This window comes from Dromaius novaehollandiae, chromosome 1, assembly GCF_036370855.1.
Source record: "Dromaius novaehollandiae isolate bDroNov1 chromosome 1, bDroNov1.hap1, whole genome shotgun sequence".
Taxonomy (NCBI): Eukaryota; Metazoa; Chordata; class Aves; order Casuariiformes; family Dromaiidae; genus Dromaius; species Dromaius novaehollandiae.
In genome coordinates, this window is record NC_088098.1 from 76,478,995 (window position 1) to 76,590,938 (window position 111,944).

Consider the following 111,944-nt stretch of genomic DNA (forward strand, 5'->3'; position numbering starts at 1 on the left):
TAATGTATTTTGGGGGTAATAAGCTATTTAGGTCTGATACTGTACTTGGTTCTTGTTTTACTGTGCAATGGATGCAAGCTTTTCATTTTATAGCTAGCACTTCATGGCTGTAGAAAGGAAGTTTGTTACTTGTGCAGTAGCAGACAGTACTGCCTCGTCTACAGCAGCTAGAGGGTACACATTTCCCATTCTGGGTTAATGCTTTAAAATTCCCTTAAAATAGGGCTTATATTGCTGCATCTGAGTTCGAAGATGCCATTACACAAACCTGTAGGTCTAAGCTTTGCCATCCAAAGATCTAACCTCAGAATTTATTCTTTAACATATATTACATCTGTACAAGCTATTTTCTGAAGGAGTAATTATGGGCATATCCCTCCCTCAGCATTAGGAAGTTACTCAGAGGGCTCCATACAGGCACCAGTCAAAACAAGTATCAGTGCAATGAAACTCTTGTTCAAATAAGAAGTTTAGGAGGCAAGACAGACATATGTTTCACCTTGGGTAAGTCAAACAGTTTGAAATACTTGCACAGCTATCTTTACAAGCCAATGTATGCACCTGGGAACTGGAAGATTGCTACTTTATGTAACAGTATTATTGAATGCAACTGTACTAGAAACTGTAAAATGTTAATACCAGAGGGGGGGAAAAAAAAAAAAAAAAAAAAGAGCCACTTCTATTCAAGGCAGCAGAAGGGGCAGGGTAGGTGGGAATAGGTGAAGAGGCTGAAACTGTTACAGGTGCTGTAAATCACTGCTGTTTGTGACCAGCAGTCCAACCAAGCTGCCCATCAGTAGGCACACATCTGCAGAACATAACATACCATAAGGATGAGCCACCTGCTAGTCCTGGCCACTAGAAAGCAGGTCGTACTGCAGACAGGTAACACATACTCCACAGCCAGAGAAAAACAGGCTCCTTTCCTTAGCTGTTCTATAGAAACAGGTACCACATCTGATTTTATTTCATCATAACATACAGATAATGCTTAGGACACAACAAGATGAGAAACTTGCATCTCTCTGAACCATTTAACCAGCCTGCCATACACCAAAGAACATTAAATTCATCCTGAACATTGTACACGTTTCTCCCCCTCCCGTCCTCCACTTTGCTTTCCAAACATCTAAAAGCCATTTCCAGCATTGTTCAGGTACAGGACATTAGTTCAGAAATGAAATGGGGTACCACCCTGCAAAGGATCTGGCCTTAAGGCTTCCTCCTGCAGGGCCCTGTCCCCCAGCATACCAAGCCTCCAGCTTTGATTCAGTCAGTGACTGCAGCATGTTGGAAATCATGAGGAGCCCAAAAACCAGAATTCAGTTCCCCAGAAAGAGATTAAACAAACAGAGCCCAAACATACACATTTGTGTGTGTATAGAGAGGGAGAGAAAGAGCGAGATGGGGAAGAACACACATGTGAATGAGCACAAAACCCAGGAAGATTCTGTTTCTGCCTGCAGGGATTTATTTATGCATTTTTTCCCCCCATTAACCAATTTAAATGAAAGAAAGACATGGGCTGTAACTGAAATCTGGCTGAGAGGAGCACTGCTAAACGGTTTACACGTGTATATACACACATGCACACAGTGTGTATATATGCTGAAAATGGATGTAATGTAATCACTTTCACTTGGTATGTAAACATAGACAAGTGGCTCTGTGTTTAATGAATAGCCAAGACCTGACATGCTTTACAGTGTGGTGTCAACCTGTCCCTTGTCCAGACTACCCTTTCTTTTGGCATTTCATATATACGTCACGAACACAGCCTCTGGGTTCAATTACTCCTGTTGCTGCTTCTCTGTGTGTCTCTCATGCTTTTTAGGATCAAGTTAATCAATGCTGTAGCTTTCAGTGCTATTTTAAGCAGTCCATCATAGGAAATTAAGTCACATCCTAGCCACAAAACAAAACAAAAAGACAAAAATTGTCTCCACTTTTCAACATAGTAAAACCTGAGATTTGAGTCACAAACTAGCTAAACTTACAGTAAAACAAACAAAAAAAACAGCAACAACAACAAAAAAAAACCAAGCTGCTGACTTGAATTAGGGCTTCAGTGACCTCCATTGAATTTTTTTTTTTTTCTTTCTAAAAGCTGTTGGCCAGGGGTAAGTATGTTACATTTGATTTATAGTTTTCAGCTGCCTGCACTGAAATTGGACAAAACGCTGAGGCCTATAGCCATACGCATGTTGTAAAGGGTCCTGGGGAAGAGCTTGAGAACATGCGCACAGCTTGTGCCTTTGGTACCACTCCTCACAATACTGTAAGAGGTTTACAGTATTACATGGCAATTTAAGCAGCAGCAGCCAACGTACCGCAAGAATCACAAGCTGGAGGGGAAGCAGCTGGTTCACTGTCAAAAACAACACACACAAAAGGTTGTGCCCGATCTCCTGTGAAACACCCCTGCTGGCAGCAGGGAATGACACCAGCAGATACTCCAGCTTGGTGCAGACCAGAAAGGTGCCTGGGCCAGCAGCAGCACAGCTCACAGCACCCACAGCCAAACCATGCAACAGCACCCAGGGGCACTGAGACTCCAGCCGAGGACAACAGCCTGAATGAAGTCCCTCTGGAGCCACACGTGCTGGAGGTGAGCAGGCCGTCTCCTCGCAAACCCAGTTTCTTTCACATGTTACAAGGAGGGGCTCTGGAGTCCCCCTGTTTCGTTATCCAATGAAAACAGATCTCTCTTTCTCAAATGAAGTCAGCAAAGCCGATGGGGAGCATCCATCTCAGAGTCCCCACAGTTTGGGCACGGATACTGGGGGGGGAAACCCCAGGAATTACTCCCACCTGCTTTTTTAGGACATGTGACTGGAACTGTGTATGAGGAACAGTTCCTTAATGTTACTGCTCATCCCACCAAGCCCTACTAAAAACACCCCTTCAAAATTTATCTATTGAATTGTCAATTGGCAAAAAGAGGATTCTGCAGTATTTTGACCAACCACTTATCTCTTGCACATAGCCCTAAGTATTAACCACTCCATTACAGCTTAGAAGCCAAACAGCTATCCCTCTCCCAGAAGCCAGCTTAGTAACCCAATATCAAAAATACAATCCTGTTTATTTTATATTTAAAAAGACTGGGGGAAATAGTCGTAAGTCTGGTTCACTTGTTGTCTTAAAAAAAGCTGCTGCTAAGCCAACTGAAACACTTGTGCGTAGACAGCTTAAAGAAAAAAAATCAGATGTGGCTAGTTGTTACTTGTTCACATTGCTTATGAACTGACTACCAGCAACTGGCAGCCATAAAGCCCTAAGTTTATTTTTTATATTTCTGAGGTACTGGTTTTTCTCTGAAGCAGCTCTCTAGCAAATCATCTAAAGCCTATCCCTTAGAACAATAGTTACACCAGTATTTACATTTTTCTGAAGTCTGTTTTCAGTCCAGCCTTGCTGTAACCAGTCCCTACTTCCTTTGGAATCACTCTCAGTCTCCCTTCTTACAGGGGAAAGGTCTCCCTCCAGAGGATGGCTCAGTGTCAGGGCTAAGGTGCACTGGTGAAGACTTGGGGCATGGGGAGGGGAGAATCAAACTAGCTTTGATCAGTAGAAGTGCGTCTCAGTGGAACCAGAGAAATGGTCTGATACCAAGACAGCTTCCCATTTAAAACATTGAAAGGATGTGCAATCCATTGCATATAACTGCTTCATCTGCCAGGGAAAACTTGAAATGCTCTGCCCTTCTCCAGGCAAGGAGAGGAGAAAAACCCAACAGTATACTTGGTCTCCTTGTCCAGATGCTCACTTACTATTTCTTTGCTGTATTAATCTAGTCACTGCATTCACACTGAAACCCCACATTCCCCCCTCCCCCCCGGCCCACACACACACTTTTGTATAAAGTTTGTTCTTTTCAGATTTACAGGGAACTCAAACACTGGGGGAGCAGCCTGGAGGGGGAAGCAATTCTGGTAAAGTCATATAAGTCTGCTATTTCAAGACACTTCAATGATTTCCATGCTGCCTGAAAAGCTCGACTGACTGCCTACTTTCCCCAGTTCTTCTCTGGATCTGTTGTCTGACATGATGCTCTCCCCAAACTCCATCTGGCAGCTTCTGCGCTTAAACTGCTTTTCAAAAGAGCTTTCCTCATGCCAGCTCCTCCTGGAGTCACCTCGATCGCCCTGCTTTGGCCTCCTGCGCACAGCACAGGCTTGGTCGCAGCCCGTGGGCAGCTGACTGCAGCTGTAGGCAGAGTAAGCTGCAGTGTTCCCATAGATGGCAGAGGCAGAGTAGAAGTGCGAGGACTCAGCTGCAAAATACCAGCTGTTGGTAAGGGATGTGGCAGATGTTTGAGGAGCCAAGATGTCCGAGTGCCAGCCTTTGAGGCCCAGCCCAGCTGCAGACTTTGCCAGATGTTGCTGACTAGTGGAGAGACCAAACAGGAAGTTTGTTCGGTAGTTGTCTTCCATGCTCCCGCTCCGGTGGAGGGGGTACAAGAGTGACCGCTGCGTGGTGGTGCTATTGCTGCCTCTACCCGGGTGTTGCCACTTGCTCTGGCTATCCAGCTGCCAGGGGCTCTGGGGCTTCTTGGGAGGGTTTGCTTCCTCTTTATCAGGGCTGGTTTCTGGGGTCTGCTCTGAGACCTCCTGGACAGGGGAGAACTGACACAACTTGCTGCCACCATCTAAAGCAGTTGCATGTTTGTAGTACTCCAGAGTGTCTTCGGAGGAGGCAAAGCCCTGAACGGATGCAGTCACGCAGTTGCTACTTGCTGAGTAGGATACAGATTTGATATCCAAAGAAAAGGAGCGCTTCAGCCGGTTGCTGTCTTCTACCTTATCTAGGGACACATGGAGTCCATTTATGCCCTGTACCAGTGGGCTGTCTTCCAAAGACGGCAAGCGTGTGCCTGGCACACTTCCGGAGTCCATTGACTTCTGCTCCACAATCTCAGAGGTAGAGGTAATGCAGAGCTGACTGGTGGGGAGGCTGCTCTGCCCACCTTCTGGGACCAGGACGTGCTCACTGCTTTTTTCCAAATGCAGAAGTTTCAGCTTACTAATATGTCCAGGCTGACCACTCGGGTTCTTAATCTTCTTCTCAAAGTCCAAAAGCTGGCCCAGAAAGTTGAAGTTAGGAGAAATGGTTGGCCTTTTTTCTTTCACAAATCTGGGAAGAGTGGAAAAACAAAACAAGAATTACTTTAAAAAACTTGCTGCTCAGATCTGAGATAACATTCCCGATAAGCACTCTAGGCTTAGCGGCTTAATTTTAACTTGTCAAGATATTTGAATTCAGATTCAGCCAAGCACAGGTAACTTACAGATAGGGGGGCGGGGGGAGAGGAAGGCAGCTTTTAAGCAGGATGATGCTGGGTGCTCTCAATCCTCTTTACAGTTTACTTAAAGGTAGCTAAAATGGGGGGGGGGGGGGGAGGGGGGGAATGGCCTTTTGATGTCTCCTTTGATGTCTACAATGAGGTTCAAGGGAATCATTTTCCTTGTTTTACTTTATCAGTGTGTATCCCTGCTACCTTAGTTTGACCAGATATAGGAGCACCTCAAGTTCCTTATGAATAGCACTGGAGCTCTAGCGAAGGGCCTGAACCCTCCAGTACCACAGAGAACAGACTGCCTTCCCCACCACGCAAAGGGGAGAAAAATCCATATTCCTTTCACCCTTCTCTTTCATGTGGTTATTGTTGAAGTCAGTGCTTCCTATCCTGTTAGGTAGATGGCTTTTGTATATGCTGACCTTGCACAGCAAATGCAGTATCTATCATATACTGATATGATCACTGATAATGATTATAAACAAAAAACAAAACAAAACACCTACACAGAGAGGAGCAAAGGTAGCTCAAAGTTAGTTAGTTCTCTCCAGCTCTGGACGTGTTTAAGCCAAATAAGTAAAAAAGTCAACACATTTTTCAGTCACATAGGAAGCAGCCTGATAAACATTCACCTGTCAACCTAAGTACGTGCTTGCATACTCTGTTGAATAGGGGTGAAGTGCAATGCATGCCTGAAGTGTTTTTCTGAAGCTGGACTCTAAATGCATGAGAGAATTTAAGTACTGGAAGTCATGTCATACACTTCAAAGTTAAATACAAAGGTATCTTTTCTACCTGTCTGATTTGCAACACAGCTAAATAACTACTCTGCTTTGTGTGGACTGGGGGGAGCTGCCCATGTCACTTCAAAATTGAAATCCTAAATCCCTCCTTTCTTTTTTTATTCCTGGAATTATAAAGGTACCAGACAGTATTAACAAGGGAAAAAGATCTTGAAGAACTAAATCTAATACAAACACACACAGAATGGATCACTTGGAAAATTAAATATTTTTAAAAGCAGAAAGTCTCTCTGGGGATGTGTGCAAAAGCTAAGCATGCAGTCATTAAAAACAGCATGGGAAAAATTCCTATGTGTATTTATCCATATAGTATATACCAACAGAAATGCAAGCAAGCACATGAAAGAATCAAACAAAATACGCATTTTTTTTCCAAACGATTTCAAGGATGCTTAGCTTCTTGAACACAGCACGAGCTTCTCTTTTCTGCTAATTCTCTGAATAGTAGAAATAGTCAAGCTGATACTATGAACTGGAAAAATCACATGGCACAGAATGACACCAGAAGCTTCCCAATATACAAACGAAGGCATGGAGAAGGTTGAAGGAACAGGCTTTTGCAGAGGCTACCAGAACACAGGTCAGAAACAGCAGTGCAACCAGAAGGATCTTGCTTTATAGTACTGCTGCTACAGTAACAAGTGCAACTGGCTTTGACAGGAAAAGAATGAACAAAGATTGTATCAATTCTTGTGACTGCATTGCTTACACTGGAATGAAGGCCCCCAAATTCAATGCTAAAAGATTGAACTAAAGAATCTCTCTTGGGACTTCATATTTTTCTCCATTTGCCAACCTTTTCCTCTTCCTACTGCCAAATACAGGACATTCCCCCAGAAAAACTAACCTTGCGGGGTGGGTGGGTTCCAGAAAGTCTCCAGATCCTCCTGACAAGTTTTAAGAGTTTTAAAGCTTTGCATAACCTTTTTTATTTTAAGACATGCAGTCTTTTTTTAAGTGAAGAATGTGTGTAACATTTAATTTTCATGCTTGTTTCCCTTGCGTGGTCAACTTTACAAAAGAAACAGAAGATAAAGCAATGTATTTCCTCAGACCTTTCACTCCAAGTAATGTTTAGTGTTGCCTTTCTATTTTTGTAACAAACACAGCATCAGACAAACATTTTATCTAATGCCTTTCATTAGCTCAGAAAAAATATTTTTCTTTCAAGCTTTGCCAACAAAAGATCCCAAACCAATGAGTGAAGTTTCATACAGACCATTTTCACCATAAACTGTACCAAAGAAAATATAGCAAAATATAATCTTAATTTCACAAGAGTTGTTTGGTACCTACAATGCAAAGAAAAGAGCCCAAGGATGATTAATATTTCTCACTCAATTCAGCTTTGGTTAAGAAACAAACTAGAATTTAATGCAAAGATGTAATACAAAAAATTTAGAAGCAGCACTTATTGTATATCAATGACAACTGCTTTTAACCCAATGAGATGTTCACTTAAATGTGAGTCTTTCAGAAGTGTTCAGTACTTCACAGCTCTCATCCCCAGACAACTGCAGCCTAAAATCAAGATGGTCTGTTCAGTGAATCAGCTAATCCACTGCACATTATTCATCCATATCCATTAATTCATCTATACTGTCTATACAGTCATTTCCTGCGTAATTGTGAGTTTTCATCTATGCCTCTCAGTTAAGCTCGTGTCACCATATCTGTTAAAATTACCAGACAAAACTGAGAGCAAGTACTAGTAATAAACTGTAGATGATGTCTAAAGGCAATTAGAGATGTTTGCAGCTCAGGTATTTCTTGCACACACTTTTTCTACCCATATGTAATTATATTCATTCATCAACTTAACAGAAAATGCCCCATGAAACAGAATATCAAATGCCCTCTGTCCTGTCATAATGAGTATTTTTCAGACAGCAGTAGCTGCTCCAGTGCAACTCTTCAAATTGCTTCTGAACTACACGTATTATAGAGATACATCAGCAATACCAATTAGCTTATAAATCCCAGCAAGAAGATAGCCAACATTTACAGTGCAATATGGAAACTAAAAGCACTTTGTTAAGGGAAATACAGAAGCCACAGCAAATTGCAGTCAGGTCACTTGGAATGTACCAAAGTATTTACAATCCGACTACAGAAACAGCGTGATTTGAAAGGTTAAAGTTTTTGTTGTTGTTTTGTTCTGTTTTTGCATAAAAATTCCTGATGCTATAAACAGTTGATACTTCCAAATACTTTTTCCAAGACTTTTTGGTTGAGCTTACTGTCAAAGAAGCTTTTTTTCAATTCCTAGACAACTTTTCACCAGAAGGCACTTCTTTGAGAGTATTACCAGCTACCAACTTGAAGTCAATAGATCCTGTCTAGCATTTGTCATAAGCCTGATTATAAATACCCTCAGTTCTTTCTTCACCCTCCTCCATTCCTTTCTCTTGGGCTTGCAAGATATTCTCATGTGCTATATATATATATAGATATAGATATAGATATATGTATAAATAGCTATATACACACATATACATACACACATTTGTGTGTATATATATATATATATATATATGTGTGTGTGTGCGTGTATACGTTTTTATATATATATCACACACACATTTATATGTATATGTGTATATATTTGTATGTATTTTTAAAGCAATTACTGCAGTTTAAATACCATATACTTGCCTACTCAGCGCAGATACCAGCATCAGCATTCTGCAGGCGGGGAATTAGTATTAGGTGTGTGATGTCTGCATACAACCACTGATTTGCTTATGGAGGAAGCCTATGTTTAAAGCAAGACTGCTTGGAAGTCAATGGACTACAGGATAAAATAAAGTTTCTGCTTCTTCCCTTGGTCACATAATCGTTTATCACTCACCTTAAAAGCAAGCTGAGGCACAAGAATTAATGTCTTGGGAGAATGGAAATTTTGTCCTTACCTGTAAGCTTCATCTAAGGACATATCCATTCTCTTCATGATATATGCAATAGCAATTGTGGCAGAGCGAGATATTCCAGCCAAACAGTGCACTAACACATGTCCATTCGATGCTTTTGCTTTTTCTGCATAGCAAAGGAGTTGTCAAGTGTCAATCTCAGTAGCATTATAGCATGATGAAGAGTTTGCAAAAAAACACTATTTTTAAAATTGTTAAAACTTCCACATTAACCACTTATTGCGGAACTCATGGAAGCTTTAAACAAAAGACACTTACTTTCTTTCACTGAACTTAATAAAGAAGCATGTGACTACACATAGGAAACACACTGCAGTTACAGCATACTGCACCTACTTTGACATGCATGTAAGCAACCATATATAGGAATCTAGGAAAGGCAATTGTTCCATCACGAATACTTGCTTTTACTTGCATATAAAATTAGAAACAACTTAACCAGTTCATCCGTTTGGTTACTGCTCAAAGCTAAGGACAGGATTTGTGTATGCATAATTTTCTAATGCAGTCTACACAGGAGTGTCAGATATCTCCCCAGGCTGCCAGAAAGTGCAGTTGGGCTCTTAAAAGTGTCTTTGTTCCATAAGTGCTGGATCACGCAGTGACAGAATCTTCCTGTTATTTTGCTTCTGTGCTTATAAAGTGATGGTGATAATATACTTAGATCCTTACAGTATTTTCATACCACCCAAAAAGCATTCAGGGCTCCTCCAGCTAAAACGGGAGACAAACACACAAAAAAGAAATTAGAAACCGTTAGAGGGACTATCTAATGTTTCTTCTTACCTATAAAATCTACTGATTTATCCAACCAAGGCAAAATTTTCTCACAAAAGCTGTCATTCACAGGCACTCTCAGGAAATGGGACTCTGGAATAAAATCAGGCTTTGGACAAGTGTTGCTGGCGTTTAATACATAACCAATATCATTCTGCTGCATCAGCTCCTGTGGAGGAGATAAAGGTTAAGACTAGAGAAGTCAAATGACACCTTGGCACACTACAAGAAGCCATGAACAAAAAACCCATGATAAAGCTAAAAACTAAACTGAAATTCATATTTCCATCAGTCTAGCTGTTTTAAGGGCATTCTTTTTTGAAAAAGATTACTCCTAAGCTTTTTATTCTTCCAACAACTTTTAATGATATATCCAATGTGTCCAAATAACATATAGACTGCTGAGTCCATAAAAACAAAGCTAACAAAGAAGAGAAGTAATGGTAGAATACCTTCTGTTACTATGAATCATCATTTCCAAGAGAGGCTGCTTTTTTTTTTTTTTTTTTTTTCTTCCGACCTTGGTTTAAATCCTTACCTGGCAAGGTGACAATATACCCAACCACCTCCCACAGGTAGTTTGCTGACCTGAGTAACACGTGTTTTCTGGATCCCGTATCTAAGGTGGAGGTTACCTCCTCCCAGATATGAGTGAAAAATCTGAAATGCAACTGATTCTCCTGCACTGCCAATGCAACAAGAAAAACATTTAGTACAGCTGTGTGAAGTTAGTTAAAACAAACAAAATAAGTGGTACAGTCAGCATTCCCTCCACCTTTCTCTTTGGAGTATATGAGTCCATGCCCAGGCTGGGGAGAAGACTCCTGTTCCCATCACATAGTCACCTCTTAAGGCGTCTGGAACTTCCTTGTTTCTAGGACAATGTGAAAAGCTCACTGAAAATATTGAGGGAAACAGCTGAAAAGGGCTGAAGTCCTTGAATTAGATTTTTTTTTTTTTAAATAAAGCGCTGAGTAATAACTGCAGTTTTATCAGAATTCTGCTTTGTGATGCAAGATTCAGTTGTCTACATTTCAGTTTTCAGTCCTCCTGCATCTCAGAGATTGTTACGGGAACAAAGAGACTCAGCTATGACAGTTGACTAGGCCTTTTAAATACTTAAGGCATTAAAATATTTTTCATGATTGCAAATAAGAAAGACAATGCTTTACTCCAGCATACCATACTCTGTGTAGAATGAAAGAAGCAAGTATGATGCATTAGGCACTTCATTGCTAAACCATATGAAATGAAATATAGAGACTGCTCTACCAAAAATATCCAGTCTCCTGTAAGCAAGCATCCTGCCATAGGAAAGCAAGTAAGCAAGTCAAAGTAACACTAATCAAACAACTGTTCCGTTTCATATATGATTTGGCATGCGGTACCACACCTGGACAGTAGTTTTGGCTAGATTTCATGCAAATTCATGTCAGAAACTAAACTGAAACATAAAAAACAAAACCAGAGAGATTCTGATTTTAATCCTTTTGCCTCTATAGCAAGTTTATCAAAAAGAAAAGTTATATCAATCTACAGGGAACAGTAGCAGGAATCAATTCTTACACTGTAGGTTTCAACTGGAGGTCTTCCAGTACAAAAACATACTAATGAAGTTGAATGGTCAATTCTTCCCCATATTTATTTTTCTTGTAAGTGTAAAGAAGTTTTGGTGAGGACAAACTAGAACATGGATATTTAGCTAAAGGGTCAGAACTCTGCTCTTGTTAAAATCAGAGCAGTTTAAATAATGAGCGTTTTGTAAGTACACTGGTACACCACACGTATGATCCGGTGTGTATGTAGAAAGGATGAATACACATACCCTTCAATACAAATTGAAATCTACCCCATATTCACTTGCAGAGGGCAATGTATAAAATCCAGTCTTACTGTACTACTACAAGTTCTCAGCAGCAGTTGTAAACAGGGAGTTTGCGTGGACCTATGCTTGCGAGCTGAATTTGCTCCAGACAACAAAAATGGCCACCACCTTTATGAACTTCTCCAAACTTTCACCTCAAATCCCTCAAACTAGCACATGCAGAGGTGCCTAAAGATGTGGTCACCTTAACCTACTGTATATACATTATCCACATAGAGATACCCATCCAAGGGCGATGGAAGATGACCAATTACCCCTAAAGCAAATTATCAGAAATATAAATTGCAGCAATTGTCAAAATAAGAGCTGGGTGCAGCAAAGTAGGTTTTCAGCACTACTGCTTCTTGCCCTACAAGTTTTCTAGGTCATGCTCCCACTGCAGCTCAGCTCCTCTTCGTAACAACATCAGGTTCTTCTACCACCAATTCCTCCTTCTCTCTCTTCCTTTGCCTCTTCCCAACTCAAGCCTCCTTCAGCCCTGTGTGCCTTTGGCAGCCTACGCGTTCACATATCCTGGTACCACATTTAGCTACCATATACTGATACACCTAGAAGTTTAAAACCAGAGTGCTGTAAGGAAGTAGGGAAGCATTTGGGACTCTGCAGAGGGGGACACATCGAGAAAGGGGTTCTTGGCACAGGAGACCAGTTACTGCTAGACCCACGGTATCCAACCAGTGCAAAGGAAATCACCAGTCCTGTTGGGACTCCATGCCTCCCTGTCCTGGCCTACACAGCTTTTCAAGTCTAGGATTCAAACTATTCAACATTAACTTCCGTAAAATAAATACCTACTTTTGATCACTAAGCTGAAAAATCCCTCCCCTCCCAAACCAGCTACCTATTGTCACCACTTAAGGTCTTAAAGGTGAGTGAGGAACAACTTAAATAGCAGGTACATGCAGAATCATGAACAGTATTAGGTATAAATGCCACACTAACTCCATTATTCGCCACAAGAGAGGCAACGCAGGTATTGCTAACAAATGGAGCTCCATGATATGTATTTATTCAGACCATAGCATGTATTAGCTCTAAGGGGTGCTGAGAAGCTGATGAATTTAGAAGAATAGAAAAGCCTTTTTTTTTTTGAGCATAAGTGCTGGTGGGCTGCACAGTCCAACCACCACAGTTCCACAGTTATATAAGATTTTTGATGTGGAATTGATTGTCCAAATGGGAATTGGAAGGTTGCAGATGCCAAGTCTGAAATTTCCGAGCCAAAAAAACACCCAAAAATGTGTTAGTGCTTGTCTTTGAGAAGACGGCTAAAGAAAGAAGTTATGATTCCTTCTCTTCTGAGGTATCAATCATTCCCTGTGCAGCACACTAATATAATAACCATAACAGTGACTTCATTGTAATGTACCCAAGAGGAAGAAGTGAATTATGATGGAAGATCCAGAAATCCTAATGCTAACAACTTTGTGAAAAGAAGGTAAATGCTCTTTTGTCAGCTTATTTACATTTTATGACTTGTTTAATCTTAAAAATTAATGGTGCCCTAAAATGTTATTTTGTTCCAGGAAATAAAATCCAGGTCTGTGAGGAAAAAAAATTAATAGTTAAGTAGCAAACCAGAAAGTTTTACAGTTCAAATGCTGGTGTAAAACGTGAAATACAAGTAGGAGAGTCACTCAGGCACTACACAGATTTTTTTTGTTATGCTGTCTTTCAGAAAGGACACTGTCACTCCTATATAGGTTAGAACTTTGATCTTCAGATTTGTGAAAGGAATATAGATCTATCTGTCAAAATAAGCACTCTCTTACAACGGTGTTTGATACTGGAAACCAGCACAATATTACATTAAGACCCCAAAAGTGCAACCAACTCTTCTGTTAGCCAAATAGAGTAAAATAAAACTGGTAATAGTGAAAAAGGTTCACATTCTGCAAATATATGCCTTTAGGTAAAGCAGCATTACTGATCACCAAATTATTAGAGAACACATGGAAAAAAAAACAGGTCTTTCCTGAGGCTTTTAGTGTCTAAATACTGAAAGAAAAAAAAATTATAAACATTTCAAGACCAAGTATTTAAAAAGAAATTCGTAAAGCAAAAATATAAAGCATCTCCTAAGACTTTTTTGAAATAATCATAGTTTCGCTAGAGAAATCAAATTGAACATTCGTGTTTGCATATGTTTCATAAATAAAATATTATCAGCAGAGGTATAAATGGCAAATAGCATTAATATTCTTGAAAGGTCATGAATACAGACCTTCCTGCAAGACAACAAATATTTTGTCTCTGAGTGCATGGGCAGTAGGAGGAGATAAGCTTACAGAGATTCTGAAAGGACTAGTTCATCTTCATAAACCATGCCGAAAATCCACCTCTTTCAATAGTTGGGTTGAACTGTATTGCAGATGAATAGTTCTTTTTGCAGGATATTTTTGAGACATTTAAGTTTTAGGGAAGTCAATAGGAAAAATAAGGGCAACCCACAGAAAGCACATGAAGGCAAAACATAAGGTCACACATAACTACCTTTTATAGTTTGGGGTGTTTTTTCTGAAAAATTCCAGTAAGTTATTTAAAAAAAAAATCTGAACTTGAACAAAAAGCTCATTCTAATCTTAACAGAAGTCATCCCCAGTAATTGACAAAGCAGCAAGGCCACTGAACCAGAGCATGCAAACTTAACCACTTACCATCTTCTCGACTTGTGTAACAGAGACAGCCCCTGCTACTTATCACTCATTTTTGTTTCTCATCCTCTTGAATATTCTGCGCTTCCCAATATTTTTATTACTATGTACTACTTAGTGACAGAAATCCTCCTCTTTCCCCAATACCCTCATGTAGGATCAAGGCTTCCCAAGCAGCACACTGTGTGGAAGGGAGCGCAATGGAAATACCGAGGTGTCTGGTAGTATCCCTCTGCCCTTAGAACTTCTAGCTTTCTGACCTCTAGCTATAGCTAACTTTGAGATGAATCAAGAAACTGTTTAATATCAGGAAATTGGGAGTTACCAATAGCTGGGAAAACATCAAGTGGATTCTAAGAGGCAGAAATCTTTAAGTGTTGCCACAGCTTCTTTAAAGCTAATAAAGGCACCAATATTTACGATGGAAGCCATTTCAGACTTTCCACAGGCAATTGCCAAAACTGAAGGGGTCACAAAGTTACCGAGACATGAAGTTCCATCTCAGTGCAGTGAACAAGTAACATTTTCAGGATAGGGAATTGTCTGCTATTGGTTCAAAGTAAGAGGAAAAAAAGGTATGAGAGACAAGCAGCTCTGAAATCATAAAATGTACATTTGTCTTAGAATAGTTAAGAAACCTAAGAGGTCCTTTACTAATCTATGGCAGAATTTCCAAAGATTGACTGTTAAGGATAACACCAGGAGATAAGAATTGATTAAATTTTCTGTGGATTATATTCTATTATTTTTGTGATTCTCCAAAGGAAAATAAGAAACACAGTAATCCTTGATCATAACTCCTCAGAATATGTGAGGAAGTACAGAACCTGATCAACTCCTGAGAATCCTACATTAATTCTAAATTACCTGCAGCTGCAGGGCTCCCTGCTCTGTGACAGATACATGCTGAAATAACGTCAAAATTATAAATTAGTGGGCAAGAAAGACATCACCAGTTCAAAACTCTTCCTGTAGACCGCTCTGCCACACTCAGGGCTTACCAGCAGCAGTCATGTTTATACACTCCTCCACCTCTATAATGAAATTCCTGACCACGGCTACCACTTCGATTCTTCTCCTTACTGTACTTATGCATAACATCCATTCATAGGCAGCAATTTACTGCAAGTAAGGTAAATAGCCTCTTTCATCCCTTTGGGATTATTCCTTGCTTAGGAGCCATGACAGATAGACAGCACCCATGTGGAGTTTCAGCCACATTCCAAATGAAGAGGCATTGCCCTGGCCCTAGAGGAGAGTAAGGGATCTCCCCCCCACACACCTTTTGTGACTAAGGATAGCACTTACCATTCACATATTAAAAGAAACAGCAATAAAAGTATCTTTCTAATATTTTACTATTTACAGCAAGGATTTTTTTTAATTTATTTCCTGTTGGGGGTGTGTCCGTCTGTGTGTGTCCGTCTGTGTGTGTCCGTCTGTGTGTGTCCGTCTGTGTGTGTCCGTCTGTGTGTGTCCGTCTGTGTGTGTCCGTCTGTGTGTGTCCGTCTGTGTGTGTCCGTCTGTGTGTGTCCGTCTGTGTGTGTCCGTCTGTGTGTGTCCGTCTGTGTGTGTCCGTCTGTGTGTGTCCGTCTGTGTGTGTCCGTCTGTGTGTGTCCGTCTGTGTGTGTCCGTCTGTGTGTGTCCGTCTGTGTGTGTCCGTCTGTGTGTGTCCGTCTGTGTGTGTCCGTCTGTGTGTGTCCGTCTGTGTGTGTCCGTCTGTGTGTGTCCGTCTGTGTGTGTCCGTCTGTGTGTGTCCGTCTGTGTGTGTCCGTCTGTGTGTGTCCGTCTGTGTGTGTCCGTCTGTGTGTGTCCGTCTGTGTGTGTCCGTCTGTGTGTGTCCGTCTGTGTGTGTCCGTCTGTGTGTGTCCGTCTGTGTGTGTCCGTCTGTGTGTGTCCGTCTGTGTGTGTCCAGGAACCACAAAGTGCTTTTGTGGTAAGAAAAGTGATAAGCTGTTCTGAGATCCATCATAAATGAATCAAGTCTAAGTGTCCGACTTGTTACCTGGCAACGAAGATGCAGAAGATTTTAACAGTTGAAATAAATAAATACAAGGACTACTGACTATGCTCCATACCAGCAGATTTTTCTCTGTATGCTGTTAAAGTGCAACCTCTAGCAGATCGCTTGTGTGTCAAGGACGCTGTTAAAACAATTGTGAAAAATCCAGAAATTGCCTATTAAGGACCAGACTGGAATGGAATGAGAAGTAGAAGAAACATTCTTTATCATAATGATTTTCATGTGAATTTGATGCAATTGCAGGTCTATTAAGATAGGAACTATCTTAAGTTTTATATATGGATTAAAAATATGTATATATATACACACACACACACGTGCTTGTCACAGAATTAAGGCAACATTTTAGGAAGAAGAATTCTGTGTCCCCTTCACCCCCTGCCCCAATCTGTGTATTTAAATACCAGCTTATGAAAGTTATTGGAAACTCAGATATCACTCTCAAAGAATAACAGGAGGCAAGAGGGCACATGCAGTAGAAATGACAAAAAATCCCTTGAGAATTGATTCAAGATGCAGATTCTAAGCAATATAAGACTTGGTCTCCTCATGGAGGTAAACACCTGTGGAAGCACACAGGAATACAGACAGACATATAGCAATTTGAGACTGACTCTTTTAGATATCCAAGAGTCCAGCACCCTGCAAGTACTATACTTGAAGGCTTTGCTGTCTATTTTACATATACCACAAGTGTCCTGGGCTATTCTGTATTAACAGAAATTATTAAATGCACATGTATTCAGAAGCAGTAATTTTTTTTTCTTTTGAGTACAGTGCTACCAAAAAAGGCTCATTTTAAAGGACCCAACTGATTGTCCAGATCTGAACATTTTATTAGGTGAACAAATACTTGTTTGCAATAGTCCCTCATCATACAATTGACAGAATTTAGGAACTACTTTTTCCAGTGTTTAAGGAAAATACTTAAAATGAATCTTTCTTTTGTTCCACAGTAACCTAAAGGTTGCATAGCCATGTTAACTTCTAACACTTGCCAAAACAAACCAGTCCAAATTATATTCGGGAAACTACCCAACCTGCTGTAATGGCAGATTTAATAGTTTGTTTTGATTAGTAGGTCATTGAGGAACGTATCATATCATCTTCTCCAAAATCAAGGTGAGAGGAGACCAAGTTTCAGATTACATGACACGCAGACTAATTATATGGACTGTACATCATTAGTTCTCATGTAGCTGGCTGTGCATAAGCTATGAAAAGTTGTCATCTGGATCTACTTTAGATGTTTTACAGCTGTAATGATGCAGTATGATAGATGCCTTAACATAAAGACACATAGAGATTATGTACCCATCCATGTAAACAACATAACATTGAGAACACTCACCTTGTTGAGGACATCTCGCTGACACCCAAGGTAGAGATGAGGCAGAATTCGGGTTGGCCCAATGTTGGACACAGGTAGGCACGGCTGAGAAATGCAACTAGGGACGAGTGTGGATTTTCCTTCACAGAGACCAGGGAAAGAACTGGAGAATTCAGCAAAACCACCTGTGAAACACAGTATGAATTTTATTTACATGCAGTGTTGAAGGCATCGGTGCCTACATCAATTCTCAAAAGAAAGCATTCATTGCATGGAATGGCAAGGCAGACAGTTATTGAGGTGCAGCAGGAAAACCTTAACAGAGGAACTCACACAGTGTACATGTGCCTCTTCCAGAAGTACCATGAATGTGCAGAACGAACCTTTCATCACAAGTCACGGCCTGCCTTGTATTCCCATTCTACCTGGGACATTTATTTCTGTCTCTCTCTGACTCTCTCCATTCCTCAGAATTTTTCATGCTTGTTCCCATTCATAATGATCACATGTGGAAGGGAAAATTAAAAAAAAAATCCCATACCACCACTGCACCAAAAACTCCCACACCTTCTGCTCTCCTCCACAACAAACTGTTTCCTAAGCACCTCTTCCCTTCTATATTAGGTCTATAATTGTCTGCTGTGGTTGCTACTGCATTAAGAAAAAGTCATGGTCACTGAATTTGGTAAAAACATCAATACATATGGTTATTGTGATTAATGTTTGCTTTAGAATCCTACATTATTGTTTTCTATGCTGCTTAATAATTTATGTATTTCATAAAATGCAGTCTAAGAGATTTTGCATTCCAAAACCACACCAAGCTGAGGCTTCTCCATCTCAAGTGGGGGGAGGTGGGGCCAAGGAGGGAGTACAGAGGAAGCTGGGAAGGGGAAGAGCTGAAGACCAGCTACTGGGACTCCCCTGGCAAACTACCACAGTTCTCTTTACTCCACTTTTCTAGCTGCTTCTTTATCCACATTAATTAAAGTATTAGGCCCTATCCATATAACGGCTCCATAAGATTTTCATTATTATTTCCCACCACTACATTAACCTAGTCAGAAAAACTTGGGTAGAATGGCCCAATGGTAGAATGACATGTTTAAATCCACTCCAAACTGACTCCACACCATACCTAAAATCCCAGTGGCCATCATAAATGCACTCCTAAGCTGTTTCACCATCAGCCTGGCACTGCTGATTTGAAACATGAAGGGACTAAAAAGTGAGGTTGAGAGTGCTCTAGAAACGAATACATAAAAAACACATCTCAAGCTCCATTTCCTTCTCCTGCTTGGCTAGGTTCCTGCTTCCCTCCAATCAGGGAAGCTGTGTGATAAATCTGTGCTATTATCTGTGGTCCAACAGGCCTTACTCACACGTGAAAAAAACAAAACCAAAGAAATCTCCAGCAACCAACTTACACTTAGGCTAAACAAGTTCTAGCAAAAGTCAGCTAGCTTTTTCACAAACCTAGTTAGAGCTCAAGCTCGTTTCATTCTCATACTTCCTCATCTTTGCAAACTACTCTAAAAAAGAAGTATAGCTAGTTGCTTAACTCCATATATTACGTGGCTTTTTTCCCCCCTCCCTGACTGTTTGCACCATGTTATAGCCAATCAATCAATAACGGTCAAAGGCGCAAATTGAAGTCAAAGCCTCTGTCTTTTTCCTCACTCAATTCCATTCCTCTGTGTGCATTTAAAGTGAAGGAAGAGTAATTATAACCTGTTCAGAACAAGATACCTTTTTATCATCAAGGAAGTGAAGTATTAATGTGCTAAATCTGCCAAATACTATGTTCTCTATTATTATAGTTTGAAGACATGAATTAATATTATTCAGCAATAAGATAATGTACTGTTTTGTCAAGGCTTGCATCACCATTACCTGAATTACATCTATTCTTTGGATTTGAAATTCTGTATCTTTGGTAAATTCAGGGAAAAAAAAGTATATATCCTTTCACCCCTTTTAGGTATTTTGCTTCCTCCCCCACCAATTGTTTAACAGCCCACTTCATCTGAGACACAAAAAAGCCAGTGAGCAGCTTTCAAAACAAAAGCATCATGAACAGCAATTCCTGCTACAGTCTCCTTTTTCAGAAAGTCACTTCTTTATTTTGCTAGATAAGTGATTTTAGACAACTGACAACACTCATCTTTTGAAACACCATAAAGCAAAATAGTTTTAATTTACTGTAAGAGGTTTTTTTCTTTCTTTTCTTTTTTAAAATCAGGCTTCATGTCATAACTATATATTCCTCTCTATCCTACAATCTGCTAGGAAAGAAGAAAGAAAATGTTATGGTGCAATTCTTTGGAGAATCTGTGTTAGGTTTATGAATTCTGGTTAATTGTATTATGGCATGCCTTGAATTGTTTAAACTCTATACAAGTAAACCACCATGAACAGATTTGGTGCATGCAGCAGGCATGATAGAGTAGGCAAGATCTACCCAGGCCACATGAAGAGAGAGGTGAAAAATGGAAAGCCTGTTTAAAAAACAAAACCACAAAGCACACACCAGACACCCTCACACTGGAAACCACTTAATTCTAAAAAACCTCACAGAACGGAAGAGGCTTGGGAAGGACAGACGCAGACAGACAGGCATTTGTAGCAGAGGGACAAGAGTCAAAAAGGAGGAGGAGCAAAATACGTACAGAAATTCTTATTTTTTTTCTTGCTCGGTACATTCCTGTGCTGCCTAAACAAAAAGTGCGGTTTGGTTTCAGAACGACGGCAAGGTCTGCGCACTGGCGGGAGCGCACAGCAAACACCTCCGTACGCAGGCTGTCACCCAAAATATCCACAAGTCTGTATGGCACAAACAGCACCGCTGGGGGAGCCCAAAGGACAATCAGTACTGCTTTTCAGGAGCTGAACTGCAAGCCATTTTTCTGTGTCACTCAATGGAGAACCCACACCCAAGTAGTTTCAGAAAGGCAAAGAAAAGAGGCAGCTCTGGGACACAGGTAGATAAAGAAAAGCTCAAGAGCACAGGCCCGGCACTAGCCCAAATATAGCAATCCGAGACTGGTTTCAAAAGCAACTACATGAACACAGTAGCTCACTACCATTCTGTGTTTTCCCCCCTCTGCTTCCAGTTCCTGGCTGTGTAATCCATGAATGCTATTTCTGTGAGCTGATATTACATATGCTCATCTGATTTTCATAAAATCCTTTCTACTCTCTCTCACTAGTAAACGTATTTATTTTTGCCGAAGTGCTTTCTGCCAGGTTAATGAGTTAAATGGACTCACAGGGAAGTTTCACAATCCAATCCAAGGCAACCAGGAGGAACTCCCAACTGGGAAATGGGGGTAAAGAAACATGAGTGTGTTTTGGGGGGTGCGGAAAGGGGTGTTTTGGGGGGTGGCAATGCTAAGCTAAATCACTGCTTATCATGGAGTCATACCCCTAAACTGAAAGAAATACACCAGCGATGCAATACAGGTTTGCCTCTGTCACCTTCAAGTGTTCCTGTAAACTAGGTTTTCTTTTCCTTGGTTTACAAGATCTGTTCAGCACAGAGACTGCTCTCCGCTGTATTAATCAAATGATAGAGTTTTCAGATCGATTCTCCCACACACCTGCTAAATTCTCCAAGATACAGAAAAATGTTGTTATGTTCCTCTGCTACAGGAAGCAATCTTTGAATTCTTAGTCACTACATGCCAGGTCACAACTCTTAGATAAACTTAATGTAAGATATGGCACCAGAGTGCAGAAGTTCCTTGAGAGGTTGGTGGAAGAAGGAAGAGAGAGTCCAGAATCACTGTTTGGTTTCACTTGCTTATTCTTTATTTCTTGGGAAGCTCGCTGTCTGTTTTCTGGAGCCTCTGACACAGCTGGAAATAGAAAAGCAACTCAAGTTCCTTACAAAAGGGCAGCACAAGCAAAGAACAGATTTTACTTATGTGCTTTCACTGTAAAAGACTACCCAGGCAAAGTTGGGGGAAAAAAACAAATTTCCTGACTACCTACAGATTGGTCTCACTTCTCCATGAATACTGCAGCAAGAAGCTAAGCAAAAAGCTCATATGCTAAAAACTGAGATTTTGGGAGGTGGAACACATACCCCATCTTCATAAGTGTAAGAAGCAGTCATATTTTTTAGGGCTTTGTTGAGGCAAGCTTCAAGTGATTCAAGCTTAGATGCTTCAAAACTTCCTCTGGGATGTTCAGCCTTACAAAGTCATCTATAATTTATACAGATATACATCAGTAAATGACTGCATTTGAAGATGTATAGGAAAAAGAAATGATATACACATTTCATGCATCTTTGATCTCTAATACAGATTAATACAGATTCTGATCCCCAGCAGTCACAAAAGCAGAAGTCTATGTACAGTCTATACAAGGAACCTCTTAGGAGAAAAGTTCTTTAGCTACTCAAGACTACCTGTACTCTCCTGCTGCAAAGGAAGCAGGCAGTGCTCAAAAGCAAACTTTAAGCATTTGGAAAATGAATTTGGTGTATAGATGGGAACACAGAATAGAAAACCGACCATTAAAAGAAAAGAGGGGACTGGTTTAGATTCAAATTTCATAATTTGAAGAACACCTTTGTACCAAGGCAAATTTCATCTTTAAATCCCCTTAACTACCACAGTTGGAATATGGGTAATGGTGTTTTAGAAAGAAAAAACATGTTTTTCTTCTGGAGCTAGTTCGTAAACAACACCCTTTCTCCACTATTATTCCAGCCTCTGCAAATGGTAAATTGATCACATGAGCATATTAAAAACTGTGGCAAACACATCTACAGGTCATTAACAGAGCTAGCAGTTTACTGAAGCGTCAATGAAGTCTTTGATAAACTTAACTGGGCCCAGGATCTGATCTTCTAGGCAAAATCTAGTAAATCTCCCCCACCTTGCAGCCAACGGTGTCTTGACCAGAAGGGTATCCCCTCCCTGCTAAAGTATCTGGCAGGCTATTCTTTGTAGCCTTAGCAATCAGCACAACTGCCAAATGTGCCATGGACTAGAAATAGGTTACTGACAAAGAACTCTGAAATATTCTCTCCAGCATAGCTTATGGAATCATAGGGGTTTTCCCTATTCTCCACTGTGAAGCTAGACGGAAATAGCTGTCTTGACATTCAACAGGATGAAACCACTTCTCATCTATTTGAAAGTTACTGACAGAGGAAGGAGGAAACAGAAAAACATTTTTATATATCCAAAAAATTTTGCTTGTGCTTAAAACTATTTGCCCCACCCCAAAGGATGTTTATGAAATTTTTCACCCTTTACTTTTTCAGTGAACCCACCTAATACCAACGAATTAAATGGAAGACTCTTCTGTCTCCACTATTGCAATAATTACATTATGTCTAAAAAACCTTGATGATCAAGCAGCTGTGCAGTAACACAGTAATATATACACACACAGGTACATACGGTAACTTAATCTACAACTAAATTTCTATCTTAGTGTCATGGAATATATGGACAGAGGAAGAAGCATCTCGCTCTTTGCTTTTAAGTATATGATTGCTTCTATCATGACTGCACACATGTAGAGTCAGTGTATCCCTTGGCTGGTAGCAAGTAGCTAACACTGCTCTAAGTTTGACTTACTTGCACAATAGGCCCTACTCAAGTTTGAGGGAAAAATCTTTCGGGATGATGACTACCATCATTATGGGAGGAAATTAAAGTAACTGAGATGGAAGTGATTTCAGACTTCATCATCTAATACATTTTCTAAACTGAAAGCAGAAGATATCAAAATAACAGTGGTAAATTGATTGTGATGTTCAGCTGGTTTTGTCCTGTACGTTTCTGAAAAAAAAAAAAAAAAAAAAAAAAAAAAATCCACTAACTTAACTTTGATCTAATTTTAGATAGTCCCTCAAAAGAGTGCAAAGACATAATTGCCTCAAGGCAGCTAAGCTGAAGTAGCTTGTCAGAATAAACAAATCAGTAAAATGATTTTAGTTTTAACCAAATGACAAGGAGCCTTTGGTTGCAGCACATTTAACAAACTGCGGTACCGTACCGCATTCTAGTGCCGACTTGTTCTGCTTGCTTCTCGTAGCTACGATTCACACAGAGTTTCTATGAAACCATGTTAAGGCGCCAAAAGCTGTCAGAGGTTTTGCAGCCTAAATGCTTGTGTGTGGCAGAAAACCCAACACCTCCTAGATCTTTATAGTAAAGCCTGCATTGCTGGCTTACAAGCCTCCACATCCATTAAGAGAAATTTGGCAAGATCCAGTATCCTACTCATTTACCCTGTTGCTATGGTTCTACAAAGTGGTGACTACACACTTTGATCAAAACACTACAGTTTCCTAATACCCTATACATATGTTATGATTATCATCGTAAAGGTACAATCATTAAAAGAATCTTGACACCAGAGAAGTTTCAACTCCCTTCTCAGCCAACCCAGGAAACAAAACAGAGCCAAACCCAGAAGGCATGAAAGAGTTTCAACAAACTTCCACATTAAAGTTATTATTTTTTCTTATAGATTCATTGCATAAATCCCTGTATAAATAAATCTCCCAACTAACTTTGTTAGCAGCAGGAAGAGAAGAGGGAGAGAAGCTGGAATCAGGTGGCAACAAATGATAGCCAGAGAAATTATGTTCATTTGGGAACAGCTACATTTCATTACAGGAACAGAATCCATCCAGATCCTTAGGGCTATTTAGTTTAACTGCCATCAGAGGAAAATCCTAAATTAATAAAGAGAAATAATATTGAGAACCACAAACATTTACATCAGCTCATCTGTTTTGTTTTACATGGGAACAGGCTAGCAGCATTCCACAATGCTGCCAACTGCCATGCTGCAGTTGCAGGGGCAGTAGCTCTGTAAGCCACTGGAGAGGTTTTGCAAGTAAAAGGCTGGTTAAGCCCTAAATCCTTGATCTGAACACTTAATACAGAACTGTGAAGTACAGATAACATTTTACTGGTTGTGTCTAACACTCAGTAAAACCATTCAAGATAAGTAACACTCTAACAAGGTATAAAATTGGGGGAAAAATGCAGATGTTTCCTATGCTTATTCCATGTTATGCTGGTTTCTTTTTCCCCTCCCCTGTCTTTGCTCCTTATATTTCTTTCAAATGGTTCAAGCCATGCTAATAGATGTAACCAATGAAAATAAGACATGACAATTTCAGAAAACATTCAACAACAGCTTCTGAATTAAAAACTAAAAACATTTTTCTTTGCTTAGAGAAATCCGAATATTCATGATGTAGATTTAGTATGGGAAAGAGTACAAAGGATAAGCAGAAACTCCAATCTACAAAAATACAGTTTTCAAAATTTGTGTTAGTCTTCATTCACACACAACACACAGCCTTTCCTTGCATGAACACAAGTCGCTCATCTTCAGCTTTAGGGTCTTATGGCTGGTCCTGTGAAACTTCATCTGTTATTGAGCAGAACATCCCTGTGCCCATCCTGCAGACTTCCTCCATCCATCAGCCCAGGACCCCTTTGCTCACCTGCTCTCCACCTCGCCCAAAATACTCTTCTCTTCTGCAGGGTGCTGGAGAGAGATTGCCTTGAGCAGCTCACTGACAGTTACACAACATACTACAGCTCACTCGCACTTAAAACCATCCAGCAGCCCTGTTACTGTAGTATGTTGTGTAACTACCAGCTACTATATTAGCCAAAACAGGCCTGTTTTGGTAACATCTCCCCCATCCACACATATTTAAGTGTTTTTCCTTTGCATGTAAATCTAGTATAACACAGTTGTTTCCTCATACACATATTCATCCTATGCATCAACTTCCACATATTTCTAAGATACAGACAAATTGACCACTAGACAATCCTAATATCTCTTTAAAGCTCCTTTTAAAATTTCTATAGAAACAGCCAGCTCTGTAATTCCTTACCACTCTCAAATGTTTTCAGAGCTCTGCACCTTAAGTTTTCTCTTTAATTGCCTAATGATAGCTGCTCTCTTACGAATCAAGTACATACATATTGACAAAGCACAGAAAAGAACAGATACTTGAGTACACTTCAGAGATAAGGTGGATTAAGGTAGGGCATGAAATTAATGTGCAACAGCTGATGTGCCCACAACTCTGCAGTGAAAGGTAAATATGAGAATAGGGGACCTCTCGTTAGGTGTAACTTGTTTTTTCTACTACAACTGTCCAAATGTAGACACAATTCCTATAAAAGAAGGGCTCCATGCACATACAAATCCTAACAGTACTGCTTCCATTGTTAAGAATGAACTTAAAATGCATTTGTCCTGGGAGGATTTCTTTTTAAAGGCAGCCATGAAATATAACTTTGAATGCAAGAAAGATGAGAAAACACATGAAGTGATGTGAAGAACTGTCTGTATCCTATGAGCCTGTCAAACAAGGCTCTGAGGAGAGCCCCACGCAACTGCCTTTCATGCCAAGTGCCTGGCCGCAAAGCTGAGAAGGAAGGGAGAAGAGAAGAGATTCAGAAAGAGAAGAAAACAGGTTGGTAACCAAGATAAGGCACCTTGCCACCTTCTCAAACTAACAGACACTCATTGTAAAGACTAGAATGGCAGCTTCAGACTTTCACACTAAGCAAGCATATTTTTAAATCAAGTCTCCAGAGGTAGCAGAACTTAAGAACCCTGCCTGCCTACTGGGGCTCCTTTGTGCTCGGATCCTCTGGTGGCCACCAAAGCGTGAGCTCCAAACGGCTCTTTTTCCAGTGCTGGGGTCTACACAGCACTGCTGCTCAGCTCAGCCTGGAAATATTTTTCATGGAGAGACACTAATTTGAAGCGTTCCACTGTACCAATGCTTACTTCCATAGAACTTGCCAGAACTTTCATCATATTTTATTTTGTTACTCTGTTGGTCAAATCTTACTGAAACTGATCAACAAGCTTAAAAATCTTTGTGGGTGACAGCAGACAGAGAGAAAACATGGCAACGCACATGGCTTCCCTAAAACTTCAGTGTAAAATCAGTATATGAAGTGTTTTATACAATGTCCCAGTAGATCCAGCTGGCCCTGCAGCACCATGTGCCTCATACAGGAGGCATGGAAGAGTTCCTTCTCTTGCTGCTGATGTAGACATAAGAGACAGTGAATATGCCCATTTTTCCACAGCCCGCAGAAGCTGCTGCAGAAGCCCATACACACTGGTAACACAGAGCACACTGGACATTGCCAACTTTGGCATTTCTCTCGAGTGCTACTCAAATCAGTTGCCTTTCCTTTTTCTTCCCCTTTGGATGCTGACTATTCAGGAAGGGAGAAATTAGTTTTCCCTCAATTAATTCTTCTTGAAAACAGACTAGAAGCAACTTCACTCCTCCTCCCACAAGACCTAATTGTTTGCAAGTTCATCAGTGTTAAGTCAGCATCAAACAATTATTTTAGAGCAGAGCCAGGGAGTAGAAAGAGTCTAGGACCCAAGTGACAAGTCAAAAAACACACAGAAGACATGCATATGCTAGAAAAGCATTGCATGAGGGAGACTTTGAAGCTTGTCTGACAGAAGATTCCCCCCCCCACACACACACTTTTAATCTGGAATTAGCTTCTTCATTAAGGGTACCAATTTTTCATGAATTTTATGTAGCTATATACTAATATATATTAGCATCCCTTTTTAAACAAAGAACAGCAACAAAACCCAGCAAAATTTCCAACTAGCTCTACAACATAATGTTTAGATCCTGTACATTTAAGTAAACCTTACTAAGCCTCTGTATTCACCAAGGCTATGCAGTGGAGTACATTAATGTTTAGCTTCCCCCCTCATAGCAATTTGGAACTTGTTACTGTAAAGGCTTATCAGTGCCAGGCACATAACCCGTCTACCATTACTGAAAACTATGCAAAAAGTGAATTTAAACAACATTACAACAAAGACGGAGGATACAAAATACTAACATTAATGTTTATTTTGCCTCAAATCAGATCAGACACTATTCTGTGGCTTAACTGCGTTTTCACAGTCGCATGCCCATTGAACATTTTCTGCCCATACACATTAAAATGTGTATCTAAAAGCTACGGTATAGATTTTCCCCTCTGCTGTAATGAGGAAGGGTTGTAAGCTTTCCGACTCAAACTTTTATGAATCTGCAATGTTTTGACTTTGTTTAAATGAGCTGCAGACCTACACAGACCGTTACAATTCACGCATTCCAGCTCCACTAAACAGGGACGCTTGCCATTTTCCATTACACAAGTTCACGCTGCAGAGCCCAGTTCGGATCGCTGCCATCCCGGCAGACAGCACGCCTCCCCGCACTGCTCCCTTCCCATCCCTTCTCATCACAGTCACTGGGATTCACCACACAGACTAAAAGCTTCACAAAGCTCTGGTTTTATTATGGCAACATTCAGAAAGCGGCCCTGTTACACTAGGCATTCTGTGAGCACAGGGGAAAAGCAAGTTCCTTGCCCTGCAGTTTACTGTCTTTAGTAAGACAAGGTTAATAGAGAGGTTAAGCAAACAAGGCGGGGTGGGGGGGGGGGGGGGAAGAAAAAGAAAAAGAGAGAGAATCGGGCCAAGCCCCCCTCCAAAAAGTGGCATATACTAAGAGAAGAGTCAGCCTAAATACAAGCAAAGAGAACATCCTGGACACTTGCTTGCCCTTTCTGCCTCTGAAGAAAAAATATCGTCATCATAATTTCAGTCAATTAAGTTTCATAAGCATCTAGAAGTATGCAAAACAAAAGCAAAGTTAACAAGTTATTCTTGGGTTTGAGAAGTATTATGAGAGTGTCACACTAGTCAAACTTTGCTTTCTCTCAAAAGACAGCAAGTGGATACACATATGAAAGTAATAAAGCGTACTCCCATTTTTCAAGTGCTTAAAACAATCATGGCACTAAATGAACACTCAAAACCTCACTCTAAGTACAAAGGGTGGGAGGATATTCGCACAGGACCAGCCATAGCCAAGGGTACTAGTTTTTCTAGGCTCTCACCAAGGCTGACGGAGAGGGAGGCTTTCATAGAGGGCGATTCAAAGCAAAACTCCTTTCTTGCTCTCCTCTCCTCCCCACTGACACAGACTGAACTCCATAGGCTACAAGATCACTTCAAGAACTTGCACCCACTCTGCAAGACTTTTACTTTTTTCCTTTCAGAGACTTGCTGGTAACACTGTCCACATTCAGATTATCAGGAAAACTAGCATCATTGTGCAACTATCCTTTTTCCTCTAAGCACTGGCAAAATACTCAAATAGCTTATTCCCTATTATTTCAACTTGCAAGTAACTCCGTTATTTTAATCAGCTACCACCACTTGGAGATACACTCTTCTTCCTGAGGTGTTCCCAAAAGATTTGTGTACAGCGAATGCTGAGAACTTCAGACAGCCACAATCAAAGGTTATTAACGTCCATCTCCAATATTAAAAAGTGGAGGAGGCTAGGGTAGAAAACCAAATGTAAGGGTGTTAGACGGGAAATTATCAGACAGCACAAACAGCTAACTCATGCCATCTTTCAGTGCACACTGGCCACCCGTATATGTGGCATTTGGGATTGCAGAACTAGGGAAAAAAGTTCCACAATCTTGCTCATGTCAGTGGTAGATGGCAATGACCAGCTCTACCCATGTAGAGTATATTCTTAAAATTTCATCTTTTGGCTCCTCTACCACAAGATGTAGCTTTCCTGGTAACAAACCTGGGAGAGGACACTTTTTTTAATCCAGCTTTGCTTTAGGCAAGTAGAGACAACACAGTGGTAAATGTACCCTTGAGATACACACGTTTTCATACTGAGAGTCCCTTGAACAGAGTTGATTTCAAATATCTTTGAGAGAAATCCCAGCACAAATAAATCTGTAGAAGAGGTCTTCAGCTTGCTTCCTTCTTTCTATCCTCCATGTGAGTCTTCCATTCTGCATGTGCTCTTTGCTAGATGAAGGACAGGACAAGGGGATACAGTGATTTGGAAAGTTTTATCAAAAACTTTTGCAATGGTCTCTAGCTAATCACTCACCATTCTGTTTCCAGGACCTTTGCCTGATCTCGCTGAACTCATTCTGTTTGCTTTTTTTTTTTCCTCCTCCCACCTTCACTCAGTTTATGACTTCATTTATTGTTCACTGTCACCTGCGTTTGTCACTAAATTAATAATTTATGTCTTTCTGCTTATCACAGTACCTTTGTACTCGGTGAAAGCTCAGAGACCTTGTGAAGGTAAAATCCATTACATCATATTATTGTTCACATTTTTCATTAGCAGAAGCGTAGCAGAGGTTAGGAGACAATTCACCATTTAGGCCTTGACTGCATGTTACCATAACTCTTTTCTGTGATGACTGCACCCAAACAAGGTTTTGGAATGGCACAGCACAACTTCCCTGACTTCAGTGTTCATGCAAGTCAAACGCAAGCTTCACGCTAGGCACACAGAAGAACCGTAGTTCTCCACTAGTGATTCTCTGCACTGTTAAGCTGACCTGTGTAGTAAGTAGCACATATGAGTTTATACACTCCATTTCTTCAAGACAGCTCTCATCTGACCTGAGCATGAGAGACCACTCTTTCTTCCCCAGTAGTCCTTGCTTCACCCACTGAAGGATGGCACCTTCATCTCCAACAGTGATTGGACACTGTTTTCTACAGGTTTTCTACAGACAAGATTCAAGCATACCCAACCCCCATTTCATCTACAGATCAGGTCCATGCTGTTTAATGAAAGGCATGGGTCAATATAACACAATCGCACACAAATTTATAACAGAGTATAAGCATTAGAGAATCACATTGTACAGGCACTTCTAGAAGCTCACAAAAGGCTCCTAGTATATTTTACTCTCCTTCCTCAACAACACTGATTGTTCTCAGTGGCACTGAATACCCAGTTATATCAAGTCTAAATGGCAACTCAGCAACTGACAAAAAAGAAAAAAAGTGTCCTTTATGACTTGCTGGCAAAACACGCTCCATTTTTGCAGCACTTTAAGAAATTCTTACAGAGAGTTTCTATGACCCTACATTACAGAATTCTGATGTTTATCTAATTCTTCTTAGACATGTACCATTGCTCCATGTCCATATGCGTACAAGAATTGTGCTTTTGGTTTCAGTTCAGTGCCAATACAGTGTCTCTATATTAGGCTACTGCAATTTTTATTCTCAGGTTGGACAGAGAGACAGGTAAGGATTTCTACTTCCTTCTTCAGAAATCCTTCCATTTAGCATGAATTCTCTGCATAGAAAACATAATATAAGCCTCCACTTCATCATCACAAGAACATTGGAAAGGTAACCATCATGAGGACATCCATGCTTACAAGAGTAAGAGCAAGCCTGAATAAAAAGAAAAGTAGGGAAAAACAAGTGGATTAGGAAAGCAATGAATAACTTCCATTGGCATAGTGGAAAAAATTTAAACAAGACTCTTACTATTTACCACCTTGATAATGCTATGCATCAAGCAAGAATGTTAGTAGCCTCTTTGTTTCTGTAGACCAAGCAGAAACATCTCAAACTAAAAAAAATAAACTACCCCCCCCCCCAAAAAAAAGTATTAAAAATGCTCCATGGAAATAAATCCAGTTCTCAAAATATGGGAATAGAATGGTTCAAGTCAAACCCTTGTGTTTATCTCAGTGGGGTAGGTACAATGACTGCAATGGGAGTGGGATTAAGCCTCCAGTACCCACATTTCAGTATTTTGTGCACTGTTAAAAATTAAGAACCAAAACAAATATTTAAATTCCTGAGAACAATCCCCCACCAGATTATAAGTATTTTTATGAGGTTAGATCAAAAGCTTAAAATAATCAGTAAGGGTTCCTTTGAGGTCTCTACATTGGTTACTTCAATGAAAAACAACCTTTGGGTTAGAGCATACCTCTGTGCACAACCTACACAATTAAAACAAAGCAAAACCCTATGAAACTCACCAAATGCTCAGTAATAAGGGAGGCAGCAAAAGCGGATACAGCAATTTCAGATATTTGTTAATTGCTGTTTATTCTATCTCAACAAAAAATATTTTCCTACCCCAAAACATTTATTTAAGGTCACTGTTTTAAGTAAACCACATCGAGTGGCTTAGGGAATACTCAAGTCCAAAGGTTTTTTCTTTCTGCACAGTGCATTGACCCCTACTCTCATTACGAGCCATAAATGTTTATGAGAGTTTGTCATCAGCTTGCTGAGACAACACATTTTATCTAGTTTTCTATAGCTGCATAGCAACAAACTCCAAGAAATGTTTTATAAGACAAAATCTTGCATGCTTTACCTCCCCCCACAAGGCTCCAGGAAAAGAATATGAAAATTTTTCTCCTTAATCAAGACACAAGCCGGAAAGGTAACACTGCTGAGACTGCAACTGGTTACAGCACAGTGGAAGATGTATTTACCACCTGTGTGAGGTTGCTTCTTTAAGTAGCTAGTTCTTTAACAGGTGTAATAAAACCAAAAGAAGTGTGAAAAGGAATTTTCTTATGCAAGGAAGGAAGCTAATTATAAGAGAAGGAATCGCTAGAGAGCTGAAGGAGCATAGTTGATGCTAATTATTTTAATATCAATTCATCTTAGTTGACTATATTTCCTGAAATAAGCACTTACTGTAACAGATCAATAGTAAACACTTTCTTTGCATTTCCCCCTTGCTACTATCACTTGGTTTTGCATTCAGAAATAGCCCCATCCCTAGCTATTTAACCAAAAAATGATGAAATTCTCAAATCTAATCTCTGCTAAGAGAAATGCATTTGACATGTTAAAATAAAAGATGCTCCTTTCTATAGGAGAATTTTAATACATTAGCTTCCCTTTCTTCCCCTAACACCCAAACCAGTACTTCAGCTGCACATAATTCATCTCAGCTAGCTAATATGCACTATAGGTGTTTTAAGTTGTATTTTCAGCTTGAACAGACAACTACCATATACAGATAAGAAAAAAATCCACAACATTTTCTCATAGTATCATTATGAGGTATGCAACTGGTGTTTGCCCAGATGATGCAAAACTGGGGTACATTCCCTTTCTGATATTGTCCCTTCCTACAGAGGCCACTGAAAAGCCCAAGGGTGGAGAAACTAAAAAACATCATCTCCATGCAGTCCAGCAGAGTGAGAAGAGGACTAGAGCCATGCTTCCAGTAAATCAATCTCAAAACTACAGAAAAGGGGCAGCATTGATAGAGATTGGGCAACCTTTTCCTTCCTACTCCTCCCAAGGATGATGTTTCCCTGACAATCTTGGGAGTGAAGGTTTGTGCTACCCTCCTCTGCTTGGCCTTACTCAGGCTTTCTCCCTCCCCCATGAGATCCCATTCTTAGTTATAGAGAACTGCCTCTCTTCCCACCATGAAAATGAAACCATGAATAGTCTGTATTGCTGCATGGAGCTCTGATCTGCTCCAGGGTATTAAAAAAAACCTCAGGACAGATCAACAGAGTTAAATATTTGATCAATAAAAGAGTGTTTCTTAAGAGGCATGAACATCTTCTTGACCAGTCTGTTTTTTCAAATGAAATAACAGTTTTAATTTTAATAGAGTACTAATCACACATTTCAGCACTTCTGCAGTCAGTGTTTACTGTGCCTAGAGACTATATGCTTACTTGGTGCCTCAAATGAAAGAAGAGCTACTTCATCTTAGCTTGTAGTCCACAGCCCACAAGCATAACTCTTACCAAGAGAGCAAAGAAAGCAGAAGCACCAAACATAGCCAAAGCAAAATCCTACTTACTGTAGTTTACAATATATGCTTACTATATATATATATAGTATACACACATATATGTATATACACACATATATGTATAATATATATTTATATTATACACACATATAAAAAGCTTACTAAGCTTACTATATATGTACAGCTTATATCAGCACCAAATGCACCTAAGTGCAGAAATCATTCTTTTTTCACTGCACTCACTTTCAAAATAGTTTGGGAAAATTCTCTTAGTAACACAACCACCCCTCTACCACTTTCATTTGAAGTCACTTAATTTGAAGTCACTAAAAACTCAGAGAAATCCTCCTGCTCAAAGGAAGCATCTCTCCGGAGTTCTTTCCCTTCTTCTCATCATTGTCCAGTCTCTGACTGTAGTTTTAACAGTTCTCAGAGACCACGTGTACGCTTCCTTAGATCATTCACCCAGTCACTGCAGTGATTTCCTACTTCTATGCGTCATCCCCTCTTCTTTCAGTCCTGGATCTACTTCATGCCCTTCCTTGTTCCCTCTCCTGAGCACTGAATCTACTGTTCCATGACAGGGAAAAAAACCAACAAAAACATGTTAACAACAACAAATCCTGTATTATAAGAACCTAAATTTCTAAGGATGCTTTGACCTGGGATTCAAAAGAAAAACAAGAAAGTGGGGGGTGAGGGGAAGGCCCTAAACAGAGCATCTCTTAAAGAATTGAAGTTTAGGTAGTCATACAAAATAAATTCTTTAAGTATGAGGGAATCATTTTTGTTATTGTTGTAGTATGCACCAATTCCTGGTATTTACAAAGCTTAAAGAGCAGAGTACTACACTTCTTTTATACAATTTTTGACCCTAAAAGAGCAAACATATGCATTTAAAGGAAACCACGTTGATCAATTTCCATTTACACAGCTCTAGTGGTGTAATAAGTCCCCTGTAAGATGCAATTTCTACACACAGTATGTATTATGAATATTACTATATGCATAAAGAACTAATGAAAAAACTAAGCTATAACTGAAGTGTTACACCAACATTTTTACAAACTTGTGTACACATCAGTTATATCAATAGCATTTTCTTTTTGAGTGCTGTTTTGTTTGTTTGGTTTTTTTTTGGGGGGGGGGGGGGGGGGGGAGGGTACATGATACCTGAAAGCAGATACACAGAGCTGAAATTCTTCTCCAGTTTGCCCAGAAGCACAGTAAGAAAGCAGTCAAATGAGAGAGAGTTCACATCTTTAGAGCTTTGGTCATACACCACCACTTCCTGCTTGCAATCAATTTCAATCTGAAATATAAGTCATCGAAAATAAGGTACAAAGGAGGAAGATTATTAAAAGTACATTATCAGCTGCATGAAGTCAGGTTAAGGGCTCCTACCTGTTTACTAGGCAATAATCCAGATATCTGGATTTCTTACCTAACTATATGCAAAACAACTATTATTTTATACTTAATATTCCTGACCAAGTTTAATTCCTTTGAGAGTTTAAAATTTATTATCTGATCCAAGTTGAAGCATATTCTGTAAGTTTCAGTCATTGGGTAATGTCACTTATGAAATTCATTACTTTTGGCTAGTTCTCCTGCCCCCAGCCTAAACTGTTAAAAAAAGTACAACTTCAGTTTCTGTGTCTAAGCTTTTTGTTTAAAAAGAGTAAAGAGACCTTAAACTGTCTAGAGCCATATGCACTTGAGCTATCTGTAAAACTATGTATAACGCATGTTTAGATGATACTTTTGCCTTGAAATGTTAAAAATTGAAGCCATTTTTTATTATTATGTGCAGATTACTTTTGTCATCTAAGACATTAAAAACTACTACTAATGGACTGAAAAAAAAGTCACATCGATACACATTACATTTAAAAAACTTGGCTATTTTCTTTCCACTAGCAACACTATTATGAAACAAAACAAAAACCCCCAAAGCTATTCACATCAAAAGCATTTTAAACAGTAAGTAGGAGCCAGGACTGACAGAGCTACCAGTTTCTTTCCAAACTGTATGACCACTTACAAAGCAATCCCTGCTACCACAGACCCCAAAAAATCCTTCAAAGTTTAGAATGTGAATGTTTAGTGCCTTCATTACATACATTTAAGGGACTGTGCTTTACAAGACTTACAAGCAAAGTTCTTTTGGAGTAATTTTGAAGTCCCAACGAATTACTCTGTCACATAAAAGAGCAGCTATAAAGAATGCTAAACTTTCTAGAAACTGACAGCCTCTTAAATCAGGTAAGCTTGGCAAAAAAATCCCCCAGTTTTGTTTTTCAAAACAAATTACCTATGGGAAAAATTATTACAAGTTGCTCTCCAGGCTCTCTTTAAAACAAATGCAAGGAATAACAGGAAAATGACCCCTACCTTGTGTTTTGCTGAATGCTGAATGAGCTCTGTAATCAAAACTTTGTCCTGCTGCAGCCTCCGCTTCATAAGCTTGGAGCAGTTGATGTTGATGGCATCCAAGATGTGGGATGTATTGTATTCCACAAAGGGGCGGCTATCAATCAGTAGCAATTTTTCTGTACCGCTCTCCAGCAAAGCCACCAACTTCTCAGCGACAATGAGTTGAGTCCTGATCATCTCATCGGCCATGACAACAATAAGGCCTCTTTTATCACCTCCCTCTCTAATTTGCTGCGATGATGTAATGGCTGTGTACTCAAAGGCTTAGCCACACCATTGTACTAGAAGTGTATGAGGTCATGCTGGTAGTGACTGGCAAAAGAAAAGTTAAACCCATTTTCAGAAAGAGCTCTTCAACTGAATGTCTCCTCCTGCTTCCAGTTGATGTGCCGTTACAAAGGGTTTGTTCCACAAAGCAGCCCCTCACATCTGATTCATCAGGAGATGACTATGGAGTGGCCATTTCACAATTCAAACAAAAGATGCTTTCTGGCTGCCACTGCATTACATCATTCTTTACCTTTGCTCCTACCCATCAGCTTTGCACTGGACTAAGAGCCTGTAAGAAGGGGAAGATAAAAAACATGAACCAGATGAGGCCATGAAAGTTTGCAGCACAAAACATTCAACTTTGAGACTAAGTGCACAGTGGTCTGTACCATAAAATAGATGCACTCCTGATAAGTTCCCCCCCTCCTTTGCTGTATACTCTAAAAGTCTAAGAGATAATTTTTGCAACTACAGTCTCTGAACCAATTCCAACAATCTTGCCTGTACAATTATCTTGAATTTCAGGCAACATACCCTGTCTTAATTGCGGACTTTTGTTGCCACTAGCACTGCCTCTTCACAAGACTTTGTTAGAATATAATTAAGAGATACTGCCCTAAATCATGACATTCTTCTCAATAGGAAAACTAATTGGATGTGTTTCTGCACTTCACCAGCATTAGTAAAAAGTTGTAAAATTTGTTAGGATACTTTTTTTTTTTTTTTTTTTTTAATTTAATGCCTTGAAAAGTATTTCATAGAGCAGCACTGCATGTCTGGGAACTGACACTGTAAAAAAGTAAGGACAAAAGTTATATCCACCTCCCTCCTTTGAGAACATGATTGAAGAGAAACCAGAAGAACAAGATGCTACATCAGAACAAAAGCATTTTATTTGAATTAATCACCAGGTATGAAATCAGGGCCTCATACACACACTACTGAAATGTATAGCATCAGGCACTGCCTGGCCCTCCCAGAGCAACTGGAACAGTTATATGAGGTGCACTACACTTTTCATACATGCTAAATAATGTCTGAAGCAGACTATACTTCAGTCAAATTAGACGCCGACAGCACCTGAACCTCATCACTCTAAACAGCATCTGAAGCACAGTTGTAAATCAGCTAGCTGAAACGTTTCGCTGTTTGTATTACTGTCACACAGTTGACCTCAGGCTTTTCAGAGTCTCCCAAAATACACTTTCATGGAAGACGTCTCTGAGGGAAACACTTTGGAAAGCAGCCACCACGGGGCTCCATCCCCAGCAGATTTAGCTGCAGCTTAGTGCGTTTAGTGCTGCAGCTACAGATCCAACAGAAATCGTGAGTCAAATGTGCTTTGCTCCCACAGTTCAAAACTTGGTCTCTTAGTGCAGTTATGAATATTTACAGCAGTCCACATAAGGCTGCAAAGAACAACTCAGAAACAAGCTACACGTTCAGCTGCCTTGGTGATGAACTCTGGCAAAAGGGGAGTGCTGAGTATGGTGACTCAACCAAGGCAGCAGAGCTCAAGAGTTAGAGCCTGTATGTGAAAGGACAAACCTTAGAGAGCTCCTCACCTACTTAATATGGCACACTGCTTATACACAAGCAGTCTGGGCTCAGATCAGTACATGATAAAGTTGACTCGGCAAGGAGTCACATTCTCTAGTTTGTGTGTTTCACAGCATAGTGGTCCTCTCCCTGCTCAGAAAGTGATTTCAGGTCAGCAAAACTATGAAACACACCTCTTGCACAAGTCCAAGTACACATTCAAGCAACGCCTGGGTCAGTTCTGGCCTGTGCCATCTAACCTATGACCCAAGCAGTCTTCTTACCTCCACTTTTTATCGGGTAGGACAAATCTCAGCTCAACTCAGCTGTCAGAACACTGAAGAAGGCTGGTAGGGTGACAAAAATAAGAGTCCAGTTGATTGACACTCTTCCTGAAAGCAGTGAAACATTTGCAAACAGGAGCAAGTTAAGAGGATATGTTTTCCTGAACACTTGATACACATTCAAGTACAAAGATGAAGATTTTGTATATTTAAAAGTTGTTAAAAAAACTCCTCAGTTTAAGAGTTCACCTGAAAAACATACATTGTACTTGTAATGCTGAATAGCTGGTTCACTTACAAATGTGAGAAGAACAGAAACAGTTCTGTACTCCGCTCAGCAACAGTGCGTGCATCTTGGCCCCCAGGTACTAGAAAATCCCTTCCAGATAATCTATAGATCATTTATTAAAAGTCCTATTACAGCAACAAGTCATTTGTGTTTAGCAATGGGAAATCCCAGGTCAGCAAGTGTTCTGTTCATTAGGTGAATTATACAAACGTACATACATTAAATACAAAAATTAAATATATTAAATAAATATAATTTAAATTCATAAAAAAGTATAAGCCTCACCTTAACAAATACAATTAGTCTTTAAAAAAAGTGCAGAAAATAAAATTCAAGCAAACTTGTCCCATGTTCTGAAGAGAACAGAGTTTCAGTAACACCACAAGAAAAATGCCAGGTTTCACATAAATAGCCACTGGGTTGATAAAATGGGATTATCTGTTTGCCTGAACTCACTGGTGTACAGTTAGCAGCCACCAGTGCTTTTTAGCTTGTCCAGACTGAAATACATAGCACTGAAGTGCATACTACTTTAAATTAAAAACAAACACATCTATGCTAGTCCTTAATCAAATCTCTCATGGAAAAAAAACCCACACCTATCTGTGCAGCCTAACTGGCAGCTGTGTTTCCCCTCAAAGGACAGGGATTATATACAGGCCTCAGGCTTTCTGCAGACAGGCTTGGAGGTATCAAAAGATCATTATGGAAGGGAAAAAAAAAAAAAAGTCAGTTGTGTCCAATTTCTTTCGGTGAAAGAAAAAAAGTGCATTTTTTATTTCTCTTAACATGCCCTGTCATGAATTTTGATTCTTCTTTTCGCAAAGGCTGCCAGATACCAAGCCTTCTGAAATCAATGAAAAAAAACTTTTCCAGTGGCTATAGTGGGAATTGGCTCTAGCTCTTCTATGATCTAGACAGCGTGGTCATGAACTAGACAGTCTGTTTTGATGGGTAAATTGCTCAAAGTCCAAGTAACAACAGGAAAACAAAGCAGCTGAGAAGCTAGAAACTACAGAATTCTAAAATGGAGGCAGTTAAAGAAAAAAAGTAATCTTTAATTTGCAACTTCAAGTTTGGGACGTTTCACAACTTCTCAACTCTGTTTGCTGCCTCTTACGATAAAAGCTTCTTCTAGAAAATCCTCAAAAGAACTCAGACCAGTCATATATAGTTGTTGGTAAAGAACAAATTTCTTGATGTAAGGCAAGTGGGCTACCAGTCAGAGTCCTTTCAAATACTACTATGACTTTAGTGTTTAACTATGTACTAACAGTGGTAAGATTCTGAAAGCACTCTGCCTATGGCTGCAAAGTAAGTTTAACAGTAATGTCATCTCAAACTATTGTGATTGACAAACATTTTGTTCCTCCTCTCTCCACTAAGGGGGCCATTTCTGTCAAAATAGCATTCCATTGAAAGTTTTTGTTTTGTTTTTCTCCCCACTGTTTCTGGTACTATCAGACTTTCAGATTTGTCCCTGGAGCCTACCTAATCAAGAGAAACTGGCAGCCCCCTGCTTTAGGTAAAAACTAGAGATGAAGGAATTGAGAAGTACACAGATTTTAACCTGAGCGTCTCCCCTTTCCTGGTGACTGCTCTAATCACTCAGCTACTATGAGGTGTTGGAACATTTGTTCCTTTTCTAATCCAAGTTTGTAAACAGGCAAAATTGGAGTTTTTCAACTGCTTGCTTTCTGTGCTCTACTTGTAACTTAGATCTTAATGGTATGTATTGACACCACAGTGTCTCACAAAATGATGCAATATAATGCTTTGCCCTAAAGAGGCCATTATGTTGCTGATCTTCAAGCTAGGAAACCATCTTAGTCACAGGATGTTCTACACTGAAATCAGCATTAAGGAAAAGTGAAACATAATTCAGCTATGAGAATACTGCATGAAGTCACCCACATACAACTTGGCAATACTGCATGGCTTCTTCCTCATTGTAGATGACTGAAATATGTGGCACTGCTTGTTACTAATTTGCTTCTTTAAACAAAGTGGAGAAACCCTAAAGATACTGGGCAGATGTTGAACACAAATCGTTTTAGTTTTACAGTGAGCTAAAAATTTTACTTGTTTAAGAACCAAAACAACCAAAACCCTATCTACACGTGTTTGCATGCTATCTTCCGTGCAAACAAATCTGGATCCTAATACTTATGTATAATGATACCACAGAACTACAGATTCTTTCTTCCCCACAAGGATCCTTGCCCCATTCCACAAACGACTCAGATGTAAAAGAGAAGACAACCACATAACTGAGACTCTGGTACCTAAGACGCTGTGTTTGATTCTTCAGTCAAAATAATTTGCATTTTGTATGTAACCTTAATTTCTACTTCTACCATCCTGAGTCCAAGCTATTCCCTTAAATTATAGGAGGATGCTTACTTTAGACATCTCAGGTTTTGGCTCATATTATAGCAATTACTTTTGAAGAAGTAGATCTGACAAGAATATATGTAAAAATCCTCAGAATTATGCCCTAATTCTTCCCAGTTTAAAAAAATGGCAAATAGCTTCTAGAAGGTTTGCTACAATCTCTGAAAGATCTCTCGCTCACATAAAAAAAATAACCTTGAAGTTGAACCTTGCTGTCATAAACACTAAGCAATTTTCTTCATGACGTCACTAATGCCTGCTTTGTCAGGTTCCTACAGCAATGCTCCCACATCCATCCGTGCTGCATGGCAAAACACCAACAAAAGGATTTTACAACATCTGAACTTTAGAAGGCCTGAAGGGAAACTTTTGGATACCCATCCTGAGACACCTGAAAAAGAGACTATTTTAAAAGTCATGCATTCTTCCACTTGCTAAACAGGCAAACACAGGCACATACAAGAAAAAAAAACAAAAAAACAAAAAAACAAAAAAAAAACAGAAAACCAATATCCTCCCTGCAATCCAATTCACTTTGATGTTTCTCAGGTTGGACAACAGTGAAAGAAAAAAAAAAAAAAATTAAAAGCATCCCAAGAGCTGAATCAAAACACTGAAGCTGGAGCTCCTAAACTGCAGTATGCATGTGACAGCTGGCACGTCAGCTGCTTCAAAGGAGTATTTGGCTTCGGTATTACTGAGCTGGGAGCTGCCAGCGGTTCAAGAGCTGGTGCCACTATCGTCAACAACAGTACACACCACCACAGCTGCACGTGGTCCTCACTAACAAATTCCTGCAGCAGAGAGGAACTCATAACCTAGAGATCAGAGTAAATTCTTACTCCTGCAAGACACTTCCCCCGCACCCCCCTCAACATCTATGATAGTCAAAGCGTTCCCTCACCAGCTTCGGTAAGATTTGAAATAAAAGCTGTCCTGGGAAGAAGCTGATATGCAAAGCTATAGGAGACTGGCTGACAATCAAGAAGAGAGAATGCTGATCCCTGCCTTAGGTTGCTACTCATCAGTAGTGAGAAGCACAACGCTTACGGACTGCACGGGAAATAAGATTTGTAGTAAGTGAGGAATGGCAAAATTTCCCCTGAATTCAGCAAGCAAACCAATAAATTCAAGAGGCCAACAACAGTAAAGTGTAAAATCTGGAAAAAAAAAAAACTTACCAAGGTTACAAGAAGCCTATGGCTTACATGCCACTATGCAGACCACAGAGGGGTGAGATTACAAATGCCTGTGATTTAGAAGACAGGAACTATTAACACAAGATATAAGGGTTCACATTCCTCAGACTAGAGAGGGGAGAGTGTTTCCTGGCTTTTCAGATGACTCAGGTAGTGTCATCATCTCATAAGCATATCATTTCCTCAAGTCAGGTAGGGGATGACAGAACAGACTTTCCCTCTCCCTCCCTAGCACACTCTACATTGGTACAAGGGTGGAGAGCAGTGAGGAAGCCACTCAAACAGAAAACTATCGATGTTATTCGAAAGCGTCACTTTCACAAACATGGTATTTAAGAGAAAGAGTTTTGAGATTTTTACCCTGCTCTCCTGTGCTTATCTGTATGATCAAACTGCCTGCTCCTTCCTGTCCTATTTTCAGTGGACCTATATTCTAGATCTATATACACAGCCAGAACAGAATAGTATTATTTTCTCTGTCTTGTAAGAATAAGTCACATACATTTTAGATTATACACTGTACATTCATGATAAAGGCAAGTATATTTCTCCCCCATATGTTTCTTTTCAGATGGATGTTCTGTTCAGTGATATGCTGTACTTGATTCTACTTGACTAATTACTTGCTCAATTCTGATTACTTGTTTTAAGGAAAAGCACCCCATTTCATTCTGCTCACCAGTCTGAGAACTGAGACATGCAGAGACGGAGTCAGAAAGGAAATAACCAGTTTTCCACGAATAAGGTGCAGAAAGACACCTCCGTTTTAGATTAAGCTCTTTCATTACTTCTACATCTATTTCTCAGTGTCATTTTCAACACTAGCACTCTCAGATAGCTGGGCTAAACAAGAACAGATGGAGTTTCCTTTCAGACAACAGTGTGATACTGCTTACTATACAAATAACGGTATTAGAAAAAAAGATAACCTGTTCACATACTAGATAGCCTAGTCTTCTGCCCCAAAGACCCATATTCTGGTGTCCTGTTCAATGCACCCCTCTATGTATGTGCAATGCTCTTGCAAATCTCAATCATGCACCATCACTAACTCAAAGCAATGAGCCAGGTCATCCTCACTTGCACTTACCAAGAAGCCAATCTGTTTGACGCTCACTGTGGAATAATAAAGGTTTATTATGTATTATAGCAAACAAACCTGATTGCTACAATGTGAGCTTATGGGAAGTGTTAGAACATGCTGTTGATATGTTACATCACTCAATATTTAACAGCTCACACACACAGTTTATTCTGGGACTCCCTTCTCCACCCATACAAGATCTTTACATTTGAAAGTATTTCTTTTTTATTGTAGGTTCACAGCATATCACTCTGCAACATCTAGAATGAAAACTTACCTAATCCATTTGAAATAAATGCTATAACACAAAACATTTGCAGTTTCCTATTGCCCGGAACACTAGACAACCATGAAGAGTTGCAATGGATTTTTAAAAGATCATTCTCTCTGTATGATCTCTAACTTAAAGCAACTGAAAATTCTGGAGTACTTTTATGTTAATTCATTATTGTCTCATGTCAAAAACAATTACTCACCTGCACTTAAGTCAACTTCTAAATAGGCTGAACAGAACAGAGGGTGGTCCATAAACAGAAGCCAGCAGAGCGAAACACCTAAATACAGGAAAAATAAAAAAATCCTTATTACAAGTCAAAAACCAGAAGATGGATTTCACTTTCAGTGTAGTCATTTGGAGTAAAACTCCCCCAAACATACAAAAACCTAGCTGAGAAGAGATCTATAAATGCTAGCATTCAATCAAATGGAAGGAGTCAGAAATAAAAAACTATGTTATACTCATTTTCTAAAAGACAAGAAAAAAATGCAGCTTTTTTTTTAATCAGTTTTTTTTTTTTTTTTATCAGTTTAGATATATCTTAAACAAAAAAAAACCAAAACCAAAAAAACAGAAACAAACCACACACACTGTAAAAGCTAAAGACTCAGGAGGAAAAAAAAGAAAAAACCCATCCATGGTAGCCTTGCAAACAATTTGGCCCATCTCCCTCCTGCTGGAAAGCTAATCTTTAACTAACATTTACCGATGATGCATGTGCGTGAATTCAAGCAAATCTGACCTCAAAAGTTTTTGCTCAGTATCTATTAATGGAGGAGTAACAAAAAGTTACTTAAACTAACTAAACTAACTTAACAAAAGTTAGTCTGCTTACAGCTGTATTTGAAATTGACAAAGGCTAACGAAATGAAGCATTTTAGGTAATTGATCCCACCTTCCCACACACTGAAAAAAGCCTCAGCCGATACTGGAAACTGGATGTTACCAATCATTATATATAGTCATATCTGTACAGCCTCTATACAAAGTACCACGTTACTACATGAACAAATTAAATTATAACCTTTACATGAGGAAATAAAAATAAACACACTAATGTCAACTCCAAACTGTTTCCTGGGCAGTTAAATGAGATTCAAATCATCACTATCAAGAGATGACAACTCTGCTTAATCATCGTAATGCAAACCACCATAACCACCAAGCATTGCCCTATTACGAAACCCAGGCGTGGCTCTGAACGACAGAGTCAATGACAGCAAATCAGCAAGAGCCACCCCAGAAGAGGGCAGAGCACAGCATGAAAGGCAGTGAACAGATTCAAAACTGATGTCATCTCACAAGAAAACCAACCAACAAACAAAAAACCCCCAAGAATCACCTCGCTGTCTTTGGGCAACTACTTTAAAAACTTTGCAAATGTAAACAGCAGAACGCTGGGCTAGAGTGGTTCAGACAGATAATTAAAGCATCTTCTACCCAGTCTACGCTCTGCTCACTGAGATGGACGCCCCGAGGGGGGGGACCCAGACCATGTTTCTCCTGTGGCGCTTTCGGGCAGGACAGCCCCCCACTTCTCCATCACTACCACATCAGCGCCCATACACAAGAGCAGCAGAGCAGAGGGGTGAGCCAACAGCTCAAAAAGCTCTACTGAAGACCATTCCAGATCTGCATCTCCCCTGCCTACTCTGGCTGGCAGAAATCCTTGAAGCCCCAGGAAAAGGCTCTGCAAACCTCTCTTGCTCCTTCTCTCAGTCCTGCACCAGAGCCCTGGCACACCGCAGTGGAGAACGAAGAGAAAGCTCTCCGAATTGTCTTTGCCACGTTCGCCTTTTCCAGTCATATCACCGGAAATGGAAACAAACCCTGTACCTAATGCACATCAGGTTCTGCTGAGAGACAAAACCCCCAGATCAGAGACCACGTTGCAATCATCCAAGGAAACAAAATCCTGGGACAAAAGACACCCCCCATTTCGCTCCTTAATGCTTCACAGGCTGTTTCTATAGTTTCTCAGAGAACGGCCACATAGTCTTGGCAGGCACTAGTGCCTGTCGACCATGCCTCTCCAAAGTCCTTACAAATAAACTAATGATCACTTCATGGAACTATGTAATATTTTTCCCCACTTTAATGAAGAGAAGACATCAGGAGTTTAAAGCAGTTGCCTGAAGTCCCCATTTTACCATTAAGGGGAATTCATTCTGCTGAAGATCAGATGAGAAACAAAGCATATATTTAATTTCAACATATTTTACTGGAAGGAGGTGTCATATTTTTAGAACAAGGCCCGCTCATGACTGAAGACTGAGCTGCTACAAGTTCAGCCATACACATTAAGCACATTTGGAAATTCCCTGGCAAAGCTGCTAAAGGAACAGACATTTCCTGTAATTTTCGGAAACATTTTATATCTCCCCTCCTCCTTTTTAGCCTTGGTGGTAAGAAGGGGGAGGGAAACAGAGGATACCATATTAAAATCAAGTGAAATGTGAATGAGCCACCCAAGTTTGAAGTGGAAACTTCAGCAATTCGCGCTTGGGAGAAAGAAGGGGGGTGGGGTGAGCAGCAGTCTTTCATCATTAAGAGCCCAGGAATTTTCTGCTGACTTTAGGAAAATAAATATGCATCCTTTCAATTAGGGTGAATTACAAAAGGATATAAACTTGCCTTTTCCCTTGACTTCTGGTAAATAAGCACTCCTCCAGGCCTTATTCAAATACCTTTTTTCCTATTCTCCTATTCTCCAGAATTAGAAATGGAAGCCTTATTCTTTTTGCTCTTGCTCAGGGCCTTCTCTAAACTGCAGCTAAAGGAACCCAACCAATCTGGTCACAGGGAGCATCCCTCTCATGGCTACATAGAGCAGTGATACAGCAAACAAGTGAGAAACTAAGAAGAGACTGAAATTTCAAGTGTGATGGCATTCTTCTACGGCCCTTAGCACCTTTCCTTTCCTAAAAGTTTAATCCTGTAGGAGGTACATAAAGCTTATTAGTTTGTTTAGCCAGAGTTAGCAAGCCTTACAACCCAACTACCTCACTCTATATAGTCAGTCTGAAGAGCTCCCACACAAAAGCCCAAGTATGTCTTATGTCCCATACTATTATGAAAAGAATCAAGAATTTACAAACTGTCTTCAGACTAGGAGGTGAGAGGATAGTCCCTATCTTTCCAAAACACATCACAAATGTCATCTTGTCCCCGTACATGGGATGCTGAAGATCCATCATTTAGTTGTGACAATGGGCAAATTCCAAATCTGCAGTTCCTTATTGGCACCTCTATTTTAGCATTCGATCCAAAGACAAAATGTAAAACCTGGAAGGGTTGAACTTCTTTATAAATCCTCAAACTCTCAAAATTCCAGTGTCTCCTTACTCTTTGTAGAACAACACTTTTTTTTACAGCAGCCCCTTTCATGGGACGCACGTTTCCGTCTACCACGCGGCCTGAGCATACTGAATCAACTAACAGTGCTCTGCAGCCACGCAGACCATATATAGTGACTTGTGCATTTTATATAGACATCTTTTGGCTAAGAAACAGATTAAAACAAGGATGAGTGCTCTGAAGAGAAATGCTAAATAAACATTAGGCACAGCAATTCTAATACTCCATGCTACTTCTTTAAAAACCTTTTCATGAAGAAAAGATAGTAAGACCTCAGAGTCTTTAGGTAATGGTTAGCCTTTAAAGTTAAGACTTTTTCTCCAGAGAGAGACTTTAAGGTAGAGACATTCTAAGAGAGGTGATCAAATAATATGGGACTGTAAATAAAGGAGCCCAAAACACCCCCCAACAAAAAAGCAACCTTCATCTGTTTTGGGGTCTCTGTACAATGAAAATAGAAGGATGGATCTGAAGTCTTCATACAGCTAGCATGCATTAAAGGCAGAGGATAATGATGGTATTTTAGTATGGGAACAAATCAAAATAACTTCTGGGCAAGGCAGGAGTGAATTTCTTGCAACAAACTTTTTAAATGATTCTTCTTTAAAATTAAATCAGATGCCTAAAGATCACAGTGAGTCGATCTCCCATAAGGACAGAGATATGTAAACTGCTTCCATGGTCAGCTGGGGGTTAAAATGCAATGGTCTTTCACCCATTTGAGGAAGTGACATGAGTTCTCCCAGAAGGCAACAAGTACATTCAACCCATTCTCATCAGGGCATGAGAAAGTTTGGAAGGAATTTTTTTTTTTTTTTTAACTGTCAACATTAATACTTTGTTTCTTCCTGCTTGTGTCTGAAAATACAGCGCTGAACTGCACTGCATATGTATCCTGTCAGCTGCATAGAAAAACATCTAGAAATTTTTAAAAACTTACTCAATAAGTGTTAATTAAATCTATCGCCAAACTCATTCAAAAAGACTCTGCAAGCTCAAAGCCAAGTTAATATTTTAAATAGTGCATACTGTATAGTCATAAAAGCACACAGGAGCGTCTTAAAAGACCTGCCATAGCAGTTACACTCTAAAGGCTTCCAAAGGGAAGTCATCAGAAAGGATGCTGGGTCCAATAAAACACCTGAACACAAATTTAAATTCATTCCTACTCAACAAAGTAGTTAAGTTTAATTGTGTTTCCCCTTAAATGACATTTACACAACAAGTTAATGGCAGTATATGGTAGAAAACGCTGAATCCACAAAGATAGTATAGCCTATCTTGGGGGGAGAGGGGGAGAGGGAAATGCAGAATTATATTGTCTACAGCAATGCCTCCCAATTAATGTGCTGGAATAATTCAAGTTGTCAGGTGCTCCCTGAAACTAGACATTTGCAGTAATCCTGTTAAAGAGGTATCCCATTCTGAGATGTGTGGAGAAGGAAGGTGCGATGGCCACAGCATGGAATAACTACTGAATTGCAGACAAGTCTTAGCCAAGAAAAAAGCTGACATAGGAAAGTATCTGACCCAGGAGCCAATCCAGAAAACAAGGACACAAACCTCTCACCATAACATACACACTTCTGATAAGATAATTCAGACAGAACAGAACACATTTTCACATGTAATCTCCACCTGCAAAAGTCATTCTTATGGCCTGCTTCTTATTACAGATGTTTTCAAACTTTCATTTAATTGACAAGACAGTACTAACATGGATTCAGTTCAGCAATAACAGCTCAAGTCATGGTAGCTCACTAAGCTATACTCCACATACTATGTTCTGGTACATCTTTCCCAAAGGATGCTAAGTGTTTCTTTGAATTTGAACCACGTTGCACAAGATCAGTAGCAGTAGCATGATAACTACACGACTGAAAAGAGAAGTCTTATATATCTTTACAACAGAAGGAAAGAGTAGAGGCTAACTTATGTTTCCCAGCTGTGCCTCTTACATCATTATAAACATTACTATTTAAGTAGAGGAAGAGCGACATAACCACAAAATATACTAATCCCCCTTAAAAACAACTGACAAAACACGACCACCATCACATTCAGTTTGAAAGAGTTTAAAGGATCAGGATGTTAAAACATTTCAATCGCAAGAGCTTTCAATACCAAAAAGGGGGAGTGGATTCTACTGTTGTTATTTAATGAGCCCTAGTCACAGGCCAGGGTCATCGAGAAGTGTTTTGTAGCAACCTTGTCAGGCTTCTACAGGATTTTGAAAAGGAGAGAGTAACAAAAACTATTTACCTAAGTTCATTTATATTGTACTGTTTGAAGTGTGCAGTTCCATATACATCTATAAACAAGATTTCATACTTCTCCATTTGAGTAAATGCTCTTTTACATAGTCCTTTAAATAATAATTAGAAAAGCACTGATTTCTGTCAAAGTAATCCCAAGTTAGAAAAGTTCAATATACTTCTGCAATAACTGAAGAAACATATCAAAACGAAAACTTAGTTGAAGTAGAATCAAGTAATAAATACTCGGGAAGAAATACATCAGCTCCAAACTCCAAGATCCGTCTATCTCTTAGGTATTCAGCAATGGAAGAAGTACCAGTTGTCAACAATCATACATACTTCTGTAAGTAACTCCCAATTAGTTTTATTACAAATTTATTATAAATAAATTCCTATTGAAACTGCAGGCGAGTGTTCCAATACTTCCAGAGAGACTTCCGGTTATATTAAGAGCCATATATGTGAGAAGCACATACAAGTGAGTTAGGTTCTGGTATGCAATCCTGAGTTTTTACCTCCAGGAAACTCATTCTGAAGGATAAAGGTATATGATGGGTGGTCCTTAATCACTTCCTTTATTTGAGGATTGAGGCCCGAGTGGAAAAAGAGCCAAGGAAGGAAGTCTGTAGCACCCCCCCCTCCCCCCGGCTTCTCCCCCCCCCACCATCACCTTCCTGAACAGCTCCTGAGACATTTTAGAAGGTTAACTCGCAGTTTAAATTAAGTAGTAAGGTTGGGATGGAAATAAACAGCTTGCCCAAGCAACATATTGTGCTATTAAGTTTTTGAAGTGACTTAAAAATTAGGTCAGTCTAATTCAAGGCTGATACTTTGTTCTTTCACTCCTATGAACTCACTATGATGTCAGTCTCATGTTCAAACATGCCACATTTAGCAGTGCATAGGCTTCCTGAGAGACTCTTTGAGCCTTCCTTTGTGCACAGGGCTTCTGCCAGATTCTTAGCTCATACTGCACTGACTCAGGCATGCCACTCCAGTTTCAAGGGAGTTGCACTGGCTTCCTGTCAAATACTGCATTTTTTTTTTTTTTAATTACTTTACTCAGTAAAAGTTTAGGAATATGCGGCATTATTCAAGTTATCTTTTCAGGCCTCAGCTTCTTCAGACAACATCTGAAACAACTGCTTGTTACAAGGTCTAGCAAATGGCTGCTTTGAACTATTTCAACCCATCTTTCCCCAATAACCTGATCTAATGAAAACCTAAATGTCCTTGTATTCTACCTGACCTCAGTTAACTTTTGAGGGTGCAAAGAATCTCACTGAACTGGAACTTTATATAGAAATGCTTCTTATGCAACCTCTCCCCAAAAAACAAGCACGCTCACATACAGAAGCTAATCTGACTGTGTAACTTTGGATGTTAAGGAAAGATTTCTTTGCAGACTTCGTTATTTCTGACACAGAACTTGCAAAGGGTTTTTTAAGCACATTAGCAAAGATGACAGCTTATATGGCACGAGGACATCGAGACAATAAGTTTGGCCAGCTACAAACCTTCAAATGAGCCTTGGATCCAGCAGTAAGCTTTTGCAAGCATCTTTAACTAGACTCATGTCAAGCAGTTGTTTGAACCATCACTGTTGCTAGTTTTGCCTGAGTGGCAAAATTAAACCAAAAACGACAAAGAGGAGGTTTTAACAGCAGTTCTTAGTCCCTTCCACCCTCTTCCCTCAGGGGAGGGTAGGACGCCTCACTGGAGACCCACTCCAAGATGCCACTTAAATCTCCTCCACCATTCCCCCCCTCATCCTCTCGGATGGACCAAATCAACCTTTTATGCGGCTGGCAAGGCTAACTTCAGGGCACTAAAAAATCCTCAGGTGGGAGAAGGGGAAAGCCATCTTAAATAAAACTGTAAGTAAAAATAATTAAATAAATCAGGTGACTGAAAATGACCATCTGCAAGCTAGTTACTAACAAGCCTAATTCTCAGTTTAGCCCAGTTTGTACCCATCATTAAATATCTATAGCTAACATTATGGGCATCCTAACTGCAGTTAATCTGTTTGTTTCCCACTGCAACAACCATAATAGAAACTCTCCCCCCACCCCCCAAAAAAGATGAAGTAGACGCAAAAGAAACACAAGCATCTATAAGTTGCTGAAGTTTTTCTCTTGGGCCTACACCATGACTCTTGTTCATGTGGCTGCATTTCCTGACTAGTGCAGATAGTTTAAAAAAAAAAAAAAAAATCACTATTTTGTCAGTATGTTCAAACCTATAGTATACATTCTTTTATGAAACAATGCTATAGCACAAACTTTCTTAGCATGGTTAGAAAACCCTCCTCCTATCAGGAAAAAGCACACTTCATCATGATAACTTCCAGCACCACATTAAATTCCAACTAACCTACAAAAGAAGAGGTACAGACTTCACATTCACAAGAATTGCATCTAACTATTACTATAGCACTAATACCCCACTATTACCGTTTTACCTCCAACTGTCCAGGGATACAGAAAAGGTAAAGCTTGCCAAAACAGGTGTCACTTTCTACGAGACCAGTTAATACGGAGGGGTAAAAGGAGGGATGGAAACAAACTTCACAACACACAGGCCCTTCTTCAAACACATAAACGCCGAACAGAACCAAATTGTGCCAGAAACAAATGCCAAAACTTCCAAAACACCCCCACAGTCTGTCCCTCTTTCCACAATGGTGGGGGGGAGGGCTGTCCAAGGCACATCCCAAAGTATGTCACGAGCGACCCAATGTATTAAATTCTTCATGGAAACTATCTCACTGAAGCCATACCACTGAAAACATGTGATAAAAGGCAAAAAGAAACCTTGAAGTTCTATCTTCAAAGAAAGAACAGGGCTGCCCTCCCCCAAACCCGTTGGAATTAACACCAAGAAAGAGCCATGGATTATTCACAAAATTACTAGATTTATGATACATTTTCCCCCACACCTTGACTCCTACTTCCCTTTTGCTAATTGCTACCTGCCTCTCTACTGTACAGGGTCTATCTTCTTGCACTCCCCTTCCCAAACCAACTTTTCTCTGAATTATCAAATTGCCTATTTTTATCAACTCAAATGTGATCTAGGCTTAACTTTTTTATTCACTGCTTTTGTTTCAAACTTCAGATAGGGTTTGTGTTCCTAAAACCTTGCCTATCATCCCCAAATTAATCAGAAAAAAACCCAACCAAACAAAAAAACTCCCCCCCTCCAAAAAACATATACCCATCCTTTTACAATCCTTTCTTAGAAGCACTGTCTGAAAAACATAGTTTGCATTTTCTCTTAAAAAAATAAAACCCATACAAAAATGAAAGTTTCCCTAACAATCCTTTCAGAATTACTGAAAAGCTTTATTTCCAGATACAACTAAAAATGCATTGCATCACTGTTGAAATCATAGAACCACAAAGCTAAGAAAAGGTAACAACTTAGTTCTTTTAAAGTAAAAAACATTTTTTTCCTTCAGTCCCACGATCTGATTTAAAAATATCTATGACAAAGATGGCAAGTGAGATTAGAGACATTTGCCTTTATATAGTTATGACAGTGATAGATATACTTGATGTTTGTTACTTGTTTTGTGGGGGTTTTTTTAATTTCTATTCGGATTGTGATTAAATGTTTGCTAGATAGTTTTCCACCTATAGTGCTATATACAACTTGGCTTCTCCATTGGGAATTTTGGCTAATATGAAAAAATTGACCGATGGTTTGAACCACAGAGTAAGAGGAGTAATGACAAAATGACAACCAAGAGAAGTCAGTTTCTACCAATATATATATATATAGGAAGCATTTCAGTTACGCAGACTTAGGTGAGAAATCCTTTCCAGAAAGAATTCATCCCTGACTGAAATTGCCCTTCTGTGATAGGATTATAGCACGGGTCAAAGCATGCAGGAAAAGCATTAAACACAGCCACAGAACCAGAGGTCACTACTTGCTTTCCTCGGCAAAGCAATGAAGGAGAAACACTCCTCCCATCCCACCTGCAGGCTTTTTCCTCTGCAGCCACAACAGGAGGTTCAAGCTAGAGCAGCAAGTGCCTAGGCATACACTTAAATAATTAAATTAAATAATCCATAACCTGCGAGCTGGGAAAAGCCAAGCATAAATCCAAAAACATTTCAGTAACACCTGAATTTTAAGCTGCTTCAGTTCAGGCAAAATAAAAACCATGACTCCAATCTAAAACAAAATGTATCTAGCCTACTGTAGCTACAACATTGCCTGTCCAGAACTAAAACATTTTTCCTAATCTTATTCTCACCATCAGCTGAAAGCATAGTTTTGCCCAGATTCAACCTTCTGGCACTTTGTTGAAAGCAAAGCCACATAAGAACTTCTTGAGAACTGGCTTTAGATTTGGCAGGGAGACCACCTGGCATCAAAGGTATGCCTTTTGCTATGCCTATGGCCACATGCCTAAATTTTAGTCAAAAAGCAAGCAACTTCAGGTTTTTGTTTTGTTTTTGTTTTCCAAATAAAGTATTTGGCAGCTAAATTCTCCTGAGATTTCAAGTGCATTGAGCATCCTTCAGTGCAGGGACAGGTCATCTGTTGTGCAGTGAAGAGATGCCCAAATCCAAGACTCGTGAGCTAGCTCTGAAGCAAACCAACAACCTTGTGCTCAAACTAGCCTTTGATAAGTTTATTTGCGCAGGCTCACCCTGTGGCATGACTACAGAGCTTTCCAAACCCAGGCTAAGCACACTTTCCATGGTGCAGGATAGATGATGAGGCTCAACATCAAGCTGCACTGCCCTCTCCTCACTCCACTTTCAGAGTGATTTTTTTCCTGCAATTGCTGTCATGTGTAAACACAGCACCAAACACCAAAGAAAGCAAATGATCTCTTAAGCTTGCATTATTACTCCTGCTCAGACACACAGCATAAGTAGTTGAGAATAAGCTTACCACCTGCACAAGGAAGTTGTTGTGGACAGCAGCGGCTGGAAAGGGTCTGTATAAGTGCAATGATAAATATGCTACAGTAACTGAAAGAGGAGAAATACACCAGTGCCCCAAAACAATGAACATGACCACTAGATTTTAATCCACAAAACCTAGAACTGTGCCCAGGAGTTTATATACCTCTGGCTTTAAAGAGTGCTGCTTGAAAAGGGAAAACAGAGAATTATTGCTCCACTGGCACAAATAGTAGACTTTGTTGTGTGAGCCTGCAGATCTACAAACCTCTGTGGTACAGCTGAAAGAGCACCCCTGTCTCTCCTGCTAGACTGTAGTAGTTTGTTGCATGTTTAAAGTCAAAAGTCAAGGTATGTCTTAATAACTCCTTCCAACAAATGTCTATAGAGTAACATACACCAAAATTAGAAAGCACCAGAGTGAAGATTGCTCTTGCAATTTCAGTCCAGCTTCCTTGTTCTTGTGCAGTACAATACAGATGTTAGTTACATAATCATATTCTGTTCCTTGGCGCAGTACTCATTCAATCAGTGAGTAATTTATTTAACCAAGATCCCATCTGCTTTGCAGTCCCATTAAAGAAAGTCTTATACAAAGGTAAGGGCTTGGCTATGAGTCCTTCATCCAAATACTCTCTTACTAGTACCGAGCTGCTTGCCAGATCATTGCTATTTGTACTTCAGAAGTTTGCGGCAGACTATGCCAAATCTGAAGAACTTTGTCATTAAAAGAAGAATTTTAAACTTAACAGTAAGAATTACTCTCCAGGCTTTGCTAAATTTGTTAAACTATTCTATACAGACAACTGCAATTAATGAAAGTATTCTTAAGGAAGAAACTTAGTGACAACTTTAGAGCTGTGGTTTCTCTGCTTTGGATAGAGGGGAACTAGGAAAACAGCAGGCACCATAATTTCTCTTGCTGTACTTTAGCCACCCTTGCATGTAAAAAGGACTCTCAACAGAAACGGCACAACTCCAGATAGCAATGTAAGTGGCATGGATCTACCCAGGGACAACAGCTTATGTTTCTACCTACACACAGGCAATACCTTTACTACCAGAACCAGAGCTTACAACCACAGAAAAGCACAACCCTGTTCCGCATTAGCTACTTAAAGACATTTGAGGTATTTCTTCTGGGAAGAGTGAACAGACAAAGCTCGTAAGCTCCAAGAGGAACATCTGAGAAAACAATCATGCTGTCACCTTCAAAAAAAGGTAGTGGCATGCAACATATGGCACACTCTTTCACTGCCTTTTGTACCTACTACTTTATATAATTCCCACGACTTAAAGTAGCAGCTCACAGGCTACTGAACAGTCTAGGTAAACATCATCTATCAAAGTTATCTTTTGACAAAACCACAGTCATATCCAAAATTCTTTCAGTCAAAATTCTTGAAGTCAGTAAACAACTGACTTCAAGTAAATAGTTTACTAATGTAAAACATTTCTTTTCAAGGTAAATGAACACAGAGGACCAGACTAACTAAAAATCTCCAGCTATGGATGACTTCTTTTGCTGACATGGTCAAACCTCCCAGAACCTACCGCTGATTGCTTACCTATCGATCAAGGCTAAAGGCAATTTCTGATGTACTCTACCCAACCCTTGGTCTTTTCAGACATTTAAATGCATTCAGGCATGTCCATGAGAAAGTTCCCTAAAGAACAAGTTCCATGTCTGAACCCAGCAATTACACCACCAATAGTTTCAGACACAAAGTTGCAAAATCTATGTCTAAACTATTGCCCCAAACAGGAATGGTGTGCAGTATCCACTATGGTAGAAGCATTCACAACTTTACAAATGGAGTAGGCAATGTGCAAGGAGCCCGAGGGTAACATTTCCATCATGTCTACTTAGATAGGCATCTTCCGATTGTCTCACAACAATTCAGAAAACTTTAAAGTTGAATAATTGTAAAGGAGAAGAGTAACTCTAGGCCACATTTTATGCTTTGCATGTTTCAACTAAGTCATACAGAGTAAGCGATTAAGGCTCCTGGAAGACAGGAGCTGGTAATTATATTACCTTATTTGTATCATCATAATCAATGGTGTTTAGCTTTAAATTTTTGAATGTATTATAAAACTATACATGTAGCTAAACCTTTTGAGGTTGATGGCCACACCAAGAGATGAATACATTTGTGGGATCCTAAAAAAAAGCTCAACTAAAGCCCACCATTACATATGAGTAACTGATGGGCTTTTAAAATACAGTGACGTCTCTAAAAATTCAGTCACAAAACTTGTCAACTTGTACCTCTGACTTTTCTAAAAACACTCTGACAGTAAATCTCAGTTTAGTACACAAATACGCACTAAGTTCAGCAAGAACACACTAACAACAGTAGTCAAAGGAATGTGGTCTGATAAAGTGGAAACCAGTTTATACCAGTTATCTTTTGGGGACTGTCAGTAGCCACCATGAGTAATCCCATCAGCTTGACACCTTATCTGATCTGATAGCTGTCTCAAAATGTAGATCTGTTACAACACCCGTACCAAATCTAATCACATGTTAAGGAAACAATCACTGCTTGAAATACAGGCTGGAGGAAAATAGTGGAAAGACCGTAATTAACACCAGAAGTTACAGCGGAAAGGCTCTTTTAAGACTTATTTTGAAAATGCCAGCTTCCGCATGCCAGTTGTTGGCAGTTATCATTAACAATAAATACTTGCTGTTAACAGAAGCAACTGAAAAGACAGACAACTTACCATGTTACTACACTTTCTTCTGGATTTTTAACTACCACTACACTGCAATAAAAATGGCGACAGAAAAGAAAAAAAAAAAAAAAAAAAAAGGATTAACAACTTGCCAGTCTAGAAAAATTTGTCACTAGGCTCCACCTAAGAATCAGGTCACTTCATGTTTAAGCCATTTCTAACACCTCCTGATGGAAATCAAAAATCTGTTACAGCTGAGAGACTCTCTTCTTTGCATTCTCCCTTCTCATTCACTGGGAGAAATATCACCAACTTACCTGATCTTCATGATGGATTTCCCCCTAGACCTCCATATCAAAGCTAGAGCTGCATCCTGCCCATTTTTCTGCTTAGCATAAAGCTAGTTTGACCAACACAGACAGATGAGAAATGCTTACCTAGGCACATGTTCTCCCTTCACTAGTAGTACAGCAACATTTCCCTTGCACTTGACAATTCTGTTCACATCTACTCAGAAAAGTGCAGCAAAAGTAATTTTCCAAGCCTTGTTCCTTTAACCAGGCTCTCTTCTCCCTGCACATCTTCCTCTCCTCCCTCCTTTCTATCAAGTCCAACTTAAAACTAGATGTCTCACTTCCAAGACCTATCCCTTATTCTTGTCATCTCTTACTCAGTTTTCAGAGTTTGATTCCCACCTTCAATTAGCTAATGCTGCCAACATCCCATTACCTATTTGTTGCATTAAAGTGAACACGTCTCTATTTTCTACTTACACAACCTCTCATGTTATCTCATAAAGCCTCTCTCACACGCCTTCACAATACTGCCTCAAAAACAAGCTACTTTCCCACAATGCTTACGAAGACCTTTTTATCTGTACTAAGATTGAAGCTTATTGTATGACCAGCATTGCCTAGCTGAACACCACTGCTCCCCACCTCTGGGGCAACAAAGCACAGCAGAACCCTTGGTCTGTGACTGGCTTGCTAGATTCTGTAATAACTAACCGCATTACTGCATAGAAAGGACACTCTAATAGAAAATGCATATTAAGTACAAATAAGCTGCGATTTCAGTTTTAGATGCCAAAGCAAACAAGATTAGCACCCCATAAAGAAAATAACTGGGTTATTTACCACTTTGGAGTTCTACCAAGTATTTGATACAACCAAGCTAAAGCCTAGGACTTTAGTATACTTTCATTACAACCATTTTTTGCGCAATTGGGCCTCAAGACAGCACGGATTTTTGCAGAAGAAAGATGCTATCCCTAATAGCTTCTCTGCTTCCAGGGTAATACTTCTTAATCATTCCATTGCACACCAGTGACCTTAACAGAAATGAAGAAATGGGTATTTTGATGACAAGTTCTCTGTGCTTAATGTTTCATACTGACCAGTTTTATGCTTGCAGACACACCATGTGTTTCTGGATAGAGTATATTTTCAAAATAGAAGCCTATCAGGAAGGAATTCAGAGACTTAGGCTCCTCAAAAGAAGGAAAGACAGCTAGTACAGGACTGGAGAGCCCTCTATTACTGCACCATTGGTCCAACTTTCTTTTCTCCTTTAGTTAGTAAAATGGCACTAGCATTGCAAACTGTTTGAAATCTGCTGAAAAGCTCTGTATATAAGAAACCATAAGTGACCATGAAGAATGACGAGGAAGAGTCTTTTCTGAGGGGAAAATAAAAAACAAACTCCAAGAAGCATGCATATGCCAGTAGGAAGGATGGGAAGAATAGCAGAAACAAGGAAGAAATCACTAAGGATCTAGTATATTTAATCTAATAAAAAAATTGAATCTTTAACCTAATAAAAAAAATACCAGTCTCTTCCAATTTGTACAAACTAAACAGGAATCAGCCCTGCTACTGTGGAAGCGGGGTTAGAGTCCAGTCAGCCTAGCTTAGAGAAGGAAGTAAGGGGAATACCACACCAAACTGTAAGCGGAATTTAAATTTCACAAAGGAGAACCTAAATTGAAATTTAGTCTTTTAACCATGACAGAACATGCCAAAGGACACTTTTCAGTTCCTTGTTTTTTGCTTGTTTGTTTTTACCTGGAAAACACACAAAATAAGAAACCAAGCTTTCCCCCTGCTCCTCCCTACAGTGATCTTAGTACTATGTCAGAACACCAGTTCACCTTTCGCATTACAACTCACCACTCAATGATAACAACCATAATACAACTGAGTTCACCACGCTCATGGAAAGAATCCTATCAAAAGTAGTACCATGCTATTAAGTTTCAGAAATGGGGATTTAAAGAGTCGAAAAGATCCTCAATTCAAGCAAAAGAGAGGAAATTAAAAGCTGTATGTTTAAGTAGCTCCCGAGTCTAAAAGTTACAGAAGGTATACATACCACTTCACAAGGAAAGGGATCAGGAAGCCATGGAAGAAAAGAGTCATTATGCTTAAATGGTAACATTTTCACGAGGTTACACAGGCCAAATGAGTATATCCCAGAAAAATGTGAATCCAAGCCTGGTAAAGAAACAAAAAGCAGAATAAGCCACTACAGATAGGGGGAAAAAAAAGTTTCAGGAGAGTAAAAAGCATCAGATCAGAAAACAGACATCAAAATAATAATCAAAATCATACCGGATACAAGGACTGTACTGGTGCATAAAAAAGGATGCAATTAAATACTAGGTTGGAAAAACAAACAAACAAAGATTTCTTTGCAAGAGTCTTTCCCACATAGGATGCTGGCAAAAGATAAACTCGAATTAGAATAAAATGATCTACTGTCAGGACTGACCTGTCAAAAGAAGAGAAGATAAAACAAATTGATTAGCTAACAATATATCATCACATCCCCAAGATTTATGAGGGAATTAAAGAATGTAATGGCTGAGCAGATAACAGAAATATGTAAATGCTCATTAAAGTGACCTATTCCAGGATAGGTACAAAGTGTTTGTTAAAAAAAAAAAAAAAAGCCTCAGTACTAGAAAAACTGGTTTAAAGGTAGTCACACAGAACCTCTGGAAGCCCTGATGACAGTCATAAGCGAGTGTGAGGCAAAACATGGAGGAGAACATAGAGCCACCCTTCTCCCTCTGACCCAGACCCACCATTAAAGTTGCCCATGTATCTCTGACCTTGATGACTCTATTGTCTTTAACTGTTTAAAGGAACAGTATGTAGACTTACTAGAATGTCCATTTCGTAGCCTATAATAAAAAGTCTTAAAGAATCTAAACAAAATTTAATATTCACAACTACACACACAAACATTCCCCACCACTGATGAGATAGGGAAAAAACAAACGGAAGAACAGTAAAGAAGAGAAAAAGGACAAATGGAAGTTCGTGTTGCTAGAAACAATATTGGACTAAGTTATCTGAAATTAACCACTTCTAATTAATACATCTGACTGAATGGCAGAACTGTGTCAACAGAGGGCTACTTCTGTGGACTTGTTTGTACAGATTTACATGCAAATTTGATGCAAGTCAGCAAAACTCACTCTGCATGATCTGAAAAGGAGTCTCTTCCCCGAGTAACACAATCCCTCAGCTGACGAAACGTCACCAGGAACAAGACTAGTGTTGACATGCTCTAGGGACAGCAATTTCATCTGTAGGATACTCTGGATTCCTATCTGCCCTACACATGATCTCCCACAAAACCATCTCTTCAAGTGTGGATGCCTGCTGCCAAGCATATGTTTATGCTTGCAACACAGCCAGTGCGACATGCACCCATGCAGTGACAGGAGCTCTGCGCAGCAGAACCTTTCCAATATAGGCAGGACCCCAACATGATGATCCAGGTATCACCATATATTATTCAAAGCAACTGTAAAGAGCACTCAAAAAACCCAAACGATTTCAAGACTGAAGGTATGCAAGAAAAGAAATAGTGATATGACTAGAAAGAAAAACACTTTCTACAGTGCAATGGAAATATTAAGTCTAGTTCTAGGTTTAACCAACCCTCTCCCCTAAAACAACGGTCAGAGAGATAGCATAAGCAATGAACAAACATGGAAAATGAGAGTCCCATACAACAACACTGAAGCGACTGATACCTTTTAAATTAACAAGAGAGAAAAAAAATAGATGGGATAAAAATAAATAAAAGCCAGGCATTACTAGCCATCCACTCTCAAAGCAGGAAGAGATTTTTTATTTTACCAATTTAAGCATGATATCAGAGAAATGAAGTTTTCAGTATGAAAGGCACTAGACTTGCATTTCAATTTCTTTTCAAAGATCAGGTAATGACCACATATCATAAGCATATTCAATCAGGTAAACTGTGTTCAGTAATTTTTTTTAAACCACCTTCTTCGGATAGGAAGTAGCTTTGGTGGTTATAGCTAAATGTTCCACGCAGACCATGTATCCATTTTTTTTTTTGATTCATGAGATATATGGACATAGCCCAGGATGACGCCTCTTTTTTTCTTTGCTGGATAATTAATTGCTTTTCTTATCATATAAAGCAGGTAATCATTTTGAATGAACGCTTTATAAAATATAAGCGGTTCTGGACAGAGTGTGTTTGTGTGTGCACACACATGTATAGTATCCTGCCACTGTTTTAAAAAAGACAAGCATCCTCACAGAACTACGACTTCTAAATTTGACAGATCACACACAAGCAGGATATTTAAGTGGAGCACAGAGCTCTTTTAGCTCTAGACACCAATTCCAATCCAATTTGGGCACATAGTGATGAATGAAAAGTTGCTATTAGGCTGTTAGCTTGAATTTGTGAAATGGTTCCAGTCTAGCTTCCCGGGGACAAGCCCATGTAATGAATACACTTCTTGCTGCCTCAGTAGAAAAACCAAGCTTAAAAGGAAATTCCTCTTGAGTCTCAACAATTCCTTTCAGATTGCCGAGAGATGTAATGGGCATACACACACTGCAAGATCCAGGTAACTCCGAGAAAACCCTCAAAAGCCCTCTGGCTTGTGAAAGCCCACAAACGAGGGCAAAAGACTGGACTCTGAAACATGAGGAAATTCCTTTGTTGGAGCATGCCTGGCTAGTAAACCACTAAGCCTGTTCATATACCTTCAAAAGGCAGCAATGTGAATAGGAGGCAGAGCCCATCATACAATTCTGGCTGCTCGAAGAACCACTTTTTCAGAGCCTCATGCAAACAACAAGGCAGGCTGAGAGGTAACACTCTAAGGCAGCTTTGAGCAACGTAGGTCAGGGCTACTACCACAACCATTGCCCTTGTGCCAGCTCATATATTAATAAAGTTAGCAGATTCAAGGAGTTAAATCAGTCAAACACTAACTTGGGGGGTGGGGATAGAGGGAAGCACCTCCCCCAAAAATCAAAAACAATTAGCTTTCAGCCATTTCTGGCTCCTTACAAGATCCTTAGAGCCATTAAAAGGGTGAATCTGTAGGGATGACGATTGGAAAGATGACAGAAGAATCACAGTAACTGCGACTTTATTTGGTGTTACCTGCCATAGAAACACACACTCAATTGAACTAACTTGACAGAGCTCCACCAGTTTCAGTGGAGCCAAGCTAATGTTCTACCATTTCACTTTTATAGCTACTGGACCTATTTCTTTTGGTCAATTACAGTACAGCAAGTTGGCCAGAATCCAGAGCAAAGCAGAGAACGATCTACAGAGTATTTTTACTTCTAGGACTTCTCTATGGGTCAACAAGGTATGTAATTAAAGGTTTGTCAGGGGAGTGAACGACCACCTAAAGCCTATGGAGCAATCCGTACAGGGATTTCCAGTCTGCTTCAAATAAAAGACAAACAGGATAGCTCAAGCAACAAAATAGGCTACTTCTGAGTTAATTCTCTGACTTGGCCTGAAGTACCAACACTCAGAGAAACTACTTCAGCAGCAGTAACTAGGGGCAAAGGGGCTGAGACAAGCAGCTGGAGGCAGTAACCTCTTCTATTAGCACAGCTGGAAAAAGACACTCTGTCAATAGGCTTTAGACTACTGTCCATCTGCTTTGTGTGTTTAGATTAAAGCTCCTTGGAACACTGACCAGTTGTGCTTATAGAGCATTCACTCCAATGGAAGCACATAACATAACTCCAAAATGTTAGAAGACAAACAGCAGGGGCTGGGAAGCATGTAAATTTGTACCTGTAAGGTAGGCAGAGAGCATCCGCCTCTTGAACTGGTTATATTTTAAAAGCGACACAGATCACTACTGATGCGTAGTATATAACTCAAAGTTTGCCAACTTTTATCTTGAAAAATAAGCTTCACCTACACCTACAGTACCTACAGTCACCTACAGTAACTACATACTTGATATTAAAACCTCCAACAATAAACTACTAACAACATGAAGAAAAATAGCAATTCATAACAGAAATGTTTAGACAGTTGCATTGAAAGACATGTCTTTACAAGGACTCGAGAGCATGCTATTTAAGGCCTAAGTCTCTGAACCCTTTACATTTCCAAGATGAAGAGGGGCAACGTTTTGAAGTCAAAGCATTCTTAAGAATTTGTAAATGCCTAGCTATAAAGAAAAACTACACACGCATACACGCCCACATTATTCTCTAAACAGCCACCATGTATTCCAATCCTGCACTTACAGATTTGAATATGTATCTTCAACTACATGAATTATAAACCAAAACGGGCACTTTGAATCGCAAAATGCACAACAGCATGCTCCCCAAACAATTTTCAAACAAATTAATGTTTAACAGCTATACCTTCACGTGATATTTTCTAGATACACAAATAATATTTACTATTATGAACTCACCGGAAATTATACCTTTCCCTGTACTTCCTATGGCTTGTTATTAGACTTTATTTAGACAGCCTATTAAATGCCTTTTCCTTACACACACACACAAAAAAACCCCTCTTTTGTTATTTACCAGTATAAGTATAGCACTACCAGCCCAAGTAGAACGTTTCTATCCTGTTGTTATCCTAAAGCTACGTTTCCTCTGATTTAAAATGCTTGTGGTTTGCAACCAATGCAGAATTTTTTTTTTTTTTTTAAATAGTTTTCATCTCCATTGCCTCCACCTTTTTTTCTTCCCCTCTATATTAGCCCACAGGGTATGTTTCTCCAAAGAACTTGCAGCAATACCTCTTCTTCTCCATTATTCCCCCTTCCTTCTCTCTTTCCCCACTTATTTTCCTCATGCATGTCTCCTTCTTCTAGAGTTTTTAATAAGCAATGAGAACAGTTGACCCTAATACTACACTGATTTCAGAACTGGACATACCATTTTAAACTTCAGCAGCAGAAAATGATATGCCTGAATGCTTTTCCACTCTAGTGCAACTTAACAACACTTTGAGTAACAGCAGAAGGGTTAGAGCTCTGTCCACAGACATCAGAAGATAGCACTGCATTTCAAGTTCAGTGTTTAAACATAAATCAGAACCAATTCTACAGAATTCTAAATTCAAGGAAGCCTATTCTAACTACTGTGGGGGAAGCTGAAAGAGGTGGTTACTTGTTGGCAGGTGCATTACCTTATCTTTATAATGATCCAGAGCAGTTGATCTATTTAACCCCTATCCCACTCCACCCCTCCAAAAAAGTAATGCTATTTTGTATCATTAGGAAGATATTTCCAGCTGTGATTTGATGTAAAACAGTTGACCTCTGAAAGGGAGACACCTTTCAATGAGGAAGTTACATTTGCATATTAGCTTTGCTGACACATCCTCAGAAAACAGCTAAATAATTGATAAATAGCTACCTAAGAAAAATGTTTGGCTGTACTGAAAAGCAACATTACTGGCTGGGCCAAATATCAAGCTCTCAGTAGAAATACCTTATCTGACTGGATGTAAACAAAGGTGGAAAAAATTGTATGTGTGCTTTTATTTAGTTGAGCAATGATGTGAAAATACATGCTATTACAAGATATCAGAGAGATTCCAAGTCAGGGAAAGCGCGGTATTAAGTGATTTTTCCTTTTCTTAGAACTTTTAACGTCTATCACAGGCTTGAAGTTTTTTTTTTTTGTTTTGTTTTGTTTTTTTTTTTAAACCGACTCTGGACCAGAAACCACATGTGCCAATAGTAACGTTCAGCTATTCACTGAACACGTACACACACAAAAAGTTAAATCCTCAAAATCCTCTCCCCTCAGCCCCAAAGTCAATCCATAACACAAATTCTTGGTTTTGAAATATTTAAAAACTTAACTTAAAAATCAAGATGGCTTTGATAATTTATCTGTCAATCCATGAAAGCCTTTTTTCTGCCAAAGTAGATAGCCTTTTCCAGGGTGGGCGGGGGGAGAAGAAAGGACTTGGCAGCTTTCAGAAATTCCCCAAACACTGTGCCTCTAAACCAGCATTTACTAACAGTGTCACTGTGCTCAGCTCTTTTTGTGTGCCTGTCACTAAGCAGCGCATAAGCACAGATAGCTCAGAAGTCTTCTGAAAAGAGAAGGACTGAACCTTCAACCTGAATCACTTCCCCCCTTCTCCACGCAACCACCTTTCCTATTATATTACATCTTTATTGTTGACTGAAACAGTAGACTAAAGTCAGGGGCTGAAAAGAATATTTGCCCATTTTAATGCAAAAATCCTGAAAAATCTATGCCACGGCTCAGTTAAAAATATCAGACAATTATTGGTTGAACCCTCTCAAAATATCGTAACTAAAAGAAAAAAGATTTAGCTTTAAAGAACAGACATATTTTCACTTAGCTATGCAGACATTTCATAGCCACTTTCCCATACAGGCTTATGTCTGGCTGTTTGAATAAAAATAGCTAATGTGCTTGCTTGTTACGCCATTAAATTAAGTGCACAAACGAATCGCCAATACTGTTTTTGTCCATTAAAGGCAATGGTCATTAATAGCTTGTACTTGTAGAAGGCTGTCAGAGGAACAGAATGCCTAAGTTTCCTCCACATTTTTCTGTATGTTTAACCATAGATGAGACAGCAGGGGAAGAGATACTACACATCTCATTCCAGAAAGGGTCACACCTGCAAGATAGCTGTTAAGTCATACAAGCCTCAATCACAGAGAAAAAGATTGAGTCTTATAAATTTGAGTGGGCAAAAAGATGTGGGTCTCCTCATGGCAAGAGTACCTTGGTAAAATACACAGTGATGTGGGTTTGTACTTCTGGACTTTTTTTTTTTTTGCTGCCCTGACTAATAACTCAGAGATTAGCACATTACTTTTATTACTATTCTTTCTGATCTATTTTATGCTGTTTGATCTGAAGGAGTTAACTTTCAGCAATATTCCCTGTGATAGAGGAAATAGGCAATGAATGGACTAATCATACAATCATGTCTGGGCTAGGTGAACAGATTTTTCAGACATCTTCAAATAGGTCCATGTGGAAATCATGGCAAATAGGCTAAACACACCACACTGATGAAACAGGCTATGTCAACTGGATGATATCCAGGCCTGGATTGCCTAACAAGCAGACGGGAAGCTGACAGCATGCTCACAACATGTCAACCATGAGAAATCAGAATTTTCACCAGTTATACTGGAGAGGGGCTGAACAGGAGAATGGACTCCACTGACAAGAGAGACTGTGGCAGGGCGGGGGGAAAACACCATACATACTCACATAAAAAGTTACTTGCAAGTAAAAAAAAAAAAAAGGGACAGAGAAACAAAAAGGGCGGCGAGAAGAAGTACAAGTACAAGCAGGTTTACTAGTTTGTTTAAATTTGCCCAAGTCTCCTGTTTGTTTGGCTACCACAGAGACAGAAGATCTTACCAGCCCTCATAAAGACTTTGTGCCCATTTGCCTGCAGCTGCCATGTTTTCCTGGAAATATGTGATTATGAACCTAGAGAAAAATCACTGCTGATTACATCTCTTCAGTTAAGACCTCAAAGCACTCTCTGCATAAAGCTTGAGCATTTACCTTTCAAGAGCTCTTAGGAAATTGAAATGACACAGGATTAGCTTGGCAGAAAGCGGAAGAACGTACATGGTCCTATTCCTGTGAGAAATGACTTGCTATCAATGCAGAACCCTAAACAGATTACGGGAAGAGATACTGCCACAGCCTACCCTCATTTTGGAGCACATCTGTCTTACACCCAGGGACTTGAGATAGACAGAGGGAGCCCTATGAAGGTGGGGACACCATTTGTCTTCTCCTAACCTGAATTCAATCAGGTGTGTAACTTCAGTTTTATCTGGAACTAGCAACATGTCAAACCACAGCACTAAGATTAGCGATATACTTTTTTGCAAGAATATTGTTCTTCCTCACTCAAAAACTGGCAAAGCTTTGAGTCATGAGAAGTCAGGCACTTCTTTGCTTAAACCAAGCTGAAGTTTACTCTGTTTGCCCTGCAAGTTTTTCTAGTAAGAAAGAGGCCTGTACCTAAATTCTCTAGTTTTAGTAAGGCACTTCTGAGTATGATAGGGTCAGAGGAGAGAAACTTATGAGAACGATCCTTTCCCCTCTGGCGCTCTTCCTCACAGTTTTCTGGATTTCAAATGAACTCCCACAAAACTATCAGGGACAGCAGAGCTGGAAAACAAAAGAACGTGCTGAGTCCCAGTGCTTAAAGCATAATTTTTAAAGAAAGAAAGAAACAAATCCCAATAGCTAGGCAGGTTCCCACCTGTAACCAAATGTTTGTGGGAACTGTATAGATGATAAGCACTATACTTATTCCAGATAGCATTAATATCATGAAGTGGAAAAGACCCTCATGCCCATTTTTCAGGCAAATATTTTCTCAGTGCCTACAATCCATCTTTGAAATAGAGGCTTGTTTCAGGAGTGAGTTGGTGGCCTCTTGTGAGAAGCCCTCTGAAGTGTGGGTTAGACTCTTTGGATGTATTTTGGAAGATAGTTGGCTCCCACGTTTAAGGGCCAAGCAGGACTGAGTAGGCTTAGTGAAATACGCACTATCAAGAAAGTCACTCCCCTGCAAGCACCATCTTGCAGTTGTATCACTGGGTAGAAACCCAAGCCCTGGCATGGCATTTGAGTCTTTAAAGTCTGGGGTGAATGATTCTTACTCACATCTAGCAATCAAGAAACCAAAACAACACTCAGGCTATTAAAAATATGGTGTTCATATCCCTAACGTTATGAATTATTCAGCCTCTAATCATGCTTTACTGAGAGTTCAGTAAAAAAAGAGAAAAATGCAGTACTGAATCAATTTCATCTGGAATAGTGGGGGGGGGGGGGGGGAAGAGTTGCTCTCCTATTTTGAGAGCAACATCTATGTTATACATGCAGAACCAAAGCCTTTTAATCCAGTAGGCTGCATACATACTAGTTATTCAAACTCAAGAACGTGTGCATAAAAGGAATTTCATACAATTAATCTCTGTTGTCCTCATCTTATGCTCTGTTTTATGTTCTCATTCCCATGTTGCTACCATTACGCACTCAGACCCATCTTTCTTCCCTCCCACAGTGTTTTTAGTAATATAAAAACATTAAGACAGGCAGGCAAGGATGTCTTTAAAAAAAACAAGTAGTATTTGCACCAACCCGTGATCCATGATTTAGCTAAACAGACTCATTTCATAGATCATTACAGTACCACAAAACCATGTGAAACACCACAAAAACAAGTAACCTTGGTTTAATCTTAATATTAGATACCCTGTTTCATAGTTTCCTGCTAACTATAACATAATGGAATACACTTATGATTTGATGAAGAAAATTTTTATGGTATTTTAGTAGGCTATCACTTTGGATAGCATGCAAACAGATCTCATGGAAGAAAAAAATAATCCCATTTATTCTCAAATAATGAAAATCTCTGTACACCTCCACTTGTGTATCATGATTTGCTAAATAACTGACAGAACTTTATAACTTGAACCAAAATGAGAGAGTGCAACCATGTTTGAGGAGGTCTGTGCAAGGAACTGATCCTAGTTTCTGAAAAACAGACTGAGGACTGGTGTTACACAGAGTAAAATTCACTAACACAGCTAAAGAGAAGCTGTGTAAGTTATTGGCTATATACGGTTTATATTGTGACAAAGAGCAGAGATAACTGACTTCCTCACAGTAAAGGGCCTTGTTTCTACAGTTCCTTTCGTATATTCATGCACCGTTAGTGTAATAGCTTTGTACCATACAACAGCAGAAAAAACAGCAGCACAGAAGTTAGGGAAGGTCAGTCTCAGACTAGATTGTCCAACATCCCTGCATCCTTACAGGAAACCTCCTATCATTGAGACAACACTCTTTCCCCTCTTTACTACCCTGACCAATTACTAAATTTTGTTTTTTTCATCTGCAGGAGCATTTCATAGGGACATAAAATGGAAAGACGCCAATCTTTCCAGAGCCAATTCTGAGTAGGTCAGTCTTGGCTCAGTAGCAGACCACATAGTGCAGCAAAAGGAAACACAAGGCCTTGAACTCATGCCCGTCTCCCCTCCCGTCCTCCGTACACACACCCTAGATGCAGATTGTCTTTGATTGCTGAGGAAAAGTAATTCACTGGTGGCCAACAAGATCTCCACCGGAGACTACAATAGCTGCCAACAGGCCATATCCATAAGCAAACCAAGAACTGCTGTGATTAAAACTACACAAACCCGGAAGTTACGAAGCCAAACTTTACCTTGCATGCGTACTTCAGGTTTCCTTCAGGTGTTATAGGAAGTTACAAAATAACTATAATGGAGATTTCGCATTTGGAATTGCAAAGCTAATACCAATCTAGAGATCAGATAAGGCAAGAGAAAAAAGTGGGAATATTAACTTCCCTGTTCTGACAGCATTCTTCAACCAATACTGTAGTATTACAGGGCATTTCAGATTCCAGGCTTATTTCTTCACCCTCCAGAGCCAGTTTTATCTCAACTAACTTTGACATCAGTGCAGTGATGCTATTATGTAAGTGATGCAGAAGAACCGAGGTTAGGGTGCATCTGATAGACAGTAGGAAGTAGTCTGAAGTTGTGTGTTCACTTCTCCCTCACACAGACGACTTCTGGTCTTTAGTATTGCTAGCTTTAGTCCAGGTAGACATTCTGATTCTCATCACCAGGCCACCCATCACCCATGACTTTTGATTCACGAAGAAAGTAGAGGCCATGTATGTAGACAACTGACAGCCACAAAGAAAGCTGCATTATTCTTCGCTCATGAAGACAGACACTGAATAAATCAGAGAAGTAAAAAGCTTTAAGTATTGATATTTAAAATATTCTACAGAAACTCTCCATGTCACTACACTAAATCTGGAATCAATCCGTAAGGAACTGTAGGGAAAGAAAATGTTCCACTTCAACACATTAGGGACACAGCTACTTCCCTATTACCCAGAAAATGAGTTTCTCGATAATTTTTTTTAAAATATTCATGAGCATGGTACTACAAAACCATGGACAAAATACTACAAGATAGCAAGAAATTTTTAGTCAGTTGACTAGTAAAACAAATACAGAGACAGATTCACAGGTCAAACTCTAGTTTCTTCCCTGAGGTGAAACAAAAGCAAAAACAACACAAAAACAAAAAAGGATGGGATGTGCCAATCCTCCTATCCCTCATCCTATTAATGCCCAGATTGGATATAGTGGGTATTGTAAAGATTGTCAGCACTTCAAGAACGCCCATGCTTTCTTGACTGTTCTTAGAGACAATAAATAAATAAAGCCCTACCAAGTTCAACAGACATATTATTATAAAGTGAAAACTATCCTCTTGACTCAGTTTTCTTGGGGAAGAACACTCAAGTTGCACTTAGTACTCTGTCCCACTTTGTTCCCCTATATGCCTCCAGCTTCTAGCCACAAGGAGGCAGGCCCAGGATTCCCAGGGCAGGCAGTGAGACTTTTTGCCGCGGCAGGTTGCACAGGCACATGGCAGCTACAACCACAACCCCACCCACGGGCACAGACCTGAGAGTAGATGGTGCTGGCAAGGGAGAAAGAGCTTCTGGTGGAATCCATTTAACACATTCCTGAACAGCTTCTGCCAGTACAGTTCCCATGGACAGTTGAAGCTATTCTCGCTAAAAGCAAACATCCTTGCTAGGCTAGCTGCCTTCACTGAAAGGAGAGCATGCATTTCACAGAAACAAAGATAAATTGAGCTCATTTTCCTCCTACAGAGCTGTTCTGGTATGCCCAAAACTGATTTTGCTCCATTATATCTACTTAGGTAGCTAACAAAACCAGACCTACTGGAGTAGGAATCTATTTATGTATCTTTATATAACACGCTGAGCTTTAAAATGCTTGTTTTGGCTTTCTGGACCTTTGCATATGTATTAAACCATACAGCACTTTTGCAGCTATCACCTCTAAATCAGCACAAGAACTGGCACCTTCTCTGCTCCTTTTACTTATTTGCTCATTTAAAAAGAGACATTAAAATTGTGCATTAACATATACTGAAGCACTAGTGTGTTAAACAGGCATAATGACCTGAGTTTATTACACCTCAGACTTTTTTGTATAGATTCATTCCTAACACTATTAATAAGCATATTTAGTAAATGCAGGGTTTATTTTAGAATATCACTATTCTTTATTTCTTCACTGATTAAAAACTAAAGCTAAAAATACATTTACAACCTCCCTATTGCATATTTCCTCCAGATTCAAACAAAAACCCCAACCAACGTAAACAACTGTGATTAATGCTTCAATTTCTAATGAGCAGTGAGATGAACACCATAAAAAGAAACTAAGACTTAATATTTTTCCACCGACCCTCAAAACACTGGAGCCTAAATCAACTCCTCTCTGGTCAGCTGGGACTTTCTAAGTTCTATATCTACCAAACCACATGCTGCCAGGAATAGTATAAATCTTAAAGCAAGGAATACAAGATGATTTGGGGTTTGGATTTTTGTTTTGGGGTTTTGGGGTTTTTTTTTTTTGTTGTTGTTGTTGTTTTTTAAGTTACTGAAAGGCCCTCTAAATGCATCCTTACAAGGCGAAACAGTTCAAACTGCTTTTAGCTTTCAAAATGAGTACAGATGTATTTATTCTGTCAGGTATACACGTAATGTTTGAACAAACAAAGTTAGTCATAGGTCAGACAATAAAGCTTACTATGACTACACCCTTCACTTGAGGGAAAAGTGAAAGATCAATTTCTGTTTCAGCCAACCGAAGTAACAGAAGAAAGTGAATTTGCCTTGATTGTGTTTGCTAAAAGCCAGCTTCCTACAGACCATCTGACATGTAACAAAATGCTTTTGGACACTGAAAAAAAAAATCTTACTATTGGTCAGGCTTTGCAAGAGGCACATGCTGTGCACCTTGTTCAGCACACACTGATGGGTAACAGCAATTTCCTGGTCCCCACAGCTTTTACACACGCGCACACACACACACAATCGGAAGATAGCATCTGGCAGGCCCTCTATTAGCACAAGCCACAGAATTATTTGTTTTTGAGATTACAGTATCAGGTTGATGCTTTGCAATTTGCTTTACTCTTGGATTCCACACCAGCCCTCCATTTTGTCAACTGCCTCAATTTAAACGTTTTTCCCCCAAGTTCAAGGCAGGACTTGGAAATTTCTTTGGGAATCCCCAAGAGGCTGCAAAACCTACGCGATCGTTTCAGCAAGCAGCGCTCGGAGCCAGCGCCGCTCGCTTAAGTTTACAGACACCAAGGCGCGCATCGAAGCTTAGCAGCAACCCACCCCCCCCTTCCCCCAAGCATCCCCGGCAGCTTCCTTCCAGTGCGAAATTACAGAAGTGGGTCTTTCAGGCATCTTTTCCAGCACCGAGCCGAGTCAGCTTCCCCGCACAGGGGCAGCTCTGCTCACTTCCCTTCCTTTAAAACAAGAGGCAGGTGGATAGGTACTTTCCTAAAGGTAAATTTGGGGGGGGGGGGGGAAAGAGAGGCCAAAGAGCCGCGGGGGGCCAGCTACAAGGGTGCCCCCCCTCCGCGGCGCCCCCTTTTGCTTACCCGGCGCGGGGGCAGAGGCAGCCGGAGCCGGCGGGGCCGCGGCCAGGCGGGAGGACATGTGAGGCGCGGGCCGGCAGCTCGCCCTCGCCTCCCCTCCGCTCCCCGCCCAGCCCCACGGCCCCCCCTCCGCGCCCGGCCTGCCCCCATCACCACACGGGCCGGCCTCACCCCGCCGGCGACATTTTAAAGGGACGCGGAGGGGCACAGGGAGGCCGCCTTCCTCCCCCCCTCCCCCCGCCCCGTCCCGTCCCCGCACAGCGGCCGGGCGGGAGGCGGCGGCGGGGCAGGTCCCTGGCTCGCCCCGGGGGCACCCGGCGCCCTCCTCTTTCCTGCTTTCCGCCCGACACTTACTGTCCTCACCCCCCCCCTCTTTCTGGTTTGCCCCCTTTGGTAGGAATAAAAGTTGCCACCAGCCTCTCTCCGCTGCTGCCAGAACCAACTTTGTCTCCTTCCAGCCGCTGGAAAAGCTCCTCTTTCTCCTTCTTCTTGAATAATAATTTAAAAAAAATTCCTGTAACTAAAAGAACATCTATCCTGGTCTTTTTAAGAGGGGGAAGCTTGAAGGTGGGAGGGGAGAGAAGAAGAAAAAGGAAACATTTGGAGGCTTTTTTCCTCCCCCCTTCCCCCCCCCCCCCCCCCAAGATGGCTTGAGAAAATTAAAAAGGGATAGTGATCCGGCGGGTGGAGGGGTAGCAGGACCGAAAAGCCAGGGAAAGGGAGAGAAAGTTGTTGGGTTTTTTTCCTGAAAAGCCTTACGTTCCCTAAAGGAACCAAATAATTACTAGTAAATGATTAGAGCAAACAGACACAAGGAGGGGGAGAGAGGGAGAGAGAAAAAAAAAGAGTTTTGCTGGTCAGTAAACTTCAAGCTGCTGGGATGAGGTCATTGGTGTAAAAATAAAGCGATGGCGTCATTTGAAACCAATCCCAGTGAATGAACTCAGCCGGGGGGGGGCGGGCGGCAGAGAAGGGAGAGAGAGAAGGAGAAAGAGGAGGGGGCAGAGGATCCCTGCGAGGGGACGAGCGCCGCCGCCGCGGTGCCGGTGCCGCCGCCCGTGAAGCGGGGGGAGGCGGCGGGGGCTCAGGCTACCATGCTGTGCCGGGGCCGGGCCCGGGCCCGGGCGGGGGCCGGGCGCTGCTCGCCCCCACGCTCCCGTTTGGGCGCTGGGTTGCAGGGCCGGCCCCGGGGCGGAGCCGCTCGAGGAGCCGCGGCGGCGGCCTTGGCCCTTCCCCCGCCCGCCTTCGTGCCTCCTCGCGTCGCGGCCGGGCCTGCCCTCCTCCTCCTCCTCCTTCATCCCTCGCTCTTCTGTCCTCCCTTCAGCCAGCACCTCGCTGCCGGGCTTCTCCTTGACACCTCCGTGCCCTCCTGCCCCCCCGCCCCCCTCAGCGAGGCAGGGCCCCTCCCTCAGTCCCCCAAACGAACACCTTTGCCAGAAGGGAAGGATGATTTCACACACACACCACTGTCTGCCCCCCTAGCCAGCGCTCGTGCACGTGCCCCATCCCTCGAGGCTCTGCATGCTGTGGCTCGGCCTCTGACACCCTCCCATGCTCCCCCTCTGAGCATGTGCCGGGTCCCATAGAAAGGGGGTAATGCTACTCACCCGGCATGCAGCTGTGCTTCTGGGCAATACATGCTCCAGGTGGCTCTGTAAAAGCTGTTGTCATCCTTTAAAAAGGAACACTGAGATATGTGCAACAGTTAAATCTTTAAGACTTCCAGTCCTTTGGTTGTGGCATGAATTCATGTGTGCAGAGTGCCCTGTTGACTGCGTTGAAAGTTGAGGGCTTTCACCCTTCAAAGACCTTGTTAAATTAAACAAACACACACAAGCAACTTGAAGAAAATTAAAATTGTCTGGAAATTTAGATATACATAAACACAATGATTTTGTCTAACACATGTTCATTCTGGCTAGTATAGACTTTAACAAACAAGCCACACATCCATACTTCAAGGATTTGATGGGTCATAACTGCCTTCCACAACCCTCCTCTAAGTACTTCTGGAGTAGTCTACAATGCTTTTGTTTGTTTGTTTGTTTGTTTTGTTTTGTTTTTCTCCCCTCTCTCTCTCAAGGACATCCCTGATACTATCACAGAGTACCATCACTAAGTTCAGTGTCCAGGTTCTGTTTGATATGCAGGAAGTCTTAAGTGTCAGGATTGAAGAACTCCATTTAGTCTTATCCACTGACTTTTGAATCCCTACATGCCAAACCTAGAAGATGGCAGGAGAAAGAATGTTAACCCCGTGGGTCCTTAGACATTCACGGCTGCCCCTTCAGATGAAGCGCTTTTGGAAAGACACATGACTATTACCCACAGTTTGTGTGATTCCTATTTTGGGAAGCAGGCAACTACAAAACAAATGATCTGGTGGTTGTCCCTGTCGCGACAAAATTGACCGAGAACCACCTTGACAAAGGACCCAAATTTTAAAAGTTGAGAGTCCTCTCTCCTGAAGAAGCTTTGTTAGCACTCTTCCTGCACGGTAACTTCCTCTACAAGGGGGACTGCATAATATGTGGTAGTATAGTAGAGAAGAGTCTGAACTCCTCATGACACTCGGACCAAAGAGTGACCAAAAGCAGTGAAGAAACTGTGGCAAACTTACTTACGTAGGTACGTCTACTATTTCACATGTATGTTTCTTGTAGCAAAACTGTGGCAAACTTACTTACGTAGGTACGTCTACTATTTCACATGTATGTTTCTTGTAGCAAACAAAGAGAAATTTTGCCTTTATTACCAGTGGCCCTAGAGACCTGCAACCCCCGTCCTGCAACCCCCAAATACCCACAGAGGTCAAAGTCAGCACTGACCTATTTCTGTGAAGGGGAACAGGGAGTGTGCCAAAGAAACCCAAGGAGAGAGCCAGTGTCCCAGCTTACTCAGACCAGAGAAGTGCAAGAACAAGTAGTTCCAGCATATTATCCTCACAAATACAAGTGGGGAACAGCAGAAAGGGACATGTGTTGAAGAGAAAAGATACTTGAATCCTCTCTTTCCTTTTATCATCAGAACCTGTTAACATGTTATGCAAGTGTTTTTTGGGTTTTTTTTTTTTTGTTTTTAATTGAGAAACTAAAAAAGTTTCCCCATTGTAAGAGTGTAAGAATAAAAAATACTTGTAGTCTTTTGGAATATTTTTAATTTTTAACTGAAAAAGGATATACACTAAAAAAAGACTAGCACAGCAAATTAAAGCTTATCCAATATGGATAAGCAATCCTGGAGTCAGGATTTTTTTTCCTCATGTTATAAAAGATGCAGCTAAAACACATTTATATTGCAATAACTCCTGCAGGCTGAAGTTATTACTGGGAATAACTTTTTTTTTTTAACCTGAGTTTGAGATGAAAGATGGATTTAGGGGTGTGTGGTATATGGTAACTGTGCCAGTAAGACTATACTTTTTACAACAGGTAGGCTAGCCCAAAGACACAAACAGAAGTTGTTTTGAGGACTTAAATCAAGGAGCATTTGACCTTCATTAAAGTTAAAGGCAATGTGCTTTACCTTCTCTTTGCAATGGGCTAAGAGCACACATGTTGGCAGTTAACATGCCTCAACTAGCAGGTGGTCACTCATGAAGGAGCAGTAATTTGTTTGCATGTCAGAGTCTAACTTCAGCCTAATTTTTTTTTCATGAAAGCCTTTCTTTCTCCTGTACCACTTGCACGGCAGGCTCCTGAGAATGGTTTGCGCTGCAGTCACAAACCAGAGATGGAGTCAGGCCATAGTTTTGTAAACACTTCAAGCCAACGTGCACCTGAACCATCTATAAGAAAAACAGCCTGCCCTTGCCTGTGTCCCTGACTGCTAAGCTTCCCTCCCCAGCTGTTTAAAGATCTGTTGATTATATGAAGTGTGTTTTGCTAAATTTCTGGCAATGGATTTTGTTTGGCTTTAGCACATAGCACTCACTGCCCCTTTTTGGCAAAGCAGTACTGAAGGAATTAATGTTAATATCCCTTTCTTGTGTCTACTTACCAAGCACACGAGATTAGAAGTCCTGAAGTATCTATGTGGAGTAAAAGGAGGAGGTAAAAGACATTGTGGTGGCTAACAGGCTACACAACAGTATTTGAACTTTGACACTCCCCCATGTCCTACAAGTTCATATTCTGCTTCTGATAGAAGGAGTGACTGTGTGTCACTACTCACTACCCCTATTGCTGGAGAGGAGGAATAGATAGGTACTTTTGAGAACTGCAGGTTATACAGCTTGGTTACAAAGGTTTCTGCCTATTTATTTGTAAAAGCTAGCATGCCTGACTTTTTGTTCCTTTTCCACCTAATGGATTTTGTGGCACTTCACTTGGTTAATCAGTTAGCAGTGATTAAACAGGGGAAAGATGAAAGACAGTTTGAACAACGTCATCATGTTTTCTGCCCAGCAGAAAGGAGTGGTTTTCCAAAGGAACCTCTTGCGAAAGAAGTGGGAACTGAACTTAAAACAAAGTTTACCATACTTTAAAAACCCTGTGTTGGTACTTGCTTCCTCCACAGGCTGAATTCGGATTGCTGAAGGGGTTACCATTCCCTGCCAGCTCCCCAATCACTGTCACAGCTGCCTTCTCCCAAACGTTACTGCCTTTCTTACCTAGCTGTAAGCTACTCATACAGTTGCTCCTAAACTTGTTTCAGTCAAAGTCAACCAGAATAGCTTAAGCAGTTTAAATAGTAGATGTCTGCTGAACTGGCTTTTTTTTTTTTTTTTTTTTGGCTGAAATGGATTGGGGGAAACCCAGATCAACAGATGGAAAGTGAAGTGACCATTTCACAGGCAGCTTCAGAGGTATTAGGTAGTTTGGCCTAATCTACTTTCAGAGCAGACTGCTATACCAGGCACAGCTGCTATAGACAGCTCTTTAGGATATTTAAAATTGGAAGGGATACTGAGATACCTAAATTGAAGTGTTTGTAGCATTTTGAGATACTGTTAGCTTTGTTACTTGGAGCAGTGCAGGTTTGTGGGGGAGCAGCAATGGAAACCTTCCCTCCCCTCTTCCATTAGGGGAATAGAAACAAGTAGGAATAGAAGATATAGGACTGAGCATGGGGAAAGAGCAGAAGAGAGAGAAAAGTTAGCAGATAAGAATAGTTAAGAGATCATAGAGCTCAGTCTAAAGAGGAGGAATTTCAGTAGGGTGAAAAACACAGGCATCAGAGATGCAGGGTCAATAGCAGCAAAGCTAGGGGGAAAAGATGGGTTGAGAACAACTCATATCTCCTCATTCTTCCTTTCTGTGCATGCATCAGATCTAGGGAAGCTCTCTGGAAAATACTCAAATATGAATAGCCTCACTACTCTGTTGCTGCAGGTAATTTTCATACTTCTATCATTCTTCTGAAGCTTCTCCAGGACTGCCAGGTTTGTAGCATGTCAAAAGAACTGGAGATGGTGTGCAAGTGGAGAGATCTAGGAACAATGCAAATGTTTGTTTTTGAGCTGGGAGGAAAAGTAGGACAATATTCTTGCTCTGTGGGGTGATGGAGGATGTATCAGAGGATTTAGAGCAGGGAAGAGAAATCAGCAATTGTAGGGAGAAATACAGGAACAGGAGCAGCAGGGAATACAGAAGGAAGGGAGCTATCAGCATCAGCTCTCTGCTTGTCTGTATCTCCCTATTTCAGAAACCCTTTATCCATTACTCAATAAGAATTTACATGATCAGTATCTCTATAATGTCTGAGCACCCTCTATTTTCATAAGCCTTCCATGGGGCAGAGAAATGTGGATACAAGGCTGAGTTACTGGGATAAAGTCACTTACTCAAGGTAATACAGCAAGACAGTGGAGCAGAGAACTGAACCAAGTTCTCCTAAATTCCACATCTAACCACTAGCTCATCCTTTTTCCTCTCCTCTCTTCCATCTCGCAAAAGAAAGGGTAACATTTTCTACTTACCCAAGCAGTCCCATTTAGGAAAATTAAGCACTTGCACAGAAGTTTGTTAGCTCAGTCTGCAATTAGAGATAAAAAAAGTATATACATGAGATAGATAATAGAAGGTGATGAGAAAAGACAAAGAAGAAACAGTAGCTTCTGATTCTACAGACAAGCTTTATAAAGCTTAGGGAGTTCTGATTGATCCTAATCATCTTAGACTGAAAAAAACAGCTATTTTGAAGGTTAAGTCACTTTTGTGATTACTTTTATGTGAAATAGCAAGATTAGGTTTTGAGAAGCCATTTGAAATTGGAGATCATAATAAACATTATTTACAGAAAAGGAGCATAATAACATGTTGTCATCAAGAAACAGAATAAGGAAATACTGTTCTCAAGAAACAGCAAGTTCAGACAAATCTACAGCAAGTGACAAACATAACTAGCAACATTTATCGCTTTTCTGTATATCTGAAGAGAAAATATCAATAACAAAAATCAAAGTAAATGAAATGATACATTTAAAAAAACACAAACACATTCCAGAAATTAAGACAATTCTGCCACAATAAACACCCCTTCCCACCTTGTTTCTATTACCTCTTACTCACTACTAGTCACTTGGCTTTAGGCTGATGTTCTTGCATTGAAAGCAACTTGTAATGGACTCTAAGCACAGATGGTGTAAATCAGCATTGCTCAACTAACCCTTCAGTTGCTATGCCAATTTATACTAGCTGAAGATTGGCTCAGTATGTTCATGTTTTGTTTGTGGCCAGTGATGAATCAGAACTAAAATGTATTTTTGTTTATTATGAGGGCAATATAAAATGTATGAGGTCTTTGACTATTCATATCCTTCTTTTTAACTACTTGAATACTTTAAATGATAGACAGTATGGCAAATTACTGAGTTTAAATACATTTTAGACAGGTTTTTTTCATGGAATGAAATATTTTCTAACAGTACCAAGGATCTGATGAAAAAGGACAACATCCATAACATGCTTTAAAGTTATGGTATGTGAAATGTAATATAAAATTATATAAGAACATTAAACACATTTACTGTCTTGATAATGTGATGAAGTAAGCTCACAATCAGAAAACTTGTTTCAAAGTTTGCACATAGAAAGTGAAAAAATAAGCTGTGGTATTAAAAGACCAACTTCACATATTTTTTATTTTCTAGACATATACTCAAAAGAGGAAATTTTCTAACAGTTTTAGAGTTTTCACCATTTCTCCTAATCCATTTTGTTGTTTCTGCCTATCTTTAACAACTCCTGAGACTTACTGATATCCTAAGCCTTTTGGATTTGATACATTGCTGTTTATTTTATTTCTATTTCCAAGCTGCAGTTTGGGTGTTGCTCTAACATTCAGGTGAACCTACACTGTTATTCAAATAGATTGCAAAAGAGATGGATTAGTCTTCTGTAAAATTATTAAAATGTATTTAATGGATAAAAAGAACCTCATATCAAAAAAGGAGAAGAGAGACAAAACCATACTGGAAATGAAAAATACTTGAGTTCTAAAACAGAAAAGAAAACCAAGTTAATTGCTATTTGTTGTTAGTGTGGGAAAAAAAACGTGAGTAGCACAATGACCTTCATTTATAAGCTTTCATTCACGTAAACCTTAAAGTGGATAACATCCAGAACATCAATATTTTGGCCTTACAGTAAAAACATTCACAAAAAAAAAAAAAAAGACTGTTAACTGAAGAGTTTCTTGTTTTGTAAATGCACTGGTCGGAAAACTGTCTGGTACTAGCCCAATTGTCAACAACAGACAGCAGTTTGTCAAGGACAGGTGAAAATATCAGGTTACATGAAAAAGCAGCACGTGAAAATTCCAGAGCCTGGCATTTAATTTTTTTTAGGATGCAAGGTTAGAATATGCCTATTTTATCAACAATCTGAGTTCAAAAATCTAAGGTGGAGGTGAGGTGAAGGACTGCTTGTTTATTTTTATATTTTCTTCTGGACTGCTGTTCAGATGTTCAGGAACTGCTTGGCTTCTGTTTATTAGGTGTGAGTACAACTCTTTTAGCCATATGGTAGCTACAGTGTTGAGCTGAGAATCTTGCAAGAACAGGACTTTGTCAAGTGATTTCAGTATTTTCTCTTCCAATGAAGTTTGCCACTTGTTCTGCCTGTAGCTGGGGGAAAGAATCATTAACAAATCATTAAAAAATTGTTTCAAGCCACTGATCAAATGATGGTGAGTTCCAAATAAACATATGTTGAAGAATGTGCATCTTTGTGCTCATTTAAAAGCTAAATGGGGTATTATGAAATCTAGCAGGACAGAAGATTTTTTTAAGAGGGGAATTTCAAGTAGAGGACATGATTTTCCAAGACATTTATTGGGAACTGTGTAAGCTCAGAAGAACTTCTTAGACAGCAACATATAAGGATAGATCCTTTTGTGTTCCAGTCAGTAGAGATGTTTATGGGAAAATGATAGATGCAATTTGAATTTCAGATCATAAAAGGAAAAAGAAGTCCCTGTTAGAAGGGCCTGTCTAATTACTAAGTTGCAGAAATTGTATGTTTATTCATCTGTTATTCTGTACTAAGAGTTACAATTAAATGATGTCAGCTACTGTTTAAGAAGAACGGTTATTATAACGGATGATTCATTTTAAATACCTTTTTATCGTATAGTTCCAGCAAGTGATCAGAATGCAGTTGCACAGAAGTGTAAGCTGGAAAGGGCATTGAAGGAGGGGGTTCAGCCCCAGTGCTGCCCCATCCTTTTGCTGGAGCAAGGAAGTGCTCACCTATGCAGTGAATTAGATCGAAATCCTGATCCACACTAAAATTTTCCCAAAAAGCAAACAAACAGAAGTTAGTTTTAACCCAGCTTAGTCTCCAGTTTGGTGTACAGTGTGTGAATGAGCAAATACTTCAACCACTACAAAAGAGAGGGAAACATGGGAACAAGAATGCATAGCAATTGGTAGGGAAAGAGTGAAGCAATTCGTGTCAGTGGCAGACCCTGTTTACATGGGTGTAAAGAATTTCAGAAGATGTGGGCAGATGACTTGGTTGAGCACATGTAACAGCTTGCGGATGCCAAAAGAAGATGCGCTCTCCCCGTTTCCTACCCTCTGCTTCTGCCTGTGAGCTCTTGCTGTTTTCTTTGTTGTAGATCTGGCACTGTCATATCGCAAAATGAGTCAATTCAATTGCTAATCCAGCAGAAAAAGTAGAATGAGCTTACCCCTTCTGACAGAAGTCAGGCATTTGCCATCAGATGACAGTAGAAGAAAACTCTTCACAGAGGAGGTAGTCAAGCACTGGCACAGGTGCCTAGAAAGGCTGTGTCATCTCCATCCTAGAAGATATTCAGAACTTGAATGGACAGAGCCCTCAGCAATCTGAGCTAACTTTGAGGTTGGGGCTAACTTCAAAGTTGACTCTGCTCTGCACAGGGAGTTAGACTAGCTGGACTCCAGAGGCCCCTTCTAACCTAAATTATTGTATGGTCTAGGTGAGGCAGTCAAGACTCTTGTACCTCTTCCATATTCAACACTGAGAAAACTTCTTGTGCATCAGCATCTCTGGCTAAAAATCTGTCCGTCAAGCATTAGGACAGTCCTGTAATTATGAAATTTCAGTATAGAAATTTCTATGAACAGTACTATTCTAGGAAGAAGTTTGGTTAGAGGTGTATGTCAGTACTTTAAAAATGAAAAAATATTGTAGGGTTGACCTCATTATTGCTAAACCAAGTATTATGAACCCAGGTAATTAAATATGAATTTATACCTTAAAATTGTTAAAGTAATATGTGCACAGTTAAAGTTTACAAGCTTGAATCCATACTGAAGAGAGACTTTGCAACAGTCATATGGTAATGAATAATATATTTTGATTGGTCCAGATTAAACTCAGTGTATGTTAAAAATATATTCAGATTCCCTCTCTACTTTGTATCCCTGTGGCACGCCTGCAATGCAGCGTGGCTTCAAGATTTTATTGGGCCAATAAAAATTGTTGTTATGCTTTTCAATTGGGTTTTTTTATGGTAGGAAATTACATTTACATTCATTTAAACGCCCCTTTACATTAGTGGGGGTGTGTAAAAAGGTCCTGAAATTAAACAAGTCAAGGCTGTGTGCACATAATTGAAGGAATGAAAGTATGAAATCCTTAAAAACTAGCACAACCTCTAGTAGCAAATACACATGGAAATGCATCGTTAAAAACCTCCCTGAACCTAATTCTCAATCACACCCATTGCTCTCCAGAGCTGTCTGTAAGATGACAGTGCAACTGCATAGGGTATATTTACCTTCAGTTAAATGTTCCTCTATGCTTCTAGAACGGTGCAAAAGAGCTGTACTGTGCCATTCTCTAGTTTCTTCTCATGGTTCTGTGGCCAGCTTATGAACTTGTACCAAATAGACATAAAGATAAAGCAGCAAAGCCATCTAAATTTTCTCTGAATTATTATCAATCCAAGGAGTCTTATAATTTTTTAAAATTGTCTCCATTTTATATAGGCTGTCAGCACTACAGATTCAGGGACATTTGTTTCTTCTGCATTTGAGGACAAGCTAGTACAATCCTATCCTGATCAATAAGAAACCTATCCTGTTTTCAGTGTTTTAAGCAGGTACGATCAAATGGTTTGGGGTTATAGTCTTTCAAACATACTTTTAAATAGCTAAGTACTTCCTATGGCTTCAATGCATTTTGGTGGGACCGTGGCCATAAACTCCACTTTGGGATTCAAAGGGGAATGGGAGCACAAATGCAGCATCACTGCAAATTGGCTGGGGCACTAGACTTGGACATGAGATGTGCTGAGCAGGTCCTACATTTTTTGACCTACAATGCCTACCAAATCAATGGGCTGCAGATAAATACGCCCCAAGGTGCTTACCTGTGCAGATTGTTTCTCACTGTGAGAAAGACTGTATTAACTATGCAGTGACTCAAACCTGTCTGGAACAGATTGGAAGTACTACATGTTCTTTGCAGTGATTTTTTCTATCTTGGACATTAAGTGAGTTGCTCCATGTATGTACACAGTGGCACTTTTCTAGGATTCCTGGATGTCCTATGACACATCCATTAAAAGTACTAGTCTGCTGCTAAAATTGATGGAAGAAAATCAGGAAGTGAGAGAGACTAGACCTCTACTGTAACTCATAAATTCCAGTTTTATTGTTCAACTTGAAATGTAGAAAGTCAGTCACCAGCTTAACTGGTGAATCAATCATTCTTTCTTGAAACTAGGAATTCAAAAACCATTTGTTTTATTTGCACTTGTTTTCAAAATCCTGATTGTCTGCAAATGTGCTGGGCCTGATTGCTGGATTGTAGCGGCTAAAGATCTCATTCTTCAGGACTGTATCCACACTGCCTCATAGCTTCAATACTCATTTGAAAATTATGTCCAAGTGGGAGTCAAATGCTGAAAGCAGAAAGCGGACAATTCCAGCTTGATAATATTCTACATTCATGAATCTCTCTTGTGCCTGACCAAAGCATGTGTGGAAGAGGAGTGAACTTGTAAGAGATTCTGGCCCTAAATCTTCACACAGAGCAAAGCAGATAAGTCAGGCTTGCTCTTTTAGTACATCTAACTGCAAATAGCTACAGTATGGTACAAACAGACACAATAATCCAGTTTATTTTGGACGATTGATTAATGGGAACATTACTCATATACTCAGTGCATGACATTTCCTATTACTTGTTCATATCATTTGAGAGTTAAAGGATATAAATACTTAGGAATTTGCCACCAGTTGGGTCTCCACCTGTCTGCTGAACACATTAAAGGGGGAAAAGGGTGAGTTGTATTCCATTTAAGAATGCTGTAGCTATCTGAGGGACTCGGCATGACATTTCTGAAAGTGTCAGGGGAAAATTTTCCATTGCAGTCTCAACACAGATTCAGCAGTAGGGCCTTTTCTCCCTAATATAGCTAGAAATTTATAGGAAGTTAAGAAAGATGGAGGCAGGGGAAAGGAATGATTTCACTGGAGCAAGTTTACTGTGCTCTGTAGCTGACTCTTCTTTCAACAGGACAAGTCACTAGACAGCTAAGAACTATATATGCCATCGAAGTGAACATTTAGCAAGCAGATGTCAAACTGTGTACATTCATCGCTTACTTGGTTAATGTTTACACCTGACATTGCAACAGTTAGTTAATAAATAGTTCATTTGTGTGAAGAACTGGAGATGGTAACAAACAAAAAAGTACCTGTAACAAACACGCACCACCACCACCCCTGCCTGCATTTTTTATTGTAAAATACCTGTCAAACTGATGACAAAGCTGTTCTGTAACATGACATCACTTGCTCCTGTGAAGTGACTACAGATGGGCATATTCATACCATCCAACATTAGCTACTTACCTCCAAGTTTCAGTGATTTAGAGCAGCAGACTGATGTAAGTGCTTTAAATCAGCCTCTGGAAAAGCCTTTGAACCTGAGCAGAGCAACACCTAACATGGGCATCAACACTATGCACATGTCAGGCTTTCTCCTGCAGCTTAGTTTGGGCCTTAAAATCACGGAAGATGGAAGGAGAAAACTCACTGATGGCCCCTCATGGAAACAGATAGCTGTGGATCTCAAGAGATCCTGAGGAGGAGGAAAGTCCTTCTTGCTAGAGGTTTACTGGCCTTGAATCATCTCACAGCATCATTTAGGTCTTTCCTAGTGTTATGCCCCTGTAGAGAGGAACTGCAGATGATCCCCCTTGTGGAGTTCCACTCTATAGAGGGGGAACCTTTCACGAATTAAGCTTTAACATACGCTGTTCCTGGGCCTCACAGCAACACCTTCAAAGACTGTGCAGGAAAGGGGCACCATACAATGAAGAGCTGCTTCTGCACAGAGAACCACATGGGACAGTCTGACCATGAATGATTTGTTATACACAGACAGTGGAGATATAAATGGAGTAAGCTATTTTATATACTTCTCTGATACCACACATCTTTCCCCTTGCCAAATCCCAGATTCTTAAGGGAAATCCTGAAGTAGACATTTAGAAAAAACACCACCCATTTAAAAAAACAAGTAGTTTGATTCCAGTTTATACTAGTGTTTCACAAAGCCCATTTCTTTCCTCTGGATCAGTCTTGTCTGAAATTTGTTTAACAATATTTTAACTTTCAAAAGAAAAATAAAACTCCCCAGTGGGGTGTCTGATTTAAAATATGGTCCTTTTAGACATGGGGAAAAAACCCAGATGTTGTATTTTAATGCCATATGCAAAATAAACAATATTTTATAATTCTGATCCTATAATTATCCTTAACCCCCCTAAACCTTCACATAGTTCTCACAATTCAGTTATGCTTTCAAGCCATAGAAGGTCTGGAGATTATAATATATTATAATTCAATAATTATATATTTATAATTAACTATATATATCATTTGATACATATATTTATATATATGTGTGAATGAGAAGAACATTAATAGATATTTATGTGCATTTGTAGTCAATTTTCTTTGCTATTACCACTTTTCATGTGATGGTTTGAGAGCTAGCAGAGTGACCTGTTTTTTTAAATGCCATTGCTTCCTGTGAAGTCATGGCTGAGGTGAGCAGATTCAAAGTAGCAAAAGGCTGACTAACTCTAGACTAGATCCTCTGAAACAGCTGTTTTGTTCCTTGTCTCTGAGGTCATGTCTATGTCTAAGCTGCCCTGGCATCATACTGGAGCAAACTCTGGTCCTCCATCACAGAATGGGGGACCTAAATATGGCACAGCTGTTTCAGGAGCAGGCATTCAGGTTCCATTTGTGTGGAAACCAAAGAGGAAAGAAAGGAGCTGGTTCTTACCTAAGTCTCATCCAGATGCTAGATATGGTCAAGGTATGTGGCCTGACTGAGGAGCTTACCAGAGCTTCCAAGTTCCCTAATTTAATTGTTACCTAAATTATTCCAAACAACCAAGAGGTCCTTCTAATTTGCTGTGAGTTCAAAGACTGCATAGGAATGGAGTATTTACATTCATTGTATAAGTGTCAATAGGACTATGCAAGTAAGGTGACAGAGCATCAGGTCAGGCGAAATGAGGAAGAGAAGTTCAAGAATATTTGCACTTTTTCACTGCGCAAAATTCTGCCCGGGCTTTATCCCCTTGCAACCTTATTGAAATACTGTGCAAAACTTGACCAGCCTATTCTTTGTAAATATATGTTTAAGATTAATTTGCTGTAAAACCAGAATATTCCAGTAAATCAAACTATGGCAGCTCCAGCAGGTTGAAAAGGTGTTACACATATTGTTCTACTACTTCCACCTGACCCATACCCGCCAAGCATGATGAAGTACATCTATAACTCCTGGTAGGTGCCATCATGGACATGTTTGCCGGCAGTCAGCTCAGCCAATTCAGGCAAAGGTTAATTTGGAGAAGTGGGGTAGGTTTTTGCCAGAGAGAAAGGCAAGAAAGGCACGGTAGGCTAGGGAAAAGTTGGTGTTTTTTCAGGAAATATCAGTGGAGCAGGAGCTCTGGGGTATGTCAGGAAGATTTGAGGGGGAAAGGGAGCTGATGATGGGGTAAGGGTCTCTATCTCTTTCTGAAACAGTGCATTTTTATTTCCCTTGTAGGGATGGGCAAAGCAGGCAGCCTGCCACCTCCCTGTAACCTGCTGCCAATTTTGCCTGTTGCCTTGAGATAACCCTGCAAACAAGTTTGTGTTAGCCAGAATTGTGTTCTGGGTTTACATCCAGTTAATAGAATACTTCATAGTGCAGCCTTTGATCCTGTAAATAGCTCTTGTTCGTATGAGCAGTCTCATTAAACACAAATCCCATTAAGCACAAATGCAAGAGCTCATCAACAGTTGCAACAATACTAGGAAATCCAGTATGCTTAAACACAGTTACAAAACAGAAATTAGCTGATGTGATGCTGACTTAAGATGGAATGAGCAGTGTAGAGCAGGATAAAGCACTGTACTGGATAACTTGACTTTTCACATAAAACACAATGATATTTCTTAAAGTAGTCAAGGCAGTCCTCTGACCCAGTTACAACACAGATCCAGCCTGCCATATAGGTCCTTCATGTTGTGCTCAACCTATGCAGAAACCTTGTTTGTGTCCTTGAACAGGACAACAGTACCAGACTTAGATTAGCAAATGCTTTCAGTGTGAACACAGTCCATGTCTGGGTAAAATCATTTAAAAATTATTTTAAATATTGTGAAAAGCCACCAGAAGTACTATTACTAGGATGGCCAGCTAGGGGCAGCAGATTTTTTTCTGCCTCTAATAGGTATGCATATGTAGGCATATTTGTTTGCGTAGGCCAAAGGGAGAAACATGTTGCAAAATATCTTAAGGACGAAAAATGACCCTGTGATGAAGTGGATTTTTAAACCTCTTGAGAATGAACAATATGCTTTTTACTAAAGTAGTGGCACATAGAGATCAATGTACACAATTAAGCAAAAGACTAATCCTGCTGTAAGTTCACCTCAAGTATTTCATGAATTTCACATGATCCACCCACTTTTTTCTGTACCTCTGCAATTACCATATCAGCAGCAATAATCCGCTGTTGTTCAAGTGCCAGATACAACATGGTTCTCACATTCCTGAACATGGCATATTGTGCTGCTCTGTTTGTTTGTTGTTTCAGAAACAAGATTAAATTTTATTCACTTACGCACTGCATTGAACTTTAACCCAGTCTTTGTCATCTTCTCAATCAGTGATTTGTTTGTCTTTCTCTTTGATTCTCACTATTTTTAAAATTAAGTTTAAACTTTGTACAAAGTCCATATTATCCAAATGCCTCTTTGAACAATTCCTGGTTTTCCATTCTACCTTATCTGGAACCACTGTATGTGTCAAGTATTGGAGCAACTGACTTTTTTTTCTCACTTCTGCTAGCTAGTTCGAAAACATGAAGTAGCTTATTTCCAGCCATGGCATGAACATTTTCACGCAATATTTTATTTTGCAAATACTTTATCCATTCAACAATATAAAAGCTTCATCAGCACCATTTCAAGATTTTGTTTACATGGGAAAGCTAGATAAAGCTGTAAGATATCAGTGAAGACAGCTATTCCTATGTGTATGCACTTATTCCACAGAAGAGCCGATGATGCCAAATTATCTTATTTTTAGTCCATTTCACTTGAGAAGTTAATTTATAATACCTAAACAGGAAGAACTCCCCTTATAGACATGACTTTAAGCATTTGTAACTAGAGATGATGGTTATCTAGTCACAAAGTAGAAAATTTAGCAGAGGTAAAAAAACCTTATCAACATTTAATTATACAGTGTATAGCAAGTAGTTGCAGATCAGGATCTCAATGCTCTGTGCTTTGTTCAAACACAGATTAAATTTTTTTAAAAATCAGCTTTCAAAGAGCTTGTATTTTAAATAGATTTTTTTAAAATGATACTAAGTAAGTGACCATCGACTTCACCAACCACACAGACCTCCCTTGTCAGTTTGTGCTGTCCTTGCATTTGCCAGGTCTTTTAGCTCTTTAGGGTATATACTTTATCTTTTCTATGTTCTTATCTATGTTAGAAAAGAATCTGGTATACTTTTATCATTGTTATATAAGTGACAATAAGATATAGAATATTATGTATATTTTTTGTGATTTCCAAGTGACAAATAATTTGGATATGGATACTCATGGATATGATGACAAGTTCAGGGTTTCCTCTGCCATAGTATCAACAGACTCTAAAAACTGAAAGACAGGGAGTTTCTTTATGTATTACCAAGAATGTTGCTGGAATAGGAAATTAAAGGATACAGAAAAATGCAATGTCTTTATTGGTTCCACAAAAAAACCCAAGGTAGTGAAAGATAGGCAATTCTTGCACAATCTTTCCCCTATGGCAAATGAGTTATCATCTCTATTAAAGCAGTTGGGATCTTGGTACATTTGGAAAATAAACAAAAAAATATCCTAACTGCATCCTTGTTTTTCTAACCATAAAGAAACTGATCTCAAAGGCTCTGAATCTGCTAAGATTTCATAAATGTTCAATGGAACAATTTCAGAAAATGCCGGATTGTAACACCAACAGGTTTCAAGATTTATCCTTATTTCAGGAGGGCTTTCAGAAGAACAAGTTTCCATTTGCCCAAATCAAAACATTTACAATTCTAGAAAGAGAGAATAAACACCTCTTCGTGGCATCAACTGCAAATACAAGCACATGGTCCAAAATCACTTGGTGAGTTATATCTCTTTTTAGTCGCACTGAACCCATGATTGCTGAACCCAATTTATTTATATACCGCAAAGTCTCTTTAGATCTGCCATTCTAAATGGAAGTGCAACTCTGCTTGTAATAAGAATAATTCACTTGAGCAGGGGACTGCAATAGATTGCTGATAGTTATTGCTAAAGACAGTTGTGACATTGGGATTAATATAAGGCTGTGTTTACGTGGTGTGCATCACTATAGTTTATCAGTAAGACCATCAGATTGTCTCAGACAATCCGTTAGGAATAATCACTCGCTAGGAAAAATAGTAATCTATGCTTAGTGGGAGTTAGTTGGTCTAGAATACAGATCATCTGACTAAAGCTTTACTGTAACCAAGGAAGTTTTACTTAAAAATCTTAATTCACTTGTGAGTCTTTGAGGGTCAAAATGGTGACCTGTTAGGCAGCGCTAACAAAAGAAGAGCTCTACTGGATCAGACCATTGGTCCATTTAGTTCAGTCTTTTAGGTCTCTCTGAGTGGCAGTAGAAGATGCTATTTAGGGAGAGTATGTGGACTTGGCCATTTTCTGTGTTCCAGTCCTCTCATGCATCTCAAGTATCTAAGACTGTTGGATTAGAGATGGTAGAGGATACATCCCTTTAGTACTTCTTTATGAAACGGATGTCCATACATTTGTCTAATCCTTTGTTTGAACCTGCTGTAGTCTCTGCCTTACAGAGTTCTGTAGCAGTAATTTCCAGGAGTTCACTGTTTGCTGTGTAAAGAAGTACTTTCTATTATCTGTTAAAATCAGTTTAAAACACCATAAGCTCATGTGCTATATATGTGCTACTATATCTCAATATCCAATTCCACTGACAAGTGTTCTGACTTTCTGACAGATTCCCATTCAACTTGAGTGATATTCATCCACAATGACAACATAACCATCCTGGAAAAACAGACTGAACTGCACACTCTTAGTTGTTTAGCGCTAAAATATGGAAGCTCTGCAGTGTTTAGTCAGGGAACTTGTGCTTAACTTGGTCAAAAGCTAAGAGCTGTGTTTCTTATGTGATATAAAGCAGAATGGGTAGCGTGGGGTAATCTAGAGGAGAGAAAAGATGCAGCTGTAACTTTAATTTGCTGGTTAAAAGCATTCTGGCCTTTCTGAATCAGTATCAGGGCTCTGTCTAATCTCCTTCCTCCACTCATGTTGCAACAGAGGGTTGCCGAAGTGAGCTATGTTGGCTCTTTGCCACTCAATATTTCCCTGCACCAGGGAAACCCCCAACTGGCTTTTAAAGCCAGCTTTCTGGCCCCAGGATAGTGCCAAAGGTGGTATAATGCACCTCACCACCTTCTTAAAGAATTTGAAGTCAAAGATGGGGGAGGGGACCACAGGAGACAACCTAGGCAAGCTCATGGCAAAGTAGTCCTTTCATTTTACAGTTATTGCCTCCCTCTTACCACACTGATTATCCATACTTTTCTTTTTCTTTTTTTTTTTTTTTTTTAATTTCAGGCAAGGACTGGTATATCAGCTTTGGATGGGCTAATAAGAAGCAATATGCAACCTGCCTTGTTTTTGACAACTCAAAAATGTATAAGCTTATTTAAAAAAAAAGCTTATAAAAGTGCTTTGTCTCTGGCATCCAGAAAGTGTATCCCTCCAAGAGGAAGGTCTATGATTCAGGGGGAAAATCCTGTGACAAAGCCTTAGCCCTAACAATTGCATGTAAGAGAGATTAAGTCATGGGAAACTCTTGTGAATAGAGTCACATGAAAAGCTCATGAATAAAAAGGAACATGCAGCAACATGAAACATGCCTAGCTTCAGGTTTCACTACAAGCTTGAAACACAGACCATGTTTATTGAATTGTTCACTGATGTACATGCACGTTTTGAGCAGGCAGTGGCCTAATTTCAAGGGAGCTAGGGCGAGGGTATGGCTTGGCTTTGCATCAAAAGCATCCAACATTAACCTTTTCTGGTATGGACTGACATGAAAAGAGAGGAAACAGTATTCTCCAAGGATTACTGGGACTACTTCTACAGATTCAGTGTGGCTCAGGATCTCAGACCAGTATAATGTGCAGTTTCCAAGTGACCAGGAAGACTTAGTTCTGTCTTCAAGACTTAAAGGGCAAAACAAGGCAAACAATAGTAGACAACTAGTATCAGATTAGCCAAGCTCGAAAAAGGAAAAAAAAAAAAAACAAAAAAAAACCTGTTCCAAATCCTCCCCTTTGCTTCCCATCATGCCAGCATGAATCCAGCATGTTTCCATGCTACCATGCTTAACTTTCCAACTAATTGTTGGCTGGGTTTGTTTCACTGTAACACAGTCTATGCTTGTTATTATCCCAGTGGCATGGAAGAGCATGGAAGGGACTGAGTGCAGGGAATACATTGTGGCCCATGCTCAGCCAACAGTAAGGGCTTCATGTTGTCCTGCCCTGTTTTTGTTGTAGCTGCTCAACTCTCTTGGGCTCTTAAAAGTTATATTTTTGTATCTTGCCAGTATCTACAGTGGTCTAGCTGATGGTTAGAAAGAGGCAAAATGGTGAAGTACCAGGAGTCTGATAATTAGAAACAAATAGCTTTTGGGGAAGTCTGCTTTCAGATGACTTTTACCAAAAAAAAAAAAAAAAAAAAAAAAAAAAAAAAAAAAAAAGAAAAAAAGCTTGGCAAGATAAGGAAGAAAGTGACTGCAGTGTAAGAATATAGGCTCTTCTGCAGCCTAATTCATGCTGTATCTCACATAGGAGTGGAGGAAAATACGATAAATTAGTTCCTACCTTTTTTTTTTTTTACTGTTTTACAGTTGCTTCTTCCTTGCACATACTTTGTGACAATTGGAACACAACAGCCAAAGCAAATTTTGAGAGTTGGAAACCACTGACAGCTGAAACTGGAGGAAAAAACCCTGTAATAGTTCATGCAAAGAAGATTTGTCAACTCCAATAAATCTATTTTCTCCATTGCCCAAGTAATCTACTAAGACAGCAGAGGAGGAATCCCAGTCATTGCAATAAAAGTAAAACCTGAAAGTGCAGCTTGTCTGCAAATACCAGAACCAAATCTGTTCCTTCACATTGGTGTTGTAACAAGACCAGGTGAATGCACATATGTTTTTAAATACTCTGGTCCCTTGTGTAAAAAGTCAAAAAGATCAAAAACACGATTAAACACCTCAGAGCTAACACACCTGTATGCAACTGCCACAGCATCTACTAGAAGAATCTGTAACCTAGTGTACACATTTTTATTACCTCAGCTCACGTTGTGCTTGTTGTGGCTTAAATATAAGAAATCACTTAAATTTCTGGTGTGGTTTTAGATGTAGGACAACACAAAGTCTTCAGTCAAAGCAGAAAAGAGGCTCCAGTCTGTACCTCCAGTGAGATTCATGGTCTGGTATGAGTCACCAGGAGAAATGCAGCTGCACCAAGGCGCCTTCTAGCTGGTGTGGAAAATCCAAGTTGTTTTTTAATGCTCCGTGGCTGCTCACTAGGATCTTATTAGTTCCACTTAAAATCACTAGAGGCTGCTATGGGGTAGGGCTGCAGTGCTGGCTTGGGCTTGGAGGAGGCAAGGACACCCCACACGGTGTTTTCGGGGAGTGCCTCTTTCTCAGGCGCTGTGCAGCCAACCCGGGGCAGTGGAAATAAAACAGGAAGCAAAGACTGACCCTCTTATTCCATCCACCTGAAGGAATGACAGGAAAATACAAACCTGGTATTTCCAGCCTAGTGCTTAATTTCAAAACTGCTGCTCTCTTGCAACATTTTGTGTATGCGGTATTATTGACAGAGCTGCATGTAGTTAAATGGCTTTAACAGCTTTTGTCACGACCTTTCCCTCAGTTTCTTGTAACCTTGTCGAACATTAGCCATTTGGGGTGGTATTTCCCATACGGAATGTATGTTACAGTTTTAATTATTAAAATAAGATGGCTCAATAATTTCTATATAAAAAAAAAGACTAGGGAAAATACAATCTTTTGTCCAGGCCAGAAGAATTATTTAACTGCGCAGCCATCGCAGCTCCATGTTAGCCACAAGGCCCTGAGGTCTGGCCGAGGCCTTTAGCCTGCTGTCAAGGTCTGGAAGGCGTCTCCAGCCTGGTGGGCAGGGCGGGGCGGCCGAGCTCCCAGCGGCCGCCTCAGCCCGAGGCCGCCCGCAGCTCCCGGGAGCCCCCCGCAGGGCCCTCTGGGAAATGTAGTCTCCCTTAGAGCTGGGTGGCGTGGGATAGAGGCGGCCCCCGGGGCTGCGCAGAACTACGCCGATCAGAGTGAGCTGCGGCACGCCTGAGCTCTCCCAGCGCGGGGCCTGGTGGGAGTTGTAGTTCTCCTGGCTCAGCCCTCTGGAATTGCGGAGGGCGGCGGGGCGGGACGGAACTACTCTTCCCTGCGCGCACTGCTGCTGCGCGGCTGGCCCGCCTTCGCAGCCCGGGGCGAGGGCGGGCGGCTGTAACCAAACACTGCGGAGGCCATGGCGGTGGCGGCTGCTGGCGGTGGTGGTGGTGGTTGCGGGGGGTGATTGTTGGCGCCCTGTTGCTGCTGTGACAGCGCCGGCGGGTGGGGGCCTGGGTGTCTTCTCGCTGTCGGGGTTGCGGGGGCAGGTCGAGCTGTGAGCGCGCTGGCTGCACACATGGATGACAGCAAGGTAGGGGGCCGCGGGGGCAGTGGCGGTGACACCGCCGTGCTGGGGATGCGGTATTTCGGTGAAATGCCTAATAGTTACGGTTGCCTAGTGTGTGCTCCTGCTGGCAGTGGTCGCTCTGTCGGATAGGAGTTGGGTAGCGGTTCTGTTTGTAAAACCGAGTGCTTCAAGCCCTGAATATTTTGCAAGTGTGCAAAAACAAACAAACAAAAAGTAACATTTAATAAACCAGGAATTGCAGGTGAGGTTGGCATGCGTGATAAAGTCATCTGAAGTATTTTTCTTTGAAATAACCTTTGGGAGGCGTGTGGTCACTGTGGGCAGGAAGAAGGAATTCTTTGCTCCCTTCACTTGTCATATGCAATGTGGCTCAACTACTAGGTGTTTTTTCTACTTTCCTTTAAAGCTCCAGGCATGGGCTAGAGGTTAGGTAGAGCAGTGGTCTGATCTGGTATGATAAATCATGTGTTCCTATAGTGCCCTGAATTTCTCAAATAGTTACAGTAGAAAAATGGCAAGGTACCAGTGTAGGCACTTGGCTTGCAAGCCTTGTAATGAGAGCTGTTGCTTCTGTTCTTCCTGTGTATTTTAATGGCAATAGTACATAGCATCCCTGGAGACAGCAGTGTTAAATTTAAGTAGAGGGACACATGGTTTATGAGGAAAGCTTCCTTGCCTGCTTGGACCAGTGCACCTAAAGGAGGATCTGTGGGGCCTGTGAGGACTGAGAAGTAGTTTAATTGCTATATCCATTCAGTGCACAGTTTCTCAACTGAAACTCCCAGCTGAGTGTGGATATTTCAGCTCGCTGAACTGTTGGTTCTGGTAGTGTCATTCGTGCCAAAGATAGCTCATGTCCCTGAGAACTGGTTAGGTGAAGGCCACGTTTCACATGGGCTGTGAAGCAGCTGTCTTCTGACTTGCTGTAGATCCTGAGCTTGGCTTGAGTATTAAAACTGGTCGGCTGATAGGTCCATGTGATATGTCATATTTTCCCAAGCCACCCTGTTCTCTTCCCACTTGATTTTTATTAAAACAAAACCATGCTGTCAGTGATGATCTGTCCTAACTCAAAGGAAGAAAATACTTGATATAATTTCCTAAGGAATAAATTTAAGAAGCTTACAAGTGATCAGTAGTTTGTGAGTGGATAAGCATAGTAATTATCCACAAAATAGATCATCTGTATATGAATATTTCATGCTAATTTTAAAAACTAACATGCTATTTTGTTTTTTATTAAAGCCTTGTCGAAAGCTACATGGGAGGGTGGGGGGAGTCTGCATCACTGCAGTCTACAAAATGCTCACAGTTATGAGGACTACCTGAATTAAACAGTTTGTAAGATCAGAGCATTAGTTTAGAAAATCCAGATTTAATTCTGGAGGCACATATAGCTAACTGGTATTACCCAATTTTTATTATTATGTTTTTAATATTACAAACAATTAATTTCTCTTGTGACAGAATTGACTTATTTACAGCAGACAACTTCTAGATTTTTCATGAAAAATAATTTTAGAATTGTTACTGTATTTTTCAGAGTCTTCAGCAAATAATAAACAGAATCACCAGATAATCGGGGTTGGAAGGGACCTCTGGAGATCGCTTGATCCGGCCCACTGACAATACATATGATTATCTGCTTTTGTTGGAAAGGTTATTGAATGCATTTACTAACAAAACTAAATTATCACTCAGCCAGTAAGACAGTTTCCCCCTCCACCCCCCAAAAAAAGAAAAAAAAATGAAGGAACGTGAAGAAAAGCATGCGGAGAGTGGATTTACCCCTCCTATTTTCAGTCTCAAGTATAATTTCATAGTATGATGCTTCCATTTAACTTACCATTGAGATACTTGCAAGGGAGATGCTAAACAATTTTGAAAAGGGTGCTGTCTAGGACTACTGGATGTGACACTTCCTAAGGAAGACTTTGGAAAATCTTTGTTCCCTGAGCAAGTTTTTCATTAATGGTATAATCTTGGGAGATGTCAGATCCCACTATCTTCTACTGAAAACAGCTGATATTAGTCAGGAAGCACCTACTCCTTTGAGAAGTTTCACTGTAGTTACCATGAAGGGCTCCAGTTCCTTACAGAACATCCACAAGGCTGCAGCTTGGCCTACAACTTTGGTGCCTCCGTTCAAGAGATCCCATCTCTGTTGGGAGTGCTCTTCCTGTTTTATGGAGCTGGAAATTGCTAAGTCAGAGTGAGGCAAGCAGTACTTATACTTTGTTTTATAGCCAGGTTGGTGTTACAGCTCAGGCTAGTGTATTCTTGTATTTGGAAGTTCCACTGAGTCATGTTTCCCTCCTTACTGAAAGGGTTGGCCTGCGTGATCTGAGAGTCTTATTTGAATGACTGTGACTATGAAAGGAATTTCCCTGTAAAAACAGATAATTAAATCTCGTTAGTAGTGAAGTAACCATTCTGTAGCTACATCCACTCACACTCAGAGTTTTTCTTCATTTACATGATATACAAAATTTAGAACTGAGTTTGTAGGCTCTAATATTTTCCCTGATTCTTAGATTATAGTTTAGTTTCTCATGATTTAAGAGAACACCAGAAGAATGGTACATCTTATAACACAGTCCTCAAAATGGGAAGAAGGTAGTAAGAGTCAAAGGGAGAAGAAGCAAAATACCTACACATCAGATCTAGAAAACGTCTTTCATTTTAGAGTTTTAAAGGGTGTTCTTATATTATTCAAAAAAAAAATAAAACAACAACAAAAAAAAACCCCAAACAACCTTCTCTTCTTCTTTTGCAGCTGCTGTAAAACTAGGGCTTGTTCAAATACAGGTCTCCTTTACCCTTGTTTTCAGCTATAGGCTGCATATGGGGAAGAGTTTGAGGATGTAGCTGCCTTTTGTCAATTGATTTCTGTTAGACTAACACCTGTGTGCCTCCTAAGTATTTAAATACTTATGTGAATAATTCAGCTCAATTTTCAGTTTATGGATAAAAATGAGAAATAAAAATAATCCACTAAGCCACTTTTTTGCTATTCTAGTGAATTTTTTTTTTTTTAAAAAAGGTTTTGGGTTACTTTTTTATTATGAATACATTTTCCTATATGGAAAAGATGGCCCTAGTTTTCAAAAGATTAAGATAAAGTGTATTTTTCTTCAGAAACATTCTGAGCTTAACCAGAACATGAAAGAGCAGATTCAGTTTTAAGAAAAAATGTGTTTTGGGGATGGATATACATATTAATATGGTGATATTTTTAAACTTAAAGTGGATTTCTTTGACAAGTTGTATACTGCATCGTTCTTAGTTTCTGCAGTAGAATGTAGTAATTGATTAGTTTTTGGAATGGAAATGAAAATGTAGTGAAATGCACAGAACAGCTTTTCAAAAGTCTTAAGACTTTTAAGTCTTGCTACCTTAAGGAATCTACTTATATGTGTTGGCTATATAAAGAATGGAAAAAAGCAAGCTAGGGAAACCTTTTGTTTGTTATGCTACAAAAAACCACAGTTCATTCTTCAGAATTTTGAAATGATAGATCTCATTCTCTTGTACTTAATGCCCAAGTTAGTTTCTCAACTTTGACTTAACTAGTTCTTGGTTGTTGGCTTTCTTATTGTTGTTTTTGCTTTAAGATAAATTGCTGCATACTCTGAAGGAACAAATTCCTTTATACCTGTAATAGCAGCTACAGCTGTTGAAAGGCTAGGTTTTCAGTTCAGATTCTTTCTGTTCATTCATCAGCAGACTGGACCCAGGGCCTTGAATGTTGATCTTGAGATTTGACTGTTCTTAAACTTCAACAAACTAGCGATGCATGAGGTGAAAGAGAAACCTTTAAATAGATAAGAGTGTTTTTGGGTGGTAACTTAGTTTGCAATGGAAACAACCCCCTCAAATTAGCTGTTTCTATTATTATTATTATTTAAAACTGTCTTGTCAGGGACTTGTGGTCATCTTTATCCCAATTTTATTTATGGAGTGTAGATCAAGTGTCTGTGAATGTCTTGCTCTAGTGCCCAGGCAGCCTTCCCTTTTGGGAGAGTACTTGCTCACGGGGCAGGGGAAGGTCCATGGTGAAAGGCTGCAGATGAGGAGTTGCACTGCTTTAGCCTCTACCTAGCTTTGTAACATTAAATATCTGGTCATGTGTGATCCTGAGGCAGGTGGAGTTTTGCTGTAAATTACACGTGGCAGAGATGCAGACATCCCTTGGAGGGAGTGCGAGAGCAAGTCAGATGTGAATGGTGTGCGTAATACATAGGGCTTGACAGGTCTCCATTCATGAGATATCCCCTAACACTTCTCTGCCTTTGACCCTTGCTGTTGTGGGTGACCAGGATTGTGAAGAGGGACATGATCTCCCTGGCAATCCTGGAGTCGGCTCTGAGGAATGCTTTGAACACCACAGCAGGGACTGAGGGCTAGCGCATTCATCAGGGAGTCAGAGCGGAGAGTGGAGCCCAGGATCTGTTTCCATAATGATCTAAGTTGTTAAAGAGATTGGTTACTATGTTTTTACCCTTTAGGGCTTTTCCAGAGTTTGCAGGTTTGTAAAGCACTATAGAATTCTTTCGTCCAGGTTCCTGTCAGAACGTAAAGTATTCTCATTGTTACTTGTTTTGAAATGTAAAAGCTAAATAGTTTTGGTTATAGTTTGAGACAGGGAATCTCAAATCGTCAGATATTTTAACAAGTCACTGTTGTTGCTGATTAGCATGGTTCAGCTGATGTATCTGCTTTCTCGCGTTTGCAATAGGTAAGTAAAATGGATTGGCTTAAATCCTGCAAATCAGCTAGAACAGTTTTATTCTGTGTCTGCAGTGGGCTAGGAGGCTATGTCTAGTATGGCATTAGCTGACTATCTCTGTTGCCTGTTTAGAGCTCTAACAGAGAGAGGTTTAAAGAAATGTCTGGGTTCTGTTAGTGTAAATTGGCAGAATATGCATGGCAGGTAGAGGGATATGTTTCCATGTGTAAGGTTGTAATTCCTTTCCTGGGTGAAAGGGAGGATTCTGACCTGTCGAGCAGGAAGGAGGCATTCAAGTGATTGCTAGAGTCTGAATACTGATTCTTGACCTGAACCTTAACACCTGCCCACCTTGACATGTGGATATCTGCTTATCACTTTATGGTATCTTAGTATTTATACTTAGCGTATGCTTTTTTTTTTAAATAGTCTTCTGCAGGCATCTGTTGCTAAAGATTACCTTCTTAGCACATTAATCATTTTGTGTGATTAGACTTTTAGCTGTGATTTTTATTCCTGTATCTGCTTAAGACTTAAAGTGTTTGCTCACTAATTAAAATCTTACATTTTTGGATCATTATCAGCTGCGCTTTTGGAGTGCTTTCTCAGTGTGGTTTGGGATACTGAGTCTGCCAGTGAAAGTTATAACCTTTACATGTATTAGTCTGTTAAAATGTGATGCAATGGAGGAATAACCAGAATAGTTTCTAGCTAGGTTATATACTCCTACTGTGACTGATACTGTGACTTAGCAGGTCAGATAACCTCATCTTTTTTAGGAGACCCGTGACTAATTTTGTTTGATTATTGATTTTGAGAGAATGTTTGCAAGCGTGAATGGATTTTATTTTTTTTCTTTCACCCCTTTACCATAACAAATTCAGTGCTTAAGCTTGTTTTAATTTCTTGGTAATTATTTTTATAGTTTTAGATGAATTCTGTAGGCGATCATTGGTTTCATGTTAAGCTGGATTCTGCAGACCTATACCTTTAGCAACTAAGACAAATAAGAGTCTGGATCACTGTCTAAGATGATTCCATGAGTTGGATCTCAAGTGTTGGCACTTAGGAGCTAATTGTTTATCTTTGAATGAATGGAGAGGTGCTGGAAGATAATGAACTGATGGCTGCAGACAGCATTGTTTTAATCTGGCAATTTGTTCAGTACCTGCAGGTGTAACAGCAAGGCCAGCTTTATCCCCATATCCTGTCAGTGTGGCTCAATTCATGGGGGATATGACTGCTAGTAGCCATATTGTGTGTATCTGTCCTTCCGAAGGAGGATTCCTCCAGGACTCATTCTGGCAGCGCTTCTCCAGAGATCTGTTGAATCCCTTCCCAATGCTCTTTTGCCCATCTTTGGGCAAAAAAGAAATTCAAAAAATTGGAAGGCTGTTTCCATAGCAAGTCAAGTAATTGAAGCTATTTCCAATTCCAAGTCAAGTAATTTTGTACCTCAACACTGATACCAGGCAAGAATGATGTTGCAATCTCAGTACTGTGTTAAAAAGCAAGAGAAGCTATGTTTTTCTGTTTTCTGAAGCGTGGGTGAGTTGAAATATGAGCTTGGTTGGACTTCTGACAAATGCATGTCATTATTAATATTTTTATGACAAAAATTTGTCATTAGCATTCTTGTGTGACTCCCTGAAAAAACAAATCCCTGCTGCTGAATGCTAATGGATCCCATCCCTTTATGAACTCTAGGGGAATACAAAGGGAATACAAAGTGTTTGCTTGTTTTTTGTTGGTCTGCTGCCATGCTCAGCATCAACTAGCACTTCTGCTTTGTCTTTTTTCTGTCACACCAGCATAGCAACTGGCTAGGCAAACATGACTGGAAGCCAGGGAGGTATGGTAACATGGAATGGTGAAAAAGGATTTAGCAGGCCTTTCTTTCCTCAACTGGGTTGCTTAAGCTTGCAGCAGGAGCTTCTAAATATTAGTAAGAAAAAGTTACTAAGAATGCAGGGTTTAGTTAAATCACTCAAGCATAATTATATGGTGAATTGTAGTTCAGGGGCCATGGAGACAATATGAGTCTTTCAGGATGGTGTGAAGGCAGATGATTAGGGTCTTGGTACTTAAAGTCGGAGTTAAGAAGGAAGGAAGCTTTCCGTAGTTTCCACAGTCCTGGTGGTTAGAGCTTTGGCAAGAAATGATCACAGAGATGCAAGCCTTTTTTGTCTCCATAAGACAGAGCACGTGTGCAGGGCTGATGCAGTGGTTAAAGATCTTGAGAGATGGAGGTATGCCTATCTGTAAAAAGCTCTCTAGAGAGAACTAAAGGCAAAGTAGTTAATTGATAATGGTGGATCCATGATGCAGTTGCAATGTGCAAAGCAGTCTGTACTACTGTTTACTTTCATCCCAGACTCCAAAGTGCCTTTAACTGTTTTACGTCCATATCTCTAGATCTGTCCCCCAAAATCATGCCTTTAAACGTAACTTTGGATTGAAACACCACAGACTTGCATCAAACCTTGCCCCTTTGTTACGTGCAGACTTGGAGAGAGCATGTTTGATGCTCTGGTGTAATGATCCACTTCTCCTTTTCCTTTGTTACTTCTCTGTTCTGTGTCAGTGAGAATCCTACCTTGAAAAGACACCAGCTGCATATAAACGTACCCAAAGTTTTTTTTTAAATAACAGGTCCTTAAAAAGAAGCTATTTTGTGAGATTGCTGTGGTGGACGGATTTACCTGATGCAAGTTGTGCTATTTGCAGCAGCTGCTTTTCATGGCTGGTGTCTGCTTAAGACACTGCCATGGAAAGGTTGAGTGCTATTTGCGAGTAGTTTTGACTTGCTGCTTTTGAGAAACAGAGTGACAGCAAGTATTTACCTGCTTGACATTGTGATGAAAAAGCCTGACAGTGATGTGTTCGTGCTGAGGCCTGAGGCTGTAGTTACAATGTTGGTCATACAGCACTGTGTGGTGTGCTGGGACTTTTGAGTGCAAGCCAGCTCTTCTGGAGCGTCAGAGCTCAGAGTGGCAAAGATTTTTAAGAGAGCTGGAGTGTATGTCTATGCAAGAGCTTATCTAGCTGATAAATTTCAAGATTTGTCTTAAATTGCCTTGCATAACCTGTAAAAGTGTCAGGCTCTAAAAGTCTTGGAGGACTTAAGTGCTTTGGCCATAGTACATAATGTAATATCCAGAAAGCTTCTTTTGAGTGCCTCCAACCCGTCCTGTGAAAGCTGTGTGTATTTCTACCTCCTACTGAACTAGGAGTATAAATTGCACCACACAGAAATAAGAGGATGGTTCCATGACAGGACAGAGCCAGGCTTGCTGTGCCCAAAGGGGGACAGTCTCCTTCTCCCCTTGACCTTGGCTGTTTATATTTGTACTGTTTTGATGAAGCAAACAGGCTTGCTGTGTAATTAGATGAGTGACAGGGAGGTGAAAGTTAAGGTTCAGAAGTGGAGGGAGAGCGGAGATGAGGGAGCAGGATATGTCCCTTGAGAAGCAACAAATTGCAAAAAGTTTTATATAAAAGCAAAACAGTAACAATGTTACTTTGTGCCTTGGACCAGGTTATCCTGTTTTAGAGCACTAAGTTTAATGCATTACTGTGTGCATTAATTACAGGCAAGCTTGGAAAATAGTAACTAAACTAGAAAATCTTAAGGGATGCACCTTTGTTACAGGATGAGTGGAGGATATGGATTATTCAAACTGTAGTCTGCAGTCCAAATGCAAAAAAGTTCAAGTTTTCACTTGCTCTTCTGGATGTATTATGTTTGTTTTGTTATCACTTGGTGTCCATTAAGTACATTCTGTTCCTCCATTTGCTTATGGTAGGCAGCTACTCCTGAATAAATCAGGAGAGGCAATATGCGAGAGGGTAGGATTATGTTGCCATGTGATTGTTGACTCACTTTCCAGAGAAAGAATAGGCTCAATTGTATAGTCCTTTGTTTTATTTTATTTTTTAATTCTAGCACATCAGTTCACTATTTTATTGGTTTTTTTTATTGCAGCCTGCTAAGTTTATAGAACAAGCGATTTCTGTGACTCTCAAAGCAGACTTATTTTGTAGCATCACATTGTAAAAAGTGTCTCACCACTCAAAAGTGTGGTATTTTGAACACTGCTTATAAGAAAAATTACTGTGTATACACAGTATGGTGAAGCACTAAGCCAGCAGTGAAATTCTTACATATAGGTGTGTGTTAGGTGTGTTTCCCCACACCCTCTCCATTCAAACAGTGTGGGAAAAGTGCAAATAAAGTGAAATTCTTCCCTTCAGAGGGAAAGTGGGGAGTGTGACTGACATAATGCTTACAGGGCAATCCTACCTGGTGGCCACTGTACTAACTTTCATACCATATTTAAGACTGTGTGCCACATTCTTGTGTTAAGAGTAAAATATTTGGGTGGGAAAGCATAGAGTAAACAGTGAGGAAACTATTCCCTTCTTTTGTATTTGGAGCAAGGGAAGCTTTCAGGTCTATTAAAAAAAAAAAAAAAAAAAAAAGTAGCCACAAAGAAAAGGGGAAAATGATTCCCAGTGCCTGTTATGTATAGGACAAGAAATGATGGGGTTGTGTTTCTGTAAGGGAGATAAAAATATGGCACTGTGAGAGCTGAATACTGGCATAGGTGACATGAGGAGATGATCTTCCAGGCTGTATTTTATATATATATATATATGTATTTTTTAAGGCAAGAATGCCCAGAGTGGTTAGGTACAGCTCTAAAGGAGGCAGCAGGGGTCAGGCAGGAAGGGAAAGGAGCTGAAAGGCAGGACTTAGTGTAGCTAAATTCCCTTTTAGTAAAAATCCTCAAAAAATTCCTTAGAAGTAAATCAGGACTGAGGAAGTTCAGATGGCCAGGGCATAATTCTGAGAAATTTCATCTTAAGAGTAGGCTTTCTGAAACTATGGTCATTTTATTGCAACAAAATTAAGCTTTTGGACTAGTATAAGTCAGTAACTTTTTTCTTTTCAGTTTAAAGTGCTAAACTCCATTATCTAGTGTTTCTACAGCTGGCAAGTATTAGGGCAAGGGTTGTCACTGATATTGGTTGCTAATATTGAAACACTTTTGCTATGGAGTTAGCTGATTCTTTTCCTCCCCTAGATATTGCTCCTTCAAATCAGATTAGTAGCATTTGCAATAGGACTGCTTGAGCACTTGCTTCATATTAAAGTCTTACCTGTCTCCTTTGTTTTTGGTGTTGTCACTGAAACCTTCACGTGTCAGCCTTCTAAAACTACATCCTCGATTGCTCCAGAATCAGTGAAAGTATGTGCAGGGTTTAGGCTTGAGACCTCTTGCAGGCACTACCACGTGGTTGCAGTGTTCTCTTTGCAGAACAGGACCTTTAACGTACCTTCCTTTCCAGGTGGTTGGAGGCAAAGTAAAGAAACCAGGCAAGCGAGGTCGTAAACCAGCCAAAATAGATTTGAAGGCAAAACTTGAAAGGAGTCGTCAGAGTGCAAGGGAGTGCAGAGCCAGGAAGAAGCTGAGGTACCAGTACCTGGAAGAGCTAGTTTCAAGCAGAGAGCGAGCCATCTGTGCTCTCAGAGAAGAGCTTGAAATGGTAAGAAACTATCATTTAACCTAACGCTCACTTTGATTTGCAGCTTGCTCTCATGGACATTTTGTCCTTGAAATCACTGTAACTAAAATGAGAGTAGGATTTAGCCATAAGGTATTAAGACATTGCTAACAGATGCATTCAGCTGCTTCCCCACTTTGCATCGTGAAAATGAACTATGTGCTACAAGTTATCTTCTAGTTTTGAACTAGAAGTAAACAAAGAAAGGGCCATTGCGTGCAAGTCTGTTGTCTTTTAAATCTTTATTTTGGAAAGTCTCTGACAGGGAGAGAAGGAGGTAGAAGATAGAGATGTGTTGAAAGATCAGAGGGCAGGTGAATCCATAGTTTGCCAGTGCTTTCCACTGACCTTTGTCTTTGTATGGGAGATTGAATTTTGGAGCACACTGTATTGACGTGTGTAGACGGTTGCTCAGCTGTGCAGTGTTTAGAACATGCAAAAAAATGGGTGTCTTGGCCAAATAAGCTGCATTAGCAAAAGAGAATGTTTTGTCCCGAAATACAAGCTGAGCTCCTCAAGTGATAGTTAGTTGCCACTGGAATTGAATATATTGCCTTGACCTTGTGTTAGGTTTGTTTGAAGAGGTAGGGCTAGTTACCACAGATGAATAGGGATAGGATTTTGGTGGAAATTCAGCCAACTGACCTTACAGTGCATTTCAGGGTTTGCCAGTGAAGAATTAAAGGTGCGGGAGCTAGGAATAAGGCAAGCATCCTGTGACTGTCTCTTGCACATTTAGAAAGGACCTCTTAATAGTCAATCAGGCCCAGAGTCATGTGAAATATTTGTTTTTAATAGGCCATGAACTGGAGCGGTATTCTGGCATGCCAAGAACAAGCAAATGCACAAAGTGTTCCATGTTGTTTAATAAGTACAGTAATGTATCTGGCACTGCCACTGAGTAGCAGTTTATTGACTGAAACAGGATTCACTGAGGCCAGGTATGCACCCATTGACATGTGCTTAGCTCATTAGTGCAGTTTTGTAAGAGGCTTCAATTCAGTAAGGCCAAATCTTAAATGAATATACCGGAAGGTAAAGATTGCAGCTCTCATTTTGTGTGTTAATGTGATCCTGGCAGTTTGCTAATGCCTAATGTGTTTGCATATTTCAGTACAAGCAGTGGTGCATGGCAATGGACCAAGGGAAAATCCCCTCTGAAATAAAAGCCCTACTAACCGGAGAGGAGCAGGGCAAAGCACAGCAGAACTCAGTCAAACTTGCCAAGACTGGGAAGACAGAAGCAAACAGCAGCAATCCCTGTAAGTATCCAGCCTATGATGAATTCCTATTTTGTTACATCTTTTGTGGTGTAGGAGGATGGTCATGGTGTAGGAAGAAACATAAGGATGTGCTCTTGGGCACAAATAGCAAAGGACTTAGTGGGTGGTACAAAGACTCTGTGTAATGTTTACGTGGACAACACAGAAATTACACTAGTTAGGAAGCTGGGCAGTTATTTTAAAATAAGACTCAACTGTTGTGCTTCACTGAGGCCTGTGAGACCTTGATTTTTAACAGCAGTTTCTGTTTTCCTAATGGAAAAGGAACACACAAAGCAACTGGATTTTTAAAACTTCATCAAGTAAACATTATTCTGGCTGCAAGCCCTCAAAAGTGAGAAATGCTGGACTTTGGATTTCCCGTGAAACCTTGTTTCTGCCTCTTTTGTGCTTATCCAGGGAATGGAATAAGGTTCTTTTGGGAGACTGAAAAATGAAAAGATCATATAATGCAAAGTCATTTTCCTGATACATACATGCAAAGGGAGAGAGTTAAGGTAACACAGGCAATTCCAAATGTCACATCTTCTGATTTTGAAATGCTTCACTTCACCGGTTAAATTACGCTTTGCTATAACTTCTAAAATATGAATTCTTAGCTTTATGTTTTTAAGAAACAATGTAAAAACCACATTTGTAACTGTAACAATCTTTCCCTATGGTGCATTATTCACAGGAGTTGAATGCAGAACTGTCAGCGCTGCAGGACAGATAGCTTGGTAGCTAGCAGAAGAATGCTGTTGTCAGAGAAGCGGATGGATCACGAGTGCAGGGGGAAGGATCCCAGTCGGCTGTCTTCTCTTTGCTTCTCCCCACATGAAGCTCTTTGATTGTAGTGTTTCTAAGCCTGCATGGAGTGGGGCTTTTGGGGTAGTAGATGTTTATATAAGTGGAGCCTCGTTCTTCCTGTCTCTACCCCTTCCTCCCCAAACACAGCTATGGCAGCTTTTTGGCATTCCCAGTAAGAGGTGCGGGCTGCTCTTGTGTCAAAAGCATGAGCGCAGAATTAGACTGCCTGTGTGGTCAGCAGTTGTGTGGTCAGTAACTATTGTGGGAGGCTGAGAGGTTCTGTACAATAAAAACAGGAGGAGGATCTTGTAACAGCTTTGCTAAAGTGAAGTGGAATACTGTAGGTCAAGGAAAAGGCACTTTTTTGACTCTGTTATTGAATATTCAGAGCTTTCAGTAAGAGGGTTTGTAGTAATGTAACTTGTAAACTAAATAAAAACATTATTTTTGGCATCCTTTTATAATGCAGCATGTGTTTTATGTTATTGGTGCTCTTACAGAGAGGTACTAGATATATTCCCTGCTTCTGTGCGTATTTCTATCGCAGAATGTATTTGCTTTCCCTATTCCTAGTATGTAGTTAAGGCATCTCCGTTCACCCCACTTCCAGCAGTGGAACAACTCCCTACTCCCACCCATCATGCCCAGGTATTTTCCTGTACCCAACTACATTTGGGACTGGTTTCTTCCTTCCCTGAGACTCGATATAAACTCTGCTATACTAGCCTGATTTTCTAACCAAAGATAATGCCAAGAACTGGTAGTGAGGAAAAAGCTGAATCAGTTTGGTGTTGCGATAAGAGAGGGGATGGCAAAAGCCTTGTGGGCTGGTTATTCACCCAACGTATTGGTAGATAACCTGCCATTTCCTTTAGACTGCACCTTTTCCAGTAGATGCATTTTTGCATGTAGATGATGCAATGTGAAGAAGCAAAGCTCTCAGGATTTTCAGTGGGGCTTTTGCTTGCTTGTCCTTTGTTTTGCTCATGGCAGTGCCTTTCTCTGTATTTTATGAAATACATGGAACATTTTTCAATTTTTTCTTCTTTGTTTCATAGAATAAATATAATGAATGATTGCTAGACTGAATGTTGCATTCTTTTTATTGAAATAATTGTGTCTGCTTAGAATTATCTCAATTCGGGATTTATTGATAGCACTGAAAATAATAAAGTGCCATATTTCAGTGTACAACATGGTTGTTTTCATAATAGTACTGACTCCATATATTAATCCTTAAAACAGGGTTTTAAGTTCACTCTACAGCTCTTCCATATTACCAAGTGCTGGAAATGTTGCATAGACATGGAAAACTATTTTGAAAGGTTAAGTAGCATAGAAGCAGAGATGGGCAGGATCTGAGGGTTCCTCTTTATCACTCCTCCCCCCTTCCCCCCCCCGCTTTAAGCTCCGAACTATAGTTTGTCCTGAAAGATAGCAACAAAGCCAAGCCATAACTGTAGATCTGTTACACTGTGCTGACTGCCTGACCTTCTGTGTTCTCTGGAGGAAAAATCTAGGCCAGATATCCGGAATTATACTATGTGCACTTTGCAGTTAAATTTTGTAATGTTATCTTGCCATAAATGTAATGTATTATTTTTAGTCTTACCAAGCAGACTTGCACAGTGTCTCTAGTTTCAGATGTAAACTATGTACTGTAATTAAGCAGGTACTTTAAAGGTTATGTATATACCTAAGCATCTTTCTGAATCAGAGATGCAGAAAATACATAGAGGTGTTGCGGTATTCATGACCAGAAAAGTTTTAGTCTGCACTAGGTTATCTGACAAATGGAGCTCTTCTTTCTTCAGAAATACCACATTTGCTCTTTCCTTCTTCTTCTTCTTTTTTTTTTTCTCTTTGATTCTCTTTCTGTGATACCACATGGGAAACTTCTCGAGGAGTTATGTTTTCTTTTATGAAGAAAACGGGGAGTTGGAATTTCCCGTTGTGTTGAGTGACAGTTTTCATTTGTTTCCCATCATGGTGGCCACTGCCATCTGGCTTAGCCAGCAGTTGGCATTACAAGGTTGTGTTCAGCAAGCCTGGGCCCAGCTCTGTAGCACAATTGGTGGCAATTATCTTCTAACAGGTTTTTTTTGTGCTTTATGCAGATGGGACAGGAGGCATGTTACAGCCTACATCATCTGAAACTGTTTTCTTGTTTGCCCTGCAAACCAAAATACATGTGACACAGAGTTAGAGGCTCCAACTACAATCTTCCAATCTGCTCCAGATGCTGTATTTTGTCACAAGCTGTAGGACTCCCAGCAAGAATCATTAGATATGGTTCAGTGGCTTCTGTCATGTGGCAAGTCATGGCATGGTAATAAATGTTCTGGCCTTGGATTTCCATGAGTCCTTTATTTTGGAATTTGAAGTTTAGCAGTTCCACTTGGAAGTTAACAGAAATGTTTGTGGTTCATGCTCATTTGGTACCCTTGCTTGCAGTCTCCATACGCATTGAAGTGTCTCCTAGAAGTGAAACAACCAGGTCCCCTGACTAGGAGTCCCATTTAGTACCTCTAATACTGGAGGAGTGTTTAAGTCTTATCTTCCCTTTGTGTAAGATGGGTACAGCCTTCCACCCATGCCTCCTGCAGTGAGTGTGTACAGCTGGCTTTCTTGGAAACACTGAAGAAGGGAAATGAGTCCTGGAATGTTTCATTTTCCTGCTTATCATTGGAAATCTAATGGTCAGCAAGAAAAACTTACTCAGATAAAGGTGGGTATCTTTTGGAAATTCTATCCACAGTCTTCAAAAAAGTTATATATCATATTTGGTGTTTATAAGAATGCTAGGGCTCTGTTACGCTAAGGTGTAATTCAACTCGGAGCAAGGAAGTATACGATTGCCCTGAGCCTTTTGGAGGATTTACCCCAAGGAGTTAGCAGGTAATGGAAACTTGGTAAGAACAAGATGTAACAAATTTTGCCTTTTTTCATCCCAAATATATGTCTGGTGCATGGAATCCCGAAAAATGAAGTGAATGCATTTTATAGACCTGTCACTTAACTGAGAACATTTTGCCTAATTGTATGTGTTTAAAAAAAAAAAAAAAATTAAAGCCATCAATCATGGTCTGCTTTCATAATCTGATGATAACGTGTTCACCAAAGAATCTGGATTCCATTGTGCTTTTCAAAAGACTGTTATAACAGAAGTTTCTTAAAATATATTAGATACATTTCAGAAAGCTTTTTCCCTTCTTGACAGCTGAAACTGTGACTAGCTTTGGGAGAGTGCCTGTGACTGCCCCCTTTTAGGGTGAAGGTTAGTCTAACTCATTAGTGAATCCAGTTCTTCCTGGTATCTCGTGAAGAGGCAGAGAAGACATTGTGGTTGCATGTGCTACTTTACAACCTCTATTATTAGCTATAAAATTACTGTTAATATACCAGGTGTGTGAGACTAGTCTAAAAATGTAGTTGAAAGAGTGAAATACAACCCTTAATCTATCTCATTATGCTTCAGAGATGCAGCATGAGTGATAGAAGATCAACTGGTGTAGAAATCCCTGCTGTAGGGGAGGAAGACAACACACCAGCTTGTAAGCTTCCTGCTGTTAGTGTTATTGAGCATTAATTTCAGTTCTGTGAATAACTGAACTTCTTTTAGGACCCCATTTATGTCCCCTTCTTATTAGGACACAGAAGCTTTTAATCTGCAGTAAAATCTGAGGTTTCTCACACTGAATAGTGTATCAGTGGATTAAAGTTCAACTGATGCTGTATTTATGGAATGTATAGATTTGTGTAGATATTTAAGAAGAATTTGCAGCATAAGTTAGAACCCATCCCTGAAGCAATTTCTGCAAAGGCTGTTGCTCTATGTTATTTATACTATCATTTGTATTTTCTTGTCTTACCTACTTTAAATTTGTAACTAGAAAATGCCAAGAGCTTCGTTGTGTAGCTAATGATTTGCTGCAACACTTCATTAAAAATGAACAAAAAACATTTTGTCATTAAAAAAACAAAACAAAACAACAGGTTTTCAGTTTCGTTTTTCCTCCAGAAAAAAAAAACTTGTTGAAGCTTTTCAAGATTAGCCCTGTTCTTTTGTGTGTTTACCTGTAACACACAACTGGCTTAAATCAACACTACTGACAACGTTAACCACTGCTTCAAGCCATGGTTCTTGTATATGCTCTCTATATATTAGCTTGGGAAATGCTGGTGTTCTTACCTATGCTGCAGCTGACAGGTATTCTGATAATAAACTAAGATTTTCTTCTGTGAGAAAAGACCACAAGTGGATTATAAAATGTGTGTTTTCATAAGCCAGGATGCTTGATATGAATCAAATAAAAATGAATGCAAAATGAATCTTTTTCCATACCTTCTTCTTCATGGCATCTTTGAAAATATGCTTTGATAAAGTTAAATACAGTGCTGACAACAGCAAATGCTACGTATTACTGTGGTGGAGCATGCCAACAATGTCCTCCAACTTCACCATCTCCTTGCATGGCATACTCCAAATGCCTGCTGCTGTGAGAACAATTCTTTTCTACTCCCCGTGAAACATAGATCCTGCTGTGTCACTAGGTTTGTGTTTTCCATTTTGGATTTTTGGGCTTTTTCTTTGCTCGTCCCTAGAGCTGTGCTCTGACTTCTTTTGCATTCATTCCTCCTTCCCTACAGAAAAAGAATATTCTGTAAATCTCCTTTTTTCCTCCAGTGGCCTTGCAGCTATTTTCAGAAGGTGTCAAGGCCACCTTTTGCAGAGGATTGCATAAAAATATGAGTTATTCTGCTATTTCTCTCTGTACCCCACCCTCCAAGTCACGCTGAATACCCCTTCTGCATGTAAGCTATCAGTAAGGTCACACCAAGTACCCCTTCTGCACTGCAAGCTCTTAAAAACTTGCATTTCTTTAAAATTCCAAGTTGCCCAGTGTTTTAGCCAGTGACAGAGTTTGAAAATAAAAGGGTACATTCTGCTTGGACTTACATAACTGAAACATCTGCTATGGCGCTAAGGGGAAATTCATTTGTGAGAGAGAATATTTTTGCCTAAAGGCTTTATCTATGTCATGAACGTTAGCCAGTAGTTTCATCAAAATAAATAGGATCACATTGTTAGTTTTTGTGTTTAAAATTGTAATCCTGTTTGGGATCATAGTTAGAGAAAGTGGGAAGTAGGTCTGTGATAAGCTAATCACTCTTGTGATAATGTTTGTGTAAACCTTCACAATGTGGTGTCTTACTCATACTGCAGGGATCACTTTTTGAGAACTGAGTGCTTTATCATTCTCACTTCAGCGAGTTGCATTTCTCATATTCCTAAGGTTTATTGCCTCATGAGCAATTAACCTTTTAATGCTAGTATACCAAGTGAACCAAAGTGGATTGCTGCAGGTGTTTCAGAAACAATTGACTACTTTAACTTTTTGGATTATTTTATTAGATTTGGAGGAGGCAGGAATATATAATCTCCCAAAATGTTACCTCTCAAAGCTAAATTAGCTTTATGACTTCTCTTTCAAATTGAGTTGGAAGTGGCAAATGGATTCAAATGTTTTTGAGACTGACTGACTGCAAACACTATTGAATAAGTGTTGGTTTCTCAGCAGATTGGGCTAGTGATAAGAAGTTCCAAAATGGATTTATGGGCT

The 111,944-nt window shown here is 40.0% G+C and overlaps 2 protein-coding genes across 15 annotated transcripts; one reads left to right on the plus strand and one right to left on the minus strand.

The window, feature by feature from the left end:
• Positions 1–934: 934 nt before the first annotated feature.
• Positions 935–73,372, minus strand: DUSP16 (dual specificity phosphatase 16). Of its 14 annotated transcripts, none has more exons than XM_026114067.2 (11): positions 72,193–72,307; positions 58,703–58,824; positions 43,310–43,387; positions 41,732–41,799; positions 37,868–37,930; positions 35,733–36,333; positions 34,512–34,650; positions 17,723–17,886; positions 9,819–9,978; positions 9,015–9,138; positions 935–5,136 (listed from the first exon to the last, which is right to left on the minus strand). In XM_026114067.2, exons 6-11 carry the CDS (start codon positions 35,961–35,963, stop codon positions 3,960–3,962), a joined length of 1,995 nt encoding a protein of 664 aa, XP_025969852.1. In that variant the 5' UTR covers positions 35,964–36,333; positions 37,868–37,930; positions 41,732–41,799; positions 43,310–43,387; positions 58,703–58,824; positions 72,193–72,307; the 3' UTR covers positions 935–3,959. The 14 variants fall into 14 exon arrangements, with proteins under 14 accessions (XP_025969852.1, XP_025969849.1, XP_064373322.1 ...); XM_026114064.2 differs by having other exon boundaries at positions 37,868–37,975; XM_064517252.1 differs by lacking the exons at positions 58,703–58,824; positions 72,193–72,307 and adding an exon at positions 72,607–73,372 and having other exon boundaries at positions 37,868–37,975.
• A 20,361-nt stretch (positions 73,373–93,733) lies between these two features.
• CREBL2 (cAMP responsive element binding protein like 2) lies at positions 93,734–109,391 on the plus strand. Its single transcript, XM_026114121.2, has 4 exons — positions 93,734–93,954; positions 104,033–104,230; positions 105,363–105,510; positions 106,208–109,391. Coding segments are annotated over exons 1-4 (363 nt in total). The 5' UTR covers positions 93,734–93,939; the 3' UTR covers positions 106,210–109,391.
• The last annotated feature ends 2,553 nt before the right edge of the window (positions 109,392–111,944 follow it).

Coding starts and splice junctions, on each gene's coding strand:
- CREBL2 (XM_026114121.2), top strand. Junction 104,231..105,362: donor TCAGAGAAGAGCTTGAAATG/GTAAGAAACTAT, acceptor TGCATATTTCAG/TACAAGCAGTGGTGCATGGC.
- DUSP16 (XM_064517285.1), bottom strand. CDS start 35,963: ATGGCCGATGAGATGATCAGGACTCAACTCATTGTCGCTGAGAAGTTG. Junction 34,651..35,732: donor AGCATTCAGCAAAACACAAG/GTAGGGGTCATT, acceptor CTTATATTTCAG/ATTGAAATTGATTGCAAGCA. Junction 9,979..17,722: donor AGCGAGATGTCCTCAACAAG/GTGAGTGTTCTC, acceptor TCTCCTCCACAG/GAGCTGATGCAGCAGAATGA.